The sequence below is a fragment of the Vanacampus margaritifer genome, chromosome 2, assembly GCF_051991255.1.
Source record: "Vanacampus margaritifer isolate UIUO_Vmar chromosome 2, RoL_Vmar_1.0, whole genome shotgun sequence".
Lineage (NCBI taxonomy): Eukaryota > Metazoa > Chordata > Actinopteri > Syngnathiformes > Syngnathidae > Vanacampus > Vanacampus margaritifer.
The window spans coordinates 11,319,370-11,461,290 of NC_135433.1; the positions used below are offsets into that span (position 1 = coordinate 11,319,370).

At 39.3% G+C, this 141,921-nt stretch overlaps 11 protein-coding genes across 26 annotated transcripts in view; 7 read left to right on the top strand and 4 right to left on the bottom strand.

The window, feature by feature from the left end:
* The window catches only part of litafd (LITAF domain containing), a 7,828-nt gene extending 7,239 nt beyond the window's left edge, over positions 1-589 (bottom strand). The window contains exon 1 of the mRNA XM_077559522.1: positions 468-589. The gene's annotated coding sequence lies outside the window, so the exon portion shown is untranslated. The remainder of the gene's footprint in view (positions 1-467) is intronic.
* A 9,132-nt stretch (positions 590-9,721) lies between these two features.
* Positions 9,722-13,385, bottom strand: slc2a6 (solute carrier family 2 member 6). Of its 2 annotated transcripts, none has more exons than XM_077556619.1 (6): positions 13,233-13,385; positions 13,018-13,117; positions 12,700-12,893; positions 12,367-12,542; positions 11,958-12,250; positions 9,722-10,923 (listed from the first exon to the last, which is right to left on the bottom strand). In XM_077556619.1, exons 3-6 carry the CDS (start codon positions 12,835-12,837, stop codon positions 10,598-10,600), a joined length of 933 nt encoding a protein of 310 aa, XP_077412745.1. In that variant the 5' UTR covers positions 12,838-12,893; positions 13,018-13,117; positions 13,233-13,385; the 3' UTR covers positions 9,722-10,597. The 2 variants fall into 2 exon arrangements, with proteins under 2 accessions (XP_077412745.1, XP_077412746.1); XM_077556620.1 differs by having other exon boundaries at positions 13,229-13,385.
* Positions 13,386-13,561: 176 nt separating this feature from the next.
* clcn7 (chloride channel 7) lies at positions 13,562-36,399 on the top strand. 2 transcript variants are annotated; one of them, XM_077556618.1, is made up of 25 exons: positions 13,562-13,717; positions 21,636-21,713; positions 22,922-22,987; positions 23,181-23,246; positions 23,339-23,471; positions 23,601-23,710; positions 23,786-23,866; positions 23,965-24,027; positions 27,207-27,290; positions 27,394-27,487; positions 27,896-27,960; positions 28,293-28,409; positions 29,614-29,668; positions 29,769-29,829; positions 30,354-30,495; positions 31,630-31,723; positions 31,801-31,973; positions 32,097-32,148; positions 32,249-32,376; positions 32,512-32,597; positions 32,686-32,821; positions 33,712-33,771; positions 33,855-34,031; positions 34,106-34,186; positions 35,293-36,399. In XM_077556618.1, exons 1-25 carry the CDS (start codon positions 13,613-13,615, stop codon positions 35,377-35,379), a joined length of 2,394 nt encoding a protein of 797 aa, XP_077412744.1. In that variant the 5' UTR covers positions 13,562-13,612; the 3' UTR covers positions 35,380-36,399. The 2 variants fall into 2 exon arrangements, with proteins under 2 accessions (XP_077412744.1, XP_077412743.1); XM_077556617.1 differs by lacking the exon at positions 13,562-13,717 and adding an exon at positions 19,158-19,400.
* Positions 36,400-36,525: 126 nt separating this feature from the next.
* arhgdig (Rho GDP dissociation inhibitor (GDI) gamma) lies at positions 36,526-67,306 on the top strand. 9 transcript variants are annotated; one of them, XM_077556624.1, is made up of 9 exons: positions 36,709-37,511; positions 42,688-44,702; positions 46,417-46,536; positions 48,832-49,005; positions 56,748-56,921; positions 58,007-58,090; positions 63,614-63,690; positions 64,467-64,530; positions 65,677-67,306. In XM_077556624.1, the coding sequence occupies exons 3-9, from the start codon at positions 46,494-46,496 to the stop codon at positions 65,874-65,876; spliced, it is 816 nt and encodes a 271-aa protein (XP_077412750.1). In that variant the 5' UTR covers positions 36,709-37,511; positions 42,688-44,702; positions 46,417-46,493; the 3' UTR covers positions 65,877-67,306. The 9 variants fall into 9 exon arrangements, with proteins under 9 accessions (XP_077412751.1, XP_077412755.1, XP_077412750.1 ...); XM_077556623.1 differs by lacking the exon at positions 36,709-37,511 and adding an exon at positions 37,518-42,240; XM_077556621.1 differs by lacking the exon at positions 36,709-37,511 and adding an exon at positions 37,518-39,117 and having other exon boundaries at positions 40,373-44,702.
* Positions 67,307-70,204: 2,898 nt separating this feature from the next.
* On the top strand, positions 70,205-73,533 carry rpusd1 (RNA pseudouridine synthase domain containing 1). 2 transcript variants are annotated; one of them, XM_077558013.1, is made up of 6 exons: positions 70,205-70,306; positions 70,913-71,052; positions 71,138-71,261; positions 71,904-72,006; positions 72,541-72,642; positions 72,739-73,533. In XM_077558013.1, the coding sequence occupies exons 2-6, from the start codon at positions 70,967-70,969 to the stop codon at positions 73,143-73,145; spliced, it is 822 nt and encodes a 273-aa protein (XP_077414139.1). In that variant the 5' UTR covers positions 70,205-70,306; positions 70,913-70,966; the 3' UTR covers positions 73,146-73,533. The 2 variants fall into 2 exon arrangements, with proteins under 2 accessions (XP_077414139.1, XP_077414137.1); XM_077558011.1 differs by having other exon boundaries at positions 70,216-70,306; positions 70,852-71,052; positions 72,739-73,530.
* A 71-nt stretch (positions 73,534-73,604) lies between these two features.
* Positions 73,605-77,674, top strand: slc25a17 (solute carrier family 25 member 17). Of its 4 annotated transcripts, none has more exons than XM_077557684.1 (10): positions 73,605-73,918; positions 73,999-74,086; positions 74,390-74,450; positions 74,537-74,603; positions 74,779-74,930; positions 75,324-75,440; positions 75,518-75,666; positions 76,293-76,388; positions 77,074-77,159; positions 77,357-77,674. In XM_077557684.1, exons 2-10 carry the CDS (start codon positions 74,030-74,032, stop codon positions 77,508-77,510), a joined length of 939 nt encoding a protein of 312 aa, XP_077413810.1. In that variant the 5' UTR covers positions 73,605-73,918; positions 73,999-74,029; the 3' UTR covers positions 77,511-77,674. The 4 variants fall into 4 exon arrangements, with proteins under 4 accessions (XP_077413810.1, XP_077413812.1, XP_077413813.1 ...); XM_077557686.1 differs by having other exon boundaries at positions 77,386-77,674; XM_077557687.1 differs by having other exon boundaries at positions 77,451-77,674.
* Positions 77,675-79,487: 1,813 nt separating this feature from the next.
* znf598 (zinc finger protein 598) lies at positions 79,488-89,137 on the top strand. The gene is made up of 12 exons (XM_077557683.1): positions 79,488-80,074; positions 80,635-80,747; positions 80,890-81,019; positions 82,496-82,707; positions 82,787-83,004; positions 83,086-83,176; positions 83,311-83,498; positions 84,680-84,758; positions 84,841-85,664; positions 85,738-85,903; positions 85,987-86,134; positions 87,614-89,137. The coding sequence occupies exons 1-12, from the start codon at positions 79,901-79,903 to the stop codon at positions 87,995-87,997; spliced, it is 2,727 nt and encodes a 908-aa protein (XP_077413809.1). The 5' UTR covers positions 79,488-79,900; the 3' UTR covers positions 87,998-89,137.
* A 567-nt stretch (positions 89,138-89,704) lies between these two features.
* Positions 89,705-101,266, bottom strand: syngr3a (synaptogyrin 3a). Its single transcript, XM_077558624.1, has 4 exons — positions 101,044-101,266; positions 99,368-99,602; positions 98,978-99,123; positions 89,705-95,496 (listed from the first exon to the last, which is right to left on the bottom strand). Exons 1-4 carry the CDS (start codon positions 101,143-101,145, stop codon positions 95,284-95,286), a joined length of 696 nt encoding a protein of 231 aa, XP_077414750.1. The 5' UTR covers positions 101,146-101,266; the 3' UTR covers positions 89,705-95,283.
* Positions 101,267-102,492: 1,226 nt separating this feature from the next.
* gfer (growth factor, augmenter of liver regeneration (ERV1 homolog, S. cerevisiae)) lies at positions 102,493-105,804 on the bottom strand. 2 transcript variants are annotated; one of them, XM_077557786.1, is made up of 3 exons: positions 105,400-105,804; positions 104,530-104,729; positions 102,493-103,255 (listed from the first exon to the last, which is right to left on the bottom strand). In XM_077557786.1, the coding sequence occupies exons 1-3, from the start codon at positions 105,607-105,609 to the stop codon at positions 103,093-103,095; spliced, it is 573 nt and encodes a 190-aa protein (XP_077413912.1). In that variant the 5' UTR covers positions 105,610-105,804; the 3' UTR covers positions 102,493-103,092. The 2 variants fall into 2 exon arrangements, with proteins under 2 accessions (XP_077413912.1, XP_077413911.1); XM_077557785.1 differs by having other exon boundaries at positions 105,376-105,804.
* Positions 105,805-107,755: 1,951 nt separating this feature from the next.
* drg2 (developmentally regulated GTP binding protein 2) lies at positions 107,756-112,393 on the top strand. The gene is made up of 14 exons (XM_077559618.1): positions 107,756-107,908; positions 108,037-108,129; positions 108,369-108,526; positions 109,434-109,523; positions 109,607-109,667; positions 109,771-109,861; positions 109,949-110,021; positions 110,146-110,236; positions 110,311-110,408; positions 110,497-110,573; positions 110,645-110,733; positions 110,822-110,880; positions 110,967-111,020; positions 111,641-112,393. Exons 2-14 carry the CDS (start codon positions 108,066-108,068, stop codon positions 111,725-111,727), a joined length of 1,092 nt encoding a protein of 363 aa, XP_077415744.1. The 5' UTR covers positions 107,756-107,908; positions 108,037-108,065; the 3' UTR covers positions 111,728-112,393.
* Positions 112,394-118,523: 6,130 nt separating this feature from the next.
* Positions 118,524-141,921, top strand: part of myo15aa (myosin XVAa) — a 39,715-nt gene continuing 16,317 nt past the window's right edge. Inside the window, exons 1-34 of the mRNA XM_077557224.1 lie at positions 118,524-118,594; positions 129,019-129,101; positions 129,773-129,836; positions 129,941-130,050; positions 130,161-130,235; positions 130,765-130,855; positions 130,962-130,967; positions 131,576-131,679; positions 131,771-131,834; positions 131,916-132,029; positions 132,121-132,282; positions 132,484-132,597; positions 133,519-133,577; positions 133,781-133,904; positions 134,015-134,110; positions 134,209-134,340; positions 134,424-134,549; positions 136,143-136,220; positions 136,401-136,552; positions 136,625-136,670; positions 136,745-136,869; positions 137,834-137,951; positions 138,040-138,215; positions 138,321-138,405; positions 138,532-138,585; positions 138,662-138,743; positions 138,828-138,964; positions 139,543-139,638; positions 139,720-139,955; positions 140,034-140,224; positions 140,337-140,409; positions 140,570-140,761; positions 140,849-140,964; positions 141,104-141,198. Coding sequence (XP_077413350.1) covers positions 118,592-118,594; positions 129,019-129,101; positions 129,773-129,836; positions 129,941-130,050; positions 130,161-130,235; positions 130,765-130,855; positions 130,962-130,967; positions 131,576-131,679; positions 131,771-131,834; positions 131,916-132,029; positions 132,121-132,282; positions 132,484-132,597; positions 133,519-133,577; positions 133,781-133,904; positions 134,015-134,110; positions 134,209-134,340; positions 134,424-134,549; positions 136,143-136,220; positions 136,401-136,552; positions 136,625-136,670; positions 136,745-136,869; positions 137,834-137,951; positions 138,040-138,215; positions 138,321-138,405; positions 138,532-138,585; positions 138,662-138,743; positions 138,828-138,964; positions 139,543-139,638; positions 139,720-139,955; positions 140,034-140,224; positions 140,337-140,409; positions 140,570-140,761; positions 140,849-140,964; positions 141,104-141,198 — 3,579 coding nt within the window. The 5' untranslated portion in view covers positions 118,524-118,591. The remainder of the gene's footprint in view (positions 118,595-129,018; positions 129,102-129,772; positions 129,837-129,940; positions 130,051-130,160; positions 130,236-130,764; positions 130,856-130,961; positions 130,968-131,575; positions 131,680-131,770; positions 131,835-131,915; positions 132,030-132,120; positions 132,283-132,483; positions 132,598-133,518; positions 133,578-133,780; positions 133,905-134,014; positions 134,111-134,208; positions 134,341-134,423; positions 134,550-136,142; positions 136,221-136,400; positions 136,553-136,624; positions 136,671-136,744; positions 136,870-137,833; positions 137,952-138,039; positions 138,216-138,320; positions 138,406-138,531; positions 138,586-138,661; positions 138,744-138,827; positions 138,965-139,542; positions 139,639-139,719; positions 139,956-140,033; positions 140,225-140,336; positions 140,410-140,569; positions 140,762-140,848; positions 140,965-141,103; positions 141,199-141,921) is intronic.

Sequence of the window (141,921 nt, forward strand, 5' to 3'; positions counted from 1 at the left end):
TGAAATCTGAACGAAATGACAAAAGTCACATTTCAGCAGAAGAAATACATTCTGATGAGTAAAATCTGAGACAAAAAGAGAACAGTTTATAGGGACAATCCACCTTGGGAATCAACTGGACATACTGTGTACATTTTGTATCTAAAATGATGTAATATTGCTTGCAAAGTGAAATCTGAATAAAATTGGGTACGACGCAGTCAAGCAGAAGACGTATACGTTTCACATCGACCAAAGAAACAAACCACCTTGAACCTATCGCTGATTTTCGTCAATGGTTCCATCTTTTTCATTTTGGATATTTCGGCAATTAATCCTCAAGAACATTCTTATCAGTAGAACAGTATAAAACCTTGAAAGCCAATGATCAACCCCCTTTTTGACCTCTGCCACTCTAAATCCTCACCCCTACATGTCCATAATAAGAGAGGGATTGGTAAAAAAAATAAATAAATAAAAAGTCTCACCTGGTCCAGGTTTTGCTGTCAGTGAGCAAACTTGTGTGCGAGCTGCTGCCACAACTGCCGCTATCGACGGTCCAGACGCGACAACACTGCCAGGCGGAGCCGTGTCACCTGTATCTCTAAACCCTTGCCTCACACCCAACCCGCCCCCAGGCTCCGCCCTCTTCGCCGACATGCTGATGTGCACGAGCTGTTCGCTCGCTAGGCGTAACTCACGCATTTCTACGTTGTTCTTTGTCTCGGGAAGATTATTGAAGGGGTTGTGTGTATGTGTCACTCACCAAAAGGAAGTCAAACCTGTTCCGCTCCTGCTGGGGTGTGCTGTAAAACACATCGACTAAACCGGTGGATTTAAAGCTTTTTGGGCCCTAATTAATGTGACCTCGGGGGTCACGGACTCAATGATGTGAGTTGACTCAGTCAGAATCTGAGAAGAAGAAAAAAACGTTTTGCTCTAAAGCAGGGGTTTACGTTCCTGGATGACATCTTTACTTTATTTAAGTATTTACTCTTCTGGTGACCTTTACTTTTATTTCCTACAAAACAGTTTCTGTACTTTTGACTACTGACTTGGTTCAAATAGGCTCATTACTTTTTTCAACGTCCACAAATGACGACACAATGACACAATGGAAAATAAGATGGAAATGCGCTATTCCACCAAATATGCCCCATTAATGGCAACATACACACATTTTGATCAGATTTAGAGTTTCAACACCCCACCCACAAGAAACGTTTATTTGAGTCTGTGTCGGTCATGCTTGCGATCTTGACAGATTATTTGCATTATTAGCAGTTAGCTATAGGAACACATTGTTTTGATAGCCAGGGATCCCCAGCCCCTACCTTTAAAACACTTTTTTCCACTTGCTGTCAACTGAAGATGACATCATCTGTGCTGAGGAAATAGGTAACGACCAATCATGGCTCACCTGTTTTTTGGGTTTGGTCAGCATACTGTGCCATGATTGGTCGTTACCTATTTCCTCAGCACAGTTGATGTCATCTTCAGTCGACAGCAAGTGGAAGTATCTATTATATATATATATATATATATATATATATATATATATATATATATATATATATATATATATATGCCATAGACATACACTTGTTACTTTATGTTTAGGGGCTTCAAAATGAAAAAAAAACATAGGGAAATTTTTCACTGGAAAAAAAATTGTCTGGTGGAAATTGTGGTTGACCAGTAACTAGAAAGTCACCAGCCACGTTGACAAGTTAATTTAGAGCCCTGGGTGCTTCTACGAGCTTGTTTAGCTGCCAGTTAAGTAGAAGCACCTGTGGCTAAAGCCAATATGTAGCAGGGTTTTTTTCCTTTCTGGATCCGGATTCATTATGCAGGTAAAGGGTCTGTTCTGTTTTCGTTGCTAGAGCACAGTTATAGTAAGCACATGGCTAAATAAATGCCTTTTTGCATCTTTGCCGTTCCTTCGATACTTCGAGCTCTATCGTTGTTCCTCATTAGAGTCGCCGGCCAACTGGAGTCTAGGCTACGTTCACACTGCAGGTGTAATGCTCAATTCCGATATTTTATTTAAAAAAATTTTTTGGGGGGGAGTAAACGTTTTCATTACAGACGCTCCCCTACTTATGAACATTCGAGTTACGAACAACGGTACATACGAACATGTCTGCGCGCATGTCAAAAAATGTTCGGAAAGAGATGCTGTAAGTTAGATTTTGTATTGCGCACCTTTTTCCGAGTACTGTAGTGCTTCTTTCCGCCGCTAATACCGACGCTTGGCGCTGTGAGAGCTCACCCAGCATTGGAGGCTCAGCAACGTGTCGAGGAGGAGGAAGAAGAAGAAGAAACGCCTGTCGCTCATAGATAAAGCCATCGCACTCTTCGAGCAGCAAGACCCAAATATTGAACGTTGCACAAAGGTTGCAAATCAATTGAATGATGCCATACAGTGCTACCGCATCATTTATGATGAAAAAAGAAGAAAACTGTGCAATCGTCGTTAGATCGCTTCTTTCGGCCAGTTTCTAGTAAATCCTCCAAGGAATATACTCATCAACCCTCATCTTCTTCTCCGCGACCCTCAACTTCTTCCTACATTGAAGTTACGGAGGAGGAAGTAACTTTTGAAGCCGATTCCAGCGACGACGAAGAACCTCTCATGATATAAAATCCTCCTCTTCCTCCTCCTCCATCAAATCCTTAAGCATCGAGTACATCTTCCAAAAGTAAGTTAAACTTCATTTTATTTATCTTATTACGTACATGTACATACTGTGTGTGTCTCTCGCTCACTCTCTCTAACATACGTAGTACAGTACTGTACGTATTCTCTTTAAACATAAATTATAATACAAAATATAGCACTGAAGCAACTTACGAACAAATTCACCTTACGAACGATCGCTCGGAACGTAACTCGTTCGTAAGTTGGGGAGCGTCTGTACCTATTAATTGTGACCTCAGTCTATTTGCTGTGTGGACGTAATGCGTCCCCAAAGTGACCCGCATGCGCAGAAGAAGTTACAACGTCACTCTCAACGCTGTGATTGCGGAAGTAAATACATATGGTCCAGGAGCATGTCAGGGCCACGGACTTTTATAAGTCCGTCTTAGGGGCTCATATTTTTACCATCTCATATCTACAGAGGAGTGATGCAGGAGGAGGTAGAAATAATATTTTGTGAAAATGAGGCAAGTCTGTTCGAGCGCCTCATCTCACGGAGATCTCGCCTTTTTTCTCCCTAACGATAACGTCACGTCATTGCCGTGCGTAATAAATGAGCCGTCTGCGTGGCTAAATTACGAATATCACCACCACAAATGTCATCTTTATACTTCAAGTTTCAAGTGGGATTAAATTAAAGTCAAATATAAAGTCACAACTGTTACTCGAAACAACTTTGCTGGTTCACGTACGTCTCCTGAGCCGTGCGGACCTCGCGGATGCGTAAAGCATAAATCAAGCTGAAAGCTCCCGCCCGCGCGGAGCGCATATTGGACTTTTGATGACGTCAAGGTCGGATATATGCGACCTGGCTGTTCAGACTGCGGTTGCATTACAAAAATTCGGATACGTATCCGATCTAGGACTACATATGAAAGTGACCCAGGTTGGAAATGAAAAAATACAGATACAGGTCGCATTTGGGCAAAAATCAAATCAACTGGTTACACACATGTGCAAGTGCAACATGAACAGAAGAAAGTAAGTCACAGTTTATGGAATCTCGTAAAAAGCTGTGAACATCCTTCAGGGGAATATATGGCATTCCATTTGCTAGTATGGAAGGGGAGAGGTGTGGCAAACGTGACATAAGAGAGAATGAAGAGCGTCTGTCAAAAATGTTCTCAAAGGGAGGTTAAAATCAACAGCAAGTGAGTCAGCTTGACCTTTTTAGTTCATTTCTGATGTTATACAGTCTGCTACAGCATCTATAAATGGATATGCAAAAAGGAGTCAAGAAGTGCACTATAGTCCATTGTTCCCCAGCTTTATTGAGCCCAGGCTCAGATTTTACAGTAGAAAAATCTCACAGCACAACACCAAATTAAAATGTCACAAAAAGTATTTGTACTGAAATAATGATTATCTTCTCAATATTCTTCTCACAAATGTACTTACTTGATGTGAAATCTTTGCAACTGAAAGAAACCTACATCGATTTTCATTTTCAAACCAGTTAAGTGACATTGGACAGTTTCATGCAGCACACCAAATAATTCCTCACAACACATTAATGGGAATCACTGTTCAGACATTAGACATTCTTCTGGAAGTTACTTCTGGCTGAAAATAGGACGGCACTATTAAGATGTCAGATAAGGACACATTCGAGCAGTCTTGTTTGGTGTGGGCTTTAAATGGACCCAAGTCAACAGGAAGTTTTCATTTCACTCAAAGAAAGAACATGTCTGGGAGGCATGATGACTTGAGGACAATAATTAGTAGGCAGTCCAAAACAACCATCACACACCGCAAGACAGGCAACACAAGCAGTGGATAACTCTAAACCTTTTTAATGCATATGCACAAAAGCTCAACCTTTCAATACTTTTTGAGCATTATGCTGTTGCTGAATAGCACAATTCACAACGTGAATGCACCAATATAATTTAAATATGATATTAAAGTCCGCTTTATCATGCTGTTCACATTATTACAACATGAGACCAAGATGACTTATCAATTGATCATGCAACCGTATCTCGTAATGCGGCTTCAAACAGGATGTTCTCAGCGCAAAGTGGCCACTTAGCTTACAGTGTCAGCGTGTCATTCTTAGGTTGCAACATAGATAAAGAGAGACTCGAAGAGTCAAAGAAAGGAACAGAAATGGACGGCCTTGCAAATTTTTATGGACCAAACATCTGTTGTGAAATTTGTTGTTCAGCTCCTTCTTTGAAAGCAAAAAGTACCGAAACATTGAACAGTTGGATGTGCATTCAAAAGTTTAGAAAAAGTCCAATTAAGTTATTTATTGATTTATTTTTGTCCTTGACAATCGTGCAATGAGTATTATAAACTAAAACCACCTGTGGAGTTCAATAGGGTTCTGTATTTGGCCCGTTAACATAGATTCTTTAGCAGGTGACCGCTAACTGTAATTGACAAAAAAGCTAAAGTTGCTTTCACGCCGCACTTGTTCTGCGTGGCATTCACTGTGGGGGGGTAAGGCGCAGGGAGGCTGGCGGCCCAAGCTCAACATACTTGTCACTGGTTGCTAAGCGACCACACAGGAAAAAAGCTAATGCCTATTTCCTATTTGTTTGGATATGAAGCAGGCTACCGCCCCAACAAATAGCCCCGACTTTACTTTTACAAAAGAGGAAATAATGAGTGTGTCATGGTCTGTGTTTTTGTTGTTGAGATTATATTTAATTGTGCTTCATGGTATGTCCTATTTCCTTGTGCTCCATCTTCATGTCTTGATTTGCTCGTTGATTTCCCCCCCCCCCCCCCCCCCTCCACCTGTTCACCTGTCTTTTTTGTTGTCTCGTCAGTTTGCTTGTATTTAGGCCCGGTTCACACGGAAGCAAAGCTGACTTCGTTTCTCAAAAAAATCTTGTACACACAGAAACGTTTCAAGTGTCCAAAAGAAGACACTGAGGACGTTTAACGGCTGTAATGTATATGCCAAGTCTGGAGTGGCGCTGTAGCGCAGCCACAGGGAGTTAACAGAAAGCATAGAAGAAGAATCAGCAAAAAAGACAAACTACTGATCTGATAGCCGATAAGCCAAGACTTTTGAAGCCGCCATTTTACTCTTCGCAAGAAACGTTTCTCAGCATACGACCCTATACATTTACAGTATCGAAATTGTATACTATTTGAAACAGTACTTAGTAGAAACAATATGATTCATGATGTTTTAAATTTGTTAAACATAAACAAGAGGACTTCAGAGATTTTACAACTTGCCTTAAATACATTTATACATGATATCCTTAATGATGTTTACAGTAGGAAACTTGTATCTTTTTTTAATTAAAGAATTATAACTGTAATTCAACAAAAGATGACTCTGTCAAATCTAATATTGGGGTCTAAGGAACTGAGCGATAACAGAAAAAGGGGGTCTTCAAAGCAGCACATACCGTCCACTAAAAAATATTAACCACCCCGCGCCCCGGCCCTATAGCTCTTATTAAAGAGCCTATGAGCTGTAAGGTGGGAGGAGTAAGATGGCCTCCCTGTCGCTTCAACGGCATGTATGAGCTATCGGCTATCCAGTAATATAAACAGATCAGTGAGACGAACACAGGAGAAGTGACAATGGGTGATTCAAGTACAACAACATCACGCAAACAGGGGGGTGTTGGTTTGGGCCGCTGTAGCCTATCCCAGCTGGCTTCGGACAGTAGGCGGGGTACACCCTGAATTGGTTGCCAGCCAATCTCAGGGCACACAGAGACGAACAACCATCCACCCTCACAATCACACCTATGGACAATTTGAAGTGTTCAATTAAACTGCCATTCATGTCTTTGGAATGTGGGAGGAAACCTGGAGTACCCAGAGAAAACCCACGCAAGCACGGGGAGAACATGCAAACTCCACCCAGGAAGGCCGAAGCCCGGACTCGATCTCACGTCCTCTGCACTGGGAGGCGAACGTGCTAACTCATCCACCGTGTCGCCCGCTACAATATATATATATATAACAATAAAATGCAAGGGGATTTCTTTGTTCATCAATATAGAGGAATGATTACACCTTGAAGGGATTTTCAGAAATGCTCTCTGAAGGAATTCATAACTACAACGCGGCTTGCGGTGAAAATGATTTTGATACTCTTGCCTTATATAATTGCAGCTAGCCTTACTCAAGGACGTAAAAAAAAAAAAAAAACACTATGGCCTGCAGCTGACGTCAAAAATTCAAATCAGAAAAACAGTGGTTCTTGAGAGTAAATAACCCTGGGCAAGGTGTAACTATAAAAAAATTCTTTACAATGTCTTGGTCTCCAGCAACATTGCAAGGAATGTTAAAAGTTACGGATGACTAATCTTCCACCTGTGTAATGTCGGCAAGGACACTTGAAGCCTGTAAAACTAGACGTACATGTGGCAAGTCCCCCTCTCGACTATAGCAATTCTCTTCACGTTTGTACAAACTCTTCAATTAGCCCATGTGAAGAAAAATTCAATTGTTGTGATCTTTCTCTGTGACTTTGCCGTGCTTGGTTTTGTGGTACGTCTGTCATAGCATCTCTCCTCTAACTACGTCTTCAGAAGATTGTATGCCTGTTCAACCACATTTTTTAAACACTTGTCACTGGATCAGCATGTACTAAGCACACATTTTTCTTTTCATTTTTAAACTTTGTATGCACTGCAGGCAAAAGCAGGGAGCGTTCACAGATGAATATTTGTAGTAATAATGGGAAATGTCACATTATTTTCGGGAGAATTTTTCACCCCTCAGGAGAAAAATCACATCAGCAGTGGCATCCAGGTAGATGAAGGCGTGTGAGAGGGTGTTGCCTGTGCATGATGTCAAATGGGTGAGGTGGTGGTATGTGTGTGTCTGTTTCGACGGGCCTGATGAACAACATTCCTGACAATAGAGCTATTCTCACAATGCTGTACATTACATTGCAACTGTTGCATCGTCAAGCGTTGAAAGACACACGCAGGCTGACCCTCTTTTTTGGCTCAATGAAAAGAAAACTATGCTCGTCAAACTTTGTTATACATTTGCCAGAAAACATCAGCAAAAACAAACTGCAAGGGAAATATTTAGCTTTGAAGGGGACAAGCGGCGCTTATCGTGCTCGTATTCCAAATGTGAGCAGTAAAATGGGTCAAAACATTAAGGCTAAAAAAATATGGAGCAATTTAATTTAATTTAGCCACACATCCAGCCTCAAGAAGTGCCTTAGGGCAGCCCTTGTAATCAGAAGGCAACTGTTTACACCAAATATGTTGATGTTAATCTGCAAAACGAGTGCAGGCAAAAGGATTGTTTATATGAGTATACTAGCATGTCTGACCCTATTTCGCTAATGAGCTGACATAGCGAGTAAAACAAGGAGAACTCTGGGCACCACAATACAAACAATTCTAACAAAGACATTTTAACTATACCAGCACAATCTAATACAAAAGTTTCATGCAAACTAATGTCCTTCCGGTAGCAATGGTGAGAGGAGAGGACAGCAATTTAGGAACACACAAGGTGGGTGGAGTCACAAAGGCAAAAATAGACTCACTCAGCGGGTATATAAACTCTGAGTAACTCATTTAAATACACCTCTGTTCATGTGACTTCCACCTAATACTTTGTGTCCTTTTCTTTACTACTGCTTTTTAACATCATTTGTGACTTGCTTGTTTGTCATGCGTTTTCCTTGGCGTCTTTGTTGGGGTTTGAGCAAATCAATGTGCAATCTTGTGTACTGTACATTTGACACAGCACAGAGATGAGTGTGGATAGCAACACTGGCAAGTTTGAATGTTTCAAAAAATTGCCAAACCTAAAAATTAAAACAAACATCAACGTCAAGAAAAATCAAGCCCTTATCTCTGCTCTCAAATGCTGTGGGCGTGTCCACTGAATGCTAGAAACCACACTCTGCTGAAAAATGTAGGCTATGCTACTTTGTCTAGCAACTTTCTCAATGTTACACATTACTACTAGTGTTGTGTCGTTCACGTACGTTTTGTTAAAAAAGAACAAATCTTTTCAGTGAACGTGAGTGAACGGATCACTTCCTGAAGTGATTCGTTCTTTTCTCAGTTCATTTGATCTCAGCCACGCTCATGTCGTCAATCTTCGCGAACGCCCAAACAGCAGCCAGCGTCAGACACGGGCGGACGTACTCCCTTGCTATTGGCGTTAGCGAGTGAACGAATCGTTGAGTGAACGTGTTGCCAATTCCGGTTCAGGAATGATTCAGTGAGTGAACGTTCTTTTGTTTTTGATAGAAACACAATCATGGCAAAAAATATAGCAACATAACATTAACTGCGTGTTTCAGATTCAGTTCACTTAAAATAACTGTCATGCCCATCGCTTTAATTACTACCTACATGCTTAAATAAAGCCTCCGGTGGCTGTAATAATTAGGTTTGTTGGTTTTCTATGACGCGACAAGAGGTGCTAGCTACCAACTAGCTTGCAAGCTAACAAGCTTCCGGGGCTCCCTTCAGCGGACAAATGGGCTCTTCTGAAGTGTCACCGGCCTCACTTGGGAATTTAAATAACGGCGTTGAGCTTTGACAGCAAACTTCAAATGGGCATGGCAATAAATAGGATTAAGGATTGTTTATTATCTTCCAAACTGATCTTGTAATTATGAAGTGAGTTGAGTTGACCTATACCTTGTTGTGCTTGTATCTCATATTTTGTCGTCGTCACAAGTCAAGGCAATAAAAAAACAAACAAACTGCCAAACGTTTATTCTGTTTTGTCATATAAATAGCAACATAGCTGTGTGCGTAAGAAAATGAATTTCTTTACTACCGAGACAGTCATCTTTATGTAATGCATTTTGGCAATTATATCTGGAGCTTGACCTGTTTGACTAGCCATGCCTTTTCTCATTGATTCCTTTCCCCTGCCATTCCTATGCAGTTAAGACACACCGTGATTGTCTGGGCATCATCTGACATCAAATCTGTTTCTGAGGCCACTGTGTGTTTTCTACTTTAAGATCCCTGATTGCCTTTAAATTAATGTATTTTCCTTACCACAAATCATTTGAAGGGAACAAGTCCCAGAAATCCCAAATTTCACCCTGTCTTATTAAAATAAGGGAAACCATTAAAATGTGTATTTTTTATTCTTGTCAGAAACATGCCAAAATGTCACGCATTACACACACACATGTACTCGTGACATACAACACCAAGTGACCCGTCTGCGGTAAATCAAATTGACAGGTGCCAACATATTTGTTCTCAGGATTGGCTAACCTGCTGGATGTCATTATGCGAATATTTTACAATGTTTAAAATGTGTCGCTGGCTTTTGGTATGTGTGTAATCTACAAAGGAATAAGGGCCACACTGTCAAGCGTAACGTTAGAAGAGAATTTTGTTTTTTTCCAGTACCAGTACCCATTCTCTGGCATGAACAGGCTCAAAAATCAGGTTTCAAAAACTGAACCCTTAGAACTGTGTGTCATGCATATCAAACACTAGTCCACTATACTTCCATAATGATATTATTTTAGCATATTTAGCATAAAATTACAACTTCCTCAATATTATGACATTATTCTCCTAAATATTACAGCTTTTGGTAATTTTGACTTTATTATTGCGGATATAACATTACATTTTTTTCTTTTCAAAGTGGCCCTAGTATTCGTTCATAGCCACTAAATAACATACACGGTCAAATATTGATAGTTTCTTGACTCTTTATCCCTGTGAAATTTATACAGTATTGTACATGCAAAAAGTGGATACGCCTTTTTTTTCCCCATCTGGGGCCATTTCAGTTTTTTTTCTTTTAACTCTTCCAAGGGCCATAGAAAATGTAATTACAAGATAGGATGCAACAATCGTTCTGCATAGGAAGTAGTGTATGAAGGACAATGGGAGAACATGCCACACAGAAATATCCAAGCCAGGAATCATATGGTTTAACATTCCAGTTATCCCCACAGAAATTCATACATCAATTCTATGCCCTTCATGTAGCATGAGCATTGGAATGATCATGATCAATAGTATATCTGCGTGTCCTGAAATAGTTCTCGATTTCCTCCAGAGACCGTCCCCGGGTCTCTGGGACGCACAAGGCGGTGAAGAGCAGACACACGACGCACACCACCGTGAAAAAAAAGTACGGCACATACAGGCCATAACTGTCTGCCAGGTGAGTGAAGGCGTCTGTGAGCACGAAGGCTGTCAACCAGCTCACAGTCACGCACAGGCCCGAGGCCACGCCCCTTACGGCCAGAGGCAACACCTCTGACATGAGCAGCCACGTGATTGGCCCCCATCCCATGGCATATCCTGGGAGACAGAAAAAGGGTTTGTATCAATGCAGTGAAACAAAGATGTCTTTCACTTGGACAATTTTAATTATATTTTCTTTGTGTGTGTGTGTGTGCAGATCGATTGAATGACTTGCCAAAAATTATAGATCATTTTTTGGGGGGGCTTTTTAAGATAGAGGTGTTGTTGTTAAAGGAGTAGCTAACCCAACATTTCCTTTATAATAATATATTCCATGCAGCCCCACTAGTCTAAACACGGCATTCTGCGTTCAATCCACTGTTTTTTCTCCATCTCAGGGGGCGGCCATTTTGTCACTTGCTGTCGACTGAAAATGACATCACAGTTGGTCAGGTCTCACGTAACGACCAATTACAGCTCACTTATTTTCTGAAGCTGAGCTGTGATTGGTTGATACCTGAGACCTGAGCAACTGTGATGTCATTTTAAGGCGACAGCAAGTGGCAAAATGGCCGCCCCCTGAGATGGAGAAAAAACAGTGTATTAAAGACAATATTAATACGAATGCCGTGTTTAGACTAGTGGGGCTTCATGGAAAATATTATTGTAAAGAAAACTGTTGGGTTGGCTTCTCCTATAACAACACCTCTATCTTAAAAAGCCCCCCAAAAAGGGCTATAAATGTGTTTTTTGTTATTTATCTGAGTTTGTGTGACAACTTGTCTTTCAAACAATCTGCACACACAAAATGGCCGCCCCGTGAGATGAATAAAAAAACTGTGGATTTTTTTGTTAATTCATATTTCATTAACAATTAACATTCATTAGCATTTTTTTTTTTTATTTGTCCATTCAAACATCTTTTTGAATGTCATGTCATGCGCACCACATTTTATTTTGTCCAATCACATATTTATTTGTGTATTAGCATTTTTTATTTCAAGGTATTGAGCCAAAGGACGTGTTTCAAATCTCGGGCGAGAGATGAGTATTTTCCGCTGGAATTATTTAACTTCATAATTACACAGCATGCAGCGATGGATATAGTTGATGGAGTCATTGAAGCCACATAATCAGGTTATATCACTCACCAAATATAAATACCACAACGCTGATAAGTGGAATGGGGCCTGCAGCCGTTTGATTGCGAGCCAGCCGAGCCACGTCGCAGTGGAGGTTGCGCTCCATAATTGCGGTGAGGTTCGGAGGGGCGGGCCCTGGATGGTGAGGTGTGGTGTGTGAAATCATGGTCAGAGTCAGCGTGGACAGGAACATCAGAAAGCTGGAGGTGTACAGCAAAGCTTTGCGCCCTGCCTTGTCCATCAAAACTGCTGCCAGGCTGACAGAAACGAGGCGGACCAATCCCACAATGGCAGCATCATACCTGACGGGGTGAATGGGTACAGGTGGCGACTAATTACAGTATGTGAAAAATGGTCATTAATTAAAGATGAATGATGTGTCATGCGCAGAATGAGCGAGTCGGGTAGCATTTCACACCTGGGCTCCAGTGAGACGTTGCTCTGAGAAAAGATGGGCTCCAAGTAGACAAGAATGGGGCTGATGCCAGTCAGCTGCTGCAGGAAACGCATAGCCACCGAGATGAGGATTGGCCGGTAGTAGACGGGCTTGGCCAGCTGGGACCATGTGACCCGGCTCTGCAGACGGATGCTGTGCTGCATTCAAGAATGTAGTATGTATGAATATATGAATGCTGACAGTCGAGATCTGATAACATGATACACTGTGACCCAGTCATAAGTAACGTAAGCCCTACTTGCAGCATGTGTTTGACCTTCTGGTCCACTTCTTTATTGCCATTGTTCTTCTCACCTTGATGGCGTCGAGCTCGCTCTGTATGTCGTAGTCAGCTCCCCTCAGCCAGTGGAGGGCGTGCTCGGCCTGCCCATCTCTGCCCAGGGAGAGGAGCCTTCTGGGGGAGTAGGGCATGAAGACTAAAAGTACTACCATTAGCAATGCTGGTAAGCCTCCTGCCACTGCAAGCCACCGCCATGGTAACACCAGACCTGTGCATCATATAATACAGAATAGTACATGCACTACTAATTTTTTGGCTCATCCTGAAATTTCACCCAAAAGCCAAATGTAACCAAATTTTTGTGTGTTGTATAGCTTTTATGCCAATTTTACCCAAAGCGTAAAGTGCCAGCGCTCCGAACACAGCAGTAATCTGAGGGCAGGTTCCCAGGGCTCCTCTCAGGGATTTATGGGAGATCTCTGAAATGTAAACCTGGGGAACAAAAAGCACAAAATGTGCATCTCACTGATAGAAATTCGCTAGAATATACTACATGTGATCAGATAATAATCTAAAAGATTATCAAAAGTTATTTTTAAGCACCCGCCTGTCCGATGTAGCTGTAAACAACGCTGATCACGAGGATTATATTAGTCCTATTTATTTTTGTTGTATGTCAAAAATGTCTGTAGTAAATATATAACCCACTTGGGCTAAGAATGGGCTATTTGCACAAATCCCCTACTTCCTGAACTCAATACCAGTCCTTCATTTCCTGTCTTTCATGATTGGACAAACTGATTGATCCAGGTGTGTTTGGCCATTGTCGACATGGTTACCGAGGTCAGGCACACCTGGATTAATCAGTTTGTCCAATCATGAAAGACAGAAAAGGAAGGAGTGGTGCTGAGTTCAGGAAGTAGTGGATTTGTGCAAAGGGCCCATTGGGACAAAGGTGAAAGCGGCATAAAGGATAATAATGTAACCATGACAACCTACAGGAATGGACGCCGCTGTCACGCCACCGGCGACACCTGTGAGGAAACGGCCCAAGTGGAGCATCCACAATTCTACAGCCCCTCCCAACAACAGGTATCTGAAACACACGTTAAAAATAGAATAGAATGCCGTGTATTGTCATTATACATCGTAGAATGCCATTAAGAATGTATGCCATTAAGTATGTTTATGAGATGTGTGTGTGTAAGTGTGATAAACAATCATTTCTAGTCATGTTTAATTGTGTTTTAAATTTTTTAGATAAATTATTTTTTTTAAAGTACATTTTCATACATTTCAATTTACACATTTTAGGGGGCAAAACTAATAAATTCATGTGTCTTGATAATGTAAATGCTCCATAGGTTGGTTTAAAGAATACTTATTGACACCTTCTTAAAAATAATCGCCTATGTCATTTTTTCTGATTTTTCAGGAAATACAAAAAATGAAACATTTGCAGCATGAGGAGATCATTTAAGCAAAAAAACAAAAGAGGCAAATATTTTAAAACTCATTCACTGCCATAAATTCATTTAAAAAAAGATATTATTAAAAATTAGGGGCGACAGGCGATCAACATTTTTAATAATTTATTTATTTATCATTATTATTATTTATTTATTTATTTATTATTTAATAATAATAATTTAATAATTTGTCATTAACCACATGACTTCACTAGTTAACTCACGATTAATCACCATTTTTATATCTGTTCTAAATGGACAATAAAAAAAAATCTAGGTTTTCATACTCTTGTTAACAAAAGTGGGGAAAATGTTAAACTAAACTGATTTTTGATGTCTATAGCCGTCAATGGCAGTGAATGAGTTAAATTATGTGACCTGCATGTTGTCCTTTGCAAACTACAATTAAGCGTGCATTGGCTATAATAAACCATGCGTCATCAATTTCTTTGCTTTCAATACAGTTTAATATCTGACCCGATAGCAGAAGGGATGGCTGACACCATAATGCTCAGCTTTCTTCCAATCAAGTCATTAAGCAGCATGGCTCCAAGCCCACCACCGGCCATGCCCAGCATGTAGACTGAGCCAAACAAGGCTGCTTGAGATGTGTCCATCCTCAGCCGGGGGTCTGCATCAGGACTCTGGAGCACTGGCAGGACGGGAGATGGATAGACCAGGGAATAGCCAAAATTGAAGTTCCCTAAGACTGCCGCAAAAACAGCCAGGAACAGTTTGAATTTGTTGAACTGGAATAGAGAGAAGTGGATGAATTAAAATATTAAGACATAGTGTACAGCTGTTAGCAGTTTGAGCATTCCTGTCCACTGAGCTACAAAATGTTGCTACTGTATTAAGGTCTACACAGGTTGCCATAGCATTCTAGTCGTTAGCAACCTAGCTGTTTAGAATCTTTAATATTCTCTCACAAACACAGTAGCTTGTAGGGGGGTCATTTAAACTTGTTTTAGCTATAATGGTAACAATGACAATGTTAATTCCACAATTTTGTAATGTACATTATAATGAAAGTCATATATGTAGGGTGAGTTTTCTTACTCTTACTGTGGGTTCTGGTGATGGCTCCCTTGGGTTAAGTAGAGGTCTTTCTTCATCCATGTCAGCACAGAACTAGCCTTCAGCTAGTATAAAGTGTATTGTTTGTTTCAAATCAGTCCTATTTCCAAAAAAAAAGGAGCCTGTGAGAGGTGTGCAATGCAGAAATGTCCTGTTTGAAATGAACACACTGGCTACTGGGAAAGAAATCAGCATGAAAGTGAAAGTGAGAAGTTCAAAAGTATGCCATCACTGGACTTTTGGAAATGACAAAAAACTGGAAGTTTTGTGATGACAATTACTTAGACACCACAAACAAGTTACAACATAACATACTTAAAATACATCAATTTCTTTCTTTCTTTCTGTCTATTCAGTGCTTGTCCATTCCAACCTATGTAGAATTTAGAGTAAGGGTGTCAAATGTAGGGCCCGTGGACTGGATCAGGCCCACAAAGGGGTTAAACCGGCTCACACGGGCCAACAGCCAGGGTTGGGGGCGAATTGAGGTCCAAAGAGAACAAACCCTGAAACAGGTGCTTCTACTCAACAGGTGCTTCTATGAGCTTCTTTATCTGTCAATTAAGTAGAAGCACCTTTGGCTAAAGCCAATCTGTGCCAGGGTTGTTACTTTCTCGACCTGGATTCCCCAACCTTGCCAACAGCAAAATATTTACACTGGTTATTTCACAAACATTCCTCAAATGAGCAATGGAATTGACCTGGATGTCATTATTTTACACACAAATTAAAGTTACGGTTTATTGAAAGAAAAAAAAATCTAAACATAGACCAACAAAAATCAAACATGCTGAATATGACACACATTCAGCTACTGGTAACACAAACACATATGCCATGGATTCAAGTCCTATAACTTCATTAACTGCGCCACACAATGTATTCTGGGTACAACATATATGCAAACAGGTAGATATAACATGCCCGGAGCTCATAGGGGTAAAGTGTTGATTTCCATTTGCATTTGTGCTATTTTTTTGGAACAATATATTTACAGTTGAGCCCTGCTATTTAGGTCTGGCCTCCAAATAGCAAAAATCTGTGTCTAACTGACGCCAATTGTTGCATACCATGATTTTACCGGTCCAGCCCACTTTGTAATATATTTTACAACACAGAAAATATGTTTCCTTATCTCAATTCCTGCTCTTGTGTGTGCAGTGCCTGGCTGTTTTGTGCAAGTATTGTAATAAAAGTGTGATCTGTAAGTAGAAAGCACAGAAGTGTTGGATTCCTTAATGTAGCCACACAAGTTGAAAGTAAAAGCAGAAGCAAAAAGCCCTGGTTGAGTCAGGAGACAAAAAGTACAGTTGCTTAGCTCACAAAATCACATTTACCACTTCTTGTTACACGCACATACACACTTACGATCAGGTCACAAACTCACACAATGGAAAAGAACTCACATGCAGCCTGAAAAAAGATGCTTGTGGTCATATGGATCAGAAAAAGACAAAATAAATAAAAAATAAAATAACACAGTGTTCAAATTCGAGGGAATACATGCAAAGGGAGGCATTAGAATAACCATGGAGCTACGCTAAGAACACATTGAGATTAATTAAATGGGTCAACTGAAAGCCCATTGAAAATTAAAGGGGAAATTACAAATTTAAAAACAAATAAGCAATGACAACAAATGGGAACAACAAACAGGATTTTTGGTGTAATTGTAAAGAAATTCAACCCTAAGGACTGGGATGTCACTGGTTACTGTAAAAATTGTTACATGCAGTTCATTGAAAGTAATAATTTCCATTCAAAACAGGATAAAGTTAATGATTTGATTGTGAAAAACATTTATTTTGTATTGACAGACAGTTAGATGTCTAAGGAACTAAGTATATGTCCAAAGGACCCAAAATAAAGTTTTTGATTTCCTTCCTGTTATATTTTTTCTTCATGCCCTTCAGGTAATATATTTAGTTTGAGTCAAATGGACTTCCGCATGCGCATTGAAAACGACAGCACATCAGTACATTTAAGGCTGTGCTATATTGTTGGGCTTTGAGTGTTTTGAATTTGGTAGTTGGAGGGTCAACTGCTTTCACAAAGCAGTATTTCATTTGATTGATATTGTTTAATTACAGCTCAGATGGTGTAGGCCAGCTACCACGTGTGTTTGTCTGGGCTCATTTGCTTGTTAAGACAATCTGTTTTGTTGTTGTTGTTGTTGTCTGACATATTTCGAAAGACTGCCCATGGGATATTATAAATGGGATATTCTGCCTTCTCCATCATCTTCTTTCTCCTCTTCTCTCTCCATCCTCACCTCATCTCTAGTTCATATGTTGCATCATATGTTGCATATGTCTCATGCTTTAAGATTCATAATTATAAATATATTCCGAGTATACTCTGTTGGCCAAGTCTTTTTGCCTCTTTATAAGATGCGCAATACACATTATTGTATTATTATTATAATGTCTGGGTCATACCAAATGACTATAAAAATTGGACCCATTTGCCTACCTGCTTGACATTTAGCATTATGGTTTGGAATTGGGGGGTTAGATGACCAAATGATCCCCAAGCGCAAGCCCCTGCTGCTGCTCACTGCTCCCTCAGTGGATGGGTCAAGTGTGGAGAGTGAATTTCACCCCACTTAGATGCGCATGACAATCAGTTGTACTTCAACCTTTAACTTTATGAAATGCGAGAAATATGATTTGGTTATACATAAGTTAATTAACTGGTGTCAAAGTGAATATCTTAATTCAGTTAAAAGTAAATAAATAAGTTTGGTTCAGTAACTAAAATAATTTGGATCAAGGCAAAAAATTATTATTGTTTAATTCAACATGAAATGATCAGTCACTCAGTTTCAGTGAAGTCAAATATTTTAGAAGTAATATCTGGACATCATTTTTGTAGTTTAAGCAGGGTTATATTTTTTACAGTGTATAGTGTTGAAAGCTTGTCATGACTAGTCAAGAAAATAAACAAAAAACGAAAACTATAGATCGATAGCACCAATGCAGTTAGCAAGTGAGCCCCACATTCGAAATACCATGTTTCGACTTTCCATGCAAAAAAGAGAATTGTTGAACCAATTTAAGATCACGAATTGAATTGTTGACCAACTTAAAAAAAAAATCGCTTCAATCGGTAACACACGATTAAATTAAGTTAGTCCAAAGTGAATATATTAAGTTGAATGAATTATGAGTTCATTCAACTTTATATATTCACCTGAATTAAGTAAATCCAAAGTGAGTCCAATCCAAATTATTACATTTAAAGAACTCATAATTCCTTCAATTTAATATACTAACTTAATTCAATCGTGTGTTACCGACTGAAGTGATTTTTTTTTTTAAAAAGTTGGTCAACAGTTCAATTTGTAATCTTATTGGTCAACAATTCTCTTTTTAGAGTGTGCGCTTGCCGTGCTTGCATGGATTGTTTTTATTCTTCCCATATTGCAAATATCCACATTGCATCCAAGGTTACATTGCTCATTGATTTGAATATGAGTATTAAAAGTATTTTTGTCCGAGTGGCCTGCAATTGCCAGCATGGCGACCACCGACCAGTCTATGGTGTTCAGCCCCTGTTTCACAAAATCAGATGAGAAAGGCTTCATTCAGCTTACCTGCTAGAACCAAATGAGGACAAGCACTATACAGAATGAATGGATTTGCAGTAAATTGCTTAAAAAACATTCTCAATGCAGTTGGAATATATATGCCTATATGTCCAATTAAATTATGGCACATTTAAAGGTAAATTAAAAATTACATTAAAACTAATCTCTATTAAATTCGGCAGGACTTAATTAAATATTTCTATACATTTTAGGATTTTTAATTACTTTATTTCCTTTATACAGAAGTAAAATGTTTTAAATGTTATATTTATAGTTATTAGTTACTCACATACGCATTGTTCATAATACCATAAGCACTGTATGATCGCCTCCCGTCGACTTGTTAGTTAAAAGACTACAAGCCCCATCATTCATTGCGACAAACGTACATTTTTGGTCCGGCACGCGACCCTTAAGCGTCACGAGTCACAGGAATGATGGTCATGGGGAACTGAGGGGAATATGGCTCTATTTATCCGCTTTTTACTATTCATGAAGTAACACGGCAACAGTTGGAGGGGCCGCCATGGCTAACATCACGAAGAAAGTGTCGTGGTCGAGCCGAGCTGACGAGTCCGGTGGCGCTGGCGAAGCGACGCCGCTGCTAAACGGCGATGAGAAACGTCAACAGTCCAGAGAGGTCTGTATAGTACAGCTAGCATGCTAAGCTAACAGCTGTTTAGGCTTACAAATCCATGTATCTTCTCAATGAATTGTATCATACAATCTTTAAAGCTACATATTAGCACCGTGTTTGCAACGACCCACATTGCATTGACGTGTATTATTTGCAAACCCAATGTTCCCCATATGGGTGCTGCATGTTGTTCGAGGGAGTAAATAAGTTTAATGCCAAAAGGCTACAATAACATGATGGCAGAAAAGTAATGTAATGAAATAATTTTATTTTGAATTGAATCGTTGCTTCCCTTCATTTATCCTCAAAGTTGATTAAATGAGAGGATGTTATTGACAGGGTAGCTTACTGGTGTCAAACTCAAGGCTACGGGGCCAGAACTGCCCTAGGCCGTCAAATCGTTTTTTTTTTTGTGGTCCACTAAAATAGCTATAAATTATAACTATAAATTAAGCTATAAATAGCTAAAATTTCTAATATTATACAATACAATAATACTAACACCCGCCCCCCCACGAAATAGTATTCATATTTGCATCAGTATGTCACTATTTTCGATGACTTCTGATTTCAAATTAAATTTATGTTATAAATGCAGTCAGACTCATAATAGCCCGCTGAGGGAAACCATAACTATGATGTGGCCTGAAATGAAAATAACACCCTAATTTGTTTATCAGCAGTAGCTGCAACATTAACACTAAAAAAGCTATAAATTATAGCTATAAATTTACCTATAAATAGCTAAAATGTATAATATTATATAATACAATCATACTAATATCTCCCCATGAAATAGTATTCACATTTGCATATTTTCCATGACTTCTGATTTCAAATTTAATTTGTTTTAAACAAACGTATATAAAATATATACAATAATGAATTGCAGCCAGACTCATAATAGCCCGCTGCGGGAAACAATAACTACTATGTGGCCTGAAATGAAAATAACACCCTAATTTGTTTATCAGCAGAAGCTGTAACTCTAAATTCAAATTTTGTCTGTAAATGTTTTATTTATTAAAGTTTATTAATAATGAAGGTCAGTGGTTAATGTTAATATATATTGATGTTAAAATTAGACAACATTAAGATAATTACATACATTAGTTTGAATTTGTCTAAAAATCTATTATTTTATTATCGTAATATTTCTCACGGGAGAATTTCTGACGGCCCATTTGTTTCACAATTTTGAAGTTGGGGCTTCAAATTTGCGCTCTGGCCTTCCTGTGTGGAGCTTTCATGTTCTCCCCATACTTGGATGGGTTTCTCTGGGTAATGCGGCTTCCACCTACATTCCAAAAACATTCACTAACATGTTTCTTAGGTCAACTGAAGATGGACTAAATTGCCCCTAGATGTAAGTGTGAATGTTTGTATCTTTGCCCTGCGATTGGCTCGTGACCAGTTCAGGATTCAACCCACCACTCGGCCGAAGTCAGCTGGGATAGGTTCCAGCTCACCCATGGCCCCACTGTGGACAAGTAATGCAAAAGATGGATGGATGGATGGATGGTTGAAAGAAATTCTTTCTGAATGCGCAGTTTATGCCAGTATTGTGCTAAAAGGATAGATGTGTCTGCTGGTTGCAGCCAAGTAGATCTTGCCATTCCCCTCAATCACCCCCACAATCAACCATAATCATAATCGATTTCTAAAATGTGTTATTGCCTTCCATGATATAAGATGGCACAATTTCATTCTGTTAAATCTTTACCCAAATTGTTTCAGATTGTCTTGATTTGTCTGTTTTACTGTTTACATTTTGCTATAAGAAATGAAAGGATTATTAAAATAAATGAAACATTCATCAAATTTCATGTTCACTGTTTGTCTGCTACATTTGTTGTAGTCAGTTGTCCCATTTACGTAACAATTGTTCCATTTACGTAACATCACTGGAAAATGAGCTGTACTTCCACCAGAACTATTCATGTCACACTTGTCCTCACGAAAGGTGGAAAAGGTGGAAGCACACTGAACTCTTTGTTATTTCAGTACATAATATTTTCCATGCGAATTCTTACTTCTGTCTCATTGAGACTCTGCTTAATTACTGAGGCTAAATAAATCATTACTAAAAATGTGTTGTTAAATGCTGAAATACAAGTTTAAGTAAGAAGAAAAGGCATGAATTGTAGTGCTGCGGTAATGTTTTTTTTTCATAATTGGGTGTTGTTGTAGGTTGTCATTCATAAACAGATGTATTTCTTGTTTATGTCTTCTCTGTAGCCATCAGGAGGAGGTGCTGTATTTCAAATCGGAAGACTCAGCAATGTGGATTTAGAAGAGGAGATCACATCTGATGAGGTCAAGTTTATGACAGAACTTTTATTTAAAATATGTCAATTCAGATCAACTGTTCAGGAAGTTTATTTCTACAGGTTGGTGACTCTTGTCAATGCAATGCTGTGGATAATTTGTGTAAAACTAACTAGTGCTGGTGCAACCAAGAAAAAATGTTGGACACACAACTGCAACCAGTGCAAAAAGTTAGTCTACATGAAAAGGCTTAAATCTGATCACAGTATCATTCCTTAAATGAGTCTTTCTTAAACCAATCTTGTTCATTAAAATGCAATAAACGTTGAAATTCATTTAAAATATGTGCGTACGAGAGCATGATGCGGTAAGTTGCATCTGAGGGTCACATGACTGTCCTGAGGCATGACACCATTATTTGGTTTAGTAGAACGCAACAATCATTTCCCTCTGAGACTGAATATAATAGATTCATGTGATTCTTGAATATCTTCGTGCTCACCCTTTTCTCAGGCAGGAGTTTGTGAGACTACTATCTACTCTCTGTAATCCTGCTCTTGTGTTGTCATAGTACGCATACGCTTTTGCAACCTAAAATTCTATGCTTTTTTTTTTTTTTTTTAAACTTTGTGCATTGGCCACACTGGCCAGGATGTTTGTTTGCTCAAAGCAGAGATTACCTGGTGACCCTTTCAGTGGCGGCTATTAGGGTTATGTGTTTCATTGTGCAGAAGACACGGCACCAGAATCTTTCTCTCTCCCGGAGCTAAATGGGGACTTGACTGATACAAACTTGGGCTGAGAAAGGGATTTGTAAATAATATATTTTAGAATGTCAAGTCAAATGTTGGAGGGGCTTAACTGGTTGTATGTGAGTGGTTGGTTGTGACGCACTTTGAGCACCAAATGGTGTAGAACGCACTATATAAGCTCAGTCCATTTACCGTTTTCACCCCCTCTAGCCCTGCTGGTGTAGCGCCATCCCTGTTGTGCACATCTTTTTATATGAGATATTTCTTATCTTTTCCACATGTATTATGGTACAGTACTTAGGGTATAATATTAAAAACAGTAAACTTTTGTCTTGTAGTTTTACACTCTTCCTAAACACTGTGCCTTTGAGCAAAACACTCTTATAAATCACAGCCTGTTGACGCAATTCTCACTATCCAGGTAGTAAACAAATAACGACCGTACTAGGGGTGGATTTAACAGCTATCTAATTGAGTGTTCTTGTCTCTCCCCTCCACTTGCAGGAGTCTCATCGGGGTCATCCCAAAGAAATCCCCCATAATGAGAAGCTGCTGTCACTCAAATATGAGGTAACCCTTTTTTTCCCCTTAAAAATTCCTGCAGCAGTCATTTGGATGTTTGCAAAATTGACATTTTGAATGTGACCCTTTAGTAAAGTTGATTTGCTCTGTGTCTGGACTCTCACCCATGAATGATTACCATAACAAATATGACCCCCATTTGCATATGACAAAGTTTATTTGCATTTCTTTATGTGTTTAGAGTCTTGACTATGATAACATCGAGAACCAGCTGTTTTTGGAGGAGGAGAGGCGTATGAGTTACCTGGTGAGTGGGTTGGAAACCCCGCTTAAGTGATGAATGGACATTTCAAACGTATTCTGATGTAACGCTTGTGCGTTCTTTCCTCATTGTGTTAGGGCTTTCGCTGTTTGGAGATCAGTCGCTGGGTGGTCTGTGGCCTGATCGGCTTTCTGACAGGCCTGATTGCCTGTTTCATTGACATTGTGGTGGAGCAGCTGGCTGGAATCAAATACCAAGTTGTCAAAGAAAGTATCCTGATGCTTCCTCAAATATGCATTTCAATGAACTCAGTGGTTATGAGTTGATAGTTAAACATTTTGATAGGTTCTTACTTCTCAGCTCAAGCTCAGATCTTCCCTTAACCATTGACCTTCACAGATATAGAGAGATTTACAGAGGTGGGTGGACTGTCTCTCTCTCTCATCCTTTGGGCTGTCCTAAACTCCGCTATTGTCATGATAGGAGCAATCATTGTTGCCTTTTTTGAGGTAAGGGAAAGATTTTAAAAAAATCTGAGAAGAAATGATACCCATCTCATTGCTTCTTCCACCCACTATATTAAGCCGATAGCAGCAGGAAGTGGTATTCCGCAAATCAAGTGTTACCTCAACGGAGTCAAGATTCCTAGAGTGGTTCGACTCAAGGTATGCATACATGAACTTGAGATAGCCAATTAATAGGGAAAAAAAAAACCAACAACACACATTGTAATGTGTATTACGTGTTGTGTGTTCTTTGTCAGACTCTGGTGGTGAAAGTGTGTGGTGTTATTTGCTCAGTGGTGGGTGGACTTGCTGTTGGAAAGGTAAGAACTCTTCCCAAATAGTTTGAAATGTAGGCTTCATTTAGTTTAAATGAGCATGATAACACTCCACAGTGAATCAGTCATATCAAAATATTTATTCCTTGTTCATAAATATTTTACAATCATTTCAGCCCTCATATTCAGATGATCTCTTCTTCCACACTTGAAACAACATTACTGCAGCAAGGCGCTTATAAATAAAATGAACAGTTTGATTATTAATATTGTTATTATCAGGAATATTTTTATTGTTATATAACAATCAGTTAAACATAAACCAATCCCCTAGTCCTAATTCCGCTTAATTCTTAAAAAAAAAAAATCTGGCTATTATAGTGGACCAAAACTGCCAACCACAAAAAAGACTAAATAAATGAATGAATAAAAGTGAAAATTAAAAACAGATATAAAAATAAAATAAAATAAAAATAAACAGTGCTGCTCAAAAGTTTGTGAACCTCCTGAGCAATTTTGACTTTCCAATTGTTTCAACCTGATTTGGTTGTTCAATCTGAACCATTACATTTTATATGAAATAAGGTGGTGGCACGGAGGCTGACTGGTTAGCACGTCCGCCTCCCAGTGCAGAGGACGTGAGATCGAGTCCGGGCTTCGGCCTTCCTGGGTGGAGTTTGCATGTTCTCCCCGTGCTTGCGTGGGTTTTCTCCGGGTACTCCGGTTTCCTCCCACATTCCAAAGACATGCATGGCAGGTTATTTGAGCACTCCAAATTGTCCATAGGTGTGATTGTGAGTGTGGATGGTTGTTCGTCTCTGTGTGCCCTGCGATTGGCTTGCAACCAGTTCAGGGTGTACCCCGCCTACTGCCCGAAGCCAGCTGGGATAGGCTTCAGTGCACCCTGCGACCCTTGTGAGGACTAAGCGGTTAAGAAAATGGATGGATGGATGGATTGATGGATAACAGGTGTAGGTTTAGCATTTAAATGCATTGTTCTTTTTTAAACAATTGCATAGTCAGAACTTAATTAAAAATATTTTTTGATCAATTCATGTAGGTGCAAAAGTAAGGGAACCCTGAGCGGCATTGCTTAAAACAAGCAGTCAAGTAGGATTAGGTAGGACAAATTGGTAGCCAAACTTACCACTGAAATGGACCAATGAAATTTAGCAAAGAAGATGTGCATCACTGACTGAAACGGAGACAAAACCACGTCACTTTAGTCATACCCAGGTGAACCCATACAGGTCAGTCATGCTGAGAGGAAGAGACATCTCAGGGGACCTCAGGAAGTGGGTAGTGACAGCACATCTGTCTGGGAAAAGCTATAAAGTCATCTAAAAAAAAAAATTGAGCTTGCACTGCTAAGCAGATCATCTGCTACTAAAGAACACTGAAAATGACTACAATCCTGCTTAAAAGTGGGCGACCTTCTAAAATATCAGCAAGAACCACAAGAAAAATTATAATTCAGGTAAAAAGCCAACTTCAACATCACATCACACGTGCATGCTTCAACAATCAGAAGAAAAGTCCATTGACAAGGCTTTCATGGAAGGCTTGCTATATAGAAGCCTCTGCTCACAAAAAAGTTTGGTTACAACTAAAACAGTCATGTTTGGTGAAAAGTCAACACTGCATACCAGCAAAAGAACCTTCACCCTACAGTGAAGCAGCGTGGTGAGAATGTTAAATTCTGGGCTGGCTTTTCATCCTCAAGACCAGGACAACTCCACATAATCCAGGGAATCATGAATTTAGAGGAATATTGTGAAATCCTGGATCATAACCTGAAGCCGTCCTTTGTGAAGTTACAGCCTGGTAGATGATGGATCGTGCAACATGACAATAATCCAAAGCATTCCAGCAATACAACCAAGGAACGTCTGAAGAACAACAAGATTCATGTTCTGGATGTGCCCAGTCAAAATCCTGACTTAAATTCTTTCAAAATACTGTGGCGGGACCTGAGGCGGGCAGTTTATGCTCGACGCCCATCCAACCTCTCTCAACTGGCTGCATTTTGCAAGGAAGAGTGGCAAAAATTCCCCCAAAATAGAAATAAAGTGTTTGGATAAAGTTCTCATTGCAAAAGGAGGTGCAATGTCCGATTAAGTGAGAGGTTCACATACTTTTGGACCCATGAAATCAGTTTTTTCTTAAATCAACAACTTTTGTTCAAGAATGTATGACAATATTATCATTATTTTTGTTCAAATCCATTATTTTCAATGTCAGCATTGTAGATTGGGGTATAACTAAACATTTAATAAGGTTATGTTAATATTTTGTAATTTAAAAAAAAAAAATCTGACCATGCCTGCAGGGTTCACAAACTTTTGAGCAGCTCTGTATATCCCTGAATAAATAAATACAAGTAAAAATGAATTTAAAAAAAATAAAAACGAGATATATATATATTTTTAAATAAATATATGAATAGAATTAAACTTCAATCAATAAATAAAAAGGCTCTGCTCGCACATTTATTTATTTCATGCTGCAGACGCTCTGTCAGGTCGAAATTTTCCTAAGCGTGTCTTGGGTTGGGCTCCGCCATTGCAAACTGCGTAAGAGGTAGCGGGTCGGCGAACAAGGAAGTCTCGCCGGCTTGCATTGGAAAGTTCCAACGATGGACGACTATCTTGTCCACTGTCACCACAACTTGCGACTTGATTTGCCCGACAACAAGTCGAACTTAATTTTTGAATTGTATTTTTACATCAGTTTTTATTTTCACTTTTTATTCATTTATTTATTGATTTAGTCATTTTAAATTTTGGCAGTTTTGGTCCTCCATAGCCTATGCTAGTGATGTATACATTAGTGACAGACAGAAGAAATTTAATTCTCATCTTGAGATTACAGAAAGTCTGATCATTGTGTGTATCCACATTGCTATTCATACACCAAAATAATAGCTTTGAGGTTAATTCAAGGCCTAGATTTCCATTCAGTTTGTAAATATCTGAGTACCGGTAACTTGACAAAATCATTATTTCGGTATGCAGCAATAGTTTTTGTGACATTTCTTTTTGGTGGGTTGCTCTTAGATTGTTCTAATGTAAAATATGAGCCTTTGCTCAATTTGCCTTGGTTGTACCAGTTTTCTTTTTTTCTTCTTCTTCTTTTTAATGTAATTTTACTTGGTAGTACCATATATATATTTTTTATGTATCCCATCAATTTTATGGTGATGCCTTGTCTCCCCCAACCTATAGGAAGGTCCTATGATCCACTCCGGTGCAGTTGTAGCTGCAGGCGTCTCCCAGGGCAGAAGTACCTCTTTAAAAAGAGACTTTAAGGTTGGTGTGTGTGCGTGGACGCATGTGTGTGGTTGTAACACCATGCCAGGCTTTTTGTTTTAATTGTAGTACGTGTTGAAAATATTTGTGTGCCTGTTTGCAGATCTTTGAATACTTCCGCAGGGACACAGAAAAACGAGACTTTGTTTCTGCTGGAGCTGCTGCTGGAGTTTCCGCTGCTTTTGGAGCGCCAGTTGGTAAAATCAACAAGCTTATCAAATTGGAGTTGGGCGATTATTAATAGTCGCAGTCTCAGAGATGTTTAGTGAGAACCAGTAGAGCCACAGTTCACCCAGATCAAGCCGATGTACAAGGTTCAAAGGAAAGGCGTGTGCCCATTAAGAAATAACACTGACATTTGTGTAAATTGAGCAGCAGTTTTAAGTACTTTAACTGCTGGCACTGATATGCGAAGTGTGAGACCCGTGTTATAGGGACTTGCCTGTTTTTCCTCCGTCAACTTGACTATTTGTGGCAAAAATACGTCCTTTTTCAACTGAAATGTTTCCCAAACACTCTTTTGCATTGGATGGGAATGGCCAGCATCATAACAACAACATTTACATTTGTCTAAGTGTCTGAAATGTTCTGTCTTGGGTCAACAGGTGGCGTGCTTTTCTCTCTTGAAGAAGGTGCTTCTTTCTGGAATCAGATGCTCACTTGGAGGATAGTAAGTCACATACACGTCAGGATTTCTTAATAGTAACATCGAAAACTATCACAGTAACGGAAAAAAGATCAAATACAGCATCATTTGAATACATCCACTTGGCAGTCATCCACCAAACAGCGTCTGTTAATTGGTAGCCTTACATAAACATATTGCTGCAAAATAAGTTGCATATTAAGTGTCTATGCTGGAAGCATAATACTGTGTGCACCCTCATCAATTATTGGCTTATTTTATGGAATATGGGCAGATAAGAAAAGCATTTGCAAACTACCAATAATTACTCATCTTTTTATCTTCACCTATGTGATGTCTTTCCTTTTCCTCTGCAGTTCTTTGCATCTATGATCTCCACCTTTACCCTGAACTTCTTCCTCAGTATCTACCACAATAACCCAGGTGACCTTTCCAACCCTGGTCTCATCAACTTTGGACGATTTGAGAATGGCGTAAGTACCTAAATGTCAAAAACACATGAACCCATTAGAGCCGGAAGCGCTCTAGCGCTCGTCTATCTTTAAATCCGGGAAAGCGGGCACGTCTTTTTCTGTTGATTCTTGGTTTCTTAGCCGATGAAATGCACCAGAATATACATGTGAGGGTGACATGGGTAGCATGTCTTGGAATTTTATTCGAGCATTCATGGCTGACACAGATATGCAGGACGCGATTGACAACAGTGCGGGAGGACTTCAAACTAGTGTAACCATCGACAGTGGCATATTGTTAAGAAATATGTTTGTAGACAATGAGGATGTGCAAAATCCCGACGTCTTTGTAATGGAATGGATGGCAAATTATTACGACTCGATTTCCTCAGTTTATTACAACTGCGCTCCAGTGTTGAAGGTAAATATAACCGCTGATGCAACACAGTTGTTTGTTGAATTATTATTATTTTTTAAGTCATTCACTGCCACTGGCGGCTATTGACGGCAAATATTCATTTGAACTATTTCTATTAGTTTAACATTTTTTCCACTTTTGTTAACAAGAGTATGAAAACCTAGAATTTTTTTATTGTACATTTAGAACAGATATCAAAGTTATGATTAATTGTGAGTTAACTATTGAAGTCATGCAATTAATTACAATTAAAAATTCTAATCGCCTGACGCGATTTTAAAAAAGAAAGAAAAGATTGTTAAAAATTAGGAGCGTCAGGCGATAATTTTTAAAAATTGTAATTAATTGCATGACTTCACGAGTTAACTCATGATTAATCACAAATTTCTAGGTTTTCATACTCTTGTTAACAAAAGTAGAAAAAATGTTAAACTAATAGAAATAGTTGAAATGAATATTTGACATCGATAACCGTCAATGGCAGTGAATGAGTTAATATTAAATGTTTATAATAATAAACCTAGGTTTGTGTGAATGCCATAGGTGAAAGCTCCGAAATGTTTTTGGAATTATGTTTCTATCTACTTCAAGAGCTGAGATATCAAATATTTAGTAGGCATTGGTAATATTGTTGAATTTCCAGGAAAACTTCAGCTTTTCGGGGGTGATTCTAAAGTCACCCATAGGTTTTAGAGCCATATTTTGCCAGGCGCTTTAGGCCTTAATGGGTTAATACTGTTTGTTTGTTTTTTTCGGATAACGTTAAATCTGTATAAATGACAACATATAATTTGATTCTTTTCTCAGAGTGTGGCCTATTACCTCTATGAAATTCCCTTGTTCATTGCCATGGGCGCTATAGGTAAAATCATTATATTATTTCTGCACGCATCGTCTCAACAATCAGTTTGATTGCAGTGTGGAGTACAAAACAATCTTCTTTTAACCTTTTCATATAAAAGGTGGACTTCTGGGAGCTCTGTTCAACGTTCTCAACTACTGGCTGACCATCTTCAGGATAAGGTGAGGGAGGGGCGGCCAAACCCCAGCCGGTAAACACTTGAATGATATTAACGTCAAAAGGTCAGATGACGCATGTGTTCTTGGTTTGTGTCTGGCAGCAACAATAAAAATTGAAAAAATGTGCCCATGCAGGGTACTTTCTTGTTTGTGCATACATCATCAGGAATTTTGTGACTTAAGTGTAAAATTAGTCACACTGTCAGAACAGGTAAGATCACTCTGGATGTAAGGAGACTTCTGCAAAGACATTTGTTGTTAATACTTTAAATTTTTGTGTTTGGATAAGGTGGTCATAATTATGAACAGTTCCAAATACGAAGAAAACAAACAAAAGCATGCTTGTGCTAGGAAGCAAAAAAAAAAAAAAAGACAGGAAAAGCCTACCAGAACAGCTCAACTTGATTTGGGGTTAAGCAGAGACCGCAAATCCCTGTCATGCTTCATAATCTTACATTCGTTTTTATAACTACTGTGGCTTTAAAAGCATGTTTGTCAAACCCACGGCGTGATCCCGTGTGCATCAGGTACGTCCACCGGCCTTGTCTGCAAGTGATGGAGGCTATGTTGGTCGCTGCGGTGACCGGGACAGTGTCTTTCACCATGATTTACTTCTCCGACGACTGTCAACCTCTCGACCCCGACCACACGGAGGAGTACCCTCTGCAGGTGAACGCACGCACACAATTCAGCGTTCTATGGCCGATCATTCTGAAATCCAAAAAAGATGCTTTTGCTTCACAAATTAAACTGACATGCAAAAGCAGATGAAGTACCACTTCCTGGACTATAAGCCGCTACTTTTTTCAACATTCGACCCTGCGGCTAATACAAAGGTGCGGCTTATCCATCAGATCACAAAGGGGCGCACTATAAAGGAAGCGCAAGAGCGACAGACAGAGCAAAACAAACTAAGTAAGTCCAAATACAGCAGGAGAGACAGAACAAGAGAAAAACAATTTGCACCCTCATTGTGGAAAATAAAGTAGCGGGAACCCGTTGCGGTAACATTAAAACACCTGCGGCTTACGGGAGTGGCTTATATGTGTAACAAACTCAAGTATTCCCCAAATTTAGCTAGCGCGGCTTATAGTCAGGTGCGCCTTATAGTCCAGAAATTACTGTAGTACTCTATTACAATGGTTCTCAAATAGGGGTACGCGAGATATTAAAATAGATTTCAAAAGTTTATGTTCATATTTCAGAAAAATATTAAGTTCATAAAATGACTTTTATATCCAATAGGGTATTTAATTTTTGTGTCCCAAAACCCCAGCATCTTTCCCATACCAGAATCGTTCGACCCAACTTGTCATATGCCACCTAAAATCACCTGTCAATCACTTGAAAACTTAAAAAATTCTGTTAATTATTTATTTTTGAGAACACTCGGTTTTAAGTCTTTTTTTTATTTCCTGTTTTGCGCTGGGGATACGTCACTGAAAAAAAGGTTGAGAACCCCTGCTCTATGAAATCATTTTAATTGGACTCATTTGCCTCAAGGTGTGTTTTGATAGCAGACATTTACTTACTTTACTAATCTTACTGGCTTGTTGTTTTTTTAAAAAAAATTTTTTACACAATTGTAATTATTGAATTTCATCTAGTTGTTAAGGTACACGTGGGGGGAAAAAAGTGTTTTGTGAATGTGTTAAGCAACAACTGTGTGGTGCCAACCTTTCCGGAAGTAACCACACGATACACCAGTGCTTCTCAATTATATTTTGGTTACGGATGTAGCTCAGGTGGGGAAAAGCTGTATTTTCCTTTTTGTCTTCTCATGTTTTCTGCACGTGCCTACAGCTGTTCTGTGCAGATGGGGAGTACAACTCCATGGCAACAGCCTTCTTCAACACTCCAGAGAGAAGTGTCCGTAGCCTCTTCCACAACCAGCCAGGTAAATAGTTGGGATGACAGTTCAGAAGGCATATTACCAGTATGTGTTGAATATGTCTTTTTTATTTTTTATTTTAGGATCCTACAACCCTCTGACACTGGGCTTGTTCACCCTCACATACTTCTTCCTGGCCTGTTGGACTTATGGCCTCACTGTGTCCGCTGGAGTCTTCATCCCCTCTCTGCTTATTGGAGCAGCCTGGGGAAGACTGTGCGGAATTCTCCTGTCTGCCATCTCGGCCAAGGATTCGGTATGTATTCATCTGGAAGGGATGTCTTGTTCTTTAGTCGTATAGCGCTTTAAACCTAAATTAAAATGATTTGTAGCTGCACAAAAAAACTGTACCCTCTTTATAACACTAATGTTTGTGTAGATCTGGGCTGATCCTGGTAAATATGCCTTGATTGGAGCTGCAGCTCAATTAGGTGAGTAGATTTCACTTCTAATGGGTAACAGCACTCACCAGTTTGACTTGATCCACTGTCGTGTCAAATGCAAAAGAATCGTAACCAAGTATGTGTGCAGGTGGCATTGTGAGGATGACTCTGAGTTTGACCGTCATCATGGTGGAGGCCACAGGAAACGTCACGTATGGCCTTCCCATCATGCTAGTCTTGATGACGGCCAAGATCGTAGGAGACTACTTTGTGGAGGTACACACAGTCTATAAGCGTCACATCAAATTGGTGTCAGATTGTACAAATACTGGTATATTTCATTTCAGAACGAAAAAAGAGCACAGTTTATTTTCATAGACAAAACACACATATTGTGCCTTTTTCTGTCAGGGTCTGTATGACATCCACATTAAGTTGCAGAGTATTCCCTTCCTGCATTTGGAAGCTCCTGCCACCTCACACTGGCTAACAGCTCGGTAACATCCTCTTTCCTCTGGAGAAAAACATACTGAAGTTCAAGCATGCTAAATCATCTAATGTGCCTTTTTTTCCCATGTCCCTTAGAGAAGTGATGAGCTCTCCTGTCACATGTTTGAACAAGGTAGAGAAGGTGGGAACCATTGTTGACATCCTGAGCAACACATCGACCAATCACAACGGTTTCCCCGTGGTGGTGGTGCAAGGTGATTCCGGTGAAGAGGTACGAGGGATTCTTCTTTCTTCTTAGTCTTTGAGTGTGTTTCACAAAGATAGTCGAGTGGAAATTTGACCATTTAAACTTGTACTCATCAAATTAGCGTACTTCACTTTAGGGGTGGGAATCTTTGAATGTCTTTACGATTCGATTCCGATTTTTGGGTCTGCGATTCGATTCGGAATCGAAAATGATTTGATTGACAATGATTTTTGCTTCAATCTATAGATGTGCAAGGAATTGTACTGATCTACTAGTCTCGCTAATGCTAATTGGTGCGCTACTTGCGACACTTTTATCACTCAAAAGAACGTCTCCTTGCTGAATAAAAACAACTTTTATTGGAATAACTTGATCGTGACTTTTTCCTTCTACTCTCTAATGTGGCTACAACTTAACAGTGTATTAGACCGCGTGGAACCACACTGCCCCTCAGTGGCCAAACTGGGTACAACATGAACAGCGCTCCAAATAAAGGCACACACAGACATAGGCAAGACAGTATAAAATAATTGAAATGAAATCGATTTTGGGACATTTAAAATCGATACTGAATCGTATTAAATGAGAATCGCGACTCTTATGAGAATCAATTTTTTGGGCACACCCCTACTTCACTTATTATGTATATTGAATATACAGTATTACAAATAATTCATACTTAATTTGTAATAAAAAAAAATATTATAACAAGTCGAATAGCCTCTGGGAGTGATTGTGTTCTACTTCCAAGGATCCACTATAACATCCATATTTGTGCCAGCTGCTATTTCCTTGCTAATCCTCACAGTCAGCAAAAGCTAAACTCCAGTCCCTTATGACACATGATCCAAATATTTCCCATGTGACTGCTGGCCCTCAAAATGAATTGCTTCGACTTCTTCCCTTCCGTTCAGCCAGCAAAGCTCTGCGGTCTCATCCTTCGCTCACAGCTCATTGTTCTCCTCAAGCACAAGGTCAGTGGCAGGAGGCGGGCAGGCGTGGCAGGTATTTATATATGCAGAATTGGCCGTGGCTAGTCCCCGTTCTGTGCTCGCAGGTGTTTGTGGAGCTGGCTCGGTCGCGGCTGACCCAGAGGAAACTCCAGCTGAAGGACTTCAGGGACGCCTACCCACGCTTCCCGCCTATCCAAAGCATCCACGTCTCCCAAGATGAGCGAGAGTGTATGATGGACCTCTCCGAGTTCATGAACCCAACACCCTACACTGTTCCACAGGTATTGCACATGTTTGTTGTCTGTGGCTTTGAAGTGAATGCAGTGGGAATTAGAGAGTGACTATTTGTTTGCAGGAAACATCTCTTCCTCGTGTGTTTAAGCTGGTGAGAGCACTGGGCCTCAGGCACCTGGTTGTGGTGGATGATGAGAACAGGGTAAGCATGGACAATTGTCTCTTTGGCCAAGAGGCGGCAGACACCCTGGACTGGTTGCCAGTCAATTGCAGGGGAAAAAACTTTACATGGGAAATACTAGACTACACTACTCGTAAAATGACTTCCTGCATTTTTATGCAGATTTGCTGCTAAATTAACTCATTTACTGCCATTGACGGCTATAGATTTTATATATATATATATATATATATATATATATATATATATATATATATATATATATATATATATATAAATAATTCATTTAAACTATTCCTATTTGTTTCCACTTTTGCTAAGAGTATGAAAGCCTGGGGGGAAAAAATATTGTACATTTAGAACAGATATAAAATTTGTGATTAATCATTAGTTAACTGGTGAAGTCATGTGATAATTACAATTAAAAATTGTAATCGCCTGACGGGCCTAATATTAAAAATAAGGAGCGATTAATCGCATGATAAAATGAAGTGAAATGATTTTTTTTTTTTTAACTAATAGAAATAGTTCACATGAATTTTTTTACGTCTATAGTCGTCAATGGCAGTGAATGAGTTAATGTATTAGAGCCGAAAGAGAAAATCCCCACATATTACATAGTGTGTGCTTTCACTCGGCATCATGTATTCAGATAATGAAATGCGTGTTGACATCAGTGTCAATGTCTAGTGTGACATATAAAACACAACTACGGTAACTGTTACTCCATTTTTTAAAAAAATTTTTTTTTACATTTGTACGCCAAAATGCAAAGCACTTTACTGCCACCAACAGGACTGGAATGGTTCTAACATTGTCTTGTGAATTTAACCACAATTTACATTTACTACTAAGCTTGGCGGTTCATTTTGTTGTTTTGTTTTTTAACATAGGAGAATATTTTTACAAGCATCTAAAGTTTTACACCAGTCACTGAGCTGGGTGGGAGGAATTTACTGCCCACTGGCATTATTGTTTGGCCTTGGAGGTTTGCGCTTGACTGAATGTTCTCTTACTAATTCCCGAATGTGCCTTTTTAAAATCTTGGCCCTTGGTAGCACTGTTCGTGTTAGTGTTTACATTTGGGATGCTGATTGCCTGTACTGCTCGTTCTCTGCGATCTGCAGGTGGTTGGACTAGTGACCAGGAAAGACTTGGCCAGATATCACCTGGGTAAACACGGACTGGAGGAACTTCAGCTGGCCCAGACATAGTGTACACACAAGACGCATGCATGCAAAAAACAGCGGCATCAAGCAGTCCCCCGACTCTGACAAGTGCCTAACGTGATGGTCAAAGAGGGTTACCATGACAACCAAAACATCTGCAGGCAAAGGGCTTGATCACCCCCGTGTTTCTTTTCCCACACTCTGAATTGAAATCATCCAGTAGCTTCCCCTTCACACACACTTTGTTGTTTGTCCGTCTCAAATAATCTCACGCTACCTTGTTCGCATCTTCTGTTTTTGGTTCAATATTGTCAACGTTTGTTCTCACCCGTCACGGATGATTTTGTTTCAAGGAAAATCCTCATAATCCCTCCACTATTTGACAGGTAGGGAAGTGGTGATGATGAAGTTGTTGTAATGCAGACTAAGTAGAGTTGAATAATTTATACCAATGCTTTTGTGCACGACATCAATTCTAGATTTTGCAACTGGACAGTAAAACGGTACTAAAAAAAAGTAGGTGTTTGTTTCCATGTTCTGTTGTTTTGCACTGAAAGACTTTTGTTATTTATTCCTTGTTTTAGTTTTAACGGAACATGCATGAGAGCGGCAAAAGTCTTGTTTCATACAACCTGACAAGTGTGTTTTTATGGTACATTCTCATTCCTCAGTTGGTCTGCTTTATTTTCCACGTCATGCTGACTGGGACAAAAAAATCGACTTTACAATTGATTAGATATATTTATCATCAAATGATGTTTGCACTGTGGCTACTACTGAAAACTACTGTGTGACACAGAAAGTTCAATATGAATGAATGTATGCATAGTTTATAACTCAAGCAATCTTTATCTGTTGATACAATGCAGAATTTAAAAAATCTGATTTTTAATTTTTATCCTATTAGAAAATTTTGTCTCTGCATTGTCGTACTTGTCACTGTTACCTTCTTTCGTTTTACGCTTGTCACATTTGTGTTGTACAGTTCTCCATGTTAAAAATAAAGCCCATGTTCTATTTTATAACTGCTGGATTAGACTTTGTGAAATAAAAGAAATGATATAATAAAAATGAGTTGTTTCATGCTTTTGTAAACATATAAACAGACTGAATCCAGCCCTCTGTGTATCAATTGGTGTGGTGCCCCCCCCCCCCCCCCCAATTACATTTAAAAACAGCCTTCCTGGGTATAGTCTGTGGATGAGACTTTTCTACAACATGAAGCACACCTTTGAAATAATATTGCATTTGTCGAACATGAGTTAAGCGGTAAACTCTACCTCTTTTTATCCATATCGGGGCTGACATTTTGCCACTCGCTGTCGACTGAAAATGACACCAAATTTGCTCAGGGTACAGGTAAGGTAGTGAAAGATATAATAACATTTTTAATACCTAAATTTATATACCAACTATTGTTACACATATGAACATTTTAATTTTCCATATTAACCTTTGAATTAGAAATCTTGTGTCTCAGCAGGGCACATGATGTTGACCTCGTATGCTCTAACCTTAAGCTTGAACGACGTTGTTTTGTCTAAAAAGTTCCTTCTCCGCACTTCTTTGCCAAAACACATTTGGCTCTCACAGTCTGCCTAGACACTGATTGGGCCAGAAATTCGTTGTTTTAAATACACGCACATCTCACCAATGAAAACAGAATTCGTTTTGAAATAATACACATACACATACATTATTGTCTCTATCAGTTATGTCCAGTTCGGGTTGTTTTGCGAGATATTGTTTTGGGGAAGTCAGACCCTTCAACTATGTCCCAGTTTATGCACCAAATTTGCCCCTGAACGTTTGTTTACATTAGACTTCGTCTTGCCACCTCCTTTGGAAAAGTACTGGCCAAAATTATCAGAGGGGCGGATTTTAAGAAACTATATATAGCGTCTGCAACCCGGAAGAGGGGACACATTCTGACGCTCAGAAATTCCACGTTCTTAAGTGATGTACCTGAGTGTTGAATGTTCCAAGAGATCTCTTGTTTGATTAAAAATCATTTTTGCAAAGAATGTATTTTTCTTACAACAACTCACCCTCATATTTGAACACGCAAGGAGGACAAAATACCTCCAAATCTTTCAATTGGCGACCACCGACGTTTCGACAGTTTCCAGCGGGGCGTTCAGGGACGGGCAGAATTCTACGGCCACATAATAATTAAGGTAAGTGGACAAATGAATCCACGTTTTAGGAATTCTGTCTGTTTCAGGGCGCGGCGGCTGGTAAATTCGTCGTGTAAAATTATTTTGAGGCTGGAGTCTGTGTAAGAAAAATAGTGATGAATTTTGAAATCGTTTGCTTGGACGTGAAAGTCCCAGATTTCGGATTTTACCACGGTGTTTGAACTATACACGTGGTGACGTGGTAGTGTATGCGGAAATGCGCAGATGATATGCGATCTTTTTGGAGTTATAAAGATTAATAACGATCGCTTGTAAGTCAGTCTGGGAAACATTTTGTCTTTACAATTTGGTTTTTACAGACGATAGATACGTAGATAATTGATTTGAAGTCTGTGTATATGAGGTTAAGAATAACGATCGCTTGTAAGTCAGTCTGGGAAACATTTTGTCTTTACAATTTGGTTTTTACAGACGATAGATACGTAGATAATTGATTTGAAGTCTGTGTATATGAGGTTAAGAATAACGATCGCTTGTAAGTCAGTCTGGGAAACATTTTGTCTTTACAATTTGGTTTTTACAGACGATAGATACGTAGATAATTGATTTGAAGTCTGCGTATATGAGGTTAAGATATAAGATTAAGTTGTTGAAGTTGAGAGTAAATCAGCTGGGGAAACATTATTGTTGTAACCAAGCGGTAGATGTATGGGCATTGGTTTTACGTCCATACATATTTAAGTTGAGAGAAGTCGGCTCAAAAAGCATCTTTGTCTTGATCCCTGCCTGATGCGCGGGAGAGACAAACACTTTGTTTTTATGAGTAATAGATTCTTGGGTAATTAGATAACGAAGATCCTTGAATAAGTGTTGCCGATTAAAGCTGCGGGAGGATCGACTGCTTCATTTTCTAGGGACAAAGGACTCAACTTATAGGAAGTCAGATTGACATAAAACGGATTTAGTACGCCGTTTTAAGATTAATCGATAGGTCTATGAATAATTGGATATTGACATTTTTAGACAAGATATAAGAGATATAAGATGTATTGACTCAACTCGTGGAAGTCGGGCTGACTAAAGCATATTTGATACGACGCTTTAGATCAAGCCAATAGGTCTATTGAATATTCGTGATTAAAATTCAAAGACAAAGAAACTGTTGAAGCTGGGGTAGCGCAGTTGACATCCGGATATTTATGTGTTGATATGTCGTACAAAACGACATGTCTTGTCTGTCCGTTGTGTGTATGCCGTCTGATCGGTGAAGAAACTCTAACGTTACGGTAAAATCTTAAAGGGACCGCGACGAGAACAGTTGATTAATTCTGTTATAAGTGAGACGTCACTTCATTTAAATATTAATACAACTGAACTATGATAATTTACAATATAATATAATATAATACAAATCAATAAGCTATAAAATACCTGAGTTAATAATTAAGACGAAACATGGACACTCTATTTGAACTCAAAACACAGTGGTTTGACCCGAATGGGATTCCGTTGAGTTTAGATGGGATGACGCTGGATAAACAAATTGGAAACGCATGCGCTGTGGCTATAGGGATTTTACCTACAAAGGCTAAACGAGAAACAAAAAAAGAACTTTGCGACTGGATGCAAGACGGCTGTAGAAAAGGTTATTTTCCGTCATTACAATCTGCAGTGTGTCTAATCTCTTTGATGAAGAACGTTGAACTTGCATGTGTGAAAAAACGTCACGAACTAGATGAGCTGGTGCAACACACATCTGTAATTTCTTCGAGTGGAAGAAAAGCCAGAAATGATCGAAAGCTTGTTGACAAAATAATGAATAATGCTAGAATACTAGCTTTAGGTATTTTTGTGAAGTTATAACCATGTATATAACTAAATAATGATATAAGACTAAATGATTTGACCTGATATGACTTCCGCTAGTCGGAATTAAAGCTTCCGGATTAATCATACCGTTTAAATAATGACTTAAAATGTAATTAATATTGAACGACGGGACTTGATTATATTGTGAAAAAGGTTAGTTTATTCTAATAAGATATGGCATTTGTTCGATGGTTTTAATGACGGCAATTTAACTTTGAATGTGCGTACACGGCGACCGCCCGTTAATAATGTTATGAGTGTATGTAATTTTATATAGAGGAGAGTCCCGGACGTATCTTTAAGAAAAGTGTATTGAAAAAATGATGAATACTGAAATGTTGCTTTGCAAATAAAATAACTGTATAATACAAATTTATGTAATAAAACAAATTAAGCCGTTTAATAAGCGCTAAACGGGATAAATTAATTAGACGGTAAAATTACTAATAAAACTTCTAACGCTAAAACCCGCAATTGTCTGCGTTAAATAATTGAACGACATTATATAAATTGTTGCCGTAACTGATTTTATAAGCCCCTTACATAAATTTCTTAAGCACTAACGTTGAATACTTAAACTGGCTTCAAGAGTGCAAATACGTCATATTTAAAAATTATGTTTGCTATAAACGAACGAATATTAATACACAAATAACATAGAGAGGTATAGTTTTAAGATATTATAAAATTTAGATGCATGTCTTATGCTTGTAGAGCATGGGTGGCTTTGACTGATTGTAGTTGCTATGACTCATTCCCTTTCTCGGGTTAAAAAATGCCAACAGCCATCAATCTTTGTAATGAGGTCAAATAAAATGTTTTTATAAAAGGTAATGTTAATTGTGTGATTGTTTTAGATTAAATAGTTTAGTCTCTACTCTTATTTTAATAATAATAATAATAATAACTAAAAACAAATAACTTGGATGGCAATTAATGTGGAATAATTCTTATATAGATGATTGTTTTTTCCCTTATGATTTTGTTTGTGCGCGAGAACATTGTTTAATAAATTTTAAATATCTTTTCAGAATCAGGAGACACACCCATTAAGGACAATTGGGGTCGCACCAAAGTGCCATGTTCCGGTCCTGGGGATGAAGTAATGTGTTAATTATAATTTAAAAGGAGTTTTTTATTTATTTTTTTTTCTCCGACGTTTATAAATAGAAAGTAATTTTAATCTCTCCTGAATATATTTAACCTTTGAATTCGACATTTGAAGTCTCATTACAAACAGACTGGGGAAGCTATCTGGAAGAAACACATTTTTGACATAATTTGAGGTGCTATGTAATTAAAATCATTCCTGCTTTGACGTTTGACCAAAGGCTGACTTTACGGGCTGCGGCCTCCATTGAGAAAACATTAATTGAAAACTACACACTTATTAATTAACTATATTTGTAAATTGTTAGAGTATATCTGTCCTATTTTATCCTAAGTATTATTTATGAAGGTATGCAAAACATATTAAATTAAATATTGTAAACCATAACAAATATTGACATATAATTAGCAATTATTTAAAATTGTAAACTTTCATTGTTTTAATTATTATTTTTTATTATTTTTATTTAATTTTTTTAATAAAAGAAGTTTTTGGTTTTAATATTTACTGACATGTTATAACCTAAATACTGTTGGGGCGGATTTTAATGTTTTCAGTCGAGTGAGGATTATTGGTCAAGGGTCATTATTTCGGAACAAAGTCAACTGGCGGGACACAGACCTCTTTAAAACCCCCACCCACAGAGAAACTGCAACTGCCACCTGTCACCACCACCAGCAGGGCGGTGGAAAAAGATGCCGCCATACCTGACTACACCTGCAGCCTGCTAACGCCAGATGGAAGGGCGGAGATTCCTGCCGACTATTGCCACAAAGACTGTGCCATCATATACAAATGTGAAAAAAGAAAAACTGCTCCACTGCCAAATGAACTGTTCTATGAAACTGCTCCAAATATTCTGCACAAGCGTCTTCAAAGCGTTCCTGCGTCCAGAACTGTCCTACGAAAGAACTATGCCATACGAAGGCCACACCCAACAAACAATGCTCTCTTTGAATTGCTGATACCGGGCCATATGATTTGACGCTGACTGTTTGCACTGAAATCTATATTTTGACATGGGTAGGGTTATAACATTTACAGTAAAACATTTGGTAAATTTAACTAATTGATTGACAACATTTTATATATACAAATTTTTTATATTTTAAAAACTTTTTGATGTCTATTTTTGATTTGATCTGATTTGTTTATTTTGCTATTTTAAAACAGTCAGTTTTTTGGACAAACATCAAACAGGGGGACTAGTAAGCTTAATGGTAATATTAAAACTAAGGGCAACTTTATGTATTGATAATATTTGATTTTTTGTTAAATTTATTGGTTAAGCTACAATATTTTAAAGTACAAAAGATAATATTGGTAAATTTAAAGTTTCAGAAATTGAAAACAGCTAATATGAATATAGATAAGATATAATTTATTTGAACCTTAATTATTATATTTTATTTTTTAAAACTTGGTCTTTTGATATTTTCCCAAATTCTCTTTTCAAATTTAAACACTGGCTTGGGATGCATTGTTGAATTTACTGGTTAAATATAAACTTTTTCCCCTCTTTTTAAAATAAATACACAAGCTAAATTTAGGTACTGCAAAACTTTATATATTAGTCTGAAAAATTCTCTAAAGCGATCTTTTTCAGAAGGGGGAATTATTAGTTGGTCTGGGTATGTCATTGCGAAATAAAAAATAAATATAAAATTAAAAGTTAGTCTTAATATGATAATTAGAGATAGTCCGTGAGAACGAATTTTATAGGAGGACCTTGGGGAATTTTTTGGACCATGGAGAAGGAGTAAGTTTCGGCAGAGACGACAAATTAAGGTGAATATGTTCCATTTCTATTTTTATTAATCCCTGGGGCCCTGGGGGAAGTTGTTATTTTTTGATTTTATTATTGAGGCGAAAGTTGCATTTGTTTAATGGCCGGAAGCACATTTGACATGCTATATCTATAACAATAAGTATTATAATAACATATTTTAATAATCACATTCTGTAAACAAAATTGGCCTTGTCAGATTTGAACTGGCTAAAAAAGATCTTTATTTTCCTTGCAATCAATGTGCTTAGGTCATTAAAAAACCAGCCAAAGGCTGGATCATAATTGAATGTCACAACATACAGAATTTTTTCCACAGGACGGGCCTGCAGAACTTTACTAAAAATTTACTAACCCCTAACTAATAACACTACCAAAATGCTCTCTCTCAGAAGAAGGGATGTGAATAAAATGTTTATTAGTGACTAATAAAAATGTCCTGCACTCAGACCTGAGGTGATGGAGGGGTCAATCAGTCCAATGACGCCGACACCTGGTTCGTTCAACATCCGGCCTTCAGACCTGCCGGGTCCACTTCCTACTCAACCATTACCTTCAGAGAGACCACTGCTCGAGCCACCTGACCAACTGCTCGAGCCACCAGGGGGAGTCAACAGAGAAACCAGTCGACTGCTGCTTCCAGTGTCAGCTAACGAGCTGAGCATTACCCAATGGAAATAGGAGTAATGTGTCCCTTTTCCCCGGCGTTGCAAAAAAAAAAAAAAAAAAATGAGCCACACTTTCAGGAAACAAACCCCAATTCGATGAATTCCTACATCTCTGGCAGTAGATGTGGGCTAAAGGATTCATCCATCCATTCCCCTGACCGCTTGTCCTCACAATGATTGTGGGGGTGCTGAAGCCGATCCCAACTGGCTTCGGGCAGGAGACAAGGTGCAACCTGGACAGGTTGCCAGCCAAACGCAGAGCTGAAGGACTCTGTTTGAAAAAAACAACAACAAAACGCAAGCAACAAAACCTCCCTAGCCCAAACGACGACAAGTCTTCAATCGCGTCCCGAATTGCACATACACAATGACACTCCTTTTAATCCTTAACTGCCATGCCAATTTCCTGAAATCCCCTGCTACAATTTTTTGACATAATCATAACCCACTGTCTTTATATGTGATATGCTTATTTTGCTGAAAAAACTGAAAAAACAAAATATCTTCTGATGAATCACACTGTTTGACATATGACGGGCGTCCTCTCTTGTTAAAAGGGTGTTTTTCTTCTTCCTGTGTTGCACCTGCTATTATGATGATGAAGATCCCGTGGGAATCCTTTGGTAAAAATGTTTAAATATTTAGTTGTTGGGCTTAGTTAGTGTTTACGTAAGCCCAAAGGGCGGACTGAAAGATATAATAACATTTTTAATACCTAAATTTATATACCAACTATTGTTACACATATGAACATTTTAATTTTCCATATTAACCTTTGAATTAGAAATCTTGTGTCTCAGCAGGGCACATGATGTTGACCTCGTATGCTCTAACCTTAAGCTTGAACGACGTTGTTTTGTCTAAAAAGTTCCTTCTCCGCACTTCTTTGCCAAAACACATTTGGCTCTCACAGTCTGCCTAGACACTGATTGGGCCAGAAATTCGTTGTTTTAAATACACGCACATCTCACCAATGAAAACAGAATTCGTTTTGAAATAATACACATACACATACATTATTGTCTCTATCAGTTATGTCCAGTTCGGGTTGTTTTGCGAGATATTGTTTTGGGGAAGTCAGACCCTTCAACTATGTCCCAGTTTATGCACCAAATTTGCCCCTGAACGTTTGTTTACATTAGACTTCGTCTTGCCACCTCCTTTGGAAAAGTACTGGCCAAAATTATCAGAGGGGCGGATTTTAAGAAACTATATATAGCGTCTGCAACCCGGAAGAGGGGACACATTCTGACGCTCAGAAATTCCACGTTCTTAAGTGATGTACCTGAGTGTTGAATGTTCCAAGAGATCTCTTGTTTGATTAAAAATCATTTTTGCAAAGAATGTATTTTTCTTACAACAACTCACCCTCATATTTGAACACGCAAGGAGGACAAAATACCTCCAAATCTTTCAGTAGCCACCCTTTTTTCTGGGTTTGGTCAGCAAACTGAGACTTGCTTGGTCATAGCTGTTTCCTGAGAAAATTAGATTATTTTACACAGTTTTGTCTTGGTCACGTCATGTGTACCGGACAAAACACCGGTGGCCGCTAGCATAATAGCTAACAAGCTAGCATCTTGGCTAATTTTTTTTAATTCTTTAAAAAAATAAAATGGTTTGAATCTGGATTTCTAAACATTCATACTTGGGGCTGACTACGATAGGTTAAACAGTGTATTTTTACGAGGCGTTGCGTTGTAAAGAACTCACCGAAAATGTGGAAAGCATTTGCCGATTTCGATGAGGATGGCCAATGATAATGATATCCTGATAATATACAATATGAATTAATTGTAAGTGTAACTTTGATGTCCAGTTTTGTGGGATGAACTTGCTTCTACAGCGAAAGTGATATATATTTTTTATGCTCAATCGTTTGCTAGTTTAGTGATATGACTTGAATCTAGCTCAATATAGATAGTCAGGCTTTTACCTTGGAGCAAACGTAGGAATGCTTTTGTTTATCTTGGGACACATTTAGTCTGTGTAATCCATTGAATCCATTGCTCCACTTTGTGGATTCCTCGTGTCCGATTTACACAATCTAAATGTACTAATTAACAATTCCGAACATTTGGGCATTTCTGATATTTCTGCAATGCAACTGCTTCCTTTACACGGTAAAAACAAACAGTGTATTGTAATGCTTTTGCCTGTGACTCGCTTACAAACCTGGCAGATTGTTATAGTAGTCAAATGTCATTTCTTTACATTTTCAAATCAAAATAATCCTCACAAATCAAATTACAACAATCCAAAGTCCATTTCTTTTCAATGAGCTTCCTTTCTCCGACTTGACCGCCATTTTGACCTCATCTCGGAATTGTCAATATGTACGAGGTGTGTGCCAAAAAAATCGATTCTCATTTGGTACGATTCAGAAACGATTTTAAATGTCCCAAAATCGATTTTATTTAAATCATTTTATACCGTCTTGCCTTTGTCTGTGTGTGCCTTTATTTGGAGCTCTGTTCATGTTGTACCCGATTTGGCCACTTAGGGGCAGTGTGGTTCCACGCGGTTTGATACACTATTAAGTTGTAGCCACATTAGAGAGTAGAAGGAAAAAGTCACGATCAAGTTATTCCAATAAAAGTTTTTTTTTGTTGCAGTGTGGAGCCGTTCTTTTGAATGACAAAAGTGCCGCGAGTAGCGCGCTAATTAGCATTAGCGAGTCAGACTGGAGTAGATCATTACAATTCCTTGCACATCTATAGATTGAAGCAAAAATCACTGTCAATCAAATCATTTTGCATCAAAAATCATTCGCAATCGAAAATTGATTCCGAATCGAATCGCAGGCCCAAAAATCGGAATCAAATCGAATCGAATTGAATCGTGACACATTCAAAGATTACCACCCCTAATATGTACGGTTTATTCTACTTGGCCTATGTTAGCATTCACTTTTAGCCTTTTGGACCCCTATGCAGTCTTTCACTTTATGATAGAGTAGACTCTTTTAGTTGGCTGTTTACCTTTTACTTCCATGTTACAAGCAGTGGCGGGTTTTGCCCCACATTGGTACTTTAACAGTTTTGTCCCATTTGACGAAGAAAATTGTGATAATGCACAGTTTAAGCCCCAGGGTCCTTTACACTGACACACTCTTTATGACACCATCCAGGCTGCTGAGTTCAGGCACACATTTTTATAGATGGGCCCCCCACCCGGGACCACTGCTGCCTCTGATTTATATTTCCATAAAGCAATAGGAATATAATAGTTTTATGCTCCGCTTGCTTTAAGACAGACATGAGAGAGACTCACTGCTGCAACTGACAGGCCAATTGATAGAGTCAGGCTGTTCCATCACATTCATTTTTGTTGCCGTTAACCATTTTAAGATATTGGTTTAGCACATAGTGGTTTTAAGGCAACGTTTTCATTGGCAGAATCTGCCCTGGTCTTCATATTCGGCGCGAGGTTTATGTTTGCTCCGCACTTCACAACGCTGTTGTATTTCTAACACTAACAAGGTTTTTCGTCATCTGTGTTGTATTACAGGGTGCGCCATCCTGATAAGGAGACAGCAGGATCACCTGAAATCCGCAGGCTGTATTTGAACAGAATTTGGTGGAGAAATGCAGCCTGGGCTACATATTGGACCTTTGTCTGGCTCGAAAGGTAACATGCTCAGTGCTCATACATCACATCAGAGGTTGAGCTCGGGATTAATTGTTTTGAAGGCCTTAATGTGACCGGCACATTACCGATCTTCATCTATCAATCATTAAACACAAGAAAAAATGCCATAAAACACTAGTTGTTTGTGAAAGCCACCAGACAGTGGAAAACCCCAACACTGAGAATGCCCGAGCCACTGCCTACGTGATTGTCACATGGAACGTAACAGTAGCGAATATGGAAGACAAGATGAGTGAAGCAAAAAGAAAAAAAAAAGAATAATAGCAACCCAGCAACAAGCAAGTGCAATTAGATGAATGGATCAACTTGCATTTCTCTGCTATCATCCAATCAATCCACTTGCATTGTGGCCAAGTGGTGCAGTGATCTACTAGACCCACCCAGCAGACAGAGCTGCAGCTAAAGTTCTTGAATATGGATTTTTTTTTTTTTAACTGATGCTGTTCTGATATTTGGCAGAAAAAAAATCTGATTACTGATTAATTGGCGAATAATCAAATTAATAATTTCTTTATTTGGTCCCTGAACACTTACATTTGGCTGTTTTTCAATACTTAGTTTTTTAGTATTTGTAATTGTAACTTTACAACAGAGGTGGAAGTAATGTTTCAATGTCTTTATATATATCCTATTTTGTAACGTCTCAAAGCTACTGAACGTAGAAAATTGAATTTCGAATCGCTACTGCCACCTGTGGCCTGAAAAGGAAACTGCATTTTCCCTTCTTCGCGTATACAACACGCATATGACGTCACATCTGCACACAGAGGACGAGAAATTCTAACCCGAATCCTGTCTCAAAAGTATTGGCCAGAAGCTTGTAGGAGTACCCATTGTGAACAGCTATGTTTTTAATCTACTTATTAAAAATGTTTCAGTCAAATATAAAGGCTATTGTAAATGTATTTTTTGGGTAAATTATTACAAAGTACAGCTTTAAAAAAAAAAATGTTATTACAAAAAAAGCGGTAATACATGCCAAGGAAATTAAACCCTGATTAAGACTGCATGTCATGATTTTTTATTCAAACAATTTAAAGATTGTTTAGCCTCGGTGAAGGTCTTTGTTTATAGTGACCAACCAGCATGACAGAGGGGATTGAGTTTGAATATTCCACACTATTTAATTAACTGCTTTTTATATAGCACTTTCATCTACATCATATGGCACTGATAGTGGATGGATGGATTTATTTGTTGTTTGATTAATGAGTAGAAACAAAAATGATGCCAAAATGTAGTTGCTAGAATTTGTTTTCAGTACACCAGTTGCTTTCCTTCCCCTTTATGCCTTTTTTATTTTCTATCTCAACCCTGCAGCAACCTCATTCATCACCCTGAAGACTCTTTTTTTTTTTCTAACAGAAACTTGAAACCCAGATGGCTTCTGTTTCCTGGCATTAAATACTGTATAGTAGACTGTCCATTTTGTTTCTCTAAGAGGATACTGCCTGCACATTTTTGAAAGAGACAAAGCCACTCACCTAGTCTCTGCCTAGCATGAGACAAGAGAATATCTAATTGTCTAGTGGCAGATGTAACCCCCACCATTTTTGAGGAGGAAAATAGGAGGATGAGTTGTGGGTGCACAAGGGTGTGGTCACCCATAGGCAGATAAAGAAGATGTGGGATGAAAGGAGACGGTGATGACGGGGTGACAAATGGCTGGACGCAGGGAGAGGACACCTCGCGTGATAATAAAATATGGAGAGGGAAGTCAAAGAAGGCAAGAGTGCGTGAGAGGGAATGAGGTGTAAAGAGGTGAGGGGAGGGAGGGTTAAAGGATGAGCTCATTGCAGTCTCTGGGCTCATGACAGAGGTACCATGAACGATGGGGGGGGGGGGGGGTGGACGCACAGCTGCGAATCGATAGCCAGCGTCTGCGTATCTCACACGCTACCGCAGACAGCCATGCTGCATACACACTAAAAAGCATCTCCCACTTTGGATTTTTGCCCGTTTTCTTTCTTTTTGTGTCACTGGGCTGCACACGAGGAAAGAAGCAGTGGGAAGAAGTGTGGAAAGCTGCCTCACCCTCTTCCTCTCCCTCTATTCTCTCTCTCTCACTCTCTCTCTCTCTCTCTCTCGCTCGCTCGCTCGCTCTCCCACACATCCACATCACATCCACACCCAAGGATAACCTCTGTGCCGCTGCTATCTCTCCCCCCCCCCCTCTAACATCTTTCCGCTTTCTTCCCCCAAAAAGCTACCTTTTGTTGTATTTGAGGAGGAAAATGCACGCCTGAGCCGGTTCTTTTCCTCCCAACACTTTAGCGGATGCTGTACTTTTTTTTTGCTACCTGTGGAGGTTCCCTGCTTGTCTGGTTCTTCCCTACCCGGTTGTCACGTTGAGCGCAGCCCCGCAGAGAGGCAGCATGCTGGGATTGGACGCGTGCGAGTTTGGGGGTCAGGTGCTGGAGCTGCTCTGGCTAACTATGTGCTACAGAGGTGAGGCCATGGAAGTGAGTGTGTGTGTGTGTGTGTGTGTGTGTGTGTGGTCTCTTTTAACTAGTACGGTACAACTTCACTGATTCAACAAGATGTATGACGTGTTAAAGACAACTTCATAATTAGGTTTTATTTGCTCTTTAGCATGCGCGTGTTTAAAGGGTGTGCATATATGCTCTTAGTGTGAGTGTGTGTGTGTTAGTGTGTACGCACACGCGCCATATGTCTCAATCGTGGCGGGTGTGGACATTTTTATGTCCGACATGAAACGCTGCCAAGACAAGCCAAAGATAGCAAATCAATAGCTATTGATCACGTGTGTGTGTTGAGTGTGTTTGTCTCGCTGCATCATTGTGGTTCTGCCCGTACAGAAAAAAATGTTGAGAAAACATTGAATTGTCTTCAAATGTATGCATGGGGAGTTGCTTTCTTACCTCCAAAGGGGAATTCTCTCACGTGCAAATAATTCTTTTTGTGTGCGTGCAAATGTGATGACACAGCGTATCCGCCACACAAATGATGTCACCAACTTCTGAAGCCGGTGTGTGTGTGTGTGTGTGTGTGTGTGTTTGTGTTTGTGTGGTGGTGGGGGGGGGGGTGTTTGATGGCCTCTCTGCAGTAGTGCTGAACAGTGACAGATGGCGGAAGGTTCCGGGGTTTCCCCTCACATAGGTGTGTGTAGGGGACTTTGAGGTTTATGGCAAATGAAGACAAAGGCTCATAAGAAACAGGGAAGTGAATGACATTCTCAGGATAGAGAGAAAATAAGACGCTACAAAGAAAGCTCAGCCCTTCAGGAGAAGTGACACAATTTATATCATCTGTTACTCCGTTTGTTTTTGTATGTAGAATTTATTAATATTTTATGTAGCGTCCAATATAAATAAAATTTATTGGAAATGTCTAAAACTAATTTGCTAAATAGTCAGACGCCCTCTTTTGTATCAACTTTCAATGTAATCGTTTATTTAAGAGAATCTTAAAATGACCTCACAGCCAGTGACGGGAGGCCACAATTGGAGTTATGTGCTCCCTCCTACGAGCTACAGTTTGGAGGTGAGCAGCAGCCTTTTGGTCCAAATGGAGACGCTTCAGGGAGGGCTGACTGACTCCAAAATAAAGTGCATTACTGTAATCCATCTGGATTACTGTTGAGAAAGAAGAGGCTTTACCTTAGCCAGCTGCCTAAAATAAAACAAATAAAGTTTAATTTAAAATTTAATAGCTAATTAAAAAAGACAGTGTGTAGAATTTAGTGCCATCTAGTGGTGAGCTATTAGAATGTAATGACCTTAGTTGGAAACTTGTGCATTTTGAACAGGCCAGAGAGGCCACACTTGGCAAGCCTACCATCAATTTGCGAAGTTCTTCTCCTTCGGGTATCCGTAGCAGAAAGATGGCGGCGAAACATGTCAGCCTCCTGTAAGGCGCGGTGCAATTTATGTACGGGTAATATAATAATTAGTGATTATTCGTAGACCTACAATTATATAAAAATAAATGTATGTTGATGAGATTTTTATTTTATGCATATTATTTAAATTAATTGTGTGTGTTTTAATGAAAGCACATTGAAAAATTGAAAAATTCGACACATTGTGCCTTTAAAACTAAGTCTGTTGACTTTAGTTAATATAACTATATTACTAAAATTTCATCCATCTTAATTTACTTGGGTTCAATTAACTTAATGTATCCAGGGTAGTCTATTAAAATTAACCCAGGTAAAATTCACACTTGCAGACAATTTGGAGCCTTCAATTCACCTACCTATATGCTTTTCGGAATAGGTGAGAAAACCAGAGAAAACTGCACGGGTTTTTGTTTTAGAAACACGAGATTATTTATCACCAATTACGTGTTAGATTAGATAGCCAATATCCTTTACTTGAGTGATTTGGACTTCAGCGTCACTAGCACCTATAGCTTAAAAAGTCGTAGCAGCTGGTCATCATATTGCCTGAGTTATGATAAGCGTCTTTGCATACTGATGTTTGCATTTAAAGCTCTGTACCCATAAAGCTTTGTGCGGGCCGCATGGAGCCACTAAAGCCATTAGCTTGCAGTAGAAACCTCAGACATGCTTTTGAAGACGGCACTTTTGAGCCTGAAAGATTCATTTCATTCGGTGGTTGTAACTAACATGATGCAGCAAGAAAAGGAAAAAGTCGTTTGGTTTGAAATCCTCCTTTCTCCCGTCTTCAACCTGTCTCTCCTCACACTGGGCTGGGCCCCACCCTTCCCTGCCTCCCTCAATCATTTGACATGATCATAATGTCCTCCCATCCGCCATCATTTTTTGACCTCATTTTCTCTCCTATTCCTTCTTATCTTTCTTTCCCTCACTATCACCTACTGTTGGAGCCTCCATACTTATTAATCCCTCTTTTGCACGCTAATTCACACATTCACACGCTACATGTGTTATTTGCCTATTTTCTGTCAAATCCAAACGCAACTGTTAGTTTTGAATGTTAAATGAACAGACTCAGTTATGAGACCCCGAGGACTCATTGAGCATAAATTCAAATTTTTTTAACGACACAGTCCCAAGGCGCGAGCTTTGTCTCATACAGGTCTTATGTATTGCTGCTAAAAACTAATTTAAATACCAAGTGAGAACTAGCTGCATTTCCTCCATGCTCGTAAACAGTATCGACAAGTGCCCCGTAATAATAAAAGGCTATTGAACTGTGCTGGTGTGTTTCAGATTTGTGTAATAAACAGGCTGGAGTTCTGTATGTGAGTCGTGCCATGCGTGTGCGTTGTGTGTCACTGAGATTTGGGGTGTTGCTTAGAGTGCTGACGGGGCATCTGCAAGCTGGCATTCAGCAGATCGACGGTAGTCTTCTTGTCACGTTGTTTCAGTGAAGGCCACATGGCCGGCAAATGCACTTGCATAGACTGTATGAATGTCGATCTGATTCTTTTGGTTCTGCAAGATTTGCTTCCAATTGGTTTTACTTTCTCCTTTGTGTCTTTTGATGTGTTTGCGCATGCACAAACAGGCCTCTTTTTTTTATTTTCTTTTTTAAAGATTTTAGAACAGAGGACCCAACCAGTCCTCTGTTCTAAAATCTTTAAAAAATAATAATAAAAAAAAAAAAACAGAGCCGTAACGCTAGGCTTCAAAGGACTATAACAGGGGTGTCCAAACTTTTTCCTCGTACACACATACAGTAAAATCAAAGGATGCAAGGGCCACTTTGAATTTGTATTAATTCAATTTAACAAGCACATTAAAATCAGTCAACCAAGCAGTTGCTTATTGTTTATATGTTAGTGTTTTTGGAAAAACTATCACTTGAACAGGTTAGGATGACAAGATTGGGGGCAGGTTGAGACTTTGTAACCCACCAGAAAATGTCAGCCCCTGCACTGAACAACAACCAAATCCCAATATCTACATTCAGAACCAAACAAGGAGCAATCTGTCACAAGCTGACCATTTACTTCATGTGATATTGTCTCAATTTGGAACTTACACTGCACAGAAATTCAAGGAAACCATTTTGCTTGTAAAAATTATCATTATTCACCACAGTGTTACTTGTTTCGTTTTAAAAAGTTCATTTGCATATTTAGAAAAGCTTTACAGTATTTAAAGCAAGTTTATTAGTAGCATATGTCATTTTTAGTATTTGCCACGGGCCGCTTAAAAGTGGACGACGGGCCACAAATGGCCCCCGGGCCATAGTTTGGTAACAACTGGACTGCTTAGTAAAGAAAAAAATATGACATACAAACACAAATTGGGAAGTTATTTTTTTGTTGACAAGATATCAATGTCTCGTCATCTACTAATAAAGAGATCTTAACTCAATCACTGCCATTGACGGTTATAGACGTCAAAAAATCATTTTAACTATTTCTATTAGTTTAACATTTTTTCCCACTTTTGTTAAGAGTATGAAAACCATGACAAAAAAATTCTATTGTACATTTACAACAGATATAAAATTTGTGATTAATCGTGAGGTGTTTTTTTGTTGTTGTTGTTGATCAAGGGCAGACAAAACAAGTTTTACTTCTTTCTGTCCCCTTTTATTCTTTTGCTTTACTTGGAATTAGAATATTTGATTCTTTAAAAAAAAGATGATTAAAAATACGAAAATTTCAATTAAAAAAATAAAGACGAAAAGATTATTAAGAATTAGGAGCGTCAGGGGATAAAAACGTTTCCGTAATTAATTGCATGATTTACAATTACGATTAACTCACGATTAATCAAAAAACCCAAAATTTTACATCTGTTCTAAATGTACAATAATTTTTTTCTAGGTTTTCATATTCTTGTTAACAAAAGTGGAAAAAATGTTAAACTAATAGAAATAGTTCAAATGAATTTTTGACGTCTATAGCCGTCAATGGAATGTGAATGAGTTAATTTTCTATTAAATCCAATCTGAGTTCAATCCAAATCGTCTGAAAAAAATGCCTAAAAAGTCCAACAAAACCTGCAGTTTGTGATGTCAAACTTGTGAGACTTCACCAAAAAGGCATGTGTGTATGTGTGTGTGTGTTCTTTTTTAATGCTTCTCTTGGACTATTGTTTCATGCCTCCACTAATGGGTACCAGTGATGGCCAAGAGCATCTTGATCATAACCATCAAACCTTAAATATTATTTTCCACTTACGAAAGGCTTGGGCTGTTCAGTGCAATATAAACAATGCAATTAATCAAGTTACATTCCAAAATTTTACCAAGCAGATACCATGCGGTCTCACCACACAACTAGTTGACAGTATCACATTATCATTGTATACTACAGTGGTTAACTTATCTTAACGCAATTAGTTGAAATTGTTATTAAAATATTGTATGCATTCTTAATAAATTTACATGATGGTGACAGCTTTAACGTCGAAAAAGGTTTAGGTTGACATCATTTCCTATGAGGAGATTTGTTTTTAAATTTGAACAACTTGGAAATCAGCGAGTGTCACCCAAATGGGTCGTGTTCCACTTTGGAGGCTCCAACACATGTTCATTAGATCATGCGCTTATTATTTGGACCAGCAGTAAAAAATAAATGTTAAAAAACAGCATATTTAAACACACTGTTTATCACAAGAAGGATACTTTTAATGTGTATTGTTGCAAATAGTGTTCCATGGCTCTGCTTTCTCATGTGAACATCATCTCTCACTCTCCTCCGCCTCAAGCCATCTGTTGCCTGCCAAACTGTGTGTTGATTTTACACAGCATGTTGATTTAACTAGAAAAGCCAGCAGCAACACTCGGTCTCTTAATTTGTCATGCAACTAAGCAGGCCTTTTTTTTTTTTTTGGGCTAACAAGACTTGATTTGGCAAGAACAGTTTCTGCACTTTGGAGCAGTCATTTCAGTACACGTGGGCACAAGTGATGACAGTGAAGATGGCTAATTTCACTTCTGTAGTTATTTTAGTTTCGGCACTTAGAACGTACCCAAAGGCAACATCATCACTTAAATGATTCATTTAACTGTTTTATCTGTGTGTTTCAAAGTGTATATTTTGTTGTAAAAAGGCTGTACCCCACTTTCTACAGTTAACCATATGCTGATTTCACAGCTTCACTCACTGGACATTTTATTAGGTACATAATCCAAGAGCTGTGTCAAAAATCTGTACAACGATATGAATATTTTCATGTGTGACAATTTTGTATTTGCAGGCATGACGATGACCATTAGAGTATAGTTTAAGAAATCCATGTTAAAACACATCAGACAGGATTTCTGTAAACGCCTGCTTTTTAAAAAATAAATGAGAAGCGGTTGTGTGCCAGGTCAGCAGCCTGGAGACCAAAGAGGATAACATTGTTGTGAGAGTGGTACGTTCACTGTGCGGAAGGGGAGAGTGTGAATGCTCAGGTGTTTGATATGTAAATGATGGCGAACAAATCATTTATGAGGTAATGTTACATTCATACCTAATTAACTGCAATGCATTTATACAATATTTCATAATGGAATTGGCTTGCAGTGTTTATTAATTAAGTTAGTTTTAGTTAAGTCATTGAGTGGCATTTAAACCCATTGTCCCTTGTAAAGTGTGTTCCCCCCTTGGAGTCTGCTGGATTTCATCAAAAAAAAAAAAAAAAAAAACTAATCCTTTGAAATGAGTGACAGTTTATGTCCAAAATAGAAAGCAGACAATATTGAAGTTTTATTATAGCTATTCACCTGAAATGAACCTCATGAATTTCAAATCAGCATGTAGCTTTTGATAGAAATCAGGAATTCCGTCAGTATCCAGATACTCTGACCAAGAAATGTCAATCATCTTGGCTCTTTACGTCTCATCCATTTGACTGACAGGTGATCTGCCCCACCCCTAACCCCCCCTAGCGACCCCGCTCATGACACGGGGTGTAGATATAGATGATGGCTGCCTGGATGGACGGATGTTTTATTGCGTCAAATGAAAATTATTGTCGCCAAGAGTGTACCTTCAGTCACATCCGAAGAGAAGCAAAGCGATGATGTCACCGTAGAGGGAGTTGAAAGGGTTGCCATGGTGACGGACAAAGGCAAGCGTGTTTGGCTCAGAATGGGTGTGGTGCTGCTGTAAGCAAGCAGTGCAGGGCTTCACGTGCGTGCGTACGTGTGTGTGTGTGTGTGAGAGAGAGAACACATTAAGCTAATATATTGACTGAATCTATAAGACAGAGTGATTAGGTGCATTCCTTCACACTTTATGTGTGTTTGTGTGCATGTTTGTGTACTTCCTGTCATCCAATTACCTCTACATACTGATCTGATGTGTCTCATTACAACTGAGATACCAGAGTAAACAGCAGGTTGTCTCCTGTGGTGCACACACACTATGAAATGTGTGAATTGATGTCATGTTTTATTTCCTCAAACGATCATACAAAGAGATGAAATTGTCTCACTGTGGAACGGATCACTAGACAATATGTTTGCAAGCACTCATGATGGCATCGCGATACAGCCATGGCTCAATAATCGAAATAGGAGAAGAAAGCGTTCATTAGGGATACGTAAAAATAGAAGATATTGTCTGCAGCAAAATTAAAACTACATTATTATTATTATTATTATATCTCTAGAACGCTTATGATGACTTTATCAATGCAATTCCTTTATGGTTTATTTCATAGTTCAATAGCTGATTTAGCAGAATTTGACACTGTTCAGCATAGTTCAACCTTGATTGTTGAAAACAATACTTTCATTATTCATAGATGTCTGCTCTTAAAAAATGTTTTTTTCAGCTTTCGTATTGACGGTATGGCGATTCTTAGCTTTATTAAAATAAGATAAAAGAAATAGTGCCACAAATCATATAATCAGCTGAGCTAATTATTAAAACGTGACATAATAAAACTACAAAGTGCTATAGTCACATATTTACATTATCCATTATATCATATTATATAATAAATACAATCATCATAGCAGGTTAAAAACAAGTACACCTATGTACGATATACCTCACAGAATTTTTAAACAATGATATCAGGATGAATAAAGTGAGTTCTATTATTGGTAATAGAGCATTCCATTTGTTTGCGGCAGTAAATTTGAAAAGAACATCAACAGTAGTGTAGAGTAGACTTGGAGAAGGAAGAGGTTAATAAAACTGCTGGAATGGAGAGTGGGGGTGGTGCGAAGATAGGGTGGGGTCTTGCCAATAAGGGTTTTAAAGATAAACACCATCCAGTGAACTTTATTTGGATATTTCTCCAACATCATGCATTGACATTTGTCATCATTCCTTCTTTACCAAAGGTTTCCTGATGGACAAGAGGGATTTGCCTGTAGAGGAGGAAGAAGACGACAGGAACCTCAACTACAATCCGCCAGCTCAGAAAACTTTGCGGGAGATTCAGGATCTGGACAAGGACGACGAGAGTCTGGTGAAATACAAGCAGACGCTGCTGGGGACCCGACCAATGATGGCAGGTGTGTGTGTATTGCATACATAGGTTATTACGTGAGGAAAGCAAAGTTCAAGCCAGTGGTCATGTGACTGCAGCTCTAATTGAATCATTGCAACAACTCCCGTGCGTAGATGCAGATGAAGTCATCAAGTTCTGATTACGCACACACACCAACACACACCAACACAAACCTCCTTGCTCAGCAGCATCTCATATCGCACAGTCAGGCTGATAACTGATATCAGAAGAACAACACAGACTGGAACATAACCCAACACAATGCACAGTACATGTTGGATTGATTTAAGCATGTTGTCACTTTTATTTACATTACCCTTACCTCATTCACTGCCATTGACGGCTATAGACGTCAAAAATTTATTTGAACGATATTTGTTTCTACTTTTGTTAACTCTTTGACTGCCAAAAACGTTAAATAACGTTTAGTAAAATCCTAGGGAGGAGTGCCAAAGACGTTAAAAGACGTTTGTTTCAAAACAGAGGTGAAATTAACCATTTTCTATTGTTGATTACTGAAAAACGGAATAAGGTAGAAACAAACTTTTTTTTCTGATGAAAGATGAGAGTCCAATCTTTCATTTGGTAGTATGTGTGTTTCCATAGTCCAAACACAACATTTTCTGTGGACCTTGAAAGATCAGTCAAAATGCTTAAATCGGCTGGCACCCACGGCATCCCTTTTCTGAAAACGTCTGGCAGTCAAAGAGCTAACAAGAGTATGAAAACCTAGAGTTTTTTTTTAATTGTGCATTTATAACAGATATAAAATTTGTGATTAATCGATTAACTACAATTTAAATAATTGAATCGTCTGACGCCTCTAATTTTTTATAATCTTTTCTTTCTTTCTTTTTAATTAGGGGCAATATTTAATTGTAATTAATCACATGACTTCACTCAAGATTAATCACAAATTTTACATCTGTTCTAAATGTACAATATATTTTTTTCTAGGTTTTCATACTCTTGTTGACAAAAGTGGAAACTAATAGTTCAAATAAATTTTTGACGTCTATAGCCGTCAATGGCAGTGAATGAGTTAAATAAAAGGAAGAAAAATGGTTTCATAAATGTGATGTTCTGCAGACTTCTCAGGCCCAAACATCCAGGTGACCAAACTGACCCTGTTATTTGACGAGCCATCTGGACCAGCCACCATCAACCTAACAGGTACACACGCCAGCAAGTGCTACACTGTGCCGCCAACATAAATGCACAAATCGCTGGGCTGCCCTGGAGCAAGGCATCTCACCAAGTTGTGCTGCATTCGCCAGCAGAATGTCTGCATTGGGTGTGTCCGAAGAGAGGGACAGGCAGAGCAGAGTGAGAGAGCTAAATGTTTGCTTAGTGGGCATTATTGACATTTTCCCCTCGGCGCAAGCGGAGGCAACAGCTAGGGAGGTTGTGTGAGGTGTGTGTTGGCCTCCATTCATGCATGTATTCATGTACTGTACAAGTTTGATAGATTTGCTTGCAACGGGACTTTCATATTCACACATTTGCTTTAGGTTTGATTCGCAAAGCAATTACCACTTTGTATGGAACAATTTCCTGTCATGCAAATGGGCCGAGCACATCATAAAGTGCATCTTGTCATGTGTAATGTAACGTTTGCTGAATTGCACAATCGGGAAATGATTGCGCCGCTCTTCTGGATGGGAACGATACAGAGCTGCTGCTCTCTGTACGAGATAATGCAAACAAACAGGGCGGCCCGCGAAATATATTTGGAACCGTTCCTCAAAATAATGCACTTTGTAACTTCTTTCTATGTGTGGTGGAAAATTTGATGGAGCGTAAGAAATAGAATATACAGTAGAGTGGTGCCTTGAGATGTGAGCAGGGTTATTATAGTTTGGGAAGTTTTCATTTTAGTTAGTTTTTATTTTGTTTTGAGTTTTATTTTTTCAATTTTGTTAGTTTTAATTAATTTTCAAGGTGGTTCTGTTAGTGTTGATTAGTTTTAGTTATTTCATAAATGCTTAGTTTTAGATTAGTTTTAGTTAGTTTCAGTATTAGTTTTAGTTTTTGAAGAAAAAAAAAGTGTATTACTTTTGCGCAATATTTAAAAAACACCACGGGAGCGACGTCATCTGAAGGTGCTTTTCTATTGGCTGCTGCTAGATGATGTCACTTTTCTCCTTATTCCGGTTAATATCCAAATAAATCTACTTAAAATCCCATTTAAAATCATCCCCAAAGACTCATGCATTTAATTAATTAACAAAGACTAAAACGAAGGACATTTTTACTATAATTATATTTAGTTTTAGTTAGTTTTGTAAACATAAAATGTAGTTTCAGTTAGTTTTCGTTGTTTGAAAAGCATTTTTAAAGCCTTTTTTGTTTTATTTAGTTAACAAAATTGTTTTGGGGATTTTAGTTTTAGTTTTTTCATTAGTTTTAGTTAACTAAAATAACCTTGGATGTGAGTGGTCTGTCACCTGGCTATTTTTTATTGTATTTTTTGCTTTAACTTGCGAGCAATTTTTTTTTTTTTAGATATGAGCATTGTATTGAATTCAACTCGACTTCACAACGAGAGAATTTTAAGTTTTGAGCGTGGTGACGGAACAAATTAAACTCGTTGGCCTAGTATATGACTAACATGCGCAAACGCAGTACAGACGCTCCCCACCTTACGAACGAGTTACGTTCCGGACGATCGTTCGTAAGGTGAATTTGTTCGTAAGTTGCTTCAGTGCTATATTTTGTATTATAATTTATGTTTAAAGCCTATATAAGTATATTGAAGGTTTATATAAGTATGTTTAAGGCTTGTACAAGTAACCTGCATTGGTTTGTACTGAAAAAAACTTAATAAAATGGAGAGAATACGTACAGTACTGTACTGTATGTACTACGTATGTTAGAGAGAGAGAGCGAAAGACACACACAGTATGTACATGTACGTAATAAGATAAATAAAATGAAGTTTAACTTACTTTTGGAAGATGTACTCGATGCTTAAAGAGATGATGGAGGAGGAGGATTTTATATCATGAGAGATTCTTCGTCGTCGCTGGAATCGGCTTCAAAAGTTATTTCCTGCTTCATGGGGACCGGCGTTTCTTCCTCCTCCTCCTCGCCACGTTGCTCAGCCTCCAATGAGCTCTCACAGCGCCAATCGTCGGTATTAGCGGCAGAAAGAAGCACTACGCGCAATACAAAATCTAACTTACAGCATTTCTTTCCGAACATTTTTCGACATACTGTACGCGCAGAAATGTTCGTATGTACCGTTGTTCGCAACTCGAATGTTCGTAAGTAGGGGAGCGTCTGTAGTAATAATTACAGTAAATATTTGTCTAACAACACAGTTAGGTTGTAAATGAAAAACAGTAAGTATCGTGGTAAGTGAGTATAACTGACGTTTTCTTAGGCTGCTATGCAAATTTTGTACCAGATTAACCTTGAAATGTCTTAAATTGGATGTCTGTACCGCTGCTTCTTCATTTACAAACAAATACATACATGCGTTATGTGCATAACAAAGCAAGCTTAAATGCTTACATAGGTGAGAAGATTCAGGTGAAATCTTAAGTAGAAACACCAAGTGTTTCAAATATGAGGTGCACATGAGCAGTCTGCATGTGTGTACGTGTAATGTGCACGTTATGGGCAACATGTCTGAGGAGATCAGCTAGACAGCGTGACCTATTTTCTCGCTATCTTCTCTCTCCTGTGTGCCTCACCAGACGAGAAAAATGTATGGGGGGGGGGGGGGGGGTCGAGGGGAGGAGAAGGGGGAGAGTAAACGCGCCACAATCCTTGGGAATGTGAACAATTGAAGCTGAGATTCAGGAGGTTTAACATGAAATGGGAGAAGAATAATGTATGTATGCTGTGACTTAAATGTCTGAATGGGTCACATGTACATCTATTTTTAATATGGACCCTGCAATACCCAATTGAATCCCTTATGTGTGTGTGCGTGCGTGTGCCTGTGTATGTGTGTGTGTTATCAACACATCCCCGCTGTTTTTATTAGTCTCATTCCGCTATCGTACTTCCTGCTTCACTGTCCATTAGGAAGCACTCAGGACCAATGCTCCGATTTAAATTGAGATATAAAAGGATTAAGCAGTGAATCCATTTCTGGTTGCTTTTAAAACTTCCTCTCCTTCAGCATGAAGCCATTGAAGCCCACAGTGAAACAAAGTTAACCTCGCTTTTACACACAAGAAAAGAGAGCTCTGTTGTAGTAAATAACAAAATATCATATACTGTACATCAGGATAGCATGTGCAGCGTTCCCTCGCTATAGCACAGTTTGGCTATTGCTTTGCAGTTTTCTTGTTATTTTTCTTCCTTCTAAGTCCAACTGGTCAAAAGTTTGATTGTTTCAGGGAAAACCGTTTTACAAATTAGACCCCCGTTGCACACCCATGTTGCCTAGCTAGCAAAAAAACGCCAGCTTTCGACAAAAGCAACATAAAAGTAATAGAAATCCGGTATGATGATGATAATAATAATAATAATAATAATGTGTTGATATTGAGTGTTTAAAGTAGAGTTGGGCTACTCAGCGAGATTGGGTGGATCAAACCATTTTTGGGGCAAAAGGGGGTCGTGCTGAATTTTTGTTGAAAAATATAACATTTCCTCCAAGTATTGTATGGTTTCCACATTTCTTCTCTAGATTGTAAAAAAAAAAAAAAAAAAAAAGGACATACAGTACAATCCAAAAATGTGGACACACCTTCTCATGCAATGCATTACAAATGTGGCGTTATGAACTACAAAAAAAAGGTGAAATAATTGAAAACATGTTTTATATTCTACTTTCTTCAAAATAGTCACTCTTTGTTTGCTCTGATTATTATTTTTTTGCACCTGAAATGGTTTTCCAGCAGTATTGAAGGAGTTCCCAGATGTGAGAATGCCAAGAGCAAAATCTGGCTATGTTAAAGAAACTAGAATTTGTTTTCAGTTGTTTGACCTTTTTTTGTTAAGTACATGTGTTCATTCTTAGTTTTGATGATTTTGGTGAGAATCTTTCATGTAAATAGTCATGAAAATAAAGAAATAAACATTGCATGAGAAGGTGTATCCAAACTTGGCCTCTACTGTACGGAATAAAATCTCAAGGTTTCTCAAATTTTCCGGGTGTTTGGATTTATTTGCGGTGCTTGCGCAACCCTGAAAACGAGCTAGAAAAATGAACTAGACATCTACATTACGTCACTTCCAGTCTATTCATTTTGTTGTGTTTGTCTTAACTTCTAGTACATGCTCTGTATTTTGATGTTGGATTTTTGTTGTTGTTGGGCCAATCAGATTTCAGCATCAAGCTGCTGCCGTGCCAATATAATCCTCCCGTGACCCTCAGAATCAGTAGTGCTGGCCCATGTAAAGTAGACCATATATGTAATGAGGTTATTTGTTTGCCAGCAAGCTATGAAGCCTTGGTGCCAAATGCACACTGACAAATTGGAGTTATTTTCAAATGTTTAATATTTACACTTCCATTTTCCCTTTTCTTGTCTGACTCACCTTCTTTGCTAATATAATACAACTTTTGTTTTGTGTCGTTTATTTTTTCATTTCAGGGCTATGCTATAATGTAACTAGAAAATGTTGACATCTGCTAGCAGCCTCGACAAATTTACATGAAATTTGAGTTTAAAAACAAACAATTTATACTGAATGAAATGCTACAGTATTGAAGGATTATATTTAAAACTCTTTGACTGCCAAAAACGTTAAATAACGTTTAGTAAAATCCTATGGAGGAGTGCCAAAGACGTTAAAAGACGTTTGTTTCAAAACAGAGGTGAAACTAGCCATTTTTTATTGTTGATTACTCAAAAACGGAATAAGGTAGAAACAACTTTTTTTTTCTGATGAAAGATGAGAGTCCAATATTTCATTTGGTAGTATGTGTGTTTCCATAGTCCAAACACATAATTTTCTGTGGACCTTGAAAGATCAGTCAAAAGATCAGTCAAAATGCTTAAATCGGCTGGCACCCACGGCATCCCTTTTCTGAAAACGTCTGGCAGTCAAAGAGTTAAGTTTTGTAATCTTTTGCGTGTTCAAATAAATCAAAGATGAGATTCCTGTGAAAAGGGTCCTTGCAAGGATGGATTTATTACAGAGATCTCCGGTCACACAATTGAATACCACCAAATGAAGTGTCATCCAAGAATGTGTGTCCCTCCCCCCAGGAGACACAGCCCTTTATTACAATCCGAGTTTGTACAAAAAACGCCTCTCTCCTCCCATCAAATACGAAAATCAGATTACATTCTCACAGTATGCTAGGTTGATCTTTCACTTTTAGACGAAACAGGTTCTCAGTATGCCAGCTTGCACTTTCTCAAAACAGAATCTCAGTATGTCAGATTGAACTTTCTCAAGCAGGACACTGAAAGGGAATTTAGACAAAACAAGACAACAGACAGGTTAAGGTCGAGTTATATTGAGGTCAACATTACTTCACCTGCTCTACACATCTATAACTAAATTCAAAATGGTTAAAATATAAAATAAAGAATTAAAAATGTTAACAATGTTAACAGTATCTAGCCCTTACCTACAATAATGATTGTGTAGCCCATGTGAAAGGATTTATTAGGCTCTTCATTCAGCAGCAGTGTGATCACAGCACAGGGATGTGGTCACCACTATGCAGTCACACATCTCTACAGTCTCGACACTGTCACAGCTGAGGTCATGTGTTTTGTCCAGGAGACGTTACCATGGCGAAGGAGAAGACGTTCGCCTTAAAAGAAGGAGTCAAATACAGGCTGAAAATACATTTCAAGGTAAGAGGAAAGTGACGCTTGTGAGCCAGCTCGGCGTTGGTTTATGATGTAACGCTAAGTGTTCCTAATGTGGTGGCCTTTAACACAAGCACTTTGCTGCGCATTTGTGACGACGGCCGCTGGACCTCGCTGTCTTGCAGCAGATTCACATGATTTGTGTGCATTGTTATTTGCTCAGATGAGAAGATTATGTTCTCAGCGGATTGACAGGATTTCTCACAAACAGAGGCTTCGTTTCATCCCATTTTTGTGGAGCACATGCCAGCGAAAAAGCAATACAACAACTTTGTGTGATGGAGGAAAAAAAACAATCTTCTTGAGCTCAATGCCTATAATATCATTGTGAAACATTCAGATGAACTGCAGCAGCCGCCTCAATTTATTCTCAAAGGCGGTCTTTATTGTAAAGGTGTCTGAAGTGACTTCTCTGGTCTGGATAGATTCGAGTGTTTGTTTGTTTTTTCGTTTCGAATCGTTATTGCACATATTCTGCACTTTTGCATACATCTTTTTTTATGCTCCATATTGTGCCAAAAGACATCTAGTTTGATCAGGGATGGATTCATTTCAACAAGATTCTTAAAAGCATAACAGAAAACCCTCAGTATAATCAGAAGCCCAAAAATATAAATTAGTGTAATTTACCCATTGCTCAGTGAACTCAAAAGTAATTTCCAGAATTTTGATGATGACTACACAAATTCTTCATCTCAGATTCTTGAGAGCGTAGAAGAAAAGTTACAAAAATACGTGTGTGTGTGTGTGTCTGTTTGCAGGTGAACAAAGAAATTGTCGCTGGTTTGAAGTACCATCATGTGAGTTTCAGAAAAGGAGTCAAACGTAAGTTCACATCAGTCGTCATTTATGCCCATAGGTTGCCAAATGAAACAAACATTAATAAAATAAACAAAAACAAAAAAAAAAATGTTGTAGCTGCACAGTATATATATTGACAGACTATTCACATTCCCACTAGTGCACTGAATTGTCAATTATATATATATATATATATATATATATATATATATATATATATATATATATATATATATATATATATATATATACTGTATATATATATATATATATATATATATATATATATATATATATACAGTATATATATATATATATATATATATATATATATATATATATATATATACAGTATATATATATATACAGTATATATTAGGGTTGTGAATTGCCTAGTACCTGCCGATTCGATTCGTATCACGATTCATAGGTCACGATTCGATTTGATACCGATTAATCCCGATACGAATCTATAAATTGATTGTTGCGATTTTTCAAAACTCAAATTTTGACAATCCTAATCAGTAAACTTGTACATGTACACTGTAAGATTTGTATGTAAAAATAAATAAATACTGTATATATTTATCTGAAAATTCAGGCTTATAACTGAGCCACTGTATTTAACAAATTGCAGTCTGTTTCGTGTTTAAACAGCACTGAAATCAAATATTAAGGCTTAATGTTACATTAATATAACATTCTTCCATGCTTAATGTGCAAATCCTAACCCTAAGTAAGACGTTTTGTTGAATATTCCCATAAAAAATTGATGTTTAAAAATCGATTTGGCCGCATATTGAATCGATTCGAGAATTGCGCGCTGTAATATCGCGATATATTGCCGAATCGATTTTTTCTAACACCCCTATATATATATATATATATATAACTGCCACCTGTGCACGTTTCCAGTAATTGCCTTCAAGCATGTACATTATAATTTATTTCAAAACATATATATATATATATATATATATATTTATTTTAAAACATATATATATATATTTATTTATTTTAAAACATATATTTTTTTTTTTTAAACATATATATATATATATATATATATATATATGGGATATGTGATTAGTGAAGGCCCTCCGATTGAAGGATCCCCCATTTGTTCCGTAAGCCATTGTTCTAATTGTCCACTTCCTTTTGTGCCTGCAGTGGACAAGGTGTCCTACATGATGGGTAGTTTCTGTCCTCGTGAGAACGAGCACGAGTTTGTGTTCCCCGCTGACGAGACGCCTCAAGGCTTGGTGTCGCGCGGCCTCTACCAAATCAAGTCCCACTTCACCGACGACGACAAGAACACCTACTCGGACTGGGACTGGAACCTGGACATCAAGAAGGATTTGGATGAGTAGAGGTGCTCTTCTTCTTCTCCATTTTCTCGCTCTTCCACTCGCCTCCCTTTCTTGAAGACAGTCTCGTCTCTTCTTGCCCCCCAAAGAGCGTCTTTGTGACGACAGGATGCTTCTCTTCTTCTATATTGCGCATCTATGTACGCAACTCTCCCAAAACACAAAGGGACATTCAGAGAAGTGTAGCCCCTCTCGTCTCCCTTTGTCCTGCTTTAAAAGCATTGTGAAATATCCATATCGTATCGGCTTAGGGAAGGAATTCTCCTCGTCCCATCATATGACGTCACTTAGCAACAGCGGTTGTTATGAAACTGCAAGCAGAAAGAGAAAATCTGTGAAAAATGAAATGATGCTATTGTTGCGTTTGTTTTCAGTGGCCTCTATGGTCTGTTTATTATGTCATAAATGTCATAAATCGTTATATCCAGGTGTGGTGGACTGGGGTGCAGCACAAAACAACAACAAAAACACAACACAAACATTTAATAGCAACCTAGAGAGAATACATGCACAATAACCTCTATCTCAACATTGTGTTGAGTAGTTTTATAGTTAATCGCCATAATTACAGGTCATTATTCTTCTGAAACATATTTCATATAGATAAGTACAAAAACTCAACTTGCACATGACATATTATGACAACCACTTAATAGTGATCGATTCAAAAGATGAACATTTCGCGAAGAGCTAACCTCATAATGTACACTTTTTCATTCAATGTGTTTTGCTTGTAAAGCAGCAGTTCGTTCGGGTCTTTGTGAAGCTTTTGGGGCCGTGGGAAGACTTCAACGGAACAGTTGGACTGTGTATATTGTAGAAGGAAATGCATGTTTAGGATTTGATGCCTATCACACACTCACATTAGCTAGTATAAGAAGACAGCAAATGTAAAGCAAGGGCACAAGATGTGAATATGTTTGCTGTGAATGAACACTGGCCACCATGTTAGGTACACTGGCATCATCAAATCATATCCGATGCAAGAGCTGTATCCAAAATTCAGCAACAACAAAAAAAAAAAATCAGTATGAATTTAACAATATATTATGGTTGAAGTTCCAGTGATAGAACTGCATTGCATCATAATGAGAGGCTATACCATCTGGTTTGATTTTGACAGTGTGCCAAACGTTGCTATGGAGACCATTTTTAGCGATGTTCTGTATATAGAAGACATACATTCAAGTGTGATTTATTCATCCCCAGTAGAAATGCTGACTCGTGTGTTAGACAGGATCTTGTCATTATTGGTGAACATAATGAAAAACAAATTCATTCAACTTGTTGTAATTTGAAGAATAATTGTAAACGTTGGCTTGTTTGGTGTTGCATGGTTTACTAAGAGAGTATCTCTTTGTTTTTTATACAACTTAGTTGTAAACATGTGGTTTAAAAAAAATAAAATTAAAAAAAAAAAACACTGTGGCATATCCAGATGTTGAAGGTTGACTACAGGTATGGTGCATTATTCAAATGGATCTTCTTTAAAGCAGGGCAAGTTGAACAGCAGCAGTCATTTGAAATGTGTACCGATTACTGAAATGTTCAATATTGGTGTCAAATCTTGTATGCTGTATCTTTTAATAAAGGCAATTGAAAAGAACCAACAAAAAGCCTGAAGGAATGACTCAAGGTCCCAGACAATATCAAAAGATGTAGCTTACTATGGATAACACATACGGTACTGATGGACAAATGAAGCTTCTTGAAGCACTTTTTTCGCTATTCTACATGGCACTCTTGATTTTTAAAGATGCAGTGGCCATTTAATCAATTTCCTTTTGTACTAAACTTTATCTTTAAACCAAAAGCATCATCTAGAGGAGTAAAAAAAAATGTTTCATGAAGCTTCATTTTCTCAGCACTGCATACTGGTAATGAACAAATGTCATAGAAATACAAAAGGACAACTTCTCTGATGGTTACAGACACTTTCTAGCACAATACAAATAATTTTACAAACTTATATATATATACCAGACATACATAACACACACTAAAAAAAAATGCAGTACGGTGTGCTTCGTATTATTCGCGATGTGTTATAAAACCGCACGCTTTTGAGTGTCCTTGCCATATGAGCCTCCTCATATCAAATCAACTTACTGTAATAGCAACGTACAAAAGATCGCCCTTGAAATCTTACTCTTCAGAGAGCCAGTCCTCTTTTTCAGGAGACGTGAGCGCAGTGGTGTTGTTGCTGCGGATGGCCTGCTCCAGCAGGGCGCGGTGGGCTACGGCAGGCAGATAGAGGAAAACGTAGAGCAAGGCGAGCAGCAGCAGAGCCAGCAGCAGCAAGAGGCCCCAATCTGAAGTCATGATAGGCTCCTCACAGCGAGCCTGCAGGAAGGATTTGTTATGCATGCTACAAGAAAACAACGCCAACCAAAGGCGTCAAAGTTTTAGGCCGTTGTCTTTGTTATGTCACAGAAACTCCTGTAAACAAGTCTTTGGTCGGTCATGACAACATGGACCAAAAAAAAAAAGAAACACTTTTTTTCCTGACTCCACTTGAGCTGCAAAGACAAAGGATTTCAATTCCAACACAAAGAAAGTCCGAGTGAGCCACATGGAAGTCAAGTCAGTGAAATCCAGGAATACCAGCAGAAAAAGAGAAAAAAGTTCTTGTCATTGTCCCTCCACAATTACGCCGGAATCTGTGGGGAAATATTCAAACGTATTCGACAAGGATCATCTTCAATATCTCCCTTCCTGGGAAGTGTTATGCAACATTCACGAGTAGACATAGTGAAAATGTAGTTTGGATTATCAAGTGCCAATTGTGAAATAATTCCTCGTCGGCACCGGCATACAGCGTGAGGAGATTATCCTCTGGAAGAACAATATGTTCCTAAAAATGGTAACATTGACATTAGATCGCAATAGAACCGTGGCAGGAGCCTACGTGAGCATTTTATTTACTGTGCCCTATAAACATTAGTTCTATCATTGAAGAAGTTCAACAATGTTAAAGTAAAAAACAGACACGGCTGGTGCCACGTCAGAGCTTTCATCCATGCTGTTGATTGCTAGAGGTGAGCTCGAGGTGAAGGATTATGAATGTGGTAATCAATTGGTGCCTGACAAGGGACACTATTTACCGACACCACACACACATTAAGTACATTCAGTGAACATCATGCCCTTGAAACCAGTGAATGTTTCATTTTCATTTATAAAGAAGTAATAATCAGCAGCTACTTTCCATTTTCTATAGCTCTTGTTCTATAGGGTCCTCATAACATTAAATGTCAAAATAATTAACACATAACTGGTGCTCTTCAAATTTGGCGGGGATTTTTTTTTGATAAAAAAGCCTTTTTTGTTAAGCGATTAATCATGATTAATAAAAATTCTAAGATGTGATTAATCTAATTAAGTAATTTAATCGTTTGACAGCTCTAATATATATATATATATATATATATATATATATATATATATATATATATATATATATATATATATATATATATATATATACATATATACATAATATAATAAATATATATAATAATAAAATATTAATAATAATAATAATAATATATATATATATATATATATATATATATATATATATATATATATATATATAAATCGATTAGATTTTTAAACATCATTTTTTTTATGGGAATATTCAACAAAACGTCTTACTTAGGGTAAGGATTCACACATTAAGCATGGAAGAATGTTATATTAATGGAACATTAAGCCTTAATATTTTATTTCAGTGCTGTTCAAACATGAAACAGACTGCAACCTGTTTGTTAAATGCAGTGGCTCTGTTATAAGCTTGAATTTTCAGATTAATAAATAAATTTTCATACAAATCTTACGGTGTACATGTACAAGTTTACTGATTAGTATTTTTTAAAGTTTTTTTTAGTTAAAAAAAAATCGCAATAATCAATTTATAGATTTGTATCCGGATTAATCGGTATCAAATCGAATCGTGACCTATGAATCGTGATACGAATCGAATCGCCAGGTACTAAGCGATTAACACCCCTAATATATATATATATATATATATATATATATATATACATATATACATATACACACACATATATATATATATATATATATATATATATATATATATATATATATATATATATATACACACACACACACACACATATATACATATATACATACACTCACAGACAGACAGACAAAACATTACTACAAATACTAATATTTATTAAAATTAAAATTGACAAACTAATATTTTTTGTAAAGACCTTTTTTTTTAAGACAGATTTCTACAACAGCTGTGTTAAAATGGTAAAAATGGTACTGCATTTACTCTCCAAAACAGTAGGTGGCACTCCATCTCTTAATCATGTTAGTTAGCGTTACAGCCACAAGCGGAAGCATAATCACCACTACAGCAACATGACATGAGGATGAAGATTTGAAGTTTGGTATGTCTGAAAATTAATTTCTACTTCACCATGTGTCCGCGATAAAGACCCGCGATCGTGATGTTATGTGTATAAAACATATTCGGTGTTTGTTTAGAGCATGGTGTTTGCTCCTAATTGCAACCAGTTAATTTGCTTTTCAAATTCATGCCGTTTCGTCAGTAAATGTTCTTTCCATTTGCGGAATAGTCTGAATATGGTGGATGTTTTTAACTATTTTTAACCTTCAAACCTTTTTTCACTGCCGGCATTTTGACATAACAGCACAATAAAGACGAGTCTGAGTGGTGAGAAAAGGAGCCCCCTGCTGATGGCACCTGATTATTTTTTTTTAGCTGAGATGCGAACACAGAAGCTCTCAACTGTGTAGCAGGCATCCTAACATACATTGCAGTTTAGCATCACATGAACAACAGCAAAAATCCCCAGTTATCTAGTCTGTACATATTCATAACACAAGAAACGAAATGTAAGTTACGAGTGGGGAATGTGTCAAGTATACATGCGTAAATAAAGTAATTCTAATAAAGAGATGTGTTTGAAAGGTGTGTTTTGTGACACCCAATGGAGCCGGCCAGTGTGGAGAGACTTCGTGTGCTCTTTCAGAGTGACGATTACATCGTGGTGGACAAGCACTGGGACATCCGCATTGATAGCAAGATGTGGTATGAAAAGAACACGGTGCAGGCCCAGCTGCGTCACCACTTCCCTCAACTGGCAGACCCCAACACCTACTATGGATTCAGGTGAATTGTTACTAAGGTAAAAGCGGCCTCATTGTAACGCAAAAGAGCTGCAAATGAATGGTTGCTCTCGCTGTCTCAATACCAGGTTCTGTCACCAGTTGGATTTCTCGACCAGCGGCGCCTTATGTGTGGCACTCAATAAGGCTGCAGCTGCCCAGGCATATCGCTGTTTCAAGGAGCGCACTGTCACTAAGGCCTATCTTGCTCTGGTTTGTACCTTGGTTATTATAGTTTGGGAGTTTTCATTTGAGTTAGTTTGGATTTCGTTTTGAGTTTTGTTTTTCAAATTTAGTTTGTTTGAATTAGTATTCAGGGTGGTTCTGTTGGTGTTTATTAGTTTTTGTTATTTAATAAATGCTTAGTTTTAGTTATTTTCAGTATTAGTTTTATTTAATTTTTTTTCAAGTGTATTACTTGTGCGCAATATTTAAAAAACACCATGGGAGCGACGTCATCTGAAGGTGCTTTTCTATTGGCTGCTGCTAGATGACGTCACTTCTGTGACAGACTTTCAAATGTCCTTATCCCAGTTAATATGGAAATAAATCTACTTGAAATCTCATTTAAAATCAACCCCATAGGCTCATGCATTAAATTAATTAACAAAGACTAAAACAAAGGACATTTTTGCTATAATTATAGTTAGTTTTATAAACATAAAATGTAGTTTCAGTTAGTTTTCGTAGCCATTTTCGTTTTTATTTTTATTTTATTTCGTTAACTAAATTTTTTCTGAATTTTTGTTTTTTCATTAAAATAACCTTGGTTTGTACGCCGTGAAACAGTTCTTAACATCACACTTGGGTGCGTGGATGTCAGTACAGTATGTATGTTGTTGTTTTTTTCCCCAGGTCCGTGGATTGGTGAAAGAAGAGATACAGACTCTTCATTTTTCCATTGGCAAGAACAATTCAGAGGGAAAAACACATATGATGTGTATTGAGGGAACAGACGGTATGCTTGGACGATGCATAAATAGAAGATAATGGGAAAACAAGTTTATGTAGATACTGCTGCTTGAATCCCATCCTTTACAGTACTGTATTAAAATACATCGAAATAGAGCAGAATAAGCCTTTATTAGTTCCACACTTAAGAAATTTTGCATTTTACCACAGCAACATGGACATTAGCGAAACATGATGATTAACCATGCTTTTTTTTCAATGGCACACATAAGTATATGACAGAAATAAATACAGTATAATGGTTGATATTGGTTGAAAAAAGTATACATAGCGTTTATTATCGGCATTGCAGGCAATGCAATTTTGCCTCAGCTCAGCCGAAGGAACTATATGACTAAAAATATCAAATGGAAGAATATGGTCGGCGTGTCAATCAATCGAGAGAATCCAATTTTGTTGCTGACACCTCCCCACTAGATGTCACTACTTTCTGCACATGTGCCTTACAGAAGATGAAAGATACGTGTAGTACAGTACATATACTTGTTTTCTTCAAATATTCCATTGTCTCTCTCATCAGGTTGTGAGAATTCCAAACCATGCCAGACTGCGCTGACCGTGTTGGAGTATGGCTTGTATGATGGTGAAGCTGTCACAAAGGTGCTGCTGCAGCCTTTTACAGGTAAAACAAAAAGCTCTTTGTTAGCCTGGCGACACATAATGAACTTTGTGAAGCACCAGCGAATGGTGCTATGAATAATACATATGTGTGCACCAGGTCGAACCCACCAGTTAAGGGTCCACTGCAGCGCAATAGGCCACCCCATCGTCGGGGACTTCACCTACAGCTCAGGAGCCGACGACAGCCCCTTCCGCATGATGCTTCACGCCCACCTCCTCCACATCCCCCTGGACCCTGAACCCATGCTCGTGTGCGCTGGCGACCCCTTTCTGCCCTCGGTGGACGCCAAGTGGCTCCCGCAGCGATCCTTACGCCCCTTGAAAGCCACCGTAGATGCCCTGCTGGAGCACAGGATGGACGAGCAGAGACAAGTGAAGGAGATGGAGAGAGACCGAGTGAGGCAGGCGGAGGAGAAGAGGGCAAACAAAATCAGGAAAGAGGAGAGTCAGGAGCAGACGTGGCGGTGTGAAGAGTGGCTCAGGGAATGGGCTGGAAACTCGTAGTTTTGTTTTTTCTTATTATTATTATTAGGTGTAAATGATGCTAAGCATGTATTATCTGCACCCAATACAAATTCCCCCAAGATATAACAAGACAAGTTTTTTAATAACCTTTTAGCATGATGATGATAAAAGAGAAGCTACTGCTTTGCTCACATCATACATAAGCCAAATACAGTATCTCTTTTTGTGCATATTGCATGTTCACCAAATATTTTTCATCCTTTAAAGGATAACTCAACACTTAAATCAACTTTTTTTTTTTGCTGACTAACTATATAAACTGGTGTCTACAAATGCTGTCTACATGTCCTGCTCATTATTTTTTTTACATTTTAGTACATGTTTGTTTAAAGCTTGATTTGGGGGCAAACAGCTTACAAACAGTTTATCTTAGTGTTTAACCTTAAGATGGCACCAAACACAGGGGTTTTGCCCCCAAATCAAGCTTTAAAAAACGTACTAAAATGTAAAATTAATGACCAGGACATGTAGACAGCATTTGTAGACACCAGTTAATACAGTTTATCAGCACACACAAATTTTAAGTGTTGCGTAATCCTTTTTAAATACAATTGTTTAGCTTGTTGAATATACAAATCTGACCATTTTAATTAAATATGTAATAAAAGTCAACTACACTGTAAATATGAATTTTATTGTGTAAAAGTCGATTATTTCTAATCTAGTGAGTTCTTCCATTCACTTGACACTACATTACCCATAATGCCGCTGTTGTAGACAAGGCATTGCAAGCCGCTGGAAGCAGTAGATCGGTAAGCTTCAGAATATGTACACGCTGGCTTTATGTTAAACTTGGGGGTAAAATCAGACCTTTTGTTTTTTTCCCTTTTAGTGTGGCAAAATTTGCTGCTAATTCTGTCAACATGAGTTTTGAGGTTTTGTCTTACGAGAGTTTGGTGCATGCTGTGTCCGGAGCAATGGTAAGTTAGCTTGAACACGTCCTGTTCTGTATTTTTGTTGTACCGTTGTAGAATATAGCTCGTTTTGATACACCATACGCACAATACTGACTTTTATGTAGTCTACGGAGAGTTAGAAACATTGCAAAAAGTTGTTGTATGGATACCTTTATTCAAATTCCGGTTCAGTTTTAATACTAGTAGGTTACGAACCGGCATTTTTGCTTATTCATACAATTTATACATTTAAAGAATGCCGTTTATGTAGGCTATGGATTTTTAAATGTATTAGATACTTTCCATTCCACTAATAACTTCTTTTAGGGAAGTGTGACAGCCATGACAGTATTCTTCCCTCTGGATACTGCCAGACTAAGGCTTCAAGGTAAGAAAATATTTATCTCATTGATGTCTTGTGTATATATTGAATGTTGTTTAGTGTTTATATATTGATTTGTATTTGTGTTGAAGTCGACGAGAAGAGGAGGGCTACGTCAACTCCAGCCATTCTAGCAGAAATAATCAAGGAGGAAGGATTGTGAGTGACTTTATGGAAGTATAACCATCCATGCATCATTTTTTCATTGCTTTTGTCCTCATTAAGGTATCTCTTATTAAGATAGTTATGAACCTACTTGTCCTGGCTTTTGCCATATGAGATTCACAAGCTGTACATACCCTGTGACAACTGTTTGTTTTGTGCCATTCTGCAGGCTAGCTCCATACAGAGGTTGGTTCCCAGTCATCTGCAGCCTCTGCTGCTCCAATTTTGTCTACTTCTACTGCTTCCACAGCCTGAAAGCGAGCTGGCTGAAGGGACATCAGTCAGCACCTCGCACTGACTTGCTGGTCGGGATAGCTGCAGGTAACAGGCTTTGTTTTGCACTCAGAAACTTTTTTTTTTTTTTTTGCATTCAATCTTTAAGACACTTGTATTACACATCTCAATACATATCACACAAATTGTGGCCACTGTCATGCCTCAATTTCACATTTGAAAATGTAAATGCCACTCTACAAATTCTTACCCTCAGAAAAAAGGTGGTGGCACAAGATGAATGTGCCTGATTCCCTTCACTTCATTGGTGAAAATTGTGAGCAAATTACAAAAATTATGCTTTATGCCGCGTGGAGCATTCCATAGTAACAGCTGCTAAATATTTCACTTTTAACTTGATAAGAATTGGGAGCTGGGGGGAAAAAAGCCATGATAATATTCTAATAAGTGATTAAAAAAAAAAATCTTTGTCTCTTTCAGGTGTTGTAAATGTACTTGTGACCACTCCACTGTGGGTTGTCAACACGCGGCTGAAACTTCAGGGCTCCAAGTTTTACAACACAGATATTCAACCCACTAACTACGGTGGTATTTGGGGTAATCAAAATCTGATGATATTGTTATTTATTCTTGATTCTCCATTTTGAGTTGATTTTTCACTGATATTTTTCCAGATGCGTTCGTGCATATCATCCGTGACGAGGGTGTTGGGGCACTGTGGAACGGCACCTTTCCATCGCTACTGCTGGTGCTCAACCCTGCCATCCAGTTCATGATTTACGAAGGTCTCAAGAGGCAACTGAGGAAAGGAGTTCCCAGGGAGGTGAGGAACACACAGCGTCCTGTCTCACCATTTTTGAAAAAGGTCGTCACCTGCAATACATTACTGCTTATAATTTTGATTGTCTCTGTTACAACTGCTGTATAAAAGCATTGCCATGAAATAAGTGAAGAGACACCAAATAACCCTTGCTGTTTCCGCTCACGTGATTCTTTTGAGGATTAAGCAGACGTCAAGGGGAATGTTGGGAGTGTGTCTGATCAAACAGGGTGTGAAAATCCCTTTTCATCTGCCGGCTCAGTCACAGATTATATGATCAAAGCACAATACTACTAAGTATAGTATAGTTAGCTCCAATGCAAATCTGTATAAGCAAAAAAAAAAAAGTACATAAAAAGTCTTCACACCCCTGTTCATATGCCAGGTTTATGTAATTGGGGGGGTAAGACTAAGATAAATCATTTTACAACTTTTTCCTCCACTAATGTGACTTATAACCTGTACAATTCAGAAATAAATTTGTTAGGGAAATAAACAACTGAGATGATGTCATTGCACAAGTGTGCCCTCCGTCTTGTAACAAGGGATGCAGCTGTTTTCAGAATTAACCTATTATCCGATTGCATATACAGTATGTTGACAAAAAAAAAAATCCTCTTTCCCCTCAGCTTGCATCTTTTGAGGTTTTCATGATTGGTGCAGTGGCCAAAGCTGTTGCCACCACTGCGACTTACCCACTGCAGACCATACAGTCAATTCTCAGAGTAAGTGATGTGCATGTCTTACTGCAGGGGTGGTCAAGTTTGGTCCTCGAGAGCCACTATCCAGCCTGTTTTCCATGTCTCCCTCCTTCAGCGCAGCTGAATCTAATGATCAGCTCATCAGCAAGCTTTGCAGAAGCCTGGTAACGATCCTGATCATGAATCAGGTGTGTCAGTGGAGAGAAACATGGAAAACAGGCCGGATAGGGGCTCTCGAGGACCGAACTTGGCCACCCCTGTCTTACTGCTTTTTCCACACATGAATAGCTGTCCCATTTCTCAACTAGCTAAAACGGAGTGCCTAAAAGCGAAAAACGATGAATCCAGATCATATCAAGTTCATTTTGAACTTCGAATTTGAATGAAGTTTGCACCTGTGGATATAAGGTCGGAAGCTATCAAATCAAGCGTGATCTTGATCTCATCCAGGTTCTGCATTTTGCTATAAATTTTACACAGACAAACAATCACATTTAAAGCGTTGAAATAATTCATCACTAGGAAATCTCATCACATTGGGTTCAAATTTATTGTCATTGTAAGTGTCTTAATTATATTTTGTCTCCTTGCACCCAGAAGAAAGTCTATTGAAAGCTCATTTCAAATGCACTATTGAGATCCCAGATTATAGTGAATAACGAATTCATGCAGGTGACACATCTCTGTTTATTTTTTATTTTTTCCACAGTTCGGTCAGTTCAACAAGTCCACAAGCAAGTCAACACTGCTGTCTAGTCTAATGACAGTCAAATGTCTGCTTATCAACAGAGTGAGGTGGGTAGTACACATCTGACTTCATTTGAAAATGACTCATAATATAACAACATATATTTTTTTAAATAACACAATAACTTGATTAGACCCATGCTACATTGGTCTTGTATAATCATGCATGAATCTGCAGTTTGTCGTGTGCAGACTAGTAGTTTTACAGTAGACATTTTTTCATTAATCAATGTCCCCTTCCATAGAAAGTTTGGTCTGTTGGGTCTGTTTAAAGGCCTGGAGGCCAAGTTATTGCAGACGGTGCTGACTGCGGCCCTCATGTTCCTTCTCTATGAGAAGATATCCAGCTGCACCTTCAGACTCATGGGATTGAGCAGCCACCACAATCGCGCTCGATAGGAAGATGCTTCCAAGCCTCGGATGTTGGCTCACTCACAGAGTACTTGTGCTACGATACACATATTGTAAACACCCTGTCATAGAGCACGTGATCGGGAGTTATGCTGACCACAAATCCCTCATTAATTTGCAAATCAGATCAATAAAGGTACTCTCTTAATGAATCTGAATTACTCATTTTCTATGAACATAGATAGAGGACAATCTATCCTCGGTCCTCGAGTACCCCTATCCAGCTTGTTTTCCATGTCTCCCCAGCCTACACAGCTGAAGATCGTTATCAGGCTTCGTGCAGAGCTTGCTGATTTGCTGATCATTTGAAACACCCGTGTAGCTTGTGGGAGACATGGAAAACAGGCTGGGGAGACATGGAAAACAAGCTGGATAGGGGTACTCGAGGACCAGGTTTGAGAACCACTGCTCTAGCACATTTCCCGAAATAGAAAACACCACACCTCAAATAAGCAGCTACTGTATACTTTTATCCTTTCAGGGAAAAACAGGAATGGCCTTTATTCTGACATCTCATACCTTCATGTGTGGTAGAAGTCGTTACCGAAACCGGTACTGCTTGTAGAGCAGATGTGGCTTCTGTAAAGCAGAAGTTAGAGAAGTGCTGTGTAATCATAGAATAACATTAAAAAGCTGCTAAAAATGGCAACACTAATAAACTAATTAGGGATTTGTAGGGGGGGGGGGGTTCTGAAGTCCACTGACAAGATGAAAGCACCTTGCTGGAAGGGAGAAAAAGTTAGTGAGGATTTGGACAGAACCTTTAGTGTGGATTTAATAAATGCATCCATCCACCAATGCAAAGTAATGCAAATGCTTCCTTTATTACGCCGACAACAAACGGCGTATTGTATTGTTTTTGCTTGGGACTAGCATACAATCCAGGCAAATTGTTATAGTTGTCAATCGACATTTTATCACATTTTGAAATTAAAATAATCCTCACAAATGAAATTACAATGATCCATATTCCAATGCTTTTTAATTAGTGGAGCTAAGGAGCTTCCTTTCACCGAGTTGACCGCCATTTGCCAGTCAGTCACAGGGAACATACTGTTTTGACAAACGACCTGACATCTACTGTGCTGCTCCCCAAACTATTATATATTTTTATTTTAATTATTTCACAATATTTATTATTGTGTTTGTAGTAGGAATTCACGATAATATCGGTGGTCAATAATTATTGACAATTATCGACCAATTTTCCGTCATACAGATAAACCAGATAATAAAGAAATCCACCGATAATAATAGACATGCCACGTTGGTCTATCTGTTGTGGTTGTGGCTCAAGTTGTGCCCAACTCCTCCACCCCTCCTATGGTAGTGTCACATATTTGTGACGTCATAATGCGCGCAACCTCGTATTCACAGAGGATGCATCATGGCGACATGGCAGTCGCTAGAGTGGGCTTTCTTTACGTTTCGTTATGCAAAATAACTGGTTAACATAAGTTTTACTGTATTGTGGACACCTGTATTTTATTTAACAATGGGCTTTTCACTTCTTGTACATAAAGCAATATTGAAGTGACCTTGACTGATAAGCCTGCTCGGAACAGACTTTCCTGTCTAGCTGACCCTTCCTTTCTCCTCCCAAAACCTAACCAGGCTGCATAAAATCTTCCCATGATAATTTACTGCGCACACTCTCTCAGATCACTTCTTTTAGATTGCTCTGTAAGACTTGCGATTATTTGAAGCTTCAGATACAGTACAAAGAAAGACAAATTGTCCCCAAATGTTACCCTGGCAGTTTTTTGTTGCATTTTTAAAACGTGCCTGTTGTTTTGGCAAACTCAAAATGAGTTACTGGTTGTCTTTGAAGCAGAGATAACAATAAAATTCTGCTTCATAGTGCATTAGCAGCATTACACAATGTTTTTGTACATGTTAGCCTTATAGTAGGATTCAAAAGTATATTTGTATTCAAGTTAATTTTGCAAACAATTATCGGCTTACTTATCGGTTATCGACATCAGCACTTTTATAGGTGTCATGGAAACATGTCTGTTGGCCTTTTTGATAATGTCAACCATTTTGTTTTCGCCGTAATTTGAAATTCAATGAATGAACTTCATAGCCGTTACGTCATATTTGTTTGACCAGTTGTATAAAAGCGTATTACCCAAACCCGGATGAAGGCGCATTCAGCATGTTGTCTCCCACGTGGAATAGCGTGCGCAGATTTACATAGGATATGATAGCGCAAAGCACCACTACTGTGGGCGGGTAACAGTTCATCCACATGACATACAGGTCATGAGTAAAGCGTTGCGTGGCACGTCATTAGACTTTTCACAATTACGTAAGCACTACAGCGGCAGCGACTAGAACCATTGGACCTTTTCCGCCCTAGTTGTTACTCGAACATCATGGATTCAACAAACCCCAAGGAGACGGAAAAGCACTGTGTTCTGTGCTGCCAAGATATCGACATCTTCGCCTTCGGAAAATGCGACCACCCGGTGTGTTTTCGCTGCTCCACCAAAATGAGGGTGCTGTGCGAGCAGAAGTACTGCGCCGTCTGCCGGGAGGAGCTCGACAAGGTACGGATTTCGACATTATTGTGGTTCGAGGACGCCGCGCTGGCCGTGCTAGCTAGGCCGCGAACACCCTGCGAGTGAATATTAAAAACCTCTGTTAAAAAATAATGTGGGAACAAATCTTATTGGGATCGTATTCACCACGGCGGAAAAACTACACAATTTACATAGACAACAGTCACAAGTCATTCATGTTAGCCTGCTAGCTAGCTAGCTTTGTGGTGTGGCCAAACCAGCTTCTAGTCTAATATCGCGACTGCCAATGACAACTAAATCTCTGCTTGTGTATCTTTATTGTATGCAGGAGTGGTGCTCACTTTCGAACCAAACATACCTGGCGTTTATGTGTGTTAATGGATAACCGGCTACCATATCTGTGTACCTGCCACTCCGTTCCTCTCTGTCTCTAAAGCTATAGTACATGGACTTAAAGCCCCGACTGGACAATCACAAATTACAATGTCATACCAGAACGTCCATCACCTCAATTTGTTACATGACAATTAAAATGTCACATTTAAGAGTGAATGTTAATGTACTTACCTCAATGTTGTTATTCTCAGGTGGTGTTTGTGAAGTCTGCGGAGACCTTTTCTTCTCTGCCACATCAGCAGTTCCCCTGTGACAAGAAGCATGACATCTATTTTGCTGATGAGAAGATCCATGCTCAGTACAGGTCAGCTATGTTACTATAGATCAGACTGATAATGATATTTGTCTATGGGGCTTTCTTCATTTTAAGCGAAACTCGTACAAGAACCCCCCCAATTAGACATCAGTTTAAGTGGTGGTTTACTCTTATCTGCGTGTTTTCTCAGGCACCTGCTGTTGCCACAGTGTCCTTGCTGTGCTGAAGCTAAGGTCTTCTCCAAGTTTGTGGAGCTGGAGCACCACATGAGGAAGCAGCATGAACTTTTCTGTTGCAAGCTCTGCACAAAGCATTTGAAGGTATCGTGACCCTTGCTATCTGAGTACCAGTGGATGCTGTTATAAAACACCACAAACAAATATAAACAGTGTTCAGAAAATTTCAGTCGTTAGGTGAGATGTATGAAACAGTCTGGGAGAAAATGTCTTTAGGGTTTCTATATATTTGAAGCTTCAAATATACACAAGTCTAATAGAGCAGTCTACAAGATAGTGGTCTGTGGGAGAGTGCGCAGTAAATTATCATAGGCAGCCTGGTTAAGTATTTGGGAGGAGAAGGGGAGGGTCAGCTAGGCAGGAAAACAAGCAGACTGTTCCGAGCAGGCTAAGTCAAGGTCACTTTGATATTGCTTCATGTACAAGAAATGAAAAGCAATACAGTGCAAACTTATGTTAATACGTGCTAAATAATTATTTTCCATAACAACAGAAATAAACAATTGAAAGCTTCAAGTTGTGTTGTATTGTACAATTTGATTATTGTGCAATAGCAAGACTTAATTGGCAGACAGTATTACACTTAAGTGCATTTGGTCATTGTTTAGTTTAGAGCACGTTTACATTTTGTGCTTTTATAACGGAGCTTCAGATTTCAACTTTTGCTAAAGAGTTCCCACTGTGTAGAGCAACTACACTCTGCCTTAACAGTTTTACTTTTTAGTACGTCTAGTCAACATACTGTTTGGCACTAAAATAGCATGTTCCCTAACATTAATCATTTGCTAATCTGTGTTAGTTTTAACGTCATTTTGATTAGTATAATAGTTCTGTAATTGAGGGCATTAGCTGCATTACTGTATGTTACACAGTATAAGCATTTGTTGTATGTTGAGTGTTGTCTTTAAGTTGATAATTGCCGTAACATCTATGTACATTTTTGTTACTGTGGCTGTGGTGTGTCACATTTAAGTGAGCAGATTCTTGAAGTGTAAATCTCTTTGTTTTATGCTACAGTTTTACAGTGAACTTCAACTGGGAGTGACAAATTAACAGCTTTGCCTCTTATTCAAAAAATGGTTTATTATCTGTCAAACAGCACACGGCAAATTGTAAAAATACTGCTACTAATAACTCTTTGACTGCCAAAAACGTTAAATAACGTTTAGTAAAATCCTATGGAGGAGTGCCAAAGACGTTAAAAGACGTTTTTTTTTTTTTTTTTTCAAAACAGAGGTGGAACTAACCATTTTCTATTGTTGATTACTCAAAAACGGAATAAGGTAGAAACAAACTTTTTTTTCTGATGAAAGATGAGAGTCCAATCTTTCATTTGGTAGTATGTGTGTTTCCATAGTCCAAACACATAATTTTCTGTGGACCTTGAAAGATCAGTCAAAAATGCTTAAATCGGCTGGCACCCACAGCATCCCTTTTCTGAAAACGTCTGGCAGTCAAAGAGTTAAGATGTAGGATCCAATGTTTTTTCAGACTCTGATGTAAAACCATATCTCCCAGTGCTATGAATCAATCCTAAACGACCCCACCCACCACCCACAGATTTTTTCCCATGAGAGGAAGTGGTACAACCGCAAAGAACTGGCACGCCATCGAGCACACGGAGACCCAGATGACACCAGTCACAGAGGACACCCGCTGTGCAAATTCTGCGACGACCGCTACCTCGACAACGACGAGCTGCTCAAACACTTGCGAAAGGACCACTACTTCTGCCACTTTTGTGATGCTGACGGCTCCCAGGAATATTATAGGTGTGACAGCGGCACATGAGCATGAAGTGTGCACATTTGCAATCACTCGTTTTTTGTGACTAAAATGCTGTGTCGACAGTGATTACCAGTACTTGAGCGAGCACTTCAGAGAAAGTCACTATCTGTGTGAGGAGGGCCTATGTGCCACCGAGCAGTTCACCCACGCCTTCCGCACCGAGATCGACTACAAGGCGCACAAGGCTTCGGCGCACAGCAAGAGCCGCGCCGAGGCCCGCCAAAACCGCCACATCGACCTGCAGTTCAACTTGGCTCCAAGGCCGCAGAGGAGAAATGAAGGTTTGACTCCTTCGCATTGCTGCGATGCAATGGATCTGTCGCTAGTGTGAGAAGTCAAAGAGGAGTGTGTGTTTCTATCAGGCACGGTGACCGGGGAGGATTATGACGAGGCTCGTCACCGAGGAGGAAGGGGAAGACTTCAGGCGGGACAGAAGAGCTGGCGATACTCTCGGTGAGTTTTAACCAGACACAATCAAGTGGCCATCTGGAAGTGTTTTTGCCTCATCCGAATATGTCCGTTTGTTGCCGTTAAGCCCAATCGCAGCCATTCATGGGGTTGTTTTTGTCGCATGCTCGTCTGTGCAGTGAAGAGGAGGACAGAGAGGTGGCGGCTGCTATGCGGGCGTCAATGGCAATGCATCGACAAGAGGATCGAATAGCCACGCTGGAGAGGAGCGCTCCCAAATACTATAGAGAAGAGAGGACAGAAAGAACTGAATCAGAAGAACCCAATCCCAGGACTGGACCAATCAAACCAACAAGCAAACCTCCAGGTGAACAAAATAATTTGTGTTGAATTCACTCTGAAGTTAAGATAATACTGTATGTAGCTTTATAGGGGTGTTAAAAGAAATTGATTCGGCAATATATCGCGATATTACAGCGCACAATTTTCGTATCGATTCAATATGAAGCCAAATCGATTTTTAAAGATCCATTTTTGATGGAAATATTCAACAAAATGTCTTAATTAGAGTTAGCAGGGATGTGATTTTTCCGCTAATTCGCGGAATTCCGCTTTTTTTTATCTCCCCCCCCAAAAAAAAAATCCGATTTTTTTTTTTTTTTTTTTTGTATTTCATTGTGTATGCACATGACTCCGACAGATAACATCTTCTGCTATAACAAAGACATTTGTGGTATGCTCTAATATGAGTTACTTTTCATTTGGTCATGATACAATTATTTGTTCATGAAATTTGAACTCTTCAACATTATTTATGTGTTAACTTAGTAATCACATTAGTTAGATATGATGATATTCTCAGTGATAGTTTTTAAAAGCAAAGGCAGTCCAATGTTTTTGAAGGTGACTGATTTTGAGTTGACTAAAACTGCCATTTTATATGGGATAGTTCAATATACATTGAAAATTTATGCTGTTGTTTTGTCTATTTCTTTGTCATGTGAGTGCATTGAAAGTACTTAAAAACACGGAAAACCCATGAGCTCCGGGGGGCGAAGCCCCCCTTGTCCCCCCGCCAGGGCACTGCCCTGGACCTAGCTGGGTGCCAGCGGCCCCCAGACCCCCGGCTAAATTTTCAGATAATTTCACTTTGGTCAAATCACATCCCTGAGTTAGGGTTCACACTTTAAACATGGAACAATGTTATATTAATGGAACATTAAGCCTTAACATTTTGTTTGTTTGTTAAATACGGTGGAGCACAGTTTATAAGCCTGAAGTACATTTTTATACAAATCTTAGTGTACATGTACAAGTTTATTGATTAGTAAAAAATCACAATAATTTACTTATAGATTCGTATCGGGATTAATCGGTATTGAATTGAATTGTGACCCATAAATCGTGATACAGATGGAATTGCAAGCTACTAGGCAATTCACACACCCCTATAGCTTAATGTAATTTTTATTGCAAAGGGTGTGCAAATCAGTACTGATCATCATCACCAGCAGCAGCCGTCACGCTTTTGTTGTCCCCTTTTTGCAGTCAAGACAATGAGGAGTTTAAATCCATTGGAGGAGGAAGATGACTTTCCAGCATTGGGAGCTGCTGCACCACCTGTCATGTAATCAATCACAACACGGCACAAACTCAACCCCACAAATTGAAATGGATTCAAATGTTTTTTGTGTTGTGTGTCTGCACAGCGTGAAATCTTTGTCACCGGTGGTTCCTTCAGCTCCCAGAACTCTGAAGGAAGATGATTTCCCCAGCCTGTCAGTAGTTAATGTCACAGCCCCCCTGACGCCATCTTATCCCGCCCAACCAAAGAAGTCGTCTTCTTTTCAAGAGGAGGATTTCCCCGCTCTGGTGTCCAAAATCCGGCCCCTCAAATCTTCAACAGGCAAGAACTCTGCATGGTCCACTCACACTGCTCCGGCTCCGCCCCCGCCTTCTTCCAGGCCTCCCACTTCAATGTCATCAGCAATCCCTGGCCCCCAACTCCTGACCTCCTCAAGCTCCTCGATGTCAAGGAGGAAAAAGAAAGTTGGGGACAACATAAAAGTCGCCCCCACACGCTCGCCTCCTTCCTCCGACGACGAGAGTGGCGGAATGACGCAGCAGCAGTTCCGCGCGGTGCCCACCATGCTCGACATATCGTCTCTGCTTACAGTTAAAGGAAGTGACGGCAAACCTTTCATCGCGGCCGCCAGCGCTGACCTCCCGACCACTAAAGCCAGCAAAAAGAAAAAACAAAAGAACACGGCCTCACCTTCAAACTCTTCGGAATCAGGGACGCCGGCACCTGCAAAGACGCTTTTGGTGGAAACAACGGCTCAAAAGGAGAATGTTCCCGAAAAGACGAGGAGCAACGTGGGGGCAACGGCACCGAGCCGATTGGTTAATGGCTTCAACGAGAAGCCAGTCATTAGTAAGGAGACAGTCACGGCACCGCCGCAACCCAACACAGATGCTCTTGTAGACCAAGAGGAAGACTTCCCCGCCCTCAAGACTAAGAAGCCACCTCCAGGTATACGTCACCTTTGTAGGCCTGCTTTCTAACTGAAAAAGTATATTCTAAGACTGAGCGTTGTGTCGCGCAGGCTTCAAGAGCTCCTTCCCAACAAAGTCATCAACCCCGCCTCCATCCTCCTCGATTCCCCCACCTCCACCTGGCCTTGGTCTCTTGGCTACGAAGCCCCCTCCAGGCTTCACAGGGATACCCCTCAACAGTAATGTGGTGGAGACCCCGCCTTTGCCAGTAAACCTGTAAGCCCACCCTGCACTTTTTAGGCATCATCACATCTTTATTTCTACGAGCCTCACAGTACATTGTTTTATATCTCCGACAGCCTCCCTAAAACATCAAACGGTGATTACCTGGTTCCAGACGACTTCCATCAAAGGAATCTAGAGCTGATCCAGTCCATTAGGAAGTACCTCCATGATGATGAGTCCAAGTTCAATCAGTTCAAGAACTACTCGGCACAATTCAGACAGGTACTAACTCTTTGACTGCCAGACGTTTTCAGAAAAGGGATGCCGTGGCTGCCAGCCGATTTAAGCATTTTGACTGATCTTTCAAGGTCCACAGAAAATTATGTGTTTGGACTATGGAAACACACATACTACCAAATGAAAGATTGAACTCTCATCTTTCATCAGAAAAAAAAAGTTTGTTTCTACCTTATTCTGTTTTTCAGTAATCAACAATAGAAAATGGTTAATTTCACCTCTGTTTTGAAACAAACGTCTTTTAACGTCTTTGGCACTCCTCCATAGGATTTTACTAAACGTTATTTAACGTTTTTGGCAGTCAAAGAGTTAAAAATGAATGATTTTGTACACTTCACAATGTAAACACAGTCGGTAAATATAGGTTGCATATAATTAAAATGTAGCATACTGCTGTGTTTCTCCTCTTTGCCGATGTATTTTGGAGAGCAAAAAATGCAAGGAGTTTTCTGCCCAACAAGGACAATATATTAGTTTAACACATTTTAATCATGCAACCCATGTGCATGTTCAATTTAAGTGAATTTGAAGGAATATGCCGTAAACGACCACCTTATTGCATAGCAGGGAAATGATGCATAAACGGTCCGACATGCTAAGTGCAATATGGTCAGCATTAGTAAATATAGAAGAATGAAATAAACATTTTTGGGTGGGGCAACACCTTCCGCTACATTTCTTCATACTTGCTTCTTCTTTCTCATCAAACTTAAGGGTGAGTACATATTTAATTATTGTTGTATTGCTAATAATCAAGCCTACTTTTACACTTATGACTGTTTAATGATTAGAGACATTTAACTTTTGAACATTCTAAAGTTAAGGGCTTTTTTTGGGTCATTTTACTCCGAATTAGGCCTGAGAGAAATTAACTCATTCTCTCCCAGCCATTTTCACCGAAGCAACCCCCTTCGCTCTTGGCTGTTTTACTGGACTTTGACGGATTTTGCAAGGCCCACAGAATATTGTCTTCTATTGCTATAAGAACATGGAACGTACCAAAAGAAAGATTAAGAGTCTCTTCTTTCATCAGGAAAAAAAAAGTAGATTTGTATCGGTTTCCGTTTTGCAGTAATTATTACTAGAATATAGCTAAGTTTCATCATTATTCACAAATCTGTTTAAAACACTTTGGAAAAGAGCTTTGTTGCAACATGGCCCCGGTTGATCTCTTATACTCTGCTGCCACCTACTGGCCGTTTTTTGTATTAACTACCATTACTTTAAGCGGCCTCTTCTGGTCAGAGGCTGCATCAAAGCCTTCTGTATGCTCTAGCAGTTTAAAAAAAAACGTATAAATACGTTTTTGGGACCATGGTAACATTTAAAATGGAACGTTTTTTATAAATTTTTGGGAAGAAAACAGTTATACACGTGAAACAAGACGATGGTCTCCACCGTTATTGAAATGATTGCATCCGTTTGAATTTGCTTCATCTCCTGACGCTCTCCATCTGTTTCCAGGGTGTCCTATCAGCAGCCCAGTATCACCGCAGCTGCAAGGACTTGCTAGGCGACGACTTCAACCGCATCTTCAACGAGCTGCTGGTGCTGCTGCCGGACACCGTCAAGCAGCAGGAGCTCCTGACGGCGCACGGGGACTGCAAGGCTCGGGAGAAACAGCCTGGAACGGGAGTAGGGGGCGGCAAGAAAAGCAAGAACAAGAAAAACGCCTGGCAGCTGCCGATCACGCAGGCTAACGCTAACGCTGCCGAGCTGGACTGCCAGGTGTGCCCCACGTGCAGACAGGTGCTCGCCCCTAAGGATTTCAACTCCCATAAAACGCTGCACATGAGGGAGAACGACGAGTTCCCTTCCTTGCAGTCCATTAGCCGAATCATCAGCTAGCCCCGCGGCGCCATTAAGTACTCCGTTGATGACTCTTGTCGGCAGCTGCCAGCATGGAAGACGGCAGCGGTGGCTCACGGCTCAAAAGGGGGACAACGTGCTTCCTGACGAACATTACATTCAAATGTGTGCCAGGTAAACTGCCGTCTCAAGTTGCGTTCCAACTGGGCGGTTGGCAGTGTGCAACCGCTGCTGTTGGTTCATTGCAATAAGAGGGAAGATGCAACCTGATGAGCTACTTGAAGAATCCCTTGCTCCTGAAAAGCTCCACTCCTCACCTCCTTGAGGAATTACACTTTTCCCCCTTTTTATGAACTTGACAGTTGATGATAATTCAGTATCACATCAGGATGCCTGGTGCGAAAATGAAATCGGTTCTGAATTCAATTATTCATCTCATTGTGTTAATGTAGCTGTTGAGCTCCATTGAGTTGTGACTGTATGCAGAACTAATGTAAAACAAATAATAATTTTGATTCAGTTTAGATATTTAGAGGGAGTTAGCCATTTTGGGAAGAGAGAAAAAAAAATCACTTAAATATTCAAAACACAAGGTGTGAAGTTTTGATCATTTGGCACACATTTGGTTGTATTTCTTTTGTTAGACCATGTGGGATTTTCCATAAGTCACACCTTTTCGTCTCTGATTGTTTAATTTTCCTCAAACACATCATGTGGCAAATGAGTGTGATGGTGCCCCCCCCCCCCCCCCCCCACTCATACTATTTATCATGTGCTACTATCAAGTCTTTTATTGCAAACTCTTCTAACGTGAGCAATGATTAATTAAAACAAAGGGCCAGTTTGGACCAGATTTCTAATATTTAAATAGAAACAAAATCACATTTTTGTTTCCTTATTTTGTTTAAATTATGTTCTTTAAGTTTGGAAAAAAAAGTAGTTTAAATAACTAGCGTATTTTTATTTTGGCCTCCTTGTTTTAAACATGTAAAAATGTTGTAGTTCAACACTTAAGTGGCACTTGGGACTGTGACACAAATTAACTCCCCTCTGAGCAGTTTGTGCTGGTGGGCTTGTTTGTGTTCATCTTCATGACAAATGACCAGTAGTTTGTCTTTACGTCATACAGCTGCAGCTGTTTCTATTTTCTGTTTGGCTCCAATAAAGCCCTTTCCTTCAGATGTATGTTCCTGTGTGTTTATTCATTCCAGTGGCAAGCTAAATTATAACATTTGTTCCTTGAAATGTTATTAATTTATTCCCAACAGACAGTACGTGAATATAATTTAACATTTTGTTCTCTGGATACATGTCTTGTATTGGGTATCACTAATACTGCATTAATGTTGTGGCTGGTCAATTATTACCATTTATGCACCAACTGAATTTGACTCACGAAAAGAAGGGCAGCCTAAAAACATATTTTCTTGTCATTTTTTTTTTTTTATTGGGAGTGATGCCCAGACTGCAGTCCAGAGACATTCAGGAAATAGAGACACTTGTCTGTACACAGCGTTTTTCTTTTTCTTTTTCTTTTTTGTTACACAGAAGAAGTCGAACACTGTCAAAACGAGAAGAAAAGAACAAAAAACTCAGACATATGAAAGGGCAGCACACTAAAATGAAAACTCACTTCGTTAGTTCATGGGCTTTTCATTTCCATCATCAATGTGACGGAGGGGGGGGGGGGGTGTAACATCCATGCAAAGAATTATATTGGAACCCTCACAATTAACAGCACCAGCGTTACTACATATCACTTTTATTATATCTCAGTCCAACAAAACTACAGCATGATCACAGATTTTAATTTTTGTGTCCATGACTCATTTAGGAGTGCTGAAAGTATTTCTGAATAAGAGTGCATTCTAGTTCATAATCATTTATCATGTATAGAGAGATTTTTTTTTTCTTTAAAAGGAGTACAGGACAAACCAAACCCTGGACATCATCACATACATTTTCCATGTACTTAAATAACATACAGAATTGTACAATCAAACAACACTAGAGCAGTGTACATGGGCCAGAGCACAAAACACAGAGAATGTTGGACTTATTTATTATTTTGTTTTTGTTATCTACCACACTGACGGACAGAAAAAGAACAACACAACCTGACCCGACCATCAGTCACACCCAGCCACACTTTATATTGCTCTACTGCTTCTACATTGGCTTCGAAAATGATTTCCTATGTGAGCATGGAAATGAACTGGAAAAGACTCACAAAGTTGGATAAATTCACCCAACATACCTCTGCGTATGTTGACATTTTATCAGCAAAACTGATATCAGTGGCTGTTTGAAAAGTATGGAAATCAATTTACCAATATTTATGCAATTGGTGGCCGGGGGTGTTTATTTCTTCAACTGCAGATGAGGGAGGCATTTATTTGGACATCTATCCATCCGTTCTCACGCAGTACTGCTTAATCTCACTAGGTTCAAGCCGTACACCCTGGAATGTTCGCCTGCCAATGGGAGGGTGTGTATTTTTAGAAAAACAATCAAAGTCTCTGTATAGTGAAATAATTTATGTCTTGTTATCAACCCTGCCAAATTCCTCTGGTTGCTGGAATATATCCTAGCAGGTTGTCACAGGGCCACAACAACGGGTCACTCGCTTTGTAGCAGCCATGGCATCATGAAGCCCATTCAGGTTCATGTCATTCATGTCTGACTTTTTAAAAAAAATTTTAGCTTGCTTTTCCACCTTATCCCGGTTACTTGTGCACACTCATGGCTGACAACGGTGCTCTCTAAATCCCCCTCCTGGCTCTTCCCTCTTTCTCTGGTTGACATTGGTGCGCTCCCGGCTGACAACGGTGCTCTCTAAATCCCCCTCCTGGCTCTTCCCTCTTTCTCTGGTTGGCATTGGTGCGCTCACGGCTGACAATGAGGCGCTCTAACGCGGCCACATGAGTGGACTATGCCAAGGGAAAATAATGGCATAATGACCTAGCTAATTGCATATTGCAATTGTGAGGGAAGAGTACTTATGCCCGAGCTCAAGTGTGTCACTAATAGGTACTGTTTGAGCCACACCCAAAACATCTGAAATGGTGAAAACAGTTTAATGATATATCTCCACAATTCAGTACTACGTAGTTCTCAGTCTTTGTTTTTGATAATTAACTTGAGACATGTGTAGTATATTTAGAAACAGATCTCTGAATCCACTTTAAACGGTCTTAACTCATTCACTGCCATTGACGGCTATAGGCGTAAAAAATTCATTTGAACTATTTCTATTAGTTTAACATTTTTCCCCCACTTTTGCTAACAAAAGTATGAAAACCTAGATTTTTTAATTGTACATTCAGAACAGATATAAAATGTGTGATTAATCGTGAGTTAACTATTGAAGTCATGTGATTAGTTACAATTTAAAAAAAATAATCTTGTGACTCCCCTCATTAAAAAAAAAAGGGGCGTCAGATGATTAAAAATTGTAATCGTAATTAATCGCATGACTTCAATAGTTAATCACAAATTTTATATCTCTTATAAATGTACAATATTTTTTTTTCTAGGTTTTCATAAAAAATTAAATCAAATGGAAAAAAATGTTAAACTAAGAGAAATAGTTCACATGAATTTTTATTTATCTATAGTCGTCAATGGCAGTGAATGAGTTAATATTTTTGTGACTTTTTTGTGTGCGTGTGTTGGCTCAATAAAGGCTGGGTACACTGTTATTAGAGGTCATTATATGAAGAAATACAGTAAAAACGTGCATCAGCATTTAGTTGGCAGTTATATTTGCTACACATAGTTTCAACATGAACAACCACCAGCACGTTTAGAAATGGACCTAAAATAGACTAGAGACATTTAGTTTTGTAGCTTTTATCTGTTTTAATCAATGATAGGAAATAATGCAAGTGAATTTTATGTCATATTTAAACAAAAATATACGTTCCACTTGCAGCTTCCTGGAAGTAGGAAACAGTGCAATTTAGTGAATGAAGGCCATTGATTTTCTCTCCATCTCTCAAACTGCCCCCTTGAGCATCTTTGACCTTACTTATTTAACTTCCAATTGTTTTCTTTCATTGGCACTCAATTGATGTGATTGTGACATCAGTGAGGTTAAAATTGAATAAAGAGTCAGCAAGCTGTGGCACTAAAAGACTCAATGGCCCATTTTTTTGTCGAGGAGCCTTACAGATAAGAAAACACTTTGAGCCAATTTCCTCCCGAAGCTTACGGTACACAGCACAGCAGTATCATGCAATTATTTGGATGGAGCGCATTCATACGCAATCTAACTATTACTAATGATTAGTAAAATGAGTGAAACAATAGAGGACGCTGCCAGCTGCATTCTTGGCTGTTGAATTTCACTTTACAGTGTTAGTTTCACACAACAATATCATGCACTTTCCCATTACTGTATGTTACTTTTAAAAGAGCCCTGGTTGTCCCTTTGCATCTGTACCAGCTGTGTTCAGCAGAGGGCGATGTTGCACGGGAGCAAATTCAGCGCAGGCAAGTTACACGCTAGTCTCGCAATAGCCAAATTGATTTGCGCTTCACTTGAGGGAGTTCTCCACAATATCAATCTTGCTCCGCGTTGATTTGCTCGGGAAAGGCGGGGCATGCTGTACAACACTTCGAGATGATTGGACGAAGCAAAATCGTGTTCACGCTTAACTAACTTTTGTTTCGACCAATCACGCCAAAGGTGGAAAATGTCGTCACCGACATGCGACTGTTGTGACTATCTGATATCATGGCGTTGAGTTTATGTTGTCGGTTTTGCAATGTTGATATGCGGATACAAGAGACTAATTCATCGGGAACAGAATTAAGTGCAGCGTCCACCGGTGTCGCCATGTTTGGTTTGTTTCTTCCCACGGCTTCAGCGCTCACAGCTGCATATCCCGCCCCCAAATACAATGTCGCTCTGTGATTGGTCGGTGGAAATCAATGGGAGCGGTACAAGATGGATTCTCGGGAGTTTGTGAACTCACGAATACCGCGAAAATACATCTTGCGAGAGCAAGGTTAGTTACACGCTAGTGTGGTAATAAAACTTAGATTTGGTCAAACATTTAGTGTAGCAATGTCCCTGCTCAGTCCTAAAACTTGTTCTTGAAAACAATTTTAACACAACACTTAACAACCACTTTACATTCAGACACTCAAGCATACAAACGTGGCTGTCACGATCACACTTTAGCGCTGATCCTCTCCCACTCACCATGGCAACAGAACGCCAAAGGATTAAACAAGGAGACGCTAGTTTAGCATGTGATCATGCGACATCCTCCCAGACAGCAGTAATGTGTTCAAAATGAAGAAAAGATTCTTAAGAACATAGGGCAGTTTGGCAGCTTCTAAAACGTAAACAGAAACGCACCTGACGTACAAAAGATTCTCCCTATTCACTCTAGAATCAGCCTAGGACGCCGTCACAAATGACACACCACCTCAATCAGGGAACAATATGTTGCATTTCACTGCTACATGCATGACAATAATAAATACTCATTTAAATATTGAACTGGATTCAGAATTCTACAAGTCAAATTTGCCTGAGGTTTGTTAGTACAATTCAAAGCTGAATCAAGTGTGTCATTTGAGGCAGAGCCTGCGATTGGTTGAAGGTGGATATACAGAAAGTGAACACACCTGTTATAATACTAATGGACTTTTTGCAAAAGATTATGTGACAGATAACCAGTGCTTTACAATTGAAAACAGGGGACTATATACAGGTACTCGTGCATGTCAATAATATATTTCAATATCATGGATCCCCCCCCCCAACTTCAACTCATTTTATACAGATTCATTAAACAGGTCAATCATTTAGATTCAAAAAAAATTTTTTTTTTGGGGGGGGGGGGGGGGCTATATGCGCCGTAATCACCAACATTATAAAACTGAAATCAGTACAATTTTCATGAAATGTGCTTTTTAAATTAAACTACTGAAAAAAATGCTTTCCAGTGGATCTAAAAAGTCTACACACCCCTGTTTTTGTTTTTGTGATATAAAAATTAGAACAATTATTTCTAACCTTTTGAGTGTATCTGGAATGTCATGGTGTTCAGAATTATCAAATCACAATGAAACTCATTTTAATGGGAGTCAGCACACATCAGCTACCATTTTAAGTATCTGATTAACCCCAAATTTAGTTGATGATCTAGTAGGCTTTTCCTGCCACCCTTTTTTTGCTTTCCTAAAGGTTTTGTGCCAACATTGACTGACATTTTGTACCGTTCATAATTTCTTAAAACTTGTCAAAGGCCCCCCAGTTCCATGCTGCCAACCTGCCACCACCATACTTCACTGTCAGTGTTTTTTTTTTTATGACTAACAATTTCAACCTTGTTTTTATGCGACAATCACACTGAGAGAGTTTTCTGTCAGTTAAGTTCAGATAAATGGTTTTGTCCCTTTTAATCCATATAAACCTAACATTTTAACAGATGTGTGTAGACTTTTTATATCCACTGTATATAATGTACAATAAGTAAATTAGAAATCAATGTTCACATCCTTAAAGACAACACTTGCTTGAAACATACAGTACACGAATAACTCTTTTTTTTTTCATTTGTACAGATTATAGGTCACATTAGTATTTTTCTTTTTCAAAATGTCATAGTGATTTTGGACCAGGATGTGATTTCACTTTCTATATACACCACAAAGAAGTCTACTTACACCACAGAACAGTATAGTACACATCAATCTGCATGAGGATGTGGGATATTGCACTTAGTCACAAAAACATTGTCGTCGTGATGATGATGATGATGTTCGGCATGTGTAAATCTACTCGGTTAAGTCACTGTCAGTACAGTATGGCACTTAAGTTGCTATCTCTACATTTGGAAACATGCAGATTCAATACACATGACCACTGTTTAACTGCAGCGAGAGAAGAAAACAAACTGAAAGGAAATCAATAAAAAAAAACATTCCCCAGAACAGTTTGGCATGTGAGGGAATAGCTTAAATTTCAAGTGAAGGTGCTTTTTGTCATGCTGCTTACAAGTTGATATCCTATTTGTGTGTGAATACTGCAGCATGACCTCATCTTCAATGGTTCCTCCTCTTGTTTTCTCTTGTTTTCAAATGATTCTTATCCTAATCTGCATGAAAGTGAGTGTAGAAAAGTGCAGACAAAGCTGGAATGTTCACGTAAACAACAAGAGGAGGAAACAAAAGAGCAGGATGCTTTTTTTTGTACCACCATTGAAAATTCAACCCACTTTGACTGCGAGTGGACCATGACATAGAACAATTAGATTTGACTTCCCCTCACCTCACCTTTTTTTTTTTCTCTCTTCTATGTAACATTTCTAGTAAATGGGAACCTGGTATGTGGGTGCTGCGTTGTTCTCTGTAAACGGAGGGTTTTGGTAGGTGTCTGTGGGCTCGGTGGTGGCCCCTCCCCCTGGCGAGTTGGAGGGGCACGGCTGGGTGGGAGCTGCGCCGTCCATGTGCTCTGAGGTGAACAGGGTCATGTCAGTGCCCAGCAGGTACTTCTGCACCGCACGCACTGTAAGACCAGCCTGGAAGCACAACCGGACGTTAACTGTGGTTTGGTCCTCCGGGCCAAGTGTTTACATTGTCAAGTGTCATTTGACCGTTTTTCATTCAAGTGAAATAAAAAAAATCCTACCCAAATCTAAAAGCTCCAGTTTGAGAGCAGCAGCCGTTGTTTTGTCCAAAAGCCGATTAAACTTGTATTAATTGTATATATTTTTTTTACATTTTACATACCACAGTGGTGCTTTGAGATACACGCTTAATTGGTTCAGCGAACACGCTTGTGACTCAAAAACGCTCAAAATTTTTTTCCCCCCTATTACGTTCCCACAAAAAACTAATATGTCTGTGTTTGTATTTTCTGAAAAGAGAAAATGTAACAGTGTAATAGTGTACTTTAGGAAAACACTGATAGCATACATGTAAATAGGGATGTCACGATCACATATATTTTTTATTATTATTTTTAATTATTTTTAGGGGCTAAAAAGCAACAAAAATAATTCGGATTTACACAGATTAGGGATGTTTGATACAATTTTTTTTTAGCCCGATAGCAGTACTCAACTCGAGTATAGTCACCAATACTAAGTATCGATACCACTAGTACTTTTGATACATACATTTCCCCCCCACAAAACAATGACAGTTAATTTTATAGAACAACTGTATCCCAGTATATGAAAATAATACCAATTTTCTGTTCTTCTAAATTTTAGTTTTTAGTGACGAGTATTGATACCTAAATTGAATTAAAGGGGAAATCAACCTTAAACATTTCTTTACAATAATATATGTGACATCACGAGTCTAAACATAACATTCTGATTAATATTACATTTGTGGAATATGAGTTATGAAGCCAAATGGGGCGGCCATTTTGCCACTTGCTGTTAAGATGTCATCACAGTTGCTCAGGGCTCAGGCAAAGACCAATCAGAGCTCACCTGTTTTCTGAAGCTGAGCTGTGATTGGTTGTCACCTGAGTCTACAGCAGTGACAAAATGGCCACCCCTCAAGATGGATAAAAACAGGTGGATTTTGCTGCTAAACTCATATACCAGTAACGTAATATTAACCAAAAATACCGTATTTAGACTAGTGGGGCTGCATAGAACATATATATATATATTATATATATATATATATTTATACTATGCAACACTGCAACACAGCCGTAAACACTGGAAGTAAACAAACTCAGTGGGGGATGAAAGAGGAATAATATTATTTTGTCCTCTTTGCGTGTTCCAAAAATGAAGATAGATTTAATGTAAGAAAAATACACCTTTGCAAAAATGATTTTTAATCAGTCAGAGATCTCTGGACAGATAACAGCCTCTAATTCATCACTTAAACAGGTGGGATTCAGAGCGTCAAATGTACTCTTCTACGTGTACAATAGCTTCTTATAGTTAAAAAGACCTCCTCCTTTTCATTTATAGACTAAACATATTCTTAGTACTTTTCCGTGAGCAGATGGCATAAACAAGGTCAGGTGTGGGTGTGTTTTGGGGACTGAATGTGTTATATAGTTGAAGGATTTTCCCCATAGCAAAATCTCACAAACAAGTTGCAAATAAAGTGTGTGTGTGTGTGTTATTTCAAAACAGATTCTGTTCTCAAGACCAAAATGTGCATGTGCAAATAAAGCAAGGAATTTTGGACCAATCAGTGTGTACCAGCCAAAGGTCAGACCATACCGAGTTCAACACCATCTGCTCTGCTAAGGACACAAAACATCTCGACAAGGTTAATATAAAGAATTGGAATGTTAATAATGTGTAACAATGGTTAATAAAATAAAATGAAGTATTAAAAATGTTATAATATCTATCAGGGAATGTTCTGGTAGTTGTCGTGGGAAGCTAATGTGATGCTAGCGTCATGTAACAATGATAATGACTGCAGTATGGAAATATTTTAAATTAAAGTGGAAAGCGGTCACTTGCAATGTGAGCAAATTGATCATTTCAAATGGCGGAAAGGATAGAGCTGTGTTTAACTGATGTGTTCCCCCCCAAAAAAATTAGGAATTTTTTTCAATTTGGTTTGGTCAAATTCAGGTGATTCGGACTCGGGTGCACAACAACGTCATTGGGACATCCCCATAGTATAAAAGGCTAACCAGCTATTCTGTGAAATGATTAATTTCAACTCTTCCCTTTAATAAAAATGTCAATTTATGTTGAGCAATTATGATTTTATAGCACTTTTATATTAAATATTTTTGCATTAAGTATAGTATCAGCCATTTTGGACCAGGCGGACCTCAAAGGTGGAATCAAGCCCTATGTCAAAAAAGCACTTCTTCAAAAGCAGTACAACCACGGAGGTGTGTTCTTTTAACTCATTCACTGCCGTTGACGTCTACAGACGTCAAAAATTCATTTGAACTATTTCTATTAGTTGACATTTTTTCTCTCCACTTTTGTTAATAAGAGTATAATAAACCTAAAAAAAAAGAAATTGTACATTTAGAACAGATATAAAATTTGTGATTAATCGTGACTTAACTAGTGAAGTCATGCGATTTATTACGAAATTTTTTAATCGCCTACGCCCCTCATTTTTAATCATCTTTTCTTCTTTAAAAAAAAAACTTGTATATTTTTTAATTTTAAATAATCATTTCTTTAAAAAAAAGAAAATATAAAAAATTAGGCGATTAAATCTTTTAATCATAATTAATCCCACGACTTCACTAGTTAACTCACGATTAATCACAATTTTTTTATCTGTTCTAAATGTACAATAAAAAAATCTAGGTTTTCATACTCTTGTTAACAAAAATGGGAAAAAATGTTAAATTAATAGAAATAGTTCAAATGAATTTTTGACGTCTATAGCCGTCAATGGCAGTGAATGAGTTAAACAGACATGATTTAATGCTGCAATTCATTGGTGTGTCTAATAGTGGAAGTCTAATATACAAACACAAACGAGAATAGACTTCTACTACTACTAAGAATGACTCAGCAAGATGCTGTAATATTAGTCGTATTTAATGGAGGATCAATAACATACAGGTATGTCTGTATGTTGAAATAGCCGTTGCTTCTTTGAACCTGAACTTGCTGGTTCAATTGTCATGTCATCAGCCTCTAGCATATACGGGGAGTCTGCTAACCAACCTGTTTTCCGGGTTTGTTCACATGACGTTCATGAGGGTAGTTGCGATGTTAATTTCGGTCTCCAGCAGAGGGTAATGTTCCCCCACATGGCGAGCTCCAGAGATTGAATCATTATTCCATTTAATTCTTATTCCAAGAACACAATATTAACCAGAGTTCTGTGTTTTCAGTAATGTGGCTTTAAAATTGTCTTTTATTTTTGTGTTTGACAGTAAACTTCAACCGGCAGTTGCAATAAACAGCTTAAATCTTTTTAATGGATTATTCAGTATTTGCCAAACTGCTGCTTATTGTGAAGTGAGATGAAACGAACCCACTGTCACCATGGAGCAAAAATGACCATAATTATAGTATGATTTCATTTTCTTACCCAAGTGATGATGGAGAAGAAAGAGAAGGCGATAGCAGCCCGAGCTGCGTCAGCGCCCTGGTTAAGGGGCAGCTCAGCGGTTGTTGTTCGAGACCACTGGTTGGCCAGGAAGCAGAAACTTACAAAGTACAAGAAGGCCCAGAAACCTGCCCGGAACACACACACACACACACACACACAGCTGCTTTGTAATGAGAGAAACACACGGTCCAGACTAGGGCTCATCAGCTGATGTTTCATCATAGAAACTAGAAAGGTTTCAATTCTCTCATCTTATCTCATGTTGTGTCGTTTATCAGAAACAAGGAAGTGGGACAGCTTTGAGCGCATGTGAAGGGGGAACCCCGAGCTATTTGAGACAGTACAAGTAAAGAGCGGCTGCGTCCTCACCTGAAAAGCCGATCTCAAGCATGACGGCCTTCTTGCGGTCTTTGACCGAGCTGATGGAAGAGAATTTGTAGTCGAGCAGCATGAAGAAGGAGCAGGCCAGAAGACCCACCAGGCCCACGAACACGCCATAATTGCACGCGTCGGCGTTCTTATTGAAGACGCAGTAGAGACGCTCGCTGCCTATGTTGACGTAGCCCTCGTTCACAATCGACGCGAACACCACCAGCGAGAAGATCTTGACAACAGGGACAGGAAATGAAAGACAAGGATTTTTATTTTTATTTTTACATTACCATTATTACCACCTCTGTAATTTACAAACTATTTCATCTGATCTAAATTCTTCTCTCCTTCGCAAGACAGACAGAAATTATTTAACATCTCTCTGTTGCAAGTGAACGTCTCGTTGCACGCGCTCAAACCAAAGACATTAACCTAATTTCCATCCTCTCTGTTACGACTGACCAGAGAGTTTGATGCTTCGCTTCCTTTCCAGAATCAAACTGTCCTCAGGCTTTGTGTGTGTGTGTATGTTGGAAAAGCATGAGCGATACAAGTTGCTATAACGGTTAATCGACTTTCCCTTCATGAGTATCAACAACTTTCTTTTATAAGTCTGTCTTTATTCTTCTCACACATTCACATACTGGTCACTTGAGTAACAGCGGATGGCAGAACAGGGCCATGTGACGCACCCACCCACATGGGGGTGTGGGTCATATGATGGCGGAAGGACACACAAAGCGAGAATGTCGGAGCCACAATCACGTGCGTGCTTCTAATCTGCTTAGATACACAGGTGGTTTGAGTGACTTGGTGCTTTTACAGCAAAGCAATGCCACCTGTAAATCACAAATATCGGTAATTAAAATTATTTCAATATTACTGGTTGTATAAAATAAAGAAAACTACACATATGTTGTATGTTTGCACTGTGTTTTTTATGTAATACAGAGACATGGATGATAGATAGATAGATAGATAGATAGCCCTGTCGTGTGTAATATTTACACCCATTTCACGCCGTTACGTCACAGACATTCCCAGTCCCACATCGGTCGTGTTGGTGGGAGGGAGAAGACCTTCTCTGTGTCACCCTGAAGTGACGCTTCCTTTCAAACGTCACGCCACTAGTACGCGAGTTTGTGGGCCTGCGTGCGTGCGCAGTGACGTTCACGGACCAATCACAGGTGGGATGACAGACGACGACGTTTAAGGCAAATCGGCAGCTAATTTTGCTGAACAATATGGCTTTGCGTGAAGACTATACAGTATATGATAATTGAGATCATTTAAAGGTTACAAATAACGAGGCTTAACGTGAATATGGATGCAATTGGCTCAATAAATGGCACGTTTACTGGATAAGAAAGGGGGGGGGGGGGCACTGAAAGGTTTGCATCTCGTGAACATCTGTAATAAGGCAAACGATCGAAGCTGGGCCTTGGTTTCATCCTCTGCATTTAACACACCCAGGAACAGCATTTATCACCCCTTTCTTACACTAAAGGTCGTCTTTTTGTTGTTGTTGTTTTTTTTAAACGATTGATATTTGTCGAAGGACCACGTCACGAGGCTCGGCAGCTACGATAACAGATCACCCACGCGCACAAATAGCAGTAGCGTAACTAATCATATATATATATATATATATATATATATTTTGAACATCTCACCCACGACAAGGCTCTGAGGATGGTCTGTGGCTGTTTGGCGAAGCTAATAGGGTCGATAGAGGACCCGGCGCGGCCCGCTCCGAACGATCCCACTCCGTCCATCTTCGCTGGTTCCGTGAACGCTCCTCAACGCTGGCTTGCACTCTCCTCTCTCCTCGCGGCTCCGGGGCACGCGCTGCCCAGCTCTGCTCTGCTGCAGGGACGCTCCTGCGTGCGCGCTCACAACTCTTGCAGCGGTCACGCGCGCTACAAGCGCGAGGGTTGCTTTCGCCGTCACTCGGAGCGCATTGGGATCAATACTGCACTGCCAAATCATGACTGTGGAATATTTAAATGCACACCTAATGGCTTTGACATTTAACACACGTATACACACAATTTGGAAGGAAAAATAGGCATTTATTTATTTCATTCAGGCAGTGGCCAAGGCAGAGCGTCCATTTGAGCTGAGGCCATGATGAAGCAAATGAAAGGAAACGGTTCTCTATCATTCAATGGATTAATCAAGCCAGGAATGAACTACTTGATCGTATGGCTTCCTCGAAATCTATTATAGGCTCCAAAGTCCACATTTTCATTTCCTGTAGGTGGATGGATCGATAGCCTATCTAACAGTGTAGATGTATAGCTCTTTCAAAATAACTTAAAATGCAGCCATTATTAGCTGTCTTGGTCTCATTAGACCACACAACATGGTCCCAGCAATCCAGGTGTTGGATTCTTGGCCACTGTGCTGTAGCTCACTTTCAGGGTATTGGCATTTTATAGCATCCGCCCTTTTTATAAAGAGCAACAGCTTTTTTTCCCCCCACTTCTTCAGAAAGTTAATTGCCACGACGGGCCATTTTGAACTTTCAGTTATCAGTATGAGAGCGGTAATATGAAATTTAACTCACTATAACATCTTGTATCCAGAATGACCTGACTGAGGAGTTTTTCGAGATACAAGCCTGTTGCCATTGTTTACGAGTTATGAGTATGAGGTAGTGGCAGCAAACCCCACAACAATCAGCAGATAGTGAACAACCCCCCCCCCCCCCCACACACACACACACAAAATCTAAACTAATTAGATAAAAACGCCACACAGCTTTGCCTTCTGTATACGATATTAATAATACGTATACGAATTAGTGTACGTATTCACAAATTTGTGAACGCTTAAGTGTGGTGGGATTACTGTACTAGAGTCTTGTATCCTTACACAGGTAGCATGTACGTGTCCCCCTTTTAGAGTCTATTAATAGCTTAGGCGTATACACATCCACACAGACAGATGACATATCGCAGTTGACCTTTGAAGTCTTTTGGCTTGTAGCTACTGTAAATTGTCATGATCAATCAATATTTCTTAACATTTCATATTCCCATACAAAAATGTTGTGGATGTTATTTGATGGTCTCACAATGCAGAATGACATCAAACCGCTTGATAAAATAACACACACATAAACTTTAATGTTTAATTTGTTGCAATGAGAACAAACACACAGCGTGGATGTCCAGACTCAATAGTGTCCTGTCACAGCGTGACAAATGTTTCAGTATTAGGGTTGATCCACAACATAGTTTGTTTGTGCCCTTAAAGATGGATGGGGGTCTTAAGTTTTCACTCAGAAACAAACACTTCATAAACACTGGACGTATACACGTGAAATCCTTCTCAATCAACACCGCTGGGCTTTTGTTAATGTGTGGTGGTCATTTTGTCATCAACCACCACCACCACCACCACCACCACCCAGCCTGTATTTTGCCATTTTGTTGTGTTTTGCCATATGAGGGACGTTTCTGGGCGGAAAGACAATCACACGACGGGGGGCGTGTCGCTGAAGGCAGGCGCAATGTTGACGAGAAGAGTGGGGGAGTTGAGCCAAGGGAGGAGTCCGTTTTGAATTGTTTGTTTACAAACACAAACAGTCAAAACTTAAGACTCCACCTTTAATTCTATTGATGGGAATGACAATCCATGAAAAATGCATTAATTTGCTGTCACATGATGTTCCAAAGCAGGCAGCATCCTCCACACTCAAAAGTTCTATGAGAGTTTCAATCGCAGGAGCCGTCTTTCCATCCATCCTTCCACCTCTCATCAACTCGAGAGCAATCGAACTCAGCCTTGCCCAGACGCACATTGATGTTGTTATGGAGTCGACAGAGCCACTGGGACAGAGCATGACGGCTCCTGGTGTCCGGCTGATTGGTTTTTAATCTGCGGGGAGGAAAGATACAAGATACAGTATTTTCTCAAATTGGCTAACATCGATGATTATTAATTGCAGTTACTGTTTTTGTCTTCTAAGAAAAGTGGAGGCCTATAATGGAAATTTGACTTTTTAATTACATGTATGCAAGGAGTTGGGTCTGCAGTGCCTGCCTACCCATCGAGTGTGAAACTGTACAACTAAGTAAATCTTTTGTTTCCCAAAAAATGTTGAGTTGTTCAAAATTTGGTCACGAACTAGTATATTTACATAATACTGCCACCACAACAAGTTTCTACACCCATGATTTGGCAGCAATGCTAACACCTTATATCCTTAGTACTCTCTACAGTTGAGTAAATCCATAAGGAAATACAATACACCAGAGAGCCCCGAACCCCTTTTTATTTAATTCCCACCATGTAAAGTTGTGTTGTGTTGCTAAACATTGATTGGAGCGCTGTAGTCTCAACGAGTTTAACTCATTCACTGCCATTGACGGCTATAGACGTCAAAAATGTATTTAATTAATTTCTTTTAGTTCAATTTTTTTTCACTTTTGCTAACAAGAGTATGAAAACCTAGACTTTTTTTTATTGTAAATTTAGAACAGATATAAAATTTGTGATTAATCGTTAGTTAACTAGTGAAGTCATGTGATTAGTTACAATTAAAACATTGTAATCGCCTGACGCCCCTAATTAAAAAAAAGGGGCATCAGACAATTACATTTTTTAATCGTAATGAATCGCATGACTTCAATAGTTGACTCACAATTAATCACAAATTTTATATCTGTTATAAATGTACAAAAACATTTTTTTTGGTTTTCTTTAAAAATTAAATGATTTTTTTTAAACTAATAGAAATAGTTCACATTAATTTTTTATGTCTATAGTCATCAATGGCAGTGAATGAGTTAATATACCAGTAGTTAACGAAAACTAGCAAAATAAAAAAAATTAGGAAAAAAACAACCCCAAAAAACATTATTATTTAATAAAAATAAAAACTAGATTGTTTTTAGTTGTTTTGGAATTCAAGTTTACTTACACAATACATAGTGAGCATTTTTTTCTTGCACTCCACAAATACTCCATATACTGTACATAAAAAAAAACTAATACTAAAACTCAAAACAGTATTTTTGAAAAAAAAAAAAAAAAGGAAATAAAAACAAACAAACCATTACCTATTACAAGTAATTAAAATTAAAATTAAAAACAAAAACAAAAGTCAAAACAAAGTTAAAAACTATAATGAGAAATCCATAGCGTCATACCTGTTCCTAAGGTCTTCTGCACATTCATCACAGGGGAAGAATTTGGAGAAGAGGTTAATGAACTGGCCCATCTCTTGCTGCTGGCTGACAGAAGGTTGATCAGGATAATATGCAGCCATGGTGTGCAGAAAGGACCAGGTGTTACGTCCCAACTCTTGCCTGTCCAGCGGACACTCGGGCTCTTGCTCAGCTTGGGACTCCTGAAACGGATTAAAAAGTTGATTGAACAATGATGTGCTGAACAGCAGGATTTGCTTTCAGTTGTTTTGTGGGAGTTAGTTGTAGTCTGCCTTCAACTAAAAGTTTTATAGTTTGAAAACCAGCTGTACTCGCCTAGCTTTAGTCACATGATACTGTAGTAAAAAGCAAGCCCAGAAATAGGCAATAATAATTTCAAAACAAACTCCTTTGGAGAGCTTGATTGGAAAGAAGAGAAGAAGGCTTAATGGTCAGAAGAGCTGACAACTTACAAGAAAAAGAAAGCTAAATTTAAGAGACACTATTGGCACCTACTATTGACTACTAGTATTGACCCATTAGATGCCACAGGATGGCAGCCAAGTACTGTTTTTGACTAAATGAGACTCCTCAACTCACTTCAACATAGCTCCTTCCTTCCACGTGATATTTTCTAAATTAAGTTCCACAACTCAAGATTGGACAATCTTGTTGAAGAGAAGCGCATAGTTCCCCAATAATTATAACTACTACATTCACCGTAACGGTGAGTTTTTATTAATAATGTGGTTTTATTCACGTCAATGCCGTTTCCGTGAAACCGGTCCTTAGCGCAAAACAAAAAAGAAAAGGTTGACGACCCGCCGAACGCTGTTCTAAAACACTTGCCAATCTGCATTGATCTCGTGTCACCTGCACAGCAGTTGTCGTCTGCTGCTTTTGTATCTTCAACCATGATTTAAAGTCCGTGCAAGCGCGGCATGGCTTCTTTTTCACTCCATTTGGCTGCTGCTCCCCACTGGAGTTGTCCTCATTAGTTCTGCCGGCCACCGCAAAAGGAAAACCGTCAAAAGCAGGTGAGTTGGAAGCTGCTGAGCCTTTCTGAAATGAAGACGCAGACATGATTGTCCTCCGACCCGCTAAATTAAAGTAGTTATTTGTTGACTGGTTGTCAGTCTGCAAAATGATCCATGTTTTTAAAGTAATATTCTTAGTAGTGAGCCAAAATGCGTAATCTGCATGCTTCCCCGTATGATGTAAGTCCTGTAGCCTACTTGTCTGTATGTCTTTGACGGAAACGAGTGTCCAGAAAGTGTTTACGGCTTTCCGGGTGTGACGACATAACGGGGCGCAGTTAACATGTGTAACGTTGGTAAACACTACCACCTAGCGACGGTGCATCGAAATTAAATCAATCACGTAAATGTAGATCATGGTGGCTCCCTTGTAGCAGTAGTGAGATCAGGGTGACAAAGGCCTTCCCTGCCGGCCTTTAAGGAGACGCACTGATTTACATTTACAACCCAATTTTATTTTATTTTTTATTTTATTTCGAACATGTATATAAAGAAAAAACAAGTGCATGTGGAAAGACAAAATATATAAAAAAACATATAAAACAAAACTGCAAACACAACATTCAAGAAACAAAAGCAACATGAGAAAGTTCCACAGTGTTTCACCCAGTCATGAGCTACACATACATGTTCGAAAAGGAATAGGAAGAAGCATAAACTTATCAGGTCCTACTTCTTTTAACATACGTTACACAATAAATAGTAGGTATGTATAGCAAACAAAAAAACAAAAAACTGATAGTATACAGCTAATATATCTTGATTATTAATAACAAACAAAGGTTATTATAGTAATTATTAATAGGGAACACATTGAACAGTGTGCCTTGTGTATATATTGTCATATTTTTTCCCCTTATCAATAGCAACAATACTAATAATAATACAATAGTAATAATAACATCAATCAATGTTGCTTTCCATTGAAAAACACTTCTTCTTCCCTATACTTTTCAAAAATGTTGATTTTATATTTCCTTTTGAACGGGTTTATTTTTGGACATTGTTGTAAATCAGTATTCAGCCTGTTCCAAATTTACACTCCACATACAGATGTACAGAAACTCTTCAGTGTTCCATTCAAACCATAACCTCCCTGTCTCTCCGAAAACATATTTTCAACATTGCCCGGGAGTAAATTATGTCTAGCTTTATACATCAATTGTACAGTATTGAATTCCACAAGATCAAAGAATTTTACAGTTTTAGATTGTTGAAACAGTGTATTGGTGTGGTGGAGATATCCTAAATTATGGATCGCTCTTATAGCTCTTTTTTTGCAACAGAAACAGAGGTTGCAATGATGTCTTGTAAGTGTTTTCCCAAACTTCTGAACAATAATTTAATTATGGTAATATTAGAGAGCAGTACAGAATGTGTAATAATTTCTGGTTGAGAAAATGTTGGACTTTTGTCAGAATGGAAATGCTGTTAGAGAGTTTGGATCCAATATATTGAATGTGTGGTTTCCATCAGATTTTATTATCAACAATTACACCCAGGAATTTAATCTCATTTACTCTTTCTATATCTACACCTTCAATTTGCAATCTTGCGCAGTTCCCTATTTTATCATGACTAAACACAACTAATTTCATCTTGTTTAAATTTATTGACAACTTGTTTTTATCAAACCATGTTTTTACTTTCTTAAATTTGGAGGTAATTGTATCCAAAATAAACTGTATTTTCTCACCAGAAACTAAAATAGTTGTGTCATCTGCAAATAACACAAACTTCAATACATGAGACACGTTGCACGAATCATTAATATACAATATAAACAGTTTTGGCCCCAACACTGACCCCTGAAGGACACCACATACCATATCCAGACATTTTGATTTAAATTCCCCCAACTCCACAAACTGTTGTCTTTCTTGTAAATAAATTTGTTCCATTACGTTAAAATGAATGCAGCCTCAGACAAAAGTCTACTCTCGTCATTATGTTCTTCTTCGCGTAACAAATTAAGAACACATTAGTTAATGAAATTATAATATATATATATATACATATATATATATATATATATATATATATATATATATATATATATATATATATATATATATATATATATATATTTTTTTACAATAAACCTTTTACGCATTTTTTTCAACATTTTACGTCGTTTCACTTTCCCCACACAAGATGGCAGTATTGTACTTTAAGTCCACGGAGGCCAATGCCGTTGCAAACGAAGAAGTATTGCCCCCCCAGTTGCACTAGGCTGCCAGGAATTTGGCCATCGGGAGCATGCCGAGCAGTGGAGCTTATGTTAAAGTGTAAACGTGTATTATTGCAGCCTTTTAAGCTGTATGCGGATCCTCGTTAAAACAAGTGTGGGTTTGAGTTATCATCCTTTGAAAATTTGTTTTCCAACTGTTACAATCTTCTTGCGTAGCATTTTAGCGGTTTGGCTAACCTCTCTGCATTGACACGTTTTGTATGGGTTTTCTTCATTTGACAGAGCAACTTCAGTCCAGCTAAACTGACAATATGGGGATTCTGGAGAAAATCTCCGAAATAGAGAGAGAAATTTCTCGGACGCAGAAAAACAAAGGTAACGTGGGAGCAAGTGGCGGGGTTACTGCTAGCATAATGGAAGAACTTTGGAGTGTTTTATGGCAATTGTATGTCACTGTTAAACCTGACTTGAAAACAATAAAATAATGTTGCTATGTGCTATTTAATCAAAGTGACAACTTTAACAATTAGTTGTAGCCTTGTCGTTGCACCAACAAGTGAGGTTGATGACACTTGACTTGGCCTGCAGAGTGATTTCCTTCCTTTCTTCCACAGCCACTGAGTACCATCTGGGCTTGCTGAAGGCCAAATTAGCAAAATACAGGTCTCAGTTGCTGGAGCCCAAGTCGGCAGGAGCCAAAGGCGAAGGCTTCGATGTTATGAAATCTGGAGATGCACGTGTTGCTCTTATTGGGTTCCCATCAGTGGGTAAGGTATGTCTTCCTATTTTGCTGATGGAGTTGTGGTCCCGTAATGAAAACCTGAACACTGGTGAGAATTGTTTTCCCACTCTAATAATAAAGCTTCAATATCTGTGTAAATGTGCCGAAGTTTGTATACAGCTCATTTACATTCGTAGTCCCTTTTGAGTGAAACCAACAGGATGCTCAAGAAAAGTTTGTGTTTATGAATAATTAACAACCTGAAAACCCCCAACATTTTTTCATCACAATTGCAAGACATAATGCCATTGTCAATAGGGGTGGGAATCTTTGAATGTTTCACGATTCAATTCGATTCAGATTTGTGGGTGTGCAATTCGATTCAGAATCAATTTTCGATTAAGGACAGTTTTTGATTCAAATTGATTTGATTGACAGATTTTTGCTTCAATTTATAGATGTTCAAGCAATCGTAATGATCTGCTCCAGTCGGACTCGCTAACGCTAATTAGCGCACAACTCGCGGCACTTTTATCACTCAAAAGAACGGCTCCACACTGCAAAAGAACAACTTTTATTGGAATAACTTGATCGTGACTTTTCCCTTCTAGTCTCTAATGTGGCTACAACTTAACACTGCCCCTAAGTGGCCAAATCGGGTACAACATGAACAACGCTCCCAATAAAGGCGCACACAGACAAAGGGAAGACAGTATAAAATAATTTAAATAAAAAAAGATTTCGGGACATTTGAAATCGATTCTGAATCGTACTAAATGAGAATCGCGATTCTTATGAGAATCTATTTTTTGGCACACCGCTAATTATCAAATATCGGTACTCTGTATTGGCAAGTACTTAAATATAAGTGCTCAATCTGCTCATAAGACTATTTCTAAAAATTATCAAAAAGAAGATTTCATGTGTTAAATATTGGGACCACTTTTGTGTGCCGCAGTCAACTTTCCTCAGCTTGATGACGTCAACTGCCAGTGAAGCCGCCTCCTACGAGTTCACCACCCTCACTTGCATACCAGGTGTCATTGAGGTACACTCATTCACATCATTACACAGCCAATGTGTTATCATGGCTCTTGTTCCACTCATACTTGCATGTTTTTCTACATTTAGTACAAAGGGGCCAACATCCAGTTGCTGGATTTGCCCGGAATCATCGAGGGTGCCGCTCAAGGTACTCAACGACTCGATCATGTCTGCTGAGTGAGCAGCTGTAATCCATTTCATCAGACTGTCCCAGTGTTGATGATTATTGCACGATTGTCATACACTGACAGGTAAGGGAAGAGGTCGTCAGGTCATCGCCGTCGCCAGGACAGCGGACGTTGTCATCATGATGCTGGATGCCACCAAAGGCGACGTCCAGAGGTTACTGCTGCAAAGTGTTTGTTTTTTGTGTGCACATCTGTGTGTCAGGACCCGATTACAGCTGTGGCAATTGTCCTTTTTCTCTAGGGTACTTTTAGAAAAAGAGTTGGAGTCAGTGGGAATTAGGCTGAACAGGGAAAAACCCAATATATATTTCAAGGTATGCTGTTTTTCTGGATTGTATAACCTGGAAAGCATTCAACTTTAGATTGTCCACTCTTCTGTATTCAAATTGACAAACGTAATGTGTTCTATTATTTTTTCCCTCCCCGTTGTCTGTGCAGCAAAAGAAAGGCGGTGGCCTCTCTTACAACTCCACAGTACCTCTCACCCACTGCTCGGAGAAGCTCGTTCAGCTCATCCTTCACGAGTACAGTATCCTTCACAAGCAGGAACGCAGTGCAGCAAATGAGCGTTTGATGTTGTTATTTTCTTTGACCGGCCACCAGAAATCTTTAACGCTGAAGTCCTCTTCAGGGAGGACAGCACGCCGGACGAGTTCATTGACGTCCTCGTCGGGAACCGAGTTTACATGCCTTGTCTATATGTCAGTTGTTGTTTTTTTTTTTAAGACTCATTTTGAGTGGCCTTGTGTTTTTTTCATGTATGCCTATTGGTGTCTGTGCGTCAACCAGGTGTACAATAAAGTGGATCAAATCTCTATTGAGGAGGTGGACCGCCTAGCTCGCAGACCTCACAGCGTTGTAATAAGGTCCGCCAATTTTATTTGCTGCTCTTGTATGTGTGGGTTTAGTGGTTTACTGACTGCTGTTCGTTTACTAGTTGTGGGATGAAACTCAACCTGGATTACCTTCTCGAGACCCTGTGGGAATACTTGGCTTTGATTTGCATTTTCACCAAGAAAAGAGGAGGTACTGTGTCCAACACATTGCCGCCTGGCTTCTAAATCTTTTCTGCATTCATTTTCATCAAGCCGTGTTGTTTTTCTCACCCAATCAGAGCGCCCGGACTTCACGGACGCCATCATCATGAGAAGAGGAGCAAATGTAGAACATGTGGTCAGTAGTAGATTCCCAGCAGATGTGCCGCGGAGAGCCACTCGTTGGGGTTACTTGAGGCCATCATTGCATATGTTTGTTTGCAGTGCCATCGCATCCACAGAACCTTAGCGAACCAGTTTAAGTACGCGCTGGTTTGGGTGAGTATTTACACAGCACTCCAGTGTGTTTGACTCAGGGGGCGGCCATTTGGCTATATTTCGGGAAGGTTAACAATCAATTCATGGTTATATTTTTAACTCTTTGACTGCCAGACGTTTTCAGAAAAGGGATGCCGTGGGTGCCAGCCGATTTAAGCATTTTGACTGATCTTTTGACTGATCTTTCAAGGTCCACAGAAAATTATGTGTTTGGACTATGGAAACACACATACTACCAAATGAAAGATTGAACTCTCATCTTTCATCAGAAAAAAAAGTTTGTTTCTACCTTATTCCGTTTTTCAGTAATCAACAATAGAAAATGGTTAGTTTCACCTCTGTTTTGAAACAAACGTCTTTTAACGTCTTTGGCACTCCGCCATAGGATTTTACTAAACGTTATTTAACGTTTTTGGCAGTCAAAGAGTTAACAATCAATTCATTGTTATATTTTTAAATGGGGAGAATCTCTGATTCTAATGACATGAATTAATGACCTATCAATATTGATGCACTTTGAAATACTTGCTAGCTAATCGAATCACTTTTAACGTTAATTAGATCAACGTGAAGCTGTTTTAAAGAAGTTACCCAGAATAAAGTGTTGCGCCTGTTTGCAGGGCACCAGCACAAAGTACAGTCCTCAGAGGGTGGGCCTGACGCACGTCATGGAGCACGAGGATGTCATTCAGATCGTCAAGAAGTAAAACGTCCGTCGCTCATTTTGGAGACACTGCAAGAGCTGTCACTGGCATTAAAGTGGACGGAGAAGGTGGACTTATACTGGTCTGCAATGGAAATGCACCCACAAATCTCTTTATACTCTATTAGTTTTAACAACAAAAAAAATTACAAAGCAGGTCTGAGTTGGGCTGAAGTTGATTCATTTTCCTTTTATTTCTACGACTAAATTCATTGAAGAAGAGAGACGTTAGGAAGAAAGAATAAAGTCCATAACTTTAAAACCAAAAAGTGCTTGATTGCTTTATGCTTGAAATATCTCACATTTGTTTATTACTTGCTGCCTTAGACCTCACAATGCAGCAGGTAAGGGCCTCTCACCTTTGAACCCCTTCCCCCACGCTTCCTCTCCCTTCATCCCAACCACACAGCTGCTTGCCTTTTTTTTTCCTTCTCAAAACTCCCAGCCAATGTACACACACACACACACACACACACACACACAGGTTTGTTTTACTATCTTTGCTATCTTTATCTTTGTGGGGCCACCTCATAGACATAATGCATTTCCTGATCCCAACCATCAAAAATGATTACCTACCCCTAATCCTTACCCTAACCCAATTCAAACCTTAACTCTAAAACTAAGTCTTGACCCTCAAAAAGAGGTGAGTCCCAGCAAAATGGCCCCACATGGAGGGGTGGGCCCCACAACTCTGTGAAATCCCAGAATGTTGGCCCCACTATGTGATGCAAACAAGACCACACACACACGAGCCCACATGCACAATGGCAGCATTAAAAATTGAGCAGCATCTCTTGGATGAAGAGGAAGAGAAGCGGGGATACACTTTGCCAAAGGGAGAGGGGCTTTACGAGTCCCCTCTGCCTTCTTTCAAGATTTATCTAATGAAAGATGTCTTCAATATGCGTAATAGTAGGGAGCCATGCAGCAAGCGCTTTGGAATAACCTGAGTGGGAAGAGAGGAATGATAGAGGGATGACTGCTGGAGGAAGATGAGAAATAGGTACAGTGGACTGAGTAGAGCAGACACTTGATGCTACTTGTGTGTGTGTGTTGGCAGTGGACTCGGGTCACAGTTTTGTCTCAGTGTGTAAAGTTGATATCAGGAAGTACTTTTTGGTTAAAATGACAAAACATTTTGTCTGTATAGCCCAGGGGTGGCCAAATTCAGTCCTCGAGAGCACCTATCCAGCCTGTTTTCCATGTTTCTCTCCACTAACACACCTGATTCATGATCAGGATCGTTGTCAGGCTTCTGCAAAGCTTGCTGATGAGCTGATCACTAGAATCAGCTGCGCTGAAGGAGGAAGACATGGAAAACAGGCTGGATAGTGGCTCTCGAGGACCGAACTTGGCCACCCCTGGTATAGCCTGTTGTATGTAGTCTGTTATGAACTAATGTAATGAAAGTGTGGTCTGTTACATCCTTCAATCCGGCCCACTGAGCATTTCTATTAAGCCGTGTAATATGCATTCATGTACTGTTTTCTCCAAAAATTGGTTATTTGAAATGTTTCATTCATTTTTCCTTTAATACACTATCCTGTTAATTGTAATTAATTTATTATAAAATATTTTTGGGTGTATTTGTTTTGTTGCATTTGATAAATATAATAAATGAATTATGTTTTTTTTTTTTTAAACTAATCAAATTGACCTTTAAAAAAGAAAAGAAAAAGTAAATACAAATGCAATCTGTTTTTATATATTTTTTTATTAAAAAAAAAAAAATCTTCTATACTGTATCCAACTCTACTAATGATCGGGCCTATCTGCCCCTTTTGTAAAATCAGAACAAGTTTGTGTCATGTTTATTTTCAGTCTTGTTTACTCCCTGTCATGTTTCCTTGTGTTTTCCCCTTGTCTTGTCATTTCCTGTTTTATTGTGAAAAGTCTGACTCCTCTCGTTTCTGGTCACTTGCCCTTCCTCGTGTGGTGTCTGTGTCAACCCTGATTGTGTCCACCTTTCCCCATTACCCTCATGTGTCATCCAATCAGTGCCCTCAGCCAGGTGTGTCTTGTCATGTCATTAGTGTTGGTGTATTTAGTCGGTTGTCTCCCCCCTGTCTGTGTCGGTTCATTTTTGCTGTTGCAACTGTCGTAAGTCTTTCGCCACGTCACGCTGACCTCTTCGCCTGATCAGGATCCATGTCATGTTGTTAGTCTCGCCTTAGTTGTTTTGTCATGTTTAGCTTCATGTTTTGTTAGTTCAGTTTATTTTGTATTTTGAAGTTAGGTTTTTTTTTGGATTAGATATTAAAACGTCTTTTTGGACTGCACCTCTGCCTCCTTGCCCTGCCTTCCCGCATCTGGGTCCTAAAGCCCCCAACTTACTGACAGTTTGCCCAACCCACCTGTACTAATCATAAACGATTAGTATACTAGTCTTTGAGTGATATCAACCACATAATATACATAACGTTTCTCTCGAGCTTTAGCACAATTTTTTTTCATCAGTAAAACAATTTTGTGCAACAATTTCAGACCACAAGACCATCGAGCCACTGTACACATACTGGAAAAGCGAGGCAGCTTTATTTCTATAGCATATTTCATACACAAGGCAAATCAATGTGCTTCACACACGCGAAGAAACGACTAGAAGCATCAACAAACACAACAGCTAATGACGTTCAAAAGCAAAGCAGAGAAAACAAAAGAAGCTTACAAAAATGACCGAAAGAACGTACATTGACAATGATTAAACATGGTAAAAAATAAGAAGTAAGAGTAGGTTTCTAAAATAACTAAAAGGAAAAAATGATTGACATGTTTAGAAGAGGTGGCACGGTGGTTGACTGGTTAGCACGTCCGCCTCCCAGTGCAGAAGACGTGAGATCGAGTCCGGGCTTCGGCCTTCCTGGGTGGAGTTTGCATGTTCTCCCCGTGCTTGCGTGGGTTTTTTCCGGGTACTCCGGTTTCCTCCCACATTCCAAAGACATGCATGGCAGGTAATTGAACACTCCAAATTGTCCATAGGTGTGATTGTGAGTGTGGTTGTTCGTCTCTGTGTGCCCTGCGATTGGCTGGCAACCAGTTCAGGGTGTACCCCGCCTACTGCCCGAAGCCAGCTGGGATAGGCTCCAGCAACCCCTGCCACCCTTGTGAGGAAAAGCGGTTAAGAAAATGGATGGATGGATGATTAGAAGACCTTAATCAAAGGTATGGGTAAAGGAATCAAAGGTTTACACTCGGGGCTGACTTCATTTCTGTTGCCAGCTTATTCCATTTGTGTAGCATAACAGCTAAATGCAGCTTCACCCTTTACTTTGAACTCTGCTATAGGTACATGTATAGTTTGTACCCCCTTCGTTTATTGAATGGATGAATATATGTACTGGAAATAAGGAAACAATCCTTTGCTCCAATCTCAAGAGTCCTGCTGTTATGAACATACCGTGTGTTTGGTTTAGAACATTGCATGTATTGAGATGTTATGCATCATTTTGTACATGGAGAAAATTGCAAATCATTTAAAGAATATCTTGTCTTTCCTGTTGAATTACACCTATTTGGGACATATACGATAATGAAACTATTAGAACAACTTCAGCCAAGGTGTGAACAGTTTCAAGTTCGACTGTACAGTATAGAAAAGACAGTCTTGTATTACTATTTGTTTTAGAGAATCTTTATGCAAGAATCTTCATTTCACCAGAAGAGGGCAGTCCTGTATTTTTTACATACATATAGTACATACAGTACATATATGCATATATTACATACATACATACATACAGTACATATATTACATACTGTACATACATTACATATATTACGTACATACACACACACACATTACATATATTACATATATTACATATTACATATATACATTACATACATACATTACATATATTACATACATACATACATACATTACATACATAAATACAGTACATAAAGTACATATATTGCATACATACATAACATATATTACATACATACACACATTACATATATTACATATTACATACATACATAAATACATACATACATACATACATACATTACATATATACATACATACATTACATACATAATACAGTACATATAGTACATACATACATATAACATATATTACATATATTACATACATACAAACAGTACATATATTACATACATACAAACAGTACATATATTACATACATACATTACATATATTACATACATAAATACATACACATACGTACATACATACATGCATACATACATACATACACATACATACATACATACATACATACATACATACATACATACAGCCCTTAATCACAAAAAGAGTCTCAAATGACTTCACAAGCACAAAGTTGACAAATATTAACGACATCCCCTGAACTAAACCCACAAACCCATTCACTTTTATGGTGTGGTCCCTTCCTCCATTTAAGAATTTCCTTCTTATTTTTTGGCATTGTGTTTTAAATAGTATATGAGTTCTCCACTATTGGAAACTATCCATCCATGTATTTTCTATAGTGCTTGTCTACATTAGGGTATCAGGAGCCTATCCTAGATTTTGGGCGAGAGTCTGTGTTGTACACTGTGGACTGGTCGCTGGTCAATGGTGTGGCACATAGATAAGCAACTATTCACATTTACAAGCTGTACTCTGAGAACACATACAGTATGAAGAATATGCAAACTCCAAAAATGAAGCTTGTTTATTAAATGTTTAATTAGTACCTCTCTGACAATGTCAACCAAGACTGACTTTAATCATACATTCTTTCTAAAGGCAGATTTTTTTACGCAGCTCTTGCTGTTGAGTCTGCTTAGAAAAAAAAAAATCCAATATTGTGGCTACTGTGTAAATGGAGGAGATGGTTTGCAATGTTGACCGTTCCAGACAAATGACATGCGAGTAGCTCTCATACAATGTCTGATTATCCTTCTTTGTGTATTATTTAAGACGAGCACATTTTTATCACATCACTGTTGACACTGTGCAAACGTGGATGTTGTGTTGTGATGTGCGTGCTTCAGCAGACATATAGCGAACCTCTGAACAAACACATTAATAGTCTGTTGTCAGCCTGTTTACTCACCTTTCCTTACAAACTATAGTAGGCTTACTGGAGTCAGATAGGTTTAAGCGTGGCTTGCGTGTCACATTGACACACATTGTCACATTCATGAAACATATCTGGCAATAGCGATCTAAATAAATAAATTAATATATATATATATACACACCGATTTTTTAATTATTATTTTTTCTCAACATGAAAAAGCTGTCCTGCCATTGGTTCAGAGCATTCAAGGGCCAAAAGGATATCTTAGCCTGGCATGCAGTGAACACGTCACACATCAGTGAATGTCGGGCATGAGCAAGACACAAGATGCTGCGTCCAAAGTCCTATATTAGCGACAGAATGAATGGTATCGGCATGTTACTTGTTAGCAGGGTTGGGAGGGTTACTTTTAAAATGTAATCCATTGCAGTTACAAGTTACCTGCTAAAAATGTTTTAGTTAGTAATGTAATACAAGTACCATAATATTAAAGTAATGTAACTGGATTACTTTTGGATTACTCCAATATTGAGTATGCTCATGAAGACAAAATAAAAATAATATCACCACAATATATATTCTATACAATGTGCCCCTGCTATTTGCGGGTGATAGGGAGCCGGGCAGCCTACAAATATCAAAAATCCTTGTGTAATTAAAAAGCATGTAGGCGATTGATTGATTGATTAAAGGCCATATGCTGTTTTCGAACTGTCACTGAAAGCAACCACACCTCACAGTTTCATAGATAGACAGATAGATAGATAGATAGATAGATAGATAGATAGATAGATAGATAGATAGATAGATAGATAGATAGATAGATAGATAGATAGATAGATAGATAGATAGATAGATAGAAAGATAGATAGTCATCCAATGAGGATGACAATGTGTGACATCAACTGCAAAATGAACTTTTATTCCAGTCACAAGTTTAGCCTTGTATATGTTATGTATGATGTTTAAATAGTCAGTTCATTCGTTCCCACCCCCCCGACATGTAGCAACGGTCCCACTCACGCGGGGGTGCACGCGCTCTCTTCTTTATTCTTTAAAAGTCTTTAAAAATCATACAATGTGATTTTCAGATTTTTTTTCTTGTTAGATTGTGACTCTCGCAGTGGACATGCATGCACCTATGAGGAAAATTTCTGACACCTCAATGATTTCAAAGCGGGAGAACTTGCAAAATCACAGGGTGTTCAAATACTTATTTTCCTCACTGTATCTGTACGGGGGTACAAACATCCATCCACTGTTTATGTCTATTGTCTCTATGTTTACCCTTTACATCCCGCATTTACTGCGACATTTTACCCTGTGTGTGTGTGCGCGCGCGTGTATGTGCCAGAGAGATGTCTTTTTGCAGCAAGTGTATGTGTGGTGCGCTGATAAGCAAACACACACAAGTGCCTTACAACCTTCTGTCAGGGGGGTTTCACTACAGGCTTTGACATTGGCAACCAAGTGTGCGATGATGATAGCTTGGTTGTGTGAGTGTGTGTTATCCCACCTATCAACACACAATAGGGCTGTCCACTTGTTTACCCAGGCTACATGCAAACATGTATAACTGAAGCTTGTTTACTAAGAAATGGTATTGAAGTCATCTGGCGTTGTATATATTTTGCAAATAGTAGGCCTTTGTTGTATGAATGCTCATGTAATCCACAAAACATTGTCCTCTCTCTTTGTGTGTGTTTAGAGAGCTATAAAAACGTGAGTAGATGTACCAGAGAAGATCTTTGCGGTCCAGGCAGAACGACAGGCACACTGTGTGGACAAAGCAAATGCTTCGATGGATATTGGCGCACAATGACCAGTGACGGTGGCTCAAATTAAGCAGGATGGTAGGTCAAGATTATGGTTACTGTTTTGTTGTTGTTGTTGAAAGGATGAGAGATGGGCGGATGAAGGTCACAAATGTGTTTTTTTTCCCCATCTAGTTTGTTACATTTGTACATACAAAAAGGGTGATATTTTGATGTCAGATATCAGTGTGTGACATTAATAATGCTAAAGCCCCAAAATGTTTAGTTAAGTGAATTTTGTAAGTCATTCTGGTTGGAAATGTCAAAAGAAGGTGACAAAAAAAAAACATGGACTTTTCTTAGATATTTTAGATATTATATGTTAGCTACTGTATTTGCCATTCTCATTGTTTAGGGAAAAAACATTCATATCCTTGACATTAAATTAAGCCTTTTGCACCATTCCAAATGACCCTGGCAAAAGCTCCAAAGCATTATTGCTATCAATGTTTTTACATTTAATATGCATTTATTAAAAATGAATAATAATAATATTTGACATATAGTAAATAATTATTTCTCTCTGTTTTTCAACTTTCTTGTGAAATGTCCAGTTGAAAAATAGCCAATAAGAAAATCATTTAACTTGGTTATAGGTCAGAAGCAAATTTGAAAATCAATGCCAAGATCAAGTATATCATTTAGTAACAAATTTAACATCAATTTATGTTGGTGATGAATAATATCTACAGTATTTGTTAGTGACGTCCCATTTATTTATAATGTTTAGTAGCTAAGATTGTGTAACTTATTTACAACCGTTTTCTATCATGTGAGTCCTCATTAGCATCAATGGAAAATTATTTAGCACTATATAATGTATTTTGGAAAGTTTTGTAAACAAGCGCTCAGATCCATTTCCATTATGTGCCCATTTTTTGGTATGAAATTCCAAATTCTCCCTGCTTCACGGAAAAATAATCTACCACAGCTCATGTTTTGACCGCTTCACGAAAAAATTATCTACCACAGTTTATGTTCTGACCGCTTCATCCGACCCTCACTCAAACTAGAAGTAATGTAACATCATAGTTGTCCAATAACCACTAGGTGGCATCACACACTTACATTATCACTCAGGCATTTATTCCCTTTTACAATATAATTGAAATAATTTATTAATATGTAAGCAACAAATAATGAAAAGTCTTTATAGTTGGACAGCACAATGACCCAGTGCTTGTATGTCCCTTTTTGGGGAATTATGGATGAATATTATTTTCTTTTTATTATGATAAAATAATTTTATTTTATTATTGCGATTTAGAGCAATGCCACAAGAAACTGAATTTGAAAACACATCAGAACTTAAAATAGTGTATTGTGACTGGTACCACTACCCCAACATATTTTTATCTTTTCATGTTGAAGCGTGCATGGTGGCTTGAATGCCTGCCAGCGCAAAAGGAGTTAGTCTCGTTAACAGCAGCAGGTGTCCGTCATTGTCAATCTAATGATTGAATAGATGACTCAGGCTGTAGTTTTTAGCAATTATTTATGAAGGCCTCATTTTGTGTGCACGTGTGTGTGTTCCTGAAATTGTTGTTTTTTTGGGGATAGATCCTCATGAAGTGGTGCTGTGTGTAAAAGCGCAAAAGAAGTCCAGCTAAGGTTTGGTCTGAGTACAAAGACTTGACAAGTGGATTTGTCAGTATCTCATAAACAGTATTTGTGTGTATAATGGCGTAGATGCCACGGACTTCTGACTTCCGGGTTTTACACATCAGCGCCGTTTTTGGCCACTTCTGGCCGCGTTCCAACACTCGCACCCCCACCCCTGCGCCCCTCCAACCGCGTGCTCCCGATCATCGGCGGGAGGGCGTTTCGGTTATCTGTAATGCTTTGGACACTGAGACAGACACTACACGCAGCCTCGCACCCGTCGACAGCAACGCGCAACCGAGGGGCACAAAGGCGGAAGTGCAAGTACTGGGACGCGGGCCACACGTCGCAAATTGGAAATGGAAACAAAGTTGATGGGTGAAAACCCGGAAGTCGGAAGTCCCACCTCCTCCGTGGCATATAGTCCATAGAAATACAAATAATAATAATAATAATATGAGTATTAGGTAGACTAAGAAAAATAGAAAAAAAAGTTATGAGGACACTTAGTGTTATTTCATTGCATTTTAAAATTATAGCTGTATGACTTAATGTGTTCGTTTTTTGTTGTAATTTTACTGTTTGTGGTGTCGAACTGGTTAAATATTAATTCAGTGTTGGTGGTTTTGTTGTTGTTGTTGTGCCCTCTATGAGTATGTTTGGACTCACAAGACATAGTTGTTAAAATGTCCCTCAGATTGTATCACAGAATTTTGGACAAAACTTGTGTGTGTGTGTGTGTGTGGGGTGGGGGGGGGGGGGGGGTCACGGGTGAATGTGAGGCTTTGTAAAGCACTTTGGGCAGGCAATATAGTGTAGATAAAAAGCGCTATATAAAAAAAACAGTCCATTTTCCATTTTTACCAAAAGCTAATATTAGCTAAAAAAATAATATATTTTTGGTACTGTCATAAATTTCCTTATAATATAGTTTATTAATGTTGTGACAATAATTCATTGCAAACCATTCCTTTGTTTATTTAGTCAACAGTTTATGCACAGTTAAATGCAACCCCCCCCCCCCCCCCCATGATTTCCATAAATTTATTGTGTTTAATGTGTTCTTTTGTGTTTAAAGAAACACAGCATTCTCATAGTCTGCCATCAGTTTATGTTTGTCAGGTCAACAAAGTCAACACAGTACATTGCCTGACACCAATTATCAACTAGATCTCTTTGTCAAGCTCTTTACCTTACCTGGGTGACGAGTGACCTTTACGAGTGTGTGTGTGTGCGTGTGTGCGTGCGCGCCTGCGTACTTTCCTGGTCATTGCTTCTTGGGATATGTGATGAAGATGTCAAGATCCTATCTTACAGTAGGTCCTTCCCAGGCAGTTCACCCTTTGAAGCATGCTAAATTGTTAGCTAACATAAAGTATATAATGAGTGTGTTTAACGCTTGTATTATTTTTCAAATAATTCCATGTAGGCTACTTTATATTTCTTATTTCTTTAACTGGCAAGCAGCACACATAATATTGTTTGAACTGAAACCAGCGACTTCAACTCGAAGAGCATAAAGATCTACCTACACTACGATAGAAACAGTAGCTCACAATATATGTCCATCTATATACAAATCTTTTTATTATTTTATTATTCATTATATATTTTTGATTATGATCATTGTCTTTGCTGATTTTCAAAGATAAATCAGCATGTTACAAAATGAATTCATATGCTAGTTGACCATTCAGTAATTAGCTCTTTCCTTTTGTTCCTTGGCTATCTACCCTCCATCTGCTCTGAGCTATCTGGCAGTTAACCCCTGACACTTGCCCGCATGTATAATATGTCGATCGGGGAGTGTGTCAGGGTGGGAGGTGATGCTTTGTGATATATTTAGAGCGACCTGCGATGAATGTTTTATCCGCGCTGTGTAGGCAGAACACAGTGGCAGTCATCAAACATTCATATCTGCCACTGAGATGACCTCCTTGAATATCAGCCCATCATCAATGAATTAACATCATGCAGTTCTCAATAAAACCTTGTAGAGACAACTTATATGATGTTTTGGGATATGAGTCAAGTATGACTAGAAAAGGCTTTTATTTATTTTTGTCAGTTTTTATGTGGAACTTGTATGTGATTGTTGAGAATGTTGGCAGAAAACTGCAATATTGGATAATGAATGGGGATCTGCTGTTCATATAGCGATGTCATTTTCATTTGATCAAGTGAGTAGAAAACTGATGTAAATTAAAGGATTAACTTGGATGGAGTGTATATTCAGCTAGCCATAACTAAGCGTAAAGTGTGCAACATTGATGAGGGAGAACGTTCATGTAAAGAAGAGAATGGGCAACAAGATGTTTCTACTCAGTGTCCACCACTAGGCCTTCAGGTGTTTGTGTTTTGACTCTGTGTGGCTTACCTCTCAGACACAGTTTAGCAACAGCTCAGTCAGCTTGCATTATTTATAACCAAACGAGTCCGCAGATAAGGTTACCCTGAGACAGTATAGCAGGTACATTAAGGTGCTCTTTGCACCAGGGGCCACACTCTCACACAGATACTGTCAGAATGATCGTATGATGACATCAAATTAGGATTAAGTCGCCGTAGCAGAGAGAGTTACAAAAGGCAGCAGGAGGTCACAAAGCTCTGACAGTGGGAGGGCAACACTCACTCTCGGGCAAAAAAGAACGCACCCTTTGTGGGCCAAGATGAACTCCGCTATCAATTCTCTTTGCTGAGGGAACGTCCCAGCAAAGATTGCATGGAAGCCAAGATGAGGATTCACTTCAGGACTCAGAGGACACAATGACAATGGGAGCCACACAAAGGACTACTAAGACTCCATCGCTAGGCATTTTATTCTCTGTGTGACCTTGTGAATTCATTTGAATTACAAGGACCAGGAACAAATATTTTCTTCTGGATACTACCTTTGTGAGGATTCAGGGAACCCAAGGCAAGAAATCTGCACCACAGGCAGAAGTAAAATTGTTTAATAATACAACTTTTACATTTAATGAGCAACCAGATTCATTATTCAGATTTCACTAACTTCCAAATGAATCTTTCTGATTCTATAAACAAATATAGAAAGGAATTATATTTGCTTGGCCTTGACAACATTTTTCACTGAACAGTTGGATAAGCAAAGTACATTTTTGGATTCGGGACTGATAATCATGGTTTGTTTTTGTTCTCAGCCTTGACTGAGTTTGGCATGAGTTTACAGTGTGTAGTGTTTCTGGAGTGAAACTTGATCTAAATGAAGAAAACAAGATATGATGAGAGGAGGCTGTCTTGACACCAATCAATTTAATCACAGCGTGGCTACTTGTCCATACTAGCCGACATTATGCCATCCAAGAAAGCGGACTCAAAATCAGTTGCCAAGAAAGGCAAGCCACAGGAGACGAAGAAGGGAGCAAAGGACGCAAAAAAGGCAGGGAAGGATGACAAGAAAGGAGCTAAGAAATTGGAGGAACCAACCAAAGGAAAGGGGAAGGAAGGTGGTAAGAAAGGAAAAGGAAATAAACCTGTGAGTGAGTCGGAGGAGGAATCTGAAGAAGAAGAAGAGAAGTTGAGAAGTGAAGAAGAAGATAGTGATGAGAGTGAAGAAGAAGTGGTTGCTAAGGTGACGGCTCCTCTTGATATTGATAAAGGTAGAGCAGTGGTTAAAAATGCCTTTAAAATGACAGCTGTAAAGGGTCCTCAGCCTCCCCCAAGTGATTCACCTACAATTGATGATGAGGATGACGTGCAAGAGAATGAGAAGCTGCAGGTAAAGAAAGGAATTGATGCAATCAACCTGAAAAATATGAGTGATGTCCAAATCAAGGGCGCCTCCAAAGTCATGATGGGCTTTGGTGCAGAGGAACAGAAGAAAACCCTAGTTGTAGGAAAGTTGCAGAAGACAGCTGATGCCAAGAGTCACCTCCGAGGGGCCTCTAAAGTTATCGCCGGCCTCAGAGGAAAGGCTTCGCCATTTAGTTTCCCAACCAAACAAAAGCAGCCAGAGAAACCTCAACCAAAGAGAAGCCTTAAAAGCACATCCACTCTTTTCATACCTCTCTCTAAGAAAAAGGAGATGCCACCTGCTTCTGGTAAACCTCTTCTAAGCACCACCAAACTTTTAAATGGACTTGGGCCTAAATCCACCTCAGAGGAGCAAAAACCAGGTCCATCAGGTATCCATCTTTTAAAAGGGCTTGGGCTTAAAAATACCTCTGTGGAGCAAAAGGGCGGTCTGTCGGATTCCAACCTAGTCAATAAAAAAGAGAACTCCACTACTACGACTCCTCCTCCCCAAAAGACATTGGACCTATCCAGTTTAGGAGGGACAGGGAGTATGGCTACAGAAGCGAAGGGATTAAGAGCAAAATTCAAAGGCATGTTTGGCAAAAAGAAAGTGGGATTAAGGTTCAAGACAAAAGGATGGATGTTAGCAAGGATAGCAGCCGCCACCAACTGGTTGATAGGGGGGTTGCCAAGTTCTAAGGGCCGAGGTCGAATGGGGGCATGGGCACAGCGTCAAGGACAAAAACGACTGTCATTTGCAAACAGACACGCATTGGGTAGACCGCCACGATATTACAACCACCCTTCCGATTATGACGAGGATGAGTATTGGTCTGAAGAGGATTACCACAATGGGCAGCCAGAGAACTTTGAATGCTATGATGATGAGTGGGAAAATGAGTATGGCTACTATGATGATGATGGCAACTTTTATCCTGACGATGAGTTTTATGACAATAGTGATGTGGATTGCTATACTTACCCATATGATGAGTATGAAGATAATGGTAATGAAGAGGTGGAGTATTACTATGGAGATGATGGTAAGATCTACGCTATTGTGAAAGAGCCATTTGGTTCCTCTGGCAACACCATGGAGACTATCTACAACCCATATGAGTCTGAGATGTACACAGATTCTTATTTTGATCATAATATGGGTTATGAGTATGGATTGCCACAGCAATATGGTATGGTGAGTGGTGGTTATGCTACTCTTCCAGGCTTACCTGTATACCAAGATTCAACGCAAGGATATACAAATGTTGCTGGAGTTCATTTCCCTTACCAACAATCATACAATGTTGATGGTGGGCTGGCTCCAACAGAAACAGAATACCTTTACAGACAGGAACAAATCCCTTTTGCTAATTCTACTCCTGAGCAGTTCAGGGTCCCCAGGCCTCAAGTTAGATTATTTGGAAAGGAAAGACTGGATGTGCAAACCTTGCCTCCACCACCACCTCCTTCTACTCCTATGTTTTCAGCTCCATCCCTTGGTTTTGATGACCTGAGAAATCATAATGACCAGCCCCTTCCCACTTACATCCCAGCACAGCCCCATTTCCCAACTGCTGTTAATCACCAACAAACCCACATCATACCAACGGATGAGATCATTCAACATGAGCAGATGCAACTAAAGCATCCTACTCACCCTCCACTAGCCACTTCCCCTCAACATTGGTCAGCATTTTCTTTACCGCAGTTTGCCACCCAGGCAAATAAACCACCTTACCCTCAAGACCCTCCAATGTTTTTGATGGAGCAAATGCCATCAACAGTCCCACATATACAAACAGAGCATGTTTCATTGGTGCATCCACCGCCATATCCCTCAGTCGCATCATCAAAACCAGTGCACAGCATCAAACCTTCTCCATTACAGATACAAGGAATGTCACCAGATAATATGTATCTTCAATCACACATCCAGCTGGACCACTTTGCCCCTCGCTTACAAAGAAGAAACTTAACATACCAATCTCCAATAACAAACCAACGACCATCCTCTCTACAGAGACTACCAAACCCTTATGCTTCACCAGAATTCCACGGGAACGGAGTGTCAGTTACTGCTCAGCCACCCGTCAAAGCTGCGAGGGCTGGAATTGGACTTCAGAGGGTTCAGTCCCAATCACCATTTCCAAGTCCAATAAGTACACCCAGAGGATCTTTCAGAAAGAGAGAGGGTCAGCCCCCTGATCCAAGAATTTCTCTCAATCCCCAACCCGGTTCAAATGCATCACCTCTTCCGTCTTCTAGAGCACAAAGTAGACACCAAAGATCCCAAGTGAGGAGATCACGTTCTCCTCCTCCGTCACCTCTACCAAGAGAAAGGGCTCCTCTCCCTGAGCATGCTCAGTCTCCCCATCAAACTGTTCAGCCTACACCCATCCTTCATCCTGTCGCTCCTTCCCAGTCACAAAACACCAGCCAGCCTCTTCCCAACCGCTCCTCTATTCACAAGTTTAGAGATGCTTCAGGGAACCCAATTCATGCTCCAATGAGTTCTGCAAAACCCTCTCCAGCTAACGCCTACCCGAGAAGACAAAGTAGACGTGGACCCCCTGTTACTCAACATGTAGCTCCATTCAGGTCCTCTATTCGCAGTGGCCGACGCCCTTCCTCGGGACAGATGAATGATGTAGATGGAGTCCCTATGTTGGCAAGGAAAGGTTCTCAGCCAAGGGTCTCAACACCTCAAGTGGGCTTCCAAAGACCTATTGGTAGAGGACGGCCACTGGTACGCATGCCCAGAAACCAGTCCTCTCCTTCATTCAGAGCACCTCCTCCAAGGCCTCTGGTGTCTCGGCAGACCTCATTAAAACATGGTGGCTCTTTGTCTTCTCAACCATTTGGGTTTGGGCTTCATAATGGACTTCAATCTCCCCAAACATTTCATGGTTCATCTCCTAAGAACCATGGATACTATTCACATGCCTCCCTACCCCATAGGGCAATGAGTCCCCAGGATGTTGGAGCAACATCTCATCACATTCCACTACCTTATCCGATACCACCACCAAGTACTCCTTCTCCCTCTCAGAGTGTGAAACAGTTTGACTACACAGCTACTGAGCCAGGCACATCCTCATTTCTAACAAACTCGTCTCAAAACCTTAAAGATGTTGGTGCCCCATTTCCCCTCCATCAACTTCCCTCTTCTCTACCCTATGCCACTCATTACACACCCCAAACACAGCAGGAATTTTACCCTCACTCTTCTGTTGGCAAGATTGCGGGTGATGCCCAGAATAGCCAAGAAGTGAGCCAAAATGCCCAACTCAGTCAATCCAAATCTTTGATGCAGCACTCTCATCTGCAGAGCGCCTCCTGCTCATCGCCTCTACAGTCCAATGCCAAACTGGACGCAACTTTTCTCTTACACACACAGTCAGCAATTCCTGGTGCCTCATCGACCTCATCACCTCCACATTTATCCTCTGCTATGCATAATCCCCAGCTACATAGCAAATCATTTACCTCGCCCCTTCAGCAACATCTTTCTCCTATGGCTCATGCCTCTCCTGCTAAGAACACTGTTAACGTTAACTCTTCACTTCTCTCTGGACTTAAGACCTCCCAAATCCAAGGATCAATGTTTAAACTCCCAGTTGACACCATAACAATGCCCCAAAATCCTGTTGAAACTCAATTTACCATAGTTGATGGAGTTGATGTTGCTGTTGGAGCAAATCAGTCATCCCCTCTTCTCTCCAATGCTCTGCACAACCCAAACTTTCATCAACCTTCCTATCAACTACCTGATGGCACTGTTATAAATCAAAGTGAACCTGCTGAATCCTCTACCGTACAGCCCCTTTCCTCACCAGTGTTGTCCTCTGCCTTGCTGAATTCCCATTTCCAGCAAGGCACATATCGCTTACCAAGTGGCACACTCGGGATCAGTTCAGAGGCCAAAACTGCAACCAACCCTACATCACCTATGCTTTCTTCTGCACTACTTAATCCCCAAATTAGGAAACCTACTTACAAACTGCCCGATGGTACTTCAGTGTTGAGAACTAAGCTACCATCTGAGGCTGTTACAACCTCCTCTGCTATGGTCTCTTCTGCGCTTGTAAATGCAAGTGCCCTAAAGACCTCTTATCGCTTATCAAGCAGTTCAATTAAAATTCAACCGAGGGAAACAATGAAGAATCCAGAAAGTACAACCCAAATGATACCTAGCATGGAGATGAATTCTAATCTTCACGAGGCACAGCTTCCAGACGGTTCATTACAACAAATCCAAGCGTCAACATCAACAGCCCCTGGGCCTGTCCTTTCTGGTGCCTTGCTGAACACTAGCATCCGTGGTGCCTCTTACAGACTCTCAAACCCATCACTACTGAAGGAGACTGCTCCCACAGCGGTTCCATCGGTTGACATTTCCAGTGCTCTTCATAACCCGAACATCAATCATCTCACCTACCGTTTGCCAATCAGTACTTTGATGGCCCAACACCAGTCAACAACTACGCATAAAACAGTTGACCTGTCCAGTGCTCTGTTAAAAAGCCCTAACATCCAAAAGGCAAATTTCCATCAGTCTTACAGCAATATCATACCTCAATTAGGTACCCCTCGCACCCCACAGCGCCACTCTTTAGATCTCTCTGGTGCCCTAAAGAACCCAGTCCTTCAGGGGGCCTCATATCACCTCCCTTCTACATGTGCTGTGGTGTCACCCCATGTTCAGGATTCTGTACCTGAAAAGCACTGGGCTCATGGCTGCGACGTTAAGGTTCTGGGCCTGCAACAAGATATGGATGTCTGGGGTGCAGAGAAGGTATTACCTCATGGGACAGTACAAAGCCTCAATAAGTGGTCCATGTATGGAGATGAGAACTTAATTGATCACCAGCACTTGATGGCTCAGCAAAACATGGGTCGCAAAGCTGGGGTGTGTAATCTCAGCAGGGAAGGGGAACCTCAGGGTCCATGGTTTGACAAGGTAAGTGTTCTTGACAGCTTCAATACTGTAAATATGTGTATTTAATGTCTTTTAGAACAAAACCTGTGATGAGAATTGACAATCTTTTTAGCGACGAATGCTATAAAAGCATGACTTATCCCCGTGTTTGCGATTGTTATTTCAGATGTACGCAATCAGAAGCCTGCCCACAGTAGCTCAGCGGGAGCAACGAGAGGAAGATGGCGTGGAAGACATGACACAGCTCGAGTAACAATTTCTTGTATTGTACCACAAATTTCCCAAACTGAGCAATACTTAGACAAAGCGGAACAAACTTAAAGGTGTATTCAAGGATATCTTCCAGGTGGATCATCTTAACGATTGGTTCTCGATTTCGTCAGTCTGCCTTAACGACGTCGTGCGTGCTCGTTCCTAGCCGCGCATGCACACGTCGAGTGTTTGTAGCATGTAGCCGGGGAGTTTCGGATTCAGTTATCCATCATTGTAGCTCCACCGATCTCACCGCATACTTTGAAAATGGCTAAGAGCCGCAAGAGGAAATCCATCTATTAAGGCCGGCTGCTGAGACTAATGAAGATGAAGATGAGCTTGCACGTTCCCGACGAGATTTACTTAAACAAAATCTAGTACAGTTTCTAGTTACACTCCTTGTAAAATTGACTTAATATTTCTGAGTGCATAAACCTTTACTAGGCTTTTTCAAGTAAATATCACTCAATTTTTACAGTGTAGGCGTTTCCCCCGGACAAGCAGGAGAGCTGGTAGGATGGTCTTCCGCATGTGCATTTTTTTTAGAAAAACGGATGTTTGGCTTCTACTTTTCGAGAAGATCCTTGAATACACCTTTACATTGAGCACAAGAAACAAAAAAGAAAATAGTACAGTTGAAAATATGTTATTTATTCATCTTTCATTAGGGAGATGCATGAAAATGCTGTTCTTCTCAACCTAAAAAAAAGGTTTGAACGGAATCTTATTTATGTAAGTTTCACATTCATTTATTTTAACAATATGTTGCATTCAAAGATCAATAATTTCTATGATTGAATTATTAAGCGTCACTTGCTTTTTTGTATACCTGTCAGACCTATATAGGTAGTATTCTGGTTTCTGTGAACCCTTATAAGATGTATAACATCTATGGGACGGACATGGTGCTGCAGTACAGGGGTCACGCCCTGGGCGAGAACCCTCCGTAAGTCGTCGTTTGAAATGGTTCACAAGGCGTTTGGAATCAGCACATGGTTCAATAGTACAACAGGTCATTGCATCCTCTTGCTAATGTGACACGTCTTTCCTCCTTAGACATTTGTATGCTATTGCAAATGCTGCTTATTCCAAAATGATGGATGCCAAACAGAATCAAGTCATAATTATCAGGTAAGACACCGACTCTACGCTCATCTCACAAATCAACTGTTTGAATAATTTATACTCCTGCCTGTCCATTTAAAACTGCAAGCAACTTCGGACCATTTCTGTTTAAAGTCCTAGCACGTGCGATAGCCTCAGAAATCACAGACAACCTCTCTGCCAGTAACATGTGTGACACTTTTCAATCAGTTCCAGTTTATAACCATTAACTGAATTCCCTTTTAGTCCCATGAAGTCTCATTTATCACCATGGACAGTTTGTAACTAAAATCAAACATGTTTTCAAGCCAAGTAATGGTCACGTGTCAGTAGTGTCCATAAAGTGTGTACTTGTGATTTCCAAATAGGGTTCCATAGCACACTGGTGTGCTATGGGAAATGATCCAATTTCACTTACCATCATTTGTCAGAAATGTATATATATATAATAATTCAATGTAAAATGCGTTCCTTGGCTCAATAAAGGTTGGAAAACACTGTATTTAATTTTATTTAATGCTGAGCATGCCAGTTAATGTTTTTACTGTTTTTCCAGTGGGGAGAGCGGTTCTGGCAAAACAGAGGCCACCAAACTTGTCCTTCGCTACCTTGTAGCTTTACATCACACATGTAATCTTGCCCAACAGGTATGCATGCATACTATGACATGTGGACGCACACACACACACACTTGATCCTAACTTGAATGATGACTAATGTCCTTGTGTGTATTTTCTTTCACTCTCGGCACAGATTGAGGTAGCGTAAGGTTCCCTGCATGATTTGTTCTATATTCTGTATTATCAAGCCCATCTTCACATGTACCATTACCACATCACGGTTGCTGTGTTTTGTTATTAGAACAATTTAAGTTAAATAATTGTGATGATAAATTTCATGACAATAATATGTTCTATTCAGCCCCACTTGTCTAAATACGCTATTCTGGTTAATACGTATTGCATTAGTAGAATATGAGTTAAGCAGTAAAATCCAGCCGTTTTTATTTTGTCACTTGCTGTCGAGTGAAAATGACATCACAGTTGCTCAACCAATCACAACTCAGCTTTAGAAAACAGGTAAGCTGTAATTGGTTGTTGCCTGAGCCCTGAGCAACTGTGATGTCATCTTCAGTCGACAGCAAGTGACAAAATGGCCGCAACCTGAGATGGATAAAAACGACTGGATTTTGCTGCATAACTCATATTCCACAAATGTGATATTAATCACAATGTCATCTTCAGACTAGTGAGGTCACATATAACACATTAATGTTCAGAAATGTTTCAGGTTGATTTCCCCTTCAACGTCTTTATCATCCAGCTTTGATGTTGAAATATTGTGTGTTTAAATGGCTGCTATTGTAGATACTTGAGGCTGCTCCTCTGCTCGAGTCATTTGGAAATGCCAAAACTGTACGGAATGATAACTCCAGTCGCTTTGGAAAACACATGGAAGTCTTTATGGAGGAGTGAGTATGATGCTTCTGCTAATGTCTTTGGTCTCAGAACCCAACATCTTCCTTTTCAGACACTCTTCTTTTCCACACTTTTTCTGTTTAGTGGTGTAATCAGTGGTGCCATAACTTCTCAATATCTTCTGGAAAAGTCTCGCATTGTCTTCCAGGTGATGCTTGCAGACATTCATCATCAGGTGACTCATGTATGTTCAAGGAGGTGTCTAATGCAACGTTTGTTTCCTCTTCAGGCCAAAGATGAAAGAAACTACCATATCTTCTATGAGATGCTGGCAGGTCTTCCTTTTCAGCAGAAGCAGACTTTCTATCTCCAGGAGCCCGAGACTTATTATTACCTCAACCAAGTGGGTGACACTTTGCTGCGACATCTGGAAGTCTTCCTCAAGTTTCTATACTATTTCACGTCATAATGTGCTCTCTGGTTTTCCCACATAGGGAGAGGATTGTGAGATTACAGGAAAGGATGATGGTGAGGACTTCCAGCGTCTGCTTGCTGCCATGGAGATCCTCCACTTCACCCCAGATGACCAGTCAGCCATTTTCAGAGTTTTGTCTTCCATACTGCACTTGGGCAACGTCTACTTTGAGAAATATCAGGTCATGTTTCCATAGAGATGCTCACAGCCCACCACTGGGGTAACCAATAGTGTAAGACAGTTCTCATTTGACAATTTATGTCATTGGCAGTGCCATTCAAAACAGAGATTTCTCAGATTATTCATGTGTAAATAATGAAATGACTGCTGAGTGTAGTATTAGTCAGTATTTCTAAAGATGTCTCCCTCTCCTGCACTTCAGACTGACGGCCAGGAGGTGGCGACAGTGGTGAGCGCTCAAGAGATCAGGGTGGTAGCAGAACTGTTGCAGATCTCTCCGGAAGGCTTGCAAAAAGCCATCACTTATAAAGTCATGGTCAGTAGTGACAAGTTTTGTTTACATTTTTAACACCTCTATAGATAATGTTAATGTCCAGGATGCACCCATTACTGCCACATACCTGCAAGTAATGTCAAATGATTTGATTGATTTGTATGTTGTATTGTCGCTGTCAGTGTATTGAAACTGGGCTATGTCTAATTATGGTAGGAACTTCTTATTTACATTATTATATTGCGATGTTATGCAAAATTTGCATTTCATTGGCTCCTTTTGAAAATTTGGAAAAACAGCCATATTTTCATAAGGTATGTTTGTCGCAAACACGACAGCTCATCATCAATAGAACACCACATAGACAGCAAAGCATGAATGGTGGCAGCAGTATGCTTTGAGGTTGTTTTTCTTCAGTTGGAACTAAGGCCTTAGTCAAGAAGACAGAATTGTGTACAGTTTCATATATAAGTCAGTGTTAGTACAAAACCCTCAGCCTTCTGCTAAGAAGAAAAGATGTCAGAAAAAGCCTACTAGAACATCTGAACTTTAGTTGGGGTTAATCAGAGGTACTTTAAATTAATGTAAAGATTTTGGGCTCTGCATTACCATTCAGGCAGGCCCATCACTGACATGAGATCTACTAGTACTACACACTTGCACAATATTAACAGGCAACATACAATCACAAGGCCATCAACATTTGATTGAAATGGACATTGTCATGAAAAAAGTGTTTTGGGAATATAAAACAGCTGCTTCATTATGTCAATTTGGGAGTATTATTAAATGTATTGTAAAAATTCATTCTTTTGGAGGAAAAACACAAATTGCATCACTCAAATGATGGATTTTGGGATCAGCTATTTACCTTTATGCAGCTATTGTGCAACCTGCTCACTCTTCATTACACACCGTGTACATACTGTAGGACTCATGACTCATCTTCTTCTGTCTTCACAGGAAACGATGAGAGACAAGATTTACACCCCGCTGACTGTGGAAAGTGCTGTAGATGCCAGGTAATAAATACGTAGTCAAAATTAGTCACATACCCAGCATGCTTTTCTTTCACTTTTATAGCAGCCGATCACATAACCATTAATGGCCAAAAACAGCAACGGGGTATTTAATTTCCATTAAACGTCATGCAATTCGAGTCTTATTGGTTGTCTAAAAATGTGCACTTTTTTCCCCTCAATGATGACTCTATTTTGTCTTCTAGAGATGCTGTTGCCAAGATTTTGTACTCGCTGCTCTTTCATTGGTTAACAGAGCGGGTCAACACTCAGGTGTATCCTCGTCAACACACTCTCTCCATCTCCATACTAGACATTTATGGATTTGAGGTAAACTACTGTAATCGTCTGGTGTGACCTTTTGTGGTTTGATAAGACGTATGTATCGTCTTCCTAAAGCTGCTGTATGTGACTATGCCTTGCGTGTGTGCCAACAACAGGATCTGGCCTACAACAGCTTTGAGCAGTTGTGCATTAATTATGCCAACGAGTACCTGCAGTTCTTCTTTAATAAGATCATTTTCAGAGAGGAACAGGTAAGTTGCTTGCACTAAGCAAACAACTCGGATAAAGAGGAGTGTTCATGCAAAATATAGACTATTTGGCACATATTAGTTTTATGATTCCCATGCAGGAGGAGTACAACAGGGAGCAAATTCCATGGCAGGACATACCATTTAATGACAACCAACCCTGCATTGACCTCATCGCAGCTAAGCCGCATGGCATTCTGAGAATCTTGGATGACCAGAGCTGTTTCCCACAGGTGAGCAAGGGAAAGCACATATGCATACTGTACATATGCTAGACTTTGTTATTCTGCAAGTCAAACCTCTGGTGTGTCCATAGGCAACAGATCATACGTTTCTCCAAAAGTGTCACTATCACCACGGCAACAACTCCTTGTATGTGAAGCCAAAGATGCCCTTTCCCGAGTTCGCCATCAAGCATTTTGCTGGACGTGTCACTTATCAGGTACATTGATCTGAACTAGTTTGTAGACACACAATCTGGTACGATTGACCGCAATAAAACAATCATTTTGTACGACACTGTCAGAAAGGTGTTAATTCCAGTTGTACACTTAGTTTTTCAGCTCACTTTTTCAGTGAGTATGGAAACTTGTCCTACTTTAACCTTTACCAACTTTAGGCTATTTAACATAAAATCATCTTTTTTGAAGCCTCAGAACAACATGAAGTCAGTATGGGAAAAGTGTATCACTCTCCGGAGCATTCACTGAATTTAAAGGGATACTTGACTCATTGAGCCATTTTCAGCAGTAAAAAGTTCATATTTTGTTCAGAATTCATTTGATGACTTCATTATTTTTATTGTACAATTAATACCTGTAAAAACACATTTTCCACTGTGTCAACTGAAGATGACATCACCTGTGCTGAGGAAATAGGTAACGACCACTCACAGCTCACCTATTTTTCGTGTTTGGTCAGCAAACTGAGCCATGATTGGTTGTTACCCGTTTCCTCAGCACAGGTGATGTCATTTTCAGTCGACAACAAGTGGCAACATTTGTTTTAAAAGGTACTAATTCTGCATTCGAGGATGGTCGGAAGTCAGATATATCCGAGTTGTTTTTTCCCAGTTTCGACCTGAAAGCGTTCGAGGCGAAGGTAAACAAACCAAAATGGCGGATAGTGATGAATTGCTTTCCATTTTGGTCCTCAAAACTCATTTTGAACTCCAGCAAACTTACCTTCTCGCAATTTTGTTTCATGTATTATTTTTATCTTATTTCATAAGTATTCATCAAGTTCACCGTATAATTTCATGCAGAGAGATAGCGGCATATTGTCACGTATGTTGTGTTACGTGAAGTTATGTCGAATATTTATGAATGAAGAAAGCTATCTAGTTTTATACTCAAGTAAATTATGTTTTACCATTCACAGTGTTTCTAAAGAGGTCACCATTGTAGAGTGACGTCATTTGCAGTCTGTCGGTGAAGTCAGGGTCTCACAAGTGGGAGTTCAAGGGGGGCGTTCCCGTACACACTTCCTGGTTTGAACTCGGAGAAGTCCGACTTCCGATCATCCTCGAAAACAGCATAATTGTTCATAAAAATAATGAAGTTATCTCATTAATGATATATATTATATTATTCAATGAGTCAAGTATCTCTTGAACCTTTGTTGATGTTCTCGCATTCTCTCTTGGTAGACTTTCCATGTCTGTGTGAATGCCTGCTCTAGGAATTTGGTGTTTTTAATCAATAGTACTAGTAGCAGGACATATCATAAAATATATTAGAGCAGTCATAAAGCTTCCTAAAGTGACACTGAATTGCAGTCGGAGACAGAAAAACTTACTACCAGCCAGGTTTCAATTTCTGCAGGACTGCTGCAATGTCAATTGTTGAGCCACAGGCCAGGGAATGATATGCTTACAAAAACTACAAAGCCCAAGCTGTCTAATGCCAATGGCCTCACGTCTGTCTGAATGACACCGAAAATGAAATAAAACAAGGAATGAGTACTTCTGACTTTTGGGAGACCCAATATTGACAGGTGACATTATGGTCCCCCCCCCCCCATGTTAATGTTGCAGGTTTACAAGTTCCTTGATAAAAACTACGACCAGGTCCGTCAAGATGTCCTGGACCTGTTCATTAAGAGCAGGAACAAGGTGAGAGAAGCATCTTCAAATATATTTAACAGTGAGTTAAATGCTCATCCTGCTGAACATAAACCGGATTCTCATCTGCCTGTGGCTGATATTGGGTTGCGTGCGTGCATGTAAAAAAAAAAAAAAAAGGGTTCCCATCTTTTTCTTGGTCAACCACAGCACAAACTTACTGACTTTCAGATGGTGTCAAACCTCTTCCTGGCTCACGCAGATGTCCTGGGGCAGCAGAGAGGAGGCCAGAAAAGCAGCACGGTCACCAGGAAATACCAAGCATCCACCGTCAGCAGCAAGTTCCAACAGTCCCTGCTGGAGCTGGTGGACAAAATGGAGAGGTGAAATACACTGATAAACACGTAGAACAAGTTGAAAGATTTCTCATTTGTATTACTTTCATTCTATTTCAGGTGCAACCCGTTTTTTGTCCGCTGCATTAAGCCAAACAACATGAAGGTAAAGTTTCAAAAGAGCCAGCTGGCAACCCCGCAAAATGCAGTCATTAAAGAAATGTTCACATGTGTGTTCAGCATGCAGGTGTGTTTGAAGACGACCTGGTCAAAGGTCAGCTGCGACACTCCGGCATCATGGAGACCATCAGGATCCGTAAAGAAGGGTATCCTGTCCGGATGCCGTTCTCTGTCTTCCTGTTCAGGTGAAATACTCAGTATTCTCAGTATCTGATTTTGACTTTAAAGAAGAAGTCAACCCCCCCAAAATTTATTGTCAATAATAGGTTCTACTAGTCTAAATACTGTATTCTGATTAATATTGCTTTAGTGGAATATGAGTTAAGCAGCAAAATCCAGCATTTAAAAAAAATCAATATCAAAAGGCGGCCATTTTGCCACTAGCTGTTGAGTGAAAATGACATCACAGTTGCTCAGGTCTCAGGTAACAACCAATCACAGCTCAGCTTCAGAAAACAGGTGAGCTGTGATTGGTTGTTGCCTGAGCCCTCAGAAACCTATGATGTCATCTTCAGATGACAGTAAGTAGCAAAATGCCTGAGGGATAAAAACGGCTGGATTTTGCTGCATAACTCATATTCCTACACATGTAATATTAATCAATGTAATGTTTAAAGGGGAAGACAGCCTTAAACATTTCTTGACAATAATATGTTATATGTGATCTCGCTAGTCTAAACATGCGATTTTGATTAATTGAGTTATGCAGCAAAATCCAGCCATTTTTTTATCCCTCTCAGGAGGCGACCATTTTGCCACTTGCTGTCGATTACATCAAAGTTGCTCAGGGCTCAGGCAACGACAAATCATAGCTCACCTGTTTTCTGAAGCTGCGCTGTGATTGTTTGTTACCTGAGACCTGAGCAACTGTGAAGTCATTTTCACTCCACAGCAAACCGCAAAATGGCTGCCTTCTAAAATTGATAAAGACTGTTGGATTTTGCTGCTTAACTCTTACTCCACTAACGCAATATTAACCAAAATACCATATTTAGACTAGTGGGACTGCATAGATCATATTATTGTCCAAAATAAATTTTTGTGGTTGACTTCCCCTTCAACTCCAAAGCATCCATCTTTATTGTGAAACTTAAAATCCATCCAAGCTCAGTTTGAATATCACTGAATGCATCGAGGTGTTTGTCATAGATATAAATCACTAGCGGGAATTCAGCAGCTTCCATCAGCCAATGGCGACAACTGTGTGCTGCTGCTCGGTAAGCTGTGTCCTCTCAACCCAGAAGACTACCATGTCGGGGTCACGAAGGTTTGCTCCTCCCTACGGTCAAAGTGATTATACAACTCAGATCAAAATTAATCATTCACAACGTGTAACTTTGTTGTGCTTGTTGCAGTTGTTTGTGAAGGAGGCCGTCTACCAGCTGCTGGAGTGTAAACGGGAGCGCTGTCGCCAGTTTGCTGCGCTCACCCTGCAGCGTTACGCTCGCATGTACTTTGTCCGGAAACGCTACGTGGACCTCCGCAACATGATCATCAGGCTGCAGGCGCATTGTAGAGGCTTTCTTACGAGGTGGGCCACAAAGCCCTAATCTCAAAACTAATAACAATTTGTATGGTATATAATGTATGAATGGATACAAATCCTTACTGTTGAATTCTCCTACATATAATTTAGAAAGCACTATGTGAAAATGAGGGACAGTCTGGTTCGGTTCCGGTCCCTTGTCAACTTTTATATCAGCCGGAAACGATATGTCAAGGTACACTAGTGATATCAACCACAAGCAATAAAGAAAAAAATATTTCACATCCAAATCCGTTGCTCTTCCTTTGCATCGTAATGTCTTCCACTTGACATGGTTATGATTGTTGCCGTCTGCCTGCAGATGAAGATGATGGCCCAGCGGAGAGCTGAGGAGGAGAGGAAGAAGAGAGAAATGGTAATAGCAAGCTCACTTTCCTTGGCACACTATTACGCTTGATTCCATTAGTAGATTAAAGTCAGTCTCCTAGCAGGATCTGATGAAAAGAGAAGTGGTAAATGTTACACACTTGGTGATCCCCGCAGAGCTCGGTGCTCTACTGCAAGCAGCAGGAGGTTTGTACGCTGTCTGTATGGATTACTATGCAACACATATTTATGGTGACTGATTGCTAATCCTGTCTCTTTTCTCTCTGTCAGCCAGGCGAGAGTTGCACTCCGACTGCTTGGCTCTGCTTCAGGCTCCTCATATCCAAGAGTCCTCTTCCAGTCAACTCACTCTGCCTCTGGACATCAATAACTACCCCTTCTATCGTTACGTGCTCAACTACTTCAGAGTAAGTGTGCGTCATCCAAGTCTGTCAGTTCGTTTACAGGAAATGCTTTGAGGCAGCAAGAAAATGATCTTGTTGACTTGCTAAAATTAAAAGAAACTCAATTTGGATTAGTATCAAAATGTTCGTCCCTCATGGATACCTTCCTGCATTAGCCTGAATTCCATCAAGATTGACACATTAGTCACTCATATGTCACATAAGGAATTGGCACCAATATTGAATAAGTTCTTGAACGTGTAATGACCTCCTTTCAAAGAAATTTAGCTATTAGTTGGTCCATCATAAACAACAATGAAATCATTGAGGTGAACTGAACTCTACCACACACACACACACACACACACACACACACACACACACACACGCACGCATACGCACGCGCGCACACACACACAAACACACACACAGTTTTGGGAGTTTTGAGGGTTCAAACACTCACAATTCCCATGTTTTTGTCTGGAGTGGAATTTGAACCTGGACACAAAATTGATGCATTATAAAATGACTACAAAGTACAACGTCCCCTTGGAATTATATTGGAATCAATCCCGCAATCAATGAATGCATCTTTGTGGTAGGAGCCCAAATTCGGGATGTTGATGACACCCATGGAGGCACCTCTAACCTCCATAGAAGAGGACCTGAAAGCAGAAGCTCTGCAGCTTTTCAACATGGTAGGTGGACCTTGAAATCTCGCTTGGAAGTCAAATGATGTCCCACAAATGCTTTCTTTGTTTTTATGTATTCTTCCACAGGTGCTACGATTCATGGGTGACCCTCACCTGAATGGCACTCAGGAGAACATGTTTGGCAATTACATCATCCAAAGAGGTCTCTCGTCTCCCGGGTTACGGGACGAGATTTTGTCTCAGGTGGTCAACCAGGTGTGGCGAAACGTCAACGCTGACAATGCAGAGAGAGGCTGGCTTCTATTGCTTGCCTGTGTCTGCAGCTTCGCTCCCTCACCACAGATGGACAGATATCTACTCAAGTAAAAGCACTGATGAAATTACTTTGTCATGAATCATCAATCAATGTATGATATTCATGATGGGACGTTTCTCTTTAGGTTTGTTTCCGACCACGCTGCCACTGGTTGCCAAGCATTGCTACAACATAGACTCATCCAAGCCAGTCAGAAGATGCAGCAGTGTTCAGGCTCCGCCCCTGAGACCTCACGGACCTATCCGCTCTCGCTGCTGGAGTGGACGGCCAACCGGAAGAAAGCTAACATGGCGTTACATGTACATTGTTTTGACGGTAAGAAGAACATCTGAATTGTTGATGACAATGTTGATCATGTGTTGAATTGAACAATAACCTACTTCTGTTGAAAGCACTAAATGGCCTTGCGATTCTTCTCCTTATTTAGGATCGTCATTCCTGTGTCCAGTTCACTCCTGGACCAGCGGCGAGGATTTAGCGGGAGACATCCTGCACCACAGGTGCTCATTCAAAGTTGATCATTTTAATAAAAGCCATCTAGTATATCCTCAAATAGTGGCTTCAGCTCTAAACAGGCACAATGCTTCAATTAGCCTCTCTCCAAATACACCAGTCGACTATTTGAGGAAATACATCATTTGCATTGTGGGGTTCTTGCAGGGGTGTTTCAGACTGGTGGAGAGGGAGTTCTGTCCTGATGAAAGAGCACGGCCAGTGGGTGGAATTAGCCGGTCACGACTACGTGATGGACCTGATCGCAGACCTGGAACTTCCAAATGACTTCCCAAAGCAGAAAAGCTACTTCATCATTAGTACTGACAACCCCACGAGAGTCCGAGCCAATACCAGCCTGTCAGCACAACACAGACACACCCCACGCATGACATAATACAGTATTATCATCGCTGAAGCTTTTTTTTTCTTTCAATTTTATTCTAGAACATTATTTGGTAGCGGCTTTGATTCAGATGACGAACCTCCACCTTCCCTTCCTCTGAGCGGAGACTGCAGACCAGCTTACAGCCTGTCTGACTCTGACGGTTACCACAGCCACGGTGCACACACGTGCATCTTTCACTGATTGATTGATTGATTGATTGATCATTAGTCATGCAGTTGTACCTAATAAAGTGGCCAGTGAGTGTAGCACAATGCAATGGATTGAAGCTGAGGATCTTTCTGCCTTATGTGCAGTGGAATCTGATGCTTTCAGTGATGGTCAGACTCATAGAGGAATGGACCGCTACCTGGACAGCCTGTTCGATCCCGTGCTGTCTGACAATAGCATGGTAAGTGCACTGTTTTATCTACAAAGACAAATCTACATGTGCCTTCTAATGCACTGAACAATTTATTTGACCAAGAACCCTGAATTATAATGAATAAATGAATAAATAATGTGAGCCTCAGCTAATACAGTATACTATATGGAAGAGATGAGGTTACTGTCAGTAAGGTGGGGCTTTAGGACCCAGATGCGGGAAGGCAGGGCAAGGAGGCAGAGGTGCAGTCCAAAAAGACGTTTTAATATCTAATCAAAAAAACCTAACTTCAAAATACAAAATAAACTGAACTAACAAAACATGAAGCTAAACATGACAAAACAACTAAGGCGAGACTAACAACATGACATGGATCCTGATCAGGCGAAGAGGTCAGCGTGACGTGGCGAAAGACTTACGACAGTTGCAACAGCAAAAATGAACCGACACAGACAGGGGGGAGACAACCGACTAAATACACCAACACTAATGACATGACAAGACACACCTGGCTGAGGGCACTGATTGGATGACACATGAGGGTAATGGGGAAAGGTGGACACAATCAGGGTTGACACAGACACCACACGAGGAAGAGCAAGTGACCAGAAACGAGAGGAGTCAGACTTTTCACAATAAAACAGGAAATGACACGACAAGGGGAACACACAAGGAAAACAGAGGCTAAACATGACAGGGACTAAACAAGACTGAAAATAAACATGACAGTTACAGTGTCACCACCTACCG

Bases quoted from the DNA above. Each gene is read 5' to 3' on its own strand.
- slc2a6 (XM_077556619.1), bottom strand. From the start codon at position 12,837: ATGGTAGTACTTTTAGTCTTCATGCCCTACTCCCCCAGAAGGCTCCTC. The intron at 12,543-12,699 runs GTGAGAAGAACA...TCTTGAATGCAG, and splicing joins GCGAGCTCGACGCCATCAAG to CACAGCATCCGTCTGCAGAG. The intron at 10,924-11,957 runs GTGAGTGATATA...TCTGTCTCCCAG, and splicing joins CGTTGTGGTATTTATATTTG to GATATGCCATGGGATGGGGG.
- clcn7 (XM_077556617.1), top strand. From the start codon at position 19,287: ATGGCTAACATCACGAAGAAAGTGTCGTGGTCGAGCCGAGCTGACGAG. The intron at 31,974-32,096 runs GTATGTATTCAT...ATGTTTGTGTAG, and splicing joins CCATCTCGGCCAAGGATTCG to ATCTGGGCTGATCCTGGTAA. The intron at 32,822-33,711 runs GTACGAGGGATT...CCTTCCGTTCAG, and splicing joins AAGGTGATTCCGGTGAAGAG to CCAGCAAAGCTCTGCGGTCT.
- arhgdig (XM_077556625.1), top strand. From the start codon at position 46,494: ATGCAGCCTGGGCTACATATTGGACCTTTGTCTGGCTCGAAAG. The intron at 63,691-64,466 runs GTAAGAGGAAAG...GTCTGTTTGCAG, and splicing joins GGCTGAAAATACATTTCAAG to GTGAACAAAGAAATTGTCGC. The intron at 64,531-65,676 runs GTAAGTTCACAT...TTGTGCCTGCAG, and splicing joins TTTCAGAAAAGGAGTCAAAC to TGGACAAGGTGTCCTACATG.
- rpusd1 (XM_077558011.1), top strand. From the start codon at position 70,871: ATGGAGCCGGCCAGTGTGGAGAGACTTCGTGTGCTCTTTCAGAGTGAC. The intron at 72,007-72,540 runs GTATGCTTGGAC...CTCTCTCATCAG, and splicing joins GTGTATTGAGGGAACAGACG to GTTGTGAGAATTCCAAACCA. The intron at 72,643-72,738 runs GTAAAACAAAAA...TGTGTGCACCAG, and splicing joins GCTGCTGCAGCCTTTTACAG to GTCGAACCCACCAGTTAAGG.
- slc25a17 (XM_077557684.1), top strand. From the start codon at position 74,030: ATGAGTTTTGAGGTTTTGTCTTACGAGAGTTTGGTGCATGCTGTGTCC. The intron at 74,931-75,323 runs GTAACAGGCTTT...TGTCTCTTTCAG, and splicing joins GCTGGTCGGGATAGCTGCAG to GTGTTGTAAATGTACTTGTG. The intron at 77,160-77,356 runs GTGGGTAGTACA...CCCCTTCCATAG, and splicing joins CTGCTTATCAACAGAGTGAG to AAAGTTTGGTCTGTTGGGTC.
- znf598 (XM_077557683.1), top strand. From the start codon at position 79,901: ATGGATTCAACAAACCCCAAGGAGACGGAAAAGCACTGTGTTCTGTGC. The intron at 80,075-80,634 runs GTACGGATTTCG...TGTTATTCTCAG, and splicing joins GCCGGGAGGAGCTCGACAAG to GTGGTGTTTGTGAAGTCTGC. The intron at 81,020-82,495 runs GTATCGTGACCC...CACCACCCACAG, and splicing joins TCTGCACAAAGCATTTGAAG to ATTTTTTCCCATGAGAGGAA.
- syngr3a (XM_077558624.1), bottom strand. From the start codon at position 101,145: ATGGACGGAGTGGGATCGTTCGGAGCGGGCCGCGCCGGGTCCTCTATC. The intron at 99,603-101,043 runs GTGAGATGTTCA...CCTGTTGTCAAG, and splicing joins TCCTCAGAGCCTTGTCGTGG to ATCTTCTCGCTGGTGGTGTT. The intron at 95,497-98,977 runs GTAAGAAAATGA...TTGTGCTTCCAG, and splicing joins TCTTCTCCATCATCACTTGG to GCTGGTCTTACAGTGCGTGC.
- gfer (XM_077557785.1), bottom strand. From the start codon at position 105,609: ATGTCTGCGTCTTCATTTCAGAAAGGCTCAGCAGCTTCCAACTCACCT. The intron at 104,730-105,375 runs GCAAGTGTTTTA...AATCCGTTTCAG, and splicing joins CACGAGATCAATGCAGATTG to GAGTCCCAAGCTGAGCAAGA. The intron at 103,256-104,529 runs GTATGACGCTAT...TCCTCCCCGCAG, and splicing joins GCAGAAGACCTTAGGAACAG to ATTAAAAACCAATCAGCCGG.
- drg2 (XM_077559618.1), top strand. From the start codon at position 108,066: ATGGGGATTCTGGAGAAAATCTCCGAAATAGAGAGAGAAATTTCTCGG. The intron at 110,734-110,821 runs GTACTGTGTCCA...TCACCCAATCAG, and splicing joins TTTCACCAAGAAAAGAGGAG to AGCGCCCGGACTTCACGGAC. The intron at 110,881-110,966 runs GTCAGTAGTAGA...GTTTGTTTGCAG, and splicing joins GAGCAAATGTAGAACATGTG to TGCCATCGCATCCACAGAAC.